Source organism: Chlorocebus sabaeus, chromosome 8 (assembly GCF_047675955.1).
Source record: "Chlorocebus sabaeus isolate Y175 chromosome 8, mChlSab1.0.hap1, whole genome shotgun sequence".
In the NCBI taxonomy this organism is placed as follows: Eukaryota; Metazoa; Chordata; class Mammalia; order Primates; family Cercopithecidae; genus Chlorocebus; species Chlorocebus sabaeus.
The window spans coordinates 94,091,797-94,235,975 of NC_132911.1; the positions used below are offsets into that span (position 1 = coordinate 94,091,797).

A 144,179-nucleotide genomic window follows, 5' to 3' on the forward strand; every position below is an offset into this window, starting at 1 on the left:
ATCTTCCCTCATTTAAGGAAATGTACAAATACTAAATCTCCTGAAAACTTTTTCAGAAAAGCAGTCACATACGCATCTGTAGCTTTAGTTTTTCCTGGACATAACCTAATGCTGGCTTAATCAACCTCAATTGATTGATATCTTTGCTTCAGTCACTCATTTTTATTTTCATTTACATATTGTATCCATTGTATACCACTATAAACTGAAGTGTACTCACTGTTGCTAATGTGAACAAAAGTGTATCTGAGACAAATCTCAGTTTAGAGGCTTATTTTGCCAAGCTTAAGGACATGCCTGTGACGCAGCCTCAGGAGGTCCTGATGACGTGTACCCAGGGTGGTTAGGCTACAGTATAGTTTTATACAATTTTAGAGAGACATAAGACATCAATCAATACATGTAACATATACATTTGTTCTGTCCAGAAAGGCAGATGGCACAACTCAAAGCCAGAGGGGGTAAGCGGGGTGGGTGGGACAGCTTCCAAGTCATAGGTGAATACAAAGATTTCCTGATTGGGAATTGGTTGGAATCAACAGAAGAAAGTATCTGGGTTAAGATAAGGGATTTTGGAGACCAAGGTTCTTGTTATATGGATAAAGCCTCTGAGTAGCAGGCTTCAGAGAGAATAAATTTTAGATGTTGCTTATCAGACTTAAAAAGTTGCCAGACTTTTAGGATCAGGGAAAAGACCTAGAAAGGGAAGGGGATTCTCTACAGAATGTAGATTTTCCCCACAAAAGAGAGCTTTGCAAGGCCGTTTCAAAATATCAAAGAAATATACTTTAGGGTAAAATACTTTGACTTCTTCCAGGGCCTGCTATCTATCATGTGATGCTATACTAGAGTCAAGCTGGAATTTGATGTCTCATTGCTACAAAAAGTCTGTTTCATCAGTCTTAAGAGTTCTGTATTTTTCCTTTTTTTTTTTTTTTTTTTTTTTTTGAGACATTGTCTCACTCTGTTGCCCAGGGTGGAGTGCAGTGTTGTGATCTTAGCTCACTGGAATCTCTGCTTCCTGGGTTCAAGTGATTCTTGTGCTTCAGCCTCCCAAATAGCTGGGATTACAGGTGTGTCCCACCACGCCCAGCTTTTTTTTTTTTTTTTTTTTTTTGTATTTCTAGTAGAGATGACATTATGACATGTTGGCCAGGCTGGTCTCGAACTCCTGGCCTCAAGTGATCTGCCTGTCTTGGCCTTCCAAAGTGCTGGGATTACAGGCATGAGCCACTGCACCTGGCCAGATCTCTGTTTTAAGGTAATGCTGATTAGTTGAGCTTGAATTCCAAAAGGAGGAGAATATTATGAAGCACATCCAACCCTCTTTCCTCCTCGTGGTCTGAACTAGTTTTTCAGATTAACTTTGGAATGCCCTTGGCTGAGAGGAAGGGTCCATTCAAACGGTTGGGGGCTTAGAATTTTATTTTTAATTTACACTAAACTAATCTTATCATGAGCCTTCCTTGTCTAAAAACCCTCCCTTTTTCTGCGGAAGACCAAGACAAGAGAGGTCCATGCCAAACCTCCTTAGTGTGACAACCAGATCTACAATTTAACCTTCACTTTATATAACCAATGTTTAAGCCACAGTGAATCACTTGTTATTCCCATTATAAATTATTTGCTTCACTCATATCTGCATGTCCAAATCACACTTATTCCTAGACCTGAGTCAAATGCTGCCCCTTCCATGTCTTTCTTGATTCCCTCAGCTTTAAGTGTTTTCTTCTTATAGAAATACTTCTCAGTCTTTAGTGTGCATTATAGTCACCTGGAAACCTTGTTACAACACACATTGCAGCCGTCAACCCCAGAGTTTCTGATTCAATAGAAATAGGATGGGACCTGGGAATTTGCATTTCTAAGAATTACCTCCTGGTGTTGATGCTGTGAGTACAAGAACTGCACTTTGAAACCACTGTCCTACAGCATGTTAGCTCAAGGCATTTACTACCACTTGCTTTGCATTTCAGTGGTGTATGTTCATGTCATTCATCTTACTAGAGAGCAAACCTCTTAAGAGCAAGATCTGAGGCTAATTAACTTTTGTCTCCCTATCTTATATTAGCAAACAGGAGCGGGGGCTTTTAATTATGTTGCTTGGCTAAGTGAATGCTAATGGTATGGAAAGACTTCTCTAGTGGTGGGGTCTAAAGATATTGAAACACTTTGAACCCATATATGTGGCCATTTGCGGCTAAAAGAGAATGCATATTTAACAAAGACTTGCAATTTGCAAGATCCTGATTGAATATACTAGAGTCTGGCTGGAATTTGGTGTCTTATTGCGACAAAAAGTCTGTTTTGTAACTGTGCCCACCCTGCAAAAAACTGATATTAAGCAAGGCAATATTGTACACATATTATCTTGCTTAATTCTCATCACAGCTTTTTGCTGGGTGCGCACTGCTATTATTCTTACTTTATAGATGAGCAGTGACAATTATATAAGTAATTCTCCCAAAGTCAGCTGGTGAGCAGTGGGGAGAACTGGGGTTGGAACCAGGCTCTCCTTCCAAATCCTAGCTCTTAAAGGCTATGCTATGCTCTACTATCTCACACTGAATGATGACATCTTGACAAAGTCATAGGTTTTCATTCTAATCATCAGCATTCTCATTATCAGCAGGTAGCAGTGGTCTCCTTTAATGTGGATAGTAGGAGGTCAATTATCCTGATATATTTACAGAATTGGCTTCCTGTTACTTTTGTCTATTATATCCTAAACTTAAAAATTTATAGGGCTTTATTTGGAATTATAGGCAGAAACTCAAACTGTCAGACTATGCATCTATGAACTGTTCAACTTAAACATCTTAGGCTTATTAATCAACACTAGGACTGTCACATACACTTCCATCCATTAAAAAATGATGATGGATTTAAATAACATGTAAGACACCACAAAATTGGACTTGTCTGGTACAAATACATTGATTGACAGAGAGAAAAAAAGACAAAGAAGAAAGCCTGAGCAACTAGCGTTAAGAAAACCAGTTTTATATTTAATATTCATAATTAAAACTATTTGCTTCAAAATTACTTTAAGACTCTTGATTGCTTTTTTTTAAAACTAAAATTTTAGTATTTAGGTTAAAAAAAAATACAGAAATGGCCAGGTTCAAAATGATACATAAGGAGTATCTGTAATAAAATACAAAAATTTTCAGGTAAAGCTATTTTTTAGTAATAGTGGTTGTAGTTTTCTAGTGGTTTTTTTTTTTTTTTTTTTTTTTTTTTTTAGTGGATTTGAAACACTGAGTTATCTGGCCACTTCAGTTTTTGGTCATATTATTAACAAAAAATATATATATTTCAAAGAAAGAAAGGGATGGCCCATTTCTGCTGTGAGTTTGCTGAATCTGGGGGCTATAGTCAGCATACTTCATAGAGATGCACCCATGAAGGCAGAAGTAGCAGAAGGAAAGGTGTAGAAAAGTTCTGCAATCTGCAATATGGTCTGAATATTCCTTAGTTAACTCCTTGAGCTGAAGATTAATTTACTTGATTATAATTTGCAAAATACCCTGCTGTTATGCTATTTCAAACAACTGTGAGTTTGCACTCTATTAAGAAGTAGATATACATAAAAATTAGTATATTACTTGGAGCTATATTTGATTATCTCTTAGAGTTTTTGCCCCCAAGATTCCAGAAAATTAAATGAAGTTCAGTGGCCATGCTATTAAACCCCAAATAAACCACTGGTAATCTTGGCACCTTGAATTTACTCAACAGTTTTATGAATACAATCAGAGAATTTACTGTGGTAAGTATGAGCTAATTAATATTTTTATGGCTTATAGTTTTTTTAAAAAAAGATAAGAAAAAGCTACAGGGAATAAGCCCAAATAAAACATGTGTTTATTGAAATATCAATCTATAAAGGGAAATAATAATCTTTGAGTTATAAGAAAAGAACAATAAGCAACATTAACATAGTATCTGATTTATGACAAAAAATTAGATTATATCAAGATGATAGGGACAGGAGGCAGAGAAATTCTGGACAGAAATTTCCTGATGAGGGCCCTACTCTCAAGTCCAAAAGCCTAATACCACAGCCCAAAGTGAGAACTTACATCCCTGTTTTCTCGCTAGAACATTGCCTTTTCCAAAATCACCCATGGCCTGCCCTGCCCCCCATCCTGTGCCCATAAAAACCCCAGGCCCTACTGTCAAAGAGAGGAGAAGCAGCTGGATGTCAGTCTACAGTTGGATGTTGGAGAGATGCCACTTGACTTGAGAGGGACAGCTTAACTGCGTAGCTTCAGTTAATCTTCCAGGGGAAGATTACCTTCCTGATCTGTCCCTTTTTCAGCTCCCCTTCCTGCCGAGAGCCATTCACTGGCAATAAAATCTCTCACATTTACCACCTTCAATTTGTTCATGTAATCTCATTCCTCCTGGACGCTGAACAAAAACTCAGGTGCCATCAGTGTGGGTGCAAAAGGCTGTCACACTGACCCTCCACTGAGCTGTTAACACTGAAGTTGTCCACAGATGGCAAAGCTAAAGGGGCACTGTAACACTTCCTCTGGGGCTTCGGGGTCATGAGCACCCTTCCCTGGATGCTGCTGTATGGAGTATGGAGTTTGCTCTTGCCAGCATCCGAAAGCACTCACCCTGGCTCCTGCACCCACTCACCTGAGCTCCCAGTCCCATAAGGGGTGGAGCAGCAAGGGAGTGGAGTTTGCCCCTGCTGGCGCCTGGGCACTCCAGTTCCCACACATGAAGGGGTCAGGGAAATATCCTGCTTCAAAGATGTACTGCAGGATGTCACTGTTTACTAGATAGAGACCATTATTGTCTTAAAGAGGACTGGGCTTCAGGGATATAGTCCCCATAAGCAGCACACTCTAGTCCTGTTTGCCTACATGGTATCTTGCAACACAAAATCGTCTCCAGTAGGAATTATGTGTTTTCTAATAGTCAATGTGATGCAAAAAAATATATTTTCAATTGATAGTTATAAGAATCTAAACTTTTGCCCCCAAAACTCATGGATAAGGTAATTGGACATATTTTCTATAAAAATATATGGATTCCCATAGATATTTTTCTTCAATAGACATGTGAATCTTTTCCTTGCAACCTTGGATGCGTGATAGCCAATTACACATTGTTAATTGATCAAAGGAAATAGCATTTGGTAAGGAAAACAAAAGCAAGATGAATGAGGATACCTTCAAGGAAGGTAGGGAAATGGCCTGAGCTTTGAGAATATTTTTTTTCAGCTCAAAGGCTGGACTTTCCACATTATGTGTTTTTGCTTGAAAACACTGAAGGTCAAGTTCCTTTTCCTCTATCTTCACAGTCTTACTCTGTGACCTCAATTTTCTATCAGCTTCAGGGCTCCTAGAGAGCATCAATGTGTTGCTTCCCAAGAAAGATAAATGTGAAGTAAATCCCAAATGCATTTGGGCATTTGAACCCCCAAACCTCCTGAACTTTTATTTGCCAGTGTAAAACTGTTTAAAGTTCAAGCTGGGACAGATGATACATTAAAACCTTTCTGTCTCTCAAGTATGCACAAATGCTTTGTCACTTATTCCCCCTTGGTCTCCTGAAGTTGTAAGGCCCTATTCCTTTCATTATGGGTGAAGAAAAGCCCCTCGACTTTATTACTTAATACTGAAAGATACCTACTTTGGTTTGGTACATTAAAAATTATTTAAAGGAACCTGTCTCTGTGGAGAAAAAAAGAAAAACATCTTTGTTTTTCTAAAACAATAACTTCTACCCACCAAAAGGAAGAGGGCATTAGCCAATTCAACCCACAGCAAGGCACTTGGGGAAGTTTTAAAATCACTGGCATTGGAAATCCAATCCAGTTCAATCTCTGTGTTTTGTTTTGTTTTTGAGGCTTTCCAAAGGGCCCAAGTACCCAAGTGAGTTAATTCTGAAAACAAATGATTCTTCCCGCTTTAGAATAAGCTGAGTCTCAGCATAGTATACCAAGGAGAGTCAGCTGAGTCTCACAAGAGGCTTCACAGGCTGAGCCCAAGTCTGTCTCAGTCTAAAGCCTTCCTTTTTTTTTCACCAGAGTGCAGCCTCCAGCATCACCCGCAGATGTTAGCGGGAAAAGGCTCACGGCTAGATGGGGTTTTCAGTGTCATGATGAGAAACAGATTTTTAAGCCAATGGTTTCACTTCCTATTTTAGCAAAGCAGCATCTCTCTGTGCAGTGGACTGATAAATGTACACACTCTACATACAAATGGGCAAAGAATGTGTAGCTTCTTTATTTCCCATAGCTCATTGAACCTCCTAATAAACTATGCTCCCCTGGGTAGCAGAGGATGACAGATGTGGAGGGACACACTAAATGAACCCAACTGCTAAACTAAGCTTCTCCACATAAACACTTTCTTTAGGTAATGCAGGCATTATTTTTATATTTTATAATTTCTAACTTTTATTTTAAGTTCAGGGGTACATGTGCAGGATGTGCAGGTTTCTTACATAGGTAAACATGTGCCATGGTAGTTTGCTGCACAGATCATCCCATCACTCAGGTATGAAGCCCAACATCCATTAGCTATTTTTCTTGATGCTCTCCCTCCTCTCACCCGCCACCCTCCAACAGGCCCCAGTGTGTGTTGTTCCCCACCATGCGTCCACATGTTATCATCATTCAACTCCCACATATAAGTAAGAACACCTGGTTTTTGGTTTTCTGTTCCTGAGTTAGTTTGCTAAGGGTAATGTCCTCCAGCTCCATCCATGTTCTTGTAAAGGGACATTTCTTTTATGACTGCATAGTATTCCATGTTGTATATGTACCACAGTTTTTAAATACAACCTATCATTAATGAGGATTTATGTTGATTCCATGTCTTTGCTGTTGTGAATAGTGCTGCAGTGAACACAGGTGTGCATGTATCTTTATAACAGAATGATTTATATTCCTTTGGGTGTATACCCAGTAATAAAATTGCTCAGTTGAATGTTATTTCTGCCTCTAGGTCTTTGAGGAATTGCCACACTCTCTTCCACAATGTTTGAAATAATTTACACTCTCATCAATAGTGTAAAAGTGTTTCTTTTTCTCCACAACCTTGACAGCATCTGGGTTTTTTTTTTTTTTTTGACTTTTTAATAATAGGCATTTTTTTAATGCTGAGTTTTCAGATTTGCTCCTATCCTGTGTGGCTTCTCAAGATGGCTTTTGGGCATAAAAAGCCATCTCATGTGAGATGATACCTTGTGTGACCTTAGGGTCATGGGAAAGATTGGGTGGGTGTCAGGGGGAGCTCAGAGACACATTTGTAGCCCTTGTACTTGGTTTTCTCCCAGGATCCTGAGACCACCTGCTCTTGGACACCCTCTGGTATCTGACGCTGGCCACATAGCAGGTGAGTACACAGTCAGTTCTTGCTTTGTCAGGACTCCACTGAGCACTCTGCTTACTTTGTCCCTTGCCTTCACAGCAGAATGGTGAAACTGGCCCAATTGTCCTATAGAAATGATATTTACCATTTTTAAAGTAAATATAGAAATTGATGCTATGTCTTGAAACTTGAATTTATATTTGTCTTAACGGAGTTCCTTCCTCAGAAAACTGACTCTCAGGCAAGGAACTGACACTCACTAGATCACCACGTCCAGAAAATGAGATGTCAGACCTCTAATTCTTTACTCTCCCCAATTCCTGTTTTCCCACCTTCTCTAGTATATAAATACCCCAATTTTTGATCAGTTGGAGAGAAAGATTTGTGACTTTATCTCTCATTCTCCTTGGCTGCAGCACCCAGTTAAAGTCTTCTTCCCTAGCCATACTCATGGATTCAGTGATTGGAATTCTGTGCTGAGAGCAGCAGGACAAAATCCTTGCATTTCAATAACAATGGCTCAAGGCTTTTATATAGTCCCTGGTGAAGCAGGATAATTTCCCTCATCCCTTCGCAGGTAGGACCTGGAGTGCACCAGCACTGGCCAGGGATGAACTCCACTCACTCACTCGAACCTGCTGTGCTCACCTCCTTGTGGGAGGGAGCATGCAAGTGAATGAGTGCAGGACCCAGGGCGAGTGCTTCTGGGAGCCAGCAGGAATGAACTCCATATCAGCCCTGCAGCAGCATCTAGAGGGTTGCCCGTGACCTCTGAAGACCCAGAAGGAGTGTTACAGTCAGTGCTCTTTTAATTTTGCCATCAGTGGACAGTTGACAGCTTAAGTGTTAACAGCTCAGTGGAGGGTCAGTGTGACAGCCTTTTGCACCTGCACCAGAGTTCTTGTCCAGCATCCAGGAGGAATGAGGTCACATGAATGAATTGCAGATGGTAAATGCAGGGGATTTTATTGCCAATGAAAATCGCCCTCCATGGGATGGGGAGCTGAAAAGGGGATGGAGTGGGAAGATATTCTCCCTCTGGAGCCTGACTGGGGACTACAGGTAATCTTCCCCTGAAGTCCATCTAAAGCTTCACTCTCAAGTCAACCCTCTGAAGTCAAGCTGCTTCTCTCTGATGTCCAACCATAGTCTTTGACATCCAGTTGCTTCTCCTTTTCTCCTCTCTCTGCCAGCAGGGCCTGAGGTTTTTATGGGCACAGGATTGGGGGCAGGGCAGACCATGGGTGGTTTTGGAAAAGGCAACATTTGAGCACAAAAATAGGGATGTATATTCTCACTTTAGGCCATGGTTCCAGGCTTGAGGGTAGGGCCCTCACCAGGGACCTGGCCTCTTCTGCCCAGAGTTTCCCTGCCTCTTGTCCCTGTCACTGTCTAGTGTAGGAACCTTTGGCTGGAGGATCACTTCCTATGCAGCCCTCCAATCCCCTCTGTCAAATATCCCAGTTAGACCCTACTGATTGATGTGAGCCACTGGGGCTGCTTGGAAAATCCAGTGATCCTTCTGACCTACAAGGGAAAATTGGGTGGGCTGGGAGAGCTGCCAAAACTCATGTGCTGCCGCTTGTCCACTCTGGAGCCCACCCCAGGTTACTGTAGAGAGACCTTGTGAAGCGTATCCTCCCAGGGACCCCAAAGCCTCCTCTGATTTGAATTCCTCCCTCCAACTCCACCCAGACATCTTTTCTCTCAAGGCTAGAACAGTGCAGCCATTGGTCTAAAATTTGCCTCCCTCCCTTTTTTCCTGGTGTAGGAATCAGTCAAGTGTCACTAGGAGGTAGAGATGGTAAAAGTGAGATTCCTACTCTTTCTCTTGCTTTTATGGAACTTGCAGTCATTATATCATCCTCTTTCATGAGATGGCATCCATCTTCCCCATTACATTTGGCTAGAATGGCAGAACAGCTCAGGTGAGTTTAATTTATAGTGGGAAAAAATTCACTGGTTTAATAGTTTTCAAACACCAGCCAATTTCTATGTGTGCACAGAGTTGTACATAAGAAACAGTGGCTATGTTGCTGAAATGTACTAAGCTATGTCATAGTAAAATTGATTCTGAAGTAATAAACAAAGATTCCCACTCCTAGAAGAATCTCTATAATATTATCAAGTTTACTTACTGCTTAAGAGAAAGAAACCCAATATCTTAAAACATTGTCAAGATTCTGGACAGACTGATTCTGAAATCTCTCATTAATTCTGCCTTTTGATCAGCAGGTTTTGAACAATATCATGCCCTCGCATATTGCTTTACTAATCCAATAACTCCTCTGCATATTTTGCTGTTCTTTATATATTAAATAATGATGTGAAACAATCATTTTTAGAATATATGTTTTCAAGTTTTGTTGTTTATATCTATGCCTGGTCTCCTTAAAGTCTTTAATTTGTTACTATGCCCCAGAAGCTTCCAACAAAGGACTACAGTGTCAAATACAATTTTAAAAACATATCTGACTACATAGTCATTTTCTTTTTTGACAAGAATTAGAGGGAGGAAAACTAGGTCCCATAAGGAAGGGTCAAAGTAATTAGTTTTTCACTTATTTATGTTGTTTTGCCTATTTTATTTTGCTTTTCAAAGGGAGGAAAAAGGTGAGAGGTTACTTTTAATTTATAAAGATTTTAATTAAAAGAATTAACACAGCTTTCCTTGTCAGCAGCAACTAAAATAAGGATGAACAGACTTTAAAGAGTAGATCATTTCGATAAGAAATAAACTAGGTTTCCTGATCACCAAGGGGAAAATTGTATCATAATGGACCCTTAGGAAGATTATGGAGTTTGAGTCCGTAAAGATCTTCCAGATTTTCAGTAGGTTTGGACATTTACTTTGCCAAATGTAGGGTGTTATATCAGGTTGGGACTGGAATGAGCTCATCTCTGTTCAGAACTTTGCAGTTGCTCCTTATCCTTCAGAGTTACTAGAGGAAACCCAGCACCCATCAGATTCAGTGAGGATAGCAGAAACATTATAATGATCTGACTGGGCTTTGGTGTGGGAATTCTCCTTTCTGTTCAAGACCTTGATTCGTCAAAGAGTTCATTGAAGTTGGGCTAGACCTGAACATCTAGGAATTTGCTCAGTGATCTGCAGGCTAACCATCCTACAGATGGTACCCTGGGTGGTTTACATTGGAGGGTGACTGTAGCTCTTGACCTGGAGGCTTTCAGGCTGACTGAGATTTTGTCCCGGTTGCATTATGGAGATCATCCAATACTGCACAATGTGCTTCAGTCACATGTTTTCCCAACAATGTGGGAAAACATTTTGGTTGTCCTTCTGCTACTTTGACATTGGGGAGTTCACCTTGCTGCACTGTCAACATATTTCACTTAGAGAAAGATTTTAGGCTACAAAAAAGTTTATCTAGGAGTCTGAAGGGAAATAATGTTGGCTTACTCGGGAAGAGGGATGTGGTGATAATGGTGTACAATCTCTGGATTGCTGGCTTGGGAGCGTGCTTCCAGAACATAGAATAACTTTTTCAAGGACACAAAATGACTCTCACAGCCTATTAAAGTCAAGTAGTTTCTGAGATGCCTGAAAGTTTAGTCTATTGCCATATTCCAGGTTTGCTTTTCAGTTTTCAACTTTTCCTAGTTAAATGGGCTGACGAAAATGGAACTTTCCTTTATCCTCTATCTTGCGATTATAGGAGATGGCAGCTCTAACCTAGCTCTTGCCTATGACCTCAGGATATGAATGAACTTTTCTGGAAAATGAAATGTATTTAAAAATCGAGAGATGGAATATTTTTAAATGTGAATTTAAATAAAAAACAAAAAATACATTAAAATTATGTTATATTTGCTCAAATGAATGTTCTGAAAATATATTCCATTTACAATAGAATTGTAACAAGCAGACACTTTTATCTAGTTTTATATCATTTCTTAAACAGATATGCAGTGTAGCTTAATTCTTGGATTTTGCCAGTTCGCTTTCGTATGCTTGAAAAATTTGTTCCAGTGGCAGGATAAATGATTTAAAATAGGACTAAACAATAGTAATATCTTATTTGCTTATAGTGCTTTTTAGCTTTTAAAACATTTTTGTATATTTATTTGATCACTCAACGCACACATTGAAAGATTATTCTTCAGCTTCTCTTAATGCACAAAATTAAATAAAAAGTATTATCTCATTGACCAAAGGCAATTGTTACCCCTAGAAAATAAAAGAGCTTCTTGGTGCTTTACACAAGATAAAGATTAACTGCTAAATGATTGCAATCATTTTAGTAACTATAACTCAATTTACAATAATAATTAACTTTATTCATTCCTTGAATTCATGTAGCATACTTCCTGAGAAAAGCCTTAGGTTTGTAAGTTTATATTAACAAGTTTATTCACACAATGTTCTCCACCACACAGGTCAGGCAGATTTTACCACTTCCGTTTTATGGGTGGAAAAACAGTTCATGATAAGGTCAGATAAGATGCCCAGAGTTGATTGGTTGGCCAGGGTCACCCTAGTTAACCTAGCAGAGTAGGAACATGATCCTCCGACAGGTATCCCGTCCAGGCTGATACATCTCCCCATGGGCTTAGAACCACCCTCAGGGCTCTTCACCCAGGTATGCCCTCCCAGATTTTGCCCTGCCTTAGAACCATTCCCTCTCAGTCTATTCCCTCACCCTGGAGTCTACCATTAAAAGAATGCTCATTTCAAGTGCTTTCCAGTCTCCTGTTTCTATCTGTGGAGCTAAGAGTTGTTAGTCGTTTTATGTCTGACACCACCATAAGGCTCACTTGCAGTTGCCCTCAGTAACCTCCAGGCCAGTGAGGAAAGGAGGCGTTGGAGGCACAAGGGGACTTTTAGAACTCCTGCCTCATGGCTGTCTTTGTGTTCAGATGTGACTGATTCCTATACCGGTCTTCCAGCTCTTGAATGATACCACTTCTGTGTTATCATATACTCATTTTATTGACAAGCTTTTTTTTTTTTTTTTAAGTCTTTAAAAATGTGTAGCTTTCACCATCAACCAGGGACTTGCTGGAAACCCCTTTTAAGCATTTTATGATTGAGGTTTCCAAATTGACTCAGAGAGGCCTTTACAATAGCAACATTTTTTTTTTTTTATCCCAGAGGGTTTTATTTTTAGCTCACATATCTGGCTCATGAAGAAATATAAGTAAATGGACACTTCAGATACACTTTAATGCCCAGTAGCCTCAAGAGAGTCTCACAATTAAAAAGTTCAATTTCCTTTATTCATTAAATGTCAATAAGTACCAGAGAGACAGGCATGTTTTAATATTCATGCAAAACATCTCCCATTAATGGATCCAGATGTTAAAAATAGGTCATTTTAATAACTCTGACTTCTGATACACAGGTAGCCCAGAGTTCCATTTTCCTGTATTGAAATTTGTTTCATACTATGAAGGTTTGAATATTAAATGTTGCAGAAATATATATATATATATATATATATATATATATAAACATTTAGAAAGCAACAAAAGCAACATCATAATCTAAAGAAAATACTCAACTTGTATTTTTGAGAGATCTAAGTGTAAACTTATCAGATTACTAAAGCTGGTCGGGTGCCGTGGCTCACGCCTATAATTCCAGCACTTTGAAAGGTCGAGGTGGGCAGATCATCTGAGGTCAGGAGTTCAAGACCAACGTGGCCAACATGGCAAAACCGTCTCTACTAAAAATAGATGATGGTGCATGCCTATAGTCACAGGTACTTGGGAGGCCAAGGCACGAGAATTGCTTGAACCCAGGAGGCGGAGGTTGCAGTGAGCTGAGATCGTGCCACTGCACTCCACTTTGGGCAACAGAGTGAGAGACTCGGTCTCAAAAACAAACAAACAAACAAACAAGATTACTAAAGCCTACCTTTCCAAAGCATCCCATGCTTCAAAGAAGCTGCCTGTTTGCTCAGAAGAGGAGCATTTAAAGAGTATTTCTTGCTAGATACATTTTGGTTCCCTGAAAGGAGGCCTGTTCATGTGTACTAGTCACAGATTAATTTATGTCTGCACTGTGGATTCCAGACCTTTTCTCACTCTGCTCTGAAAATCAGCACTTGTTATTTTCCTTGATTGTTCTTTCCATCTCCTTTAATCATCTTCTTCTGCAAAACTCCATATCCTGTGCCAAGACTCACCTCAAATGTTATCTCATTTGTACAAACCTTTCCACCTGATCTAGGAAACTAGTAGTGTTATTTTATGTTCCCCTGAATCTTGTCTGTATCTTGGTTATTATCATATTTTCCAGTGCTTATTAAGAACTCATGCCATGCCATGTAATTTACCTCTCTAGTATCTCTTTTCATATACCCAGACTTACATAGACAACTGCCTGCTAAATGTCTTCACTGGATGTTTAACAGGCATCTTAAACATAGTATCTCAATATGAAGCCTCCATCTCAGGTGATAACTTCATTCTTCCAACATTCAGGCCAAAATTAAATCAACAAAAAACTTGGAGTTATTTTTTTCTCATATCACACATCCAGTTGATCAGGAACTCCTATCACATTTACCTTCAAAATATATCCATAATCTAATTATTTCCCACTGACTCCACTGCTGACATTCTTGGCTGAGCCACTACTACAACTTAACTGTTTTTAATTGTTTACCTACAGTGTGAGTTCAATACAGCAACTAGAGTGATTCTATTGAATCCTAAATCAGATCATCTCAAACCTCTCTTAAAAACATAGCAATGGTCCCCATTTCAACCTCAGTAAAAACCAAAGCCCTTTCCATGGCCCATGTGGCCCTACATTATCCAGATCCACATCACCTTTAATACCCATTTCCATATTCCCCCCATTCACTTTGCTCCTTTCATGCCAGTTTCCTAACTATTCCCTGAACATACCAAACATCCTCCTGGCTTGAGTCCTTGGCACCTGCTCTTCCCTCTGCTTGGAATACTCTTTCTCAAGATATCCACATGGATGTCTGTACTTCAAGTTCCTGTTCAAACATGAACTGTTCTGTCTCCACCTTGCTTCCTTTAATCTATTCTTAACACAGTAGCCAGAGTAGACCCCTCAAAATGCAGATCAAATCAAGTCACATTTCTAATAAAACCTTTGTGGTGAATGGCAGTTACCATTTTAGCCTCCAGAGCCCCGCCTTTTTCCCTCCTTGACACCATCAGCTCTGCTCCACTCCTTACTCAGTCCATCCTCTCTGCTATTTTTTGAAAATGAAGCCAGTTTCCTGTTTCAGAGACTTTGCATTCTCTTTCCCAGGAATGTCTAATTAAGAATTAAACCTATAGGAATTGAGCCCCAGAGCAAGCACATGAATGAAAAGGTTTCAGGACAAGAAGAGAAAGAGTATTAATAAATATAAACTTCCTTATTTTGTGTCATTCTTTTTTGTCTTCTCCCTTCTCCTGTTTTGCCTCCTCCTTCTTCTTCTGGTGGGGATTTTCCAGTGTGTTTTAGAAAAGCGAAATTTTCTCAATTATCAGTTTCTTTTTGCCAATGTATCCTGAACCTTTCCCCTAAATTTTTCCAGTAATAGTAGAGTCCTCCATCCTTCCTGTATCAGAAGCTATCATGGGGGTGAACTCTGGTTATTAAATTGAGCTGCCATTGGTGGATAAGTCATAGTTTCTGTTAAGTTACTCACCCTCCTTCTTAACTCTATTTGCGTTTTTGTGAGAGACACTTCCCTTCTCTCTATACCCCTCTCCTTCCTTTCCTCCAAGTCAAAATATAACTGTTCCATAGAAAATTTTTTAAAAATTGAGAGATTAGAAGCCTAATAATACAAAATTAAGTTGGGAAGCTCTGTATACTGGATTAAAACATTTGTGTTGATTTGTTCTTTGTGATAAAAGAAAAATATACACATGCAGTGATTAAAATATACAATGCAGATCTTCTAAAAACTTTAATGAAGCTGAAATTGATGATAATGCCAGTTAAGACAATAGTAATTATTGAAGAAGACCCTCTCTAATTAGTCAATTATGACTGGTGTCTGAAGTTTCATAACTCAGATGAAGAAATTCTTACAGCAACAATGAGCAAACTCAACCTTCCTCTTTTCTCTTGTACCTGTATGCAGCAGCCTTTTATTTTGTCTTCAAGTAGGAATTCTAAAGAGATGATGGTGCATGGCTGGGAATGAAAACTAGGCCCACATGTGCCTAGTTTAGTTCAAGTAGGTTTAGTTTAGTGCCTAGTAGTCCAAGTATACTTGTGCTTTTTGGGCTGTCTGTTCTCAGTTAGACTTTCAGTTGTACAGCTGAGAAAGTGAAAAAAAGTACAAAGCACAAAGAATTGAGCCTTTCCCTTCAATATGTCAAAAAGAAGTCAATGAAGACCCATGGTGTTAAAAATTGATCTATTTCTATTGGAAAAAGAGGACTTTTTTTTCTATTCAGTTTATGCAATGAGAAGCTCAACTTTGGGCTAAGAGACTAATTTCATATTTGCTGTAATTAACCACTAACACAGATGTAAATTAAAGATTTTCCTGATTTCTTTAAATAACTGGCTGTAAGAAACATTGAAAAGAATCATAGTCTATCTACAGATCTCCTCAGTTGAGTTCATTCTCTAGAGCTGGCAGTGAAAAATAGTGCACACATGATCAGAAATGATTTAATCCATACAAAGCTATGTTTATTGATTTTTTTTAAAAAAAATGTATTGGTAAGAGGCTACTGGAAATACTGTGTTTCATCTAAATTAAACTCACAGTTAAATTAAATTCATAATTAAAAAAGGAAAGAACCACCAGTGTACCTGTCAATAAAGAGCTACTATATTAACAGTGTTGAAAGAAAAGAGTCTTTTCAGACAGTCTAGTGAAAGTAAGAATGCCAGAGGTTATCATAGCTGTCAGTTTTAAAGTCAATCTCGAGCTCCTGCTAGGAGGAAATTTCCCCTGGTGCAAGATTTGGGTTGTTTTTATTGGCTCCCATCTACTGAGTCTTAGGGATGTGTTAGGCACCAGGGAAGATGGGGAGAAATAATCTGTACAGTGTACTCATACTTGAAATCTACAACTGAGTCATCAAGGAAAAGTAACTGACAAAAGAGAGAAAGATAGTTGATGATGAGGGGTGAGAGATTTTGTAATTTGTAGTTGGTATCTGTCTTCATTCACTGGTTCCCTGAACAGGGTGGATGGTGGTTTAAGGCTATCTTTTTCTCTTTACACTTACTGGACTGTTGGAGGGCATCTTGGCATATCACATTGCTTTACGTACTTTCATATTCTCCTATAAAAAGTCATTTCTAAGAGAACATGATTTATTTTCTTCCTTCAAACTTCAGGACTTCATGGCTGAACTCCTTTTCTTCCCAGGAGGATATAAATCTGGATAGAAAAACTTGAAATTTGTGAATTACATAAAGTCAAGATTGAATTTAAGTTCTGCTTAGCGGTTAAGTTGGGGCAAGTTCTTAACTTCTGGAATTAAGTTCCTCATTTAAAAATTTAGTTGATATTATCTTTCTGATAGAATGTTATAATTAAATAAACTACACAAAAGATTGACATATTATAAATTTTTAAAACGTGTTGGTTCCTCCAAGAAACTAAAAGCATGTCACATATCTAAATCTGTCACAATGGGTTCACAGAAACTTTCTAGAGGTTTTTGGAGGAGGAGTTCTGTATTTAGGCAGAGGGAGTGGTTACTTATAGGATTATTTAATCACCTTTCAGAATGTTCCCATATTGAAAACATTTTCATGGTTCTAAAATTCTTACACTTAAGATCATTTGCTTGGATTAAAATATTGTAAATATAAAAGGTAAGGGTTAAGAATGCAAAATGTTAAGTGAAAAGGAAACCTAACTGTGGAGCTTATGAAACAGATAACTTCAAGTTGTCTCGGGGAAGGAAGCAGGTATGAAGTAGGGTCCAGGGCCGGTCAATTTGAGAGATGTTCTTTTCACTGCAGATGTAAAAAGTGTCTATGTGTGTGGGGAATCTATTAGAACCCTTCAGGCCACCACACTGTAGCAGAGAGAGAGAGAGAATCGGTACCCATCCCTTCATACACTATTTACTTCATGTAATATTTACTGAGCATCTGCTATGAGGCAGCTCTGGGAGAACCAAATCAACACCTTCCCTGCCCAAATGAAGCTTACAGTTATTTAAAATTAATCGAATGATCAAGCAAGCATAAAATTATACTACAAGTGGAGAAGTGATGGAGTTACAACTGGATGTTACCACCAACAGTCATTTCAGTTCTGAAACAGGTGATAAAAGGAGTCAAAAACACCTCCATCAGTTCTAGAGAAAATGTTTTGGGTCCTGCCCTAGGAAAGGTGGACATCCAGATCATCTTTGACATAAAAGAAAATAATTATTACCCACATACACCTGACACCGATGTGTTAACCCTTGAAAGTGTTTCAAAATGGAACTTTTAAAGTGTCAGAATAACTCATTGAACTCCAGATCTCTTGATGTCTAGATATTTCCACCTTATTTATATTTTAAAAGATCCCCAAAGCAGGCCGAGGCCAGAAGAAGGAATCTCTTTGAGTTGGCAGATTAGAGAAGAAATCTGTATGGTGTTATGTGTGTTAGACCTGTTTGTATTAGTCCATTCTCATGCTACTATGAAGAAATATCCAAGACTGGGTAATTTATAAAGAAATGAGGTTTAATTGACTCACAGTTCTGTATGTCTGGGGAGGCCTCAGAAAACTTACAATCATGGTGGAAGGCACCTCTTCACAGGGCAGCAGGAAAGAAAATGAGTACCAGCAGGGAAAATGCCAGACACTTATAAAACCAACAGATCTCGTGAGAACTCACTCACTATCACAAGAACAGCCTGAGGGTAACAGCCCCCATGATTCAATTACCTCCCACCGGGTCCCTCCCAGGACTCATAGGGATTTCAAGATGAGATCTGGGTGGGGACACAGCCAATGCAGATCACTGTTCTTCCTTGGATGTGCCACATATCAAGGAAGGAAGGCCAGCTACGAAATGAGTCCCCTTAATTACACATAAGGATTAAACTATATTTGCTGTTCTGTCAGTATGCAGAGTCTTCATAAGGCTGTACTTTTGCTAGGATGAATGTGTTTGTTAGATACCATTCTGAAGACAGTTTTTTTTTTTTAATTTATTATTATTATTAGACTTTAAGTTCTAGGGTACATGTGCATAACGTGCAGGTTTGTTACATATGTATACTTGTGCCATGTTGGTGTGCTGCACCCATCAACTCGTCAGCACCCATCAACTCGTCATTTACATCAGGTATAACGCCCAGTGCAATCCCTCCTCCCTCCCCCTCTCCCCATGATAGGCCCCGGTGTGTGATGTTCCCCTTCCCGAGTCCAAGTGATCTCATTGTTCAGATCCCACCTATGAGTGAGAACATGCGGTGTTTGGTTTTCGAAGACAGTTTTTGACAGCAAGCAGAAGAGAATTGTGAAAGGCCACGTAGTGAAGAGATCCCATATCTTCCAAAAGGAGAAATGCCTTGAATATCTCAATGTGCTTTGGTGTCACATGATTTACTCAAAGCACTGAGCAAGTTTCTCTGGTTCTCAGTAGTCATCTGCAGAAATGTTCATAAAACAACTTCTCCATTGGAGTTCCCCACTGCAGGCAGTGGCACAATGGCCCATCAAGTGGCCCAAGACAGCAACCTGGGCATCTTCCCTGGTTTTCTATTATTCCTTAGTTTGCCTCACAATAATCACTGCACCCAATCTATCACTCTGCTTTGTTGACTCTGCCTCCTATTTCCCAAGCATGTTCATTTATCTACCATTACCTTCACTATGACCTCTCAATTAGGCTAGTAGATTTCTAGTTTCTCCCAACTCCATTTTATTATGTACTTTGTACCCAAAGAGCTCCCTAAAGCTCTAATTTTATTACATTCTTATTTAAAACATTTTAGTATCTAACTCCCTGGCATGACATACAAGGCCCTTTAGGATCTAGCCCCTGGGGACCTCTTCAGTGCCATATCAAACCCCTGATCCCTTGCCCCATTCCTCCTGCCCCAGCCCCACTGAACTGGGTGCAGACCACAAAGGCTCCACCTTTCCTGTCACCTTTGGGTGTTTCCACAAACCATACCCTCTATCTAGAATGCGGTTCTCCTTTCTCCTGATTCGCTCCCACTAGTCCTTTGGGTCTAGTTTAGATGTTGGCCCCTATGCAGAGCCTCACCTGACCCTGGGGACTGGATCAGATGCCCTGCAATGTACAACACAAAAATGTGATGCCATTTCAGTTTTCACACTCTGTTTTAGTTGCTTACTTACTTGACAATCCCTCTCTGCTAGAGTTGTAAATTTATTGAGAGCAAAGATGACTCAGATATACTCTATTGTATCCAAAGCACCCAGGGACATTGTAGGACCTCAGTCAATGTGCGTTGCCTAGATGAATTTTCATTCCCATTAGATCCAAGCCTAGGGCGTTATTTCCCCCTGCAGCCTCCAGGAGAGGGAGAAGAAACAGGCTCAGAGGACTTTCCAGCCTTGGGATTGCAGGAGTTTATGAGGACACTGATGGCCTTAAGCAAAGGAAGAATATCCCTGAATTCAGAAAAAGGGAGAAAGCAGAATTGGCAAGATACAAAGAAGAAAATTCTGTTCACTTCTCATTTTGCCTCAGGCCAAAGTTTCATGTAATTTAATTTCAGTTTATTTTATGCTGTTGACACTTTATGCTGACTTAGTGGGGTACCAGTATCACTAATCCTTGTCTCAGATCTTTAATAAATTCTCTTTTAAAAATGCATCTTGGCTATCCTCACCTGTCCACAGTTTCAATCTGAAATCCTGTGACAGAAGGAGGAACCGGAAATAATTTTTGAATTCACCCAGGATAAGACCACGTTCATGTCTCCCAAGATAACTTTCATTCTTGAAGATTATATAATATTTTGGTCCATTCAGTTATCAAGATTTGCTTTGCTATTTAATGTGTAAGAGACAACCCCATAAATATAGATGAATATTAGATTTCTAGGTATTATTTGATAATGTTTTATTGTGTTAAGAATTATTTACATATACATCTGGAAGATGATTGCTTATTTATTTCCCATAACTGTGATGTCTTTCTAAATGACTATTCAGTTGAGGGATCTATATTTCTCTTGATTTTGATGGTGGTGGTGTTTAAGTGCATGATTTGTACACCTTAAAAGTAGAGACATAAAAGCTCAATACTTAGAAAGGAATTTGAAATTCATTTAAACACTGTGAGAACTCGAGTCTGTGTGTTTCTGGCTTCATTACGTAAATCTTTGGGAAAATTTGAACAAAAAGTAAGTCAATAAATAATGGTTGTAAGTTTCATCACCATTTTTAGCGCACACACACACACACAAAAGTCAAATGTGGTTTTTCTTAGAACTGCCCTTAATGAAAGAAGTCTGTAAGGTATGGTTTAGTTACTGACCAGAAGAAGCTTTTGTATGAAAGATTTCAAGAGCAAGATCCCTCTTGAAATCTCTTATATAAAACTGCATTTTTGTGGGGAAGCACCAGAAGATTAGAATACGTGTCAAAAATGAGAATGAAATGGATGATTTAGGACCTGTTTGTTCTTATTTGAACTCTTTTCATAGAAACAACTCCACATCAGCTGACATCAAGGACACGAAACTCTCAAAGACGGCACCTCTGATTTGTACACCTATGAATTCCAGGAAACTCTGGCTATATCCTGACAGATCAGAAGTGCAGGTTACAGTAAGAAAGGCTGGAGGTATTAGAGCCTGCTGTGAGCCTGCTTACTCTGGGTTTGAATCTTAACCCCACCATTTACAAGTTCTGGGACTCTGGACTCATCTTTTTGCTTTGGAGCCTTAGACTCTTGGTAAAATGAGTCCCCAAATACCAGCCTCAAAGGATTGTGGTGAGGGTTAAACAGGGCTGACTACATAATTTTGGGGGCCCAACATAAAATAAAAATATAGAATCTTTTGTTCAAAAATCAAGAAAAAAGTGCTATTGAAGGTACTAAAAGTAAAAAAGATTTTCCTTTCTCTTTGATCTCTCTCTATACTGGTTGCAGCATTTTTATTTGCTATGTTGTGCTTTCACAGGGAGATTCACTTCTCCTGCAGAACTCCCTTTCCATGGGCCTGCTGTTCCAACTGAAGATAGACTGGCAACTGCCAAGGGATTGCGACCTGGTTGCCAAGATGTGCTCAGTACCTGGAGCAAGCAAAGGCTCAGGAGTCATCCACTGAATGCGCCCACAGCACTTGCAGTCTGGTACTCCCAGCACCACAAGTGGGGGAGTATAAGGCAAGAACCTATCCCAGGGAGGGAGGAAGTTGAACAGAGGAGGGACCCATGTGACCTGAGGCTCCAAGGCTCTCATGCTCCATTGTTCCTTAGACTTCACTTACAACATATAAGTTCAGAAATAAAATTATTAAATATTTCAAGAAGGCTGCTGTAGAGGATTAAACCCTGAGCCCAGGGCTCTTTCAGTACAGGGGACTGTGAGACTGCACTGGTTGCACATCCATGAATCCCACCTTGGGGATAAATAACAATGTTCTAAACTCCCTGGTGCACAGGAGACCCCACAGTTATACATGATGGCTACAGGACAATTCAGGTTGAGATGACACGTGGTATTTTAAATTAAATATTTTGCAGAGGTAAATATACATTTTAAAACAAAAATGTTTTAAGAGTCATCTCTTAAAACAAAGAGTCTTATCAAAGACCCGTCAGTGATAGTGCAGCCTTCTGGGTGAAATCTTAGCTAACAGATATCATGCAATACAAGCACTCATTGGCCAGTGTGCATAGCAGGAAATGCATCCCCTGGTAAGGTTTTAAGACTCTAAGTGTGCAGGTGGCACCTGTAATGGTGCTGTAACTGTGCTCAAATAACAATTTTTTACATATGAGTCAGTGTAATGGCAGAGTAAAAAGTACTTGATTTTGGTGTTGGAATATGAATGAGCCATAATTGGAAGCTTAATTGAGTGGCAGGAGAGGCATGTGGGACTGGATTATAAAGTCCATCTAGGGTTTATGGAGACTGTAAAGAAGTGATTGGCATGAATGCTTAAGCATCCTATCAAAACTTCTCTAGATAGGGGAACCTCATCTAGTGAAATCGCTATCCATACAAATCTGCTTTAGCAGGGTGAAGGGTGCAGATTAACAGCTGCCTCTGGAATAATGCATATATATTCAGAACCATCAGAGGGACAGCGACCAATATCAAAGCTGATGAAGCTCTTGGGGACTATCTGGATTACTACAAAGCCTCCTACTGCAAGCAGGCTGACCTTTTTCCAACACAAATATCATGATGTCACTATACTGTTTGAAATATATTGGCTTCCAGTTGCCTGAGAATAGCCTAAACCCTTACATTGCTAACAAAGCCCTTCACAATTTGCGTTTGTCTACTTCCTCACTCTGCTCCACACTCTTATTCCTCCACTGAATTCCTCTCACCTCTTGACTCCTGCTTATTTTCTCAGGAACACTCTATCTTCCACCATCCTCTCCTTTTTCAGTAAAGTCTTGTAAGCCCATTAGTCCATAACTTAAACATCATGTCTTCAGGGATGAAGGTCTTCCCTTATACGAGGTAGAGTTGTACTTGGCTCCAACAGCACCCTGTAAGTCTATCAGAGCATTTTTGATATTGTTTCCTATTTGCTACAGGATAGCAGGTATCATATCCATCACGACCATCGTCCTATCTTGACCCATGTATGCATGACACATAGTAGGCACTCAACAACTATGAGTAAACTAAAGAGGTGATAAATGCTCTTTTCCTATAGCCTAAGGAGTATAAAGAAAGCTCAGTGTCTACAAAGCACTAAAGCAGATTATCTGCATGTTTACACTGTGTTGGGATGAAGTATTAGTGAAATATGTGATGTGGATGTGGAGACAGTCCTTTCCTAGAGCTGGGCTGTCACTCAGGCTATAGATGTTGGACTATTCTAGGTGTCAGATGTTGGGATTAGAGTCACAGGTATGTTTAAAAAGATTTGCATAAGTTGAACTCCAAATAAACAGTATGTCATACAAAGCATGAGTCAAAAGCCAGAGCAAGAGATAGCTCTGGATGTGCTCGATATGTTTCTTGAAGCAGTGTCTTTTTTCATGTCTCTTCAAGCTTGTGACAATTTCTGAGGAGTCTGCCCAGGTTTCCTGAGGCAGGTATTTTGGGAGCTGATTATTGACGTGGCTTTCACATTGACATGCCTAACTGGAATGTCATACCTGTGGAGGAATAGTGACAAAAGATTGAAGAGGTTAGGTTGTCTCTGATTAGGCTCAGAGTTTCAACTGATACAACTGGCTCTCAAAGGTCTTATAGGGCCTGGAACAGGGCAGTAATGAGATGAAAGTTTTCCTACCATGTCAGACAGTTTTAACTCTTAGCATCTGTATAAAGAATCAACAGTAGGGGTGACATGGAAAACTGCTATGATGAGATGAGACTATATATCAGCATCCAGGACTGTGCACATTCCACTTCAGAAACCCTGGTACAAGTTTGAAGAGATATGCACCCACATTATATCATTGCCTATTTGGAGAAGTTCTGGAGACGTCCATCACAGTTCCATTACAAAGAAGTGCTATTGAGTTTCTATGTAAAGACTGCTGATAGAGACGCTCATATAATAATCTGACGTTTTTTCCTTTATTCATTCAATAAATATTTGATGATCACTCACATGTGCCAGACTCAGTTCTTAATACTAGAGATTTAGCTGTGAATAGGAGATACATTTAGGTACTGTCTAGAGCAGCATTGGCCAGTGGAATTCTGCAATGATGGAAATGTCCTGTTATCTGCACTAATACGATAGCCAGTAGCCACATGTGGTTATTGCACATTTGAAATGTGTCTGGTATGATTGAGGTCCTAAATTCAAAATATCTACCTTATTCAAAACCCTGTACTCGATGTCCAACAGAGGCCACCTTTCTCACACCTCATCCATTGCATTGTCAGTGCAAAACCTAACAAAAATATTTGTAGTTTCCTGTAAAACTTGACTTTATTTCTCTTCTGTGTTTTTGTTTGTTAAGTTCCTTTGACCTAGAATAAGCAAATGCCTACCACTATCCCCACTACAAGACCCTACCTGACCACTTCTATTCCCAGTAGGAGACACAGCCTTCATGAAGCCTTGCCCACATGCCTCAGTCAGTTCTCACAAAACCCCATGCATCTCTTCATCATAACACTTACTACCACATATTACATATAGTCACATTTATACTTCAGAGGCAGTGAAGCATAGCGGGTATGAGTACAAACTCCAAGTCTAGATTCCCTAGGTTCAGGCACACAAGGATTTACTATGCAATATATTTTCTAATTTTATAAATACCAATTATCAAAGGCATGCATAATTGCCAATTACAACATTAACTGTAGACAAAAAATATAGAAATGTAATACATTTAATATCCATGATTGCCTCATGAAGCATGAGTGAGTTTTCAATGAGAACTTTTGAATTATTGGTTATAATTGATTAAGAACCCCATCACTGCTCTTGGGGAAACTGAGCTAATGTAAAGGGGGAAAAAAGTCATCATTTAAATTTGCATTTAATCTAAACATGTGTGCTAACAATTTCTAGCTCCAGATACATTCAGAGGAAACATTTAAAAAATAAGTAACACAAACAAAGGCATTCATGAGTAAATCAACAACCAGACAATTTACTCTAGCAAAGTACATGAGTAGCTCTTTCCTTGTTCATTGTAGACCAAATGGAACTCTTGATGTTGTCAGAAGTTTGTCAAGCTGCATACTCAGATAGCTCTTGAAAGGATGGAAAGTAAATGTTGTTCGCTATGATTTTAACTATAAAGGTATGGCATTTAAGTTACAAGGTCTGAAGATAAGAAGGACTGTGAGAGTTCATTAAAATCCAGCTCCCTTCTGCTGCAGTTACAATGCCATTTCCATTACTGCACACAGATAAGAAGAGCTCTTATTTCAAATGATTTCCAAGCACGGAAATACAATCCTCGGATACCCTCCCCACTGAAAAATGGTCCTTCTTATTCAATTTAAACCAATTCTTTTTTCTTTTTTTTTCTTTTTTTTGCTGGAAATTGTTAAACCCATTAACTTTCATTCTATCTTGTGGGGAGACAGGGAAACATTTCCATCTTCTGAAAAATAACTCTCCGCATTGCTAAGCATGTTATAAACTGCCTAATACAAAGAAGACAGGTTTGGGACATGAGCAGGAGTTTCTGATGCTTTTTCAATGTGCTTGTTGATACCTTGATTGACTGGGCATTAGTTTTCCAATCTGTAAAATGTGTACAGTAAGACTTTTCACTTGCTTTTCTCATTAGTGTTTTGTGAAAAAATCATTCTCTCTGGGACATCCTGCTGTATCAGTCAGCTATATTTGTCATCAAAGAATGCTAGGAAATTTGGCAAAATTTTTTTGGGCTTCAAAAATGCCTCTTAGGTTGAGGAACGCCATATTGCAAATCTTAAACGTATGAGTTATTTGAATCTCTATTGGTGGAGACCTAAGAAAACTTTCTCACATGTACTAAGAAACTGTAACTTGATAGAGAACAAAGAAAAAAATCTCCAGAATGGGAGCTACTCTGAAAGCTCTGAGATGAAAGGACATAGTTTCTCCTACTAAGCTGATAGTTTATTCTATTTTCAGAGTATGGGAGTTGAGCTGGTGGTCCTCATTTTGATCCAGAAGCTGAGAGGTGAGGTACAGATTTCCTGAGTTAGAAAATTGTAACACAGCTCTTCTGCTTCTGTCTCCTTTTATTTGTGACATTTGGTCTTTTACTTTGTGTTTTGGATTTAATTGTACCAGTGCTGTTATTAGAGTATTCTCACGATGTACTTTGTAAATAATAGGAGTATAGGTACCTAAATATGAAATACGTAACTCCTACTGAAACTTATTCCATTTCACCTTTGCTAAACTTCACTTATTTATTTTGAAGACACATGAAGCACACATATTTTATTGTTTGTATAATTACCAATTACAGGAAAGGTTCTTCACTCTTTAACCTGAGTTTTTCAGGCTATGTCTTCAAATCATACCTCCATATTGCCACTACTGTTTCAGCTTTGCTGTCATAATTTTATGGTTTAAACATTTAGATATTTTATTATTTTATCTTAACCTTTTGTGAAGAGTCAAAGAAATCATCATGAAAATGAAAAACAATCCTCAGAATAAGAGAAAATGTTTACAAATTGTATATCTAATAAGGATTTGTATCTAGAGTATACAAATAACACTTATAACTCAATAATAAAAAGACAACCTAATTAAAAATAGGCAAATGATGTAGATATTTCCCTAAAGAAGATATGCAAATGTCCGATAAGCATACAAAAAGATACACAACGTCATTAAACATCAGGGAAATGCAAATCAAAACCATGCGATGCTACTTCACATCCACTTGTATGGCAAAAAATAATAAAAAAGACAAATAATAACTGAGGTCTAGAATATGGAGAACTCTTCATAGATTGCTGATGGAAAATTAAATGGAGCGGTCAAATAGTCTGGCAGTTTCTCAAACAACTGAACACAGACTTACCATATGACCCAGATATTCCACTCGTAAGAGAAGTAAAAACATGTCCACACAAAAACGGCGCACATGAGATATTCATAGCAGCATTATTCATAGTAGCCAAAGGCTTGGATAATCCAAGTGTTCATCACCTGATAAACGGTTGAGTAAAATATGTTATATAATGCAAAGAAATATTATTCAGTAATAAAAAGGAATGAAATACATACCACAACCTGGATGAACTTAGAAAAGTTCATGCTAAGTAGAAAAATCCAGTAACAAAAGATCACATAGTGGATGATCCCATAGAGCTGAAATGTCCAGAATAGGCAAATACATAGAAAGTAGATTAGTGATTTCTTAGGGCTCGTGGAGGAAACTGGGGGAGAAATGGAGGGTAACTGCTAAAGGGTAGAAGATTTCTTTTTGGAGTGATGAAATATTCTTCAGTGGACTGTGGTGATTGTTGCATAGCTCTGTGAGTATATTAGAAACCATGATTTATACATGCTTAAGGGCTAAATTGTATGGCATGTGAATTATATCTTGATAGAACAGTACTAAGTAAAGTAACTATAGAGCCCAGACAATGGTGGGGAAAGAATATGGGATGATTGCAGGTAAAGAAGAGATAATAAAGACTGTAGAAATGGTGATGAAGGGTCAGATGAAAGACTTAAAAAGTAAAATAAGCAGGAAGCAATTGAAAATAAAAGATAAGGAAGCAGGAAAAGTTGAGGATGAGTTTAATTTTCTATTTTTAATTGTTGATACCATCTCTGGACTCCAGCCTGAGTTGTTGAAAAAAAAAAATCCTTATTTTCAATTAACAGTTTCCTTTCCCAAGTCTTTTCCATGTAATGTAAATTGCATTCCACTGAATTTAGCCTAAAAAATGAAGATTGGAAGTTTTCTTCTGGGATAAATATGCATTAGAGAGATTGGCATTAAAAAATTATGGTGACATATTCCATAGAAATATCTGGCCGGGCGCGGTGGCTCAAGCCTGTAATCCCAGCACTTTGGGAGGCCGAGACGGGCGGATCACGAGGTCAGGAGATCGAGACCATCCTGGCGAACACGGTGAAACCCCGTCTCTACTAAAAATACAAAAAACTAGCCGGGCGAGGTGGCGGGCGCCTGTAGTCCCAGCTACTCCGGAGGCTGAGGCAGGAGAATGGCGTAAACCCGGGAGGCGGAGCTTGCAGTGAGCTGAGATCCGGCCACTGCACTCCAGCCTGGGCGACAGAGCCAGACTCTGTCTCAAAAAAAAAAAAAAAAAAAAAAAAAAGAAATATCAAAACGGCAAAATTATTGAACAATCTCTCCCACAGCGTCACCCAAATACAACTATTGTATTTATGATGTGATTTTAAATTTCACTCACATATTTTTCCTTCACTTATTTGTATAGTAGATGTCTAGGGGAAAAGTTTCTGATCATAGATTTTCTTGAGAATCCAAAGAAATGAACAATTTTTAATTATTGGATGGCTGAAATGTAAATGATACCACTGAGCAACAGAAACCCGCTAGGTTTATGAAGCAACCTCTTGACATAAACTATCACTGATGGATTTATATTAGTGATTGCTTCTATGTAAGCTCAATGTCATTTAGTAGACCTTTCATCCTTATGCCATTCATTTGAAGCCCTGTTACCCTTCTCCTTCATATAAACAAGGAACAAGAAATCCCACTGAAATTTGCCCTCTGTAATCACTAGTCTAAAGTAATGAGAACTTTTATTAATTTTACCTTTTAATGTATATTCACTGATGGGAAACTTCTCATCAATGAATATATACTAAAATCTTGAATGACAAGATTTTTAAAAATCATACGGAGTAACAGTTACTCTGCCATGACATTGGCAGCCCCTCAATTGGCAGATGCCATCTTGCAGCCTAACCAGAGTGGTTAAATGAGTGAAAAATGAACATAGGGCATCCCCACTCTGTGATTGAATTCCAGAGGCACCCAAATGCTTCAAGACCTCAGATCTGAGGTTGTTTCCATTAGTTAGTAAAGTCCTTGTTAAATATATACTTGTTCATGTTTCCTAATTTTTCTCCTGAGTTTCTTTAAAAAAAAACACACACACATAAAGGTGCTTATAACAGAGAATTCAATAACTGACTGAGACAATCTTTTAAAAAAAACTGTAGTTAGTTGAGTTGTTGAATGATCAAATGCCCCTACAAGTGGGAGTTCAAATTTATTTTTGTGTTCTTGTAATAGTGATGTCCACATCTCTTTGCCTCAAGCTCTGTGTACCACATCTGACCCCAAGAGCATAGGTATTAAAATTTCCACTACATGACTGGTAAGGCAGCACTTTCCAATCAACCACCTTTTTACCACTTGTCTCTATTACACATTCAGTGAGGTCTATTATTTGTGAGGTTTAAGGGTGTTTATGAAATTATCCTTTATAAACTGATAAGGACTTGTGGGTAGGCATTCAATGCACGTGAATGCTAATGTGGGTCAGAATCTATCAGTCAGTGATAGTTTGCCCAGGAAAGGTAGTCATCCATTGGGATCCCACAGCCTCCACTTTTAAATCATAGAAAACAAAATATTGACTGTGGCCCATTTTCTGAACAATCAAAGTTGATTGTTTCCAGTGGGAACCAGTCATTTCACATGCTGAAGTTCTATGTATAGGTTGTCTTCAGGAGCCCATACCCTCCACACATTAAAAAAAAACTTGTTCCCTGCATAAAAGTGAAATATTTTCCATGTCATAGCAATGTCACTCTTATCAAGAATGAGATAAAAATCATGCTTAATGTCCAACAGGGTGTACTCTCACACCTGAGAAAATGTTTCCTCACAGAAACCGAATTATAGAGAATTGGCCTGGTTTCATGCTTGGCTAACAAAATCCATGAAATCTATAAGACACTTGAAAAGCCTAACCAATAGTCTTGGAGAATTTAACCAGCAGTCATTGAATTTAACCACTAAGCATATAATATTTCTATGGAAAAGTATGCTCAGAATTCCAATTTGTGATTCCAAAGATAATTTTCTCCTTGAAAATTGCATTGGCTCTTGATGTCCAGGGGATAAAAGCAATATAAGGGGCCATTTGGTTCCTAGTGTTACACATTGCTTAAATACTGGCCCTTAATTTCTGCAGTTAGCTCTCTTCACATATCACTCAGGGATCATGTGTGCTCATACTGCTCATGTATCAGTGTCTCTCAAAGTGACCCACCTGACGCAGTATCACCTTGACAGAGACGTACCTACTGGATTTGAATTTAATAGTGTTTGTGTGGGTCCAGGATTTTAACATTTTATCTTTTACTAAACTCTTGATGTGATTTTTAGGAATATTAAAATTTGTGAACCACTCTCTTAGAAGCAGAAAAAAGAGTGCATTCCTTGTTGTCTGTCAGCAACAGTAACTGCAAACATCAATGATGGGTACTGATTGCCCTCATCATACTGCATTGCAGTGATATGTTTATCTTTCTTCTTCACTTGCCTGTAAGCCCTTTGAAGGCAGAAACTGAGTTGTATTTATCTTCATACTGTATGTGTTTAATACAGTACTTGCTATTAAGAAATATTCAATAAATATCTGTTGAATAAATGAGTGAAAAAATGAAATTATTAAATATACCTAGAGATAAGGTAATCCTGGTATTTCCAATTAAAGCAGGAGTAGATTTCAGATGGAAATGTTACTTTAAAGATGTCCATTGTAAATTTTAAAAAATATTTTCATATACTGCTATGCTTTTCAAGTTTTGTCTATTTGTATTCTTAATGCTTAATGTAGGTCATAGACTTTTAATTTCTTCTCTCCTACGTATTAATGATTCTGTTGCAGATATTACTGGGATCTCATTAAACTAAAGAGCTTCTGCACAGCAAAAGAAACTACCATCAGAGTGAACAGGCAACCTACAGAATGGGAGAAAATGTTTGCAATCTACTCATCTGACAAAGGGCTAATATCCAGAACCTACAAAGAACTCAAACAAATTTACAAGAAAAAAACAAACAACCCCATCAAAAAGTGGGCAAAGGATATGAACAGACATTTCTCAAAAGAGGACATTCATACAGCCAACAGACACATGAAAAAATGCTCATCATCACTGGCCATCAGAGAAATGCAAATCAAAACCACAATGAGATACCATCTCACACCAGTTAGAATGGCGATCATTAAAAAGTCAGGAAACAACAGGTGCTGGAGAGGATGTGGAGAAATAGGAACACTTTTACACTGTTGGTGGGATTGTAAACTAGTTCAACCATTATGGAAAACAGTATGGCGATTCCTCAAGGATCTAGAACTAGATGTACCATATGACCCAGCCATCCCATTACTGGGTATATACCCAAAGGATTATAAATCATGCTGCTATAAAGACACATGCACACGTATGTTTATTGCAGCACTATTCACAATAGCAAAGACTTGGAATCAACCCAAATGTCCATCAGTGACAGACTGGATTAAGAAAATGTGACACATATACACCATGGAATACTATGCAGCCATAAAAAAGGATGAGTTTGTGTCCTTTGTAGGGACATGGATGCAGCTGGAAACCATCATTCTTAGCAAACTATCACAAGAACAGAAAACCAAACACCGCATGTTCTCACTCATAGGTGGGAACTGAACAATGAGATCACTTGGACTCGGGAAGGGGAACATCACACACCGGGGCCTATCATGGGGAGGGGGGAGGGGGGAGGGGGGAGGGATTGCACTGGGAGTTATACCTGATGTAAATGACGAGTTGATGGGTGCTGACGAGTTGATGGCTGCAGCACACCAACAGGGCACAAGTATACATATGTAACAAACCTGCACGTTATGCACATGTACCCTAGAACTCAAAGTATAATAATAATAATTTAAAAAAAAGTGAAAACTGGATTATATTTCCTACCTGCAGATAAGTAACAAGGTAAAAAAGGTGTGTTTGTATGGCCAAAATGAATGGAGAATGAAATAACCAGCATCTTGAATTTTGCGATTCTCAGTTCAGTCTGTACCTAAATATGTCTGACCTTTGTTCTGGCATGTCTATTCTCTATGTATATTCTCTATGTTTCATTTTAGTTTGCTTTTCTGTAACATGAAAATGACCACAGTGACTGAACTGATAACACACACACACACACAAACAGGTGGTCTGCAGTATCCTGAAATTTAGAATTGCAAGGTGCTAAGATGTTGTGCTACTGTATCTTTATTTTCAAAAGTCTTACTTTGTTTTAATGCTATTTTATCTCATTTAAAGAAATCTTGCCCTTTGAAGTATACGGCTTTGTCTGAGACTCTCTGAGCATAGCTGGCCTTTCTTCTGTTTCTTCTGTTCCTCCTTCTGTTCATTTAATTAGGGAAAACATATTTGCTGCCCACAAAGGCTTCCTTCCCACCCAAATCAGTAATCACAGAGGACTGACTGGTTTGCATTTGTTGTTGTTAGGACTTTTCTCTTTTTTTCCTCCTTCTTCTGTTTTGTTTTTTTTTCCTACAAAAATAGATTCATTTAAAGAGTTGTTTTAACCTTTATTTCTTTCTTCAAAAACTTAAAAACAGTGTCAGGATTCATCATAAAAATAAAATGAGTGTTTGGTGGAAAAAGAACCATAGTAATGTTTCTTGAGATCTTTGTTATTTTTCTGTTCTTGCAAGTTCAGTGTTTTACTTACTTATTTTTGCTACTTCCAGTGCATGTTTTGGCTTCTTTGTGTGTATGCCATGACAAGTCTTGCCAAAATATGTTGGCGAAACTGGGTGACAGCCAGTTTGCAACAAAAGAATTCCCCTGTTTTGACTTACAAATGGTCTTCTAACATCAATATAAACAAAGTGTGCCCTCCCCACATGAAAGAGATTGGATTAAATAACACACATAGGAAATTTATACCTTCTCAAGTATTTATTTTTCTAGGTATCTCACCAAAAGTATTCTTGAATTTGCTTTGATTCGGATAAGATCATGAGCAATTAATTTGTATTGTGAAAATATCGTTTAAAGCTTCTGAATTTCCAAATAGTTCATTTTGCTCTATCCACATGATCCCCTTCTTTTCTCCCCTCTTCTAACATGTCAACGGTAACATATAATTTCTTGTTCCATAATTCCTCAAATGATCACTGTGAAAATCCTGTCAAGTCTCTTCCTACCGCAAGTGAATATTTATAGATGATTTATAAACTGTTGAAAACTAGAATTTATAATGAAGAACCTGGCAGGGCCTGAGATGTTTCTGCATTGGGAGGTGTTAATAGAACAGAAGAGCATACATTACTAGAGAGAGCTTCAGCTTTCCAAAGCACAGCCACTAAAAGGAAGATAATATACAGCCTGCTCGGAATGGACTGCAATCACTGAAATAATTACGGACTTCTCAAGAACTACAGTGTGCTTGTCTGTAGAGCCCTTACACATAAATGGATTTGAAAAAGCATTATAACAGCTTCCTTTCAAGAGGATGACTTCTGCTTAAAGTCTCCAGAGTCTGGAGGTTTTATTGTGTTGTATGGATAGACACGGAGTGGTTTCTTTCAGACTCATACAACTAAGAGTTTCAGAATCTCTCAGGAACATGATGTTGTGAATGTCTAGGTTTTATGTCATTGAATGGAAAAAGGATAAGAATCTCAAATTTGAATTGTCTCTTATAGTTTAAGGATAAGAAAATACAGAAATATTAAATTCATAGATAATTGCAAAACTTTCTGATGGTCAACAGTTTTAAGCTTCAAACAAATTGATTCAGTAGAAACCCAAATAGACTGATTTGGGTTTCTCTTCCTATTTCCTTCCTTCTGCCCACTCTGGATTACAGGCTGATTATAGGGGTTCAGTCATGATAGTGGGAAAAATTGTAAAATAAACCTTATTGGAAGGCCAGAAGGTTTTTGCAAACGCCTCAGAATAGAGTTATGGCTGAAGGCAGCCTAATCCTCTTTGAGCTATAGCAAGGGTAATTAATATAGGAATGTAGAGGAGTCTATCTAAACAGATTGCTTACTCATGTGGTCCTAAGACTAACTTTTAACCATCTGTGGGTGCGTGATTGCTCTCTACTTGCGCGGGGGCGGAGGGGGGGGGTGCGGTCAGCAACGGTAATTACCTTCTAGTGGTGTTTACTTGAGACTTTTATCATTTAATGTGTGCTGAATAAATACTGGGAAGGCCAGCAAGTCAGGGCCAAAGTTGCAACTTTCTACAGCACTCTCCTGGGAGTCTGTAAGTGGCCCCAACTCTCAGCTGGACTGACAAGCATAGTATCTATGTCAGTGTACATTATTCATCCGTCATTGGGTCAGGGTCTACGGGAAGGACCCCCACAGCTGATAATAGTAAAGCATTGCCCCAAAGTCAGACAGTAGTAGCAAAAAGGAATAGGAACAGGGCCAAATAATTCACAAGTAGAAATTGCAAATCTCTGTATAATTTTGAATTGCAAAAAAAAAAAAAGACCAATATTTTTCTAATCCAAAGAGAAAATCCTCATGTCTTTTTTTCATAAATGGCTATTATTAAAAAACTGTGGGAAAGATAAATGTAAGATGAAGCTTCAAGAATACATATGACTGGATTTATGGGCGCACTGTCCAGCAATACTTATCGAGTGCCTACTATGTACTAGTCACTCTTACCAAGACTGTGAGAATTTTACTTGTAATTCTTATATCCTTATAAAACCCCTAAGTTGTTGACTATTATTAACACTATTTCATAGCTAAGAAAATGGAGGCGTAAGTAGACCATGATCATGCAACTAACTAGAAGAAAAATGTTTGACTTGAACCCGGGCAGTCTGGTGGGAAAGACCACCCACTTACCCACTTGCAATGCTGCTCATATGCTTGTGACCTATCTAAAATACATGTATGTGAATTGTCAGGTCTCAGTCTCTCACAACCTCCCATATCATTCATTAATCTATGTTTAATTATTGGCACTTGTTGAGTATCTATAGAGTATACTTTGTGTACTAGAAGAACTTGATTACTAATTGGGAGAGAAGAAATGAATGTGTGACACATATTTAGGTTTAATGATGCGATTATAAAGCAATCTGATATGGTTTGACTCTGTGTTCCCACCCAAATCTCATCTCTAATTGTAATTCCCACTCATTGAGGGAAGGACCTGGTAGGAGGTGATTGGATCATGGGGACAGTTTACTCCATGCTTTTCTTGTGATACTCAGTGAGTTCTCATGAGATCTGATGGTTTAAAAATGTGTGGCAGTTCCCCCTTCACTCTCTCTCTCTCCTGCCACCATGTAAGACGTGCTTTACTTCCCCTTCACCTTCTGCCATGATTATAAGTTTCCTGAGGCTTCCCAAGCCATGCAAAACTGTGAGTCAATTAAATCTCATTACTTTATAAATTACCAAATCTCAGGTAGTATCTTTATAGCAGTGTGAAAATCAACTAATATACAACCTGTGAACAAATAGATGATTATACGGATCAATCCATATACATAAATACTTATAAGAAAAAATCTCGGTGGAGAAGAGCAAAATTATTGGGGAAATCATTTCAGACGTGATTTAATAAGAACAATATGAAGTATGGTAAGCTGAATAATGAGCCCCCGAAAGATATTCAGCTTCTAATCCCAGGAGCTGTGAATACGTTACCTTACATGCCAAAAGGGACTTTGCAGATATTATCAAAGTTAAGGAATTTGAAATGGGGAGATTATCCTGGAGTTTCTTGCTGGGCCCAAACTAATTATATGAGGCTTTAAAAGCAGAACACTTTTCCTAGGTGTCAGAGAAAGAGATGTGATGACTGAAGGGGGGTCAGAGAAAAACTCAATGTTGCTGACTTTGAAGATAGAAGAAATGGCTGTGAGCTAAGGAATGCTAGCAGCCTCTAGAATGTGGAAAAGGCAAGAAACCAAATTCCTCCCTAAGTCTCCAGAAAGAAACACCATCCTTGCATTGTTTACAGCCCAGATTGACTTGTGTCAGACTTTTTACCTTCAGAACTGTAAGAAAATAAATCTGTATTGTTTAAGCTACTACATTTGCAGTAATTTGTTACCACAGCAATAGAACACTAATACAACTGGTATACATTTGTTTGACAGGTCATATAACTCTCACAGTCACTAACTCATTTGGTCCCAAAGCAATCTTAAGGGTTAGGTTGGGCAGAAGAAGACACAGAAGCTCAGGGAGGTTGAGTGGCTTATCTCAGGTTTCAGTCAGTGGATGCTGGGCCAGCCTCCAAATCTAGAACTGACTCTGCATCCGGTTTTAAAGTATTCATGGATAGTAACACTTAAACGGTAGAATGGTCTGACAGGTCAGAAAATCCTTTACTGATCCTTGTATTACTTAACTGATGCTTAATGAAGGTGAACCAGTGGTACACCACAGAGGTTGTGGAAAAAAAATTTAAGATAGTTTACAGGCCCTCAGTCCTTCTTGACTATACAGCTATAAATAAGAAACTATTCATCCTCATGGTGCCAGCTTAGAGCATCTGCATCTACTTAAAGAGCCCTGACTTTTATAAACTATAAAATAATTTATACTGTAAAATGAAAAATTATTTTCTTCAAGATTCATCCTATCAAAATTTACAGTGGTTATGATTCTATAATAAGCCCGTTTGATAAAATATCTCTGTGATTTGAGTATGCTCAATAATTAGGGTAACTTGTTTAATAATTGATCCTTACATTGTGAACCTTCTAGTAAATCCATCATACATTTAGAAATCCAGACATTATCAAGCCTGTAATCCCAGCACTTTGGGAGGCCGAGACGGGCGGATCACGAGGTCAGGAGATCGAGACCATCCTGGCTAACGTGGTGAAACCCCATCTCTACTAAAAAATACAAAAACCTAGCCAGGCGAGGTGGCGGGCGCCTGTAGTCCCAGCTACTCAGGAGGCTGAGGCAGGAGAATGGCGTGAACCCGGGAGGCGGAGCTTGCAGTGAGCTGAGATCCGGCCACTGCACTCCAGCCTGGGCGACAAAGCGAGACTCTGTCTCAAAAAAAAAAAAAAAAAAAAAAAAAAGAAATCCAGACATTAATGCAAAACGAGGGAATGCCTGTTCAATTTAATCTACATTACAGAGACCACAGTGCCCTTGTTACATAGATACTAAGTCAGGAATTTCAATAATTTATTATCTGTAATATACAAGTAATCACATGGAAGTTGAGGACTTGAATATTGAAAATTATTATTTGTCTGAAGAAATGGGAGCTTGGAAGAAAGGATGACTCATGTGTTCAATAAACATTTGCAATTATCAAGACATCTAATAAAAATGGATGAGAATGGAAAGTTAATATGAACTAAATTTCATTGAATCAGAATGTATCCTTTACAAAAATTAGCTTTAACAAAATCACATTTATTAATATATTCAGTGCTAACTAGATAAATTTACATGCTGTGTTTGTTTTAGATGTGATTACTTGAGTACTGCTAGGGTCTAACTAGTACAACAGTATAATTGCTATAAATTTCCCCATACTATACATCTAATGGGTTTTAACTATTTTATTTATTTTATTTTTGCTTCTGGCCACAGGGAATAAATAGTCCTCTTCTCTAATGCCATTAATAAGTAATGACTTTTACATTTACCAACCATTTTCATTTTCTCTTTCTTTTCTGTAATTGAATCCATGAAACATTTAAAGTCTCTAAAATTTATCTAAAGGAGAAATTGAATAAAATATCTTCTTAAAATATCTAAAATGTTGATGTTTTAATAGGTATAAGTCATTTTGGTAGTTTTGGTATAATACTGGAAACTAACGGTGGGAGGATAGAAGAAATTCATGCTTTTTAAGTGTTTATTACCTTGTTAGGGATGCAGAACATAAACATATGAAAAAATAAATAGTATTTTCTCAGAAAATATCATGGTATTATCAATATCTTTGGGTTATAGTGTATAAGTACTATGTAGATGCCACTTCTTGCTCAACCTGCTCTTCCCCCCATATTTGGAATTCTCTTACATTCCTGTTAGTACCTGATTTGTAGATTTTTTTTAACTCTCTGAAATAAGCCTAATGGTGTACTATATCTGGTCAAGGTTTCCTTCGAGGTAGTCCTCGGGTATACCAAAAAAACACGCCAGGAGAGAAGATCTTGGACAAAGAAGATCCTGAGAAAGGAAGCCAGATACATACACTCAGTCCAGTGGAAAGGAACTATAGCAACACAAAAGACCACTGTCTAGGCCACATGTAGTTCCTCCTTCATCTTCTATGATTTAAGAGGCAGGATGGATTTTCCAATTTTGTTAAATCTGAGATTGGTAAAAAAATAGCAGATCTACTTCCAGGTTACTCCCAGAGAATTGACGGCTTAAAAAGGTGTGGTAAAAGATAAAAGGAGATGGCAAATGAGCCACTAGAGGCTGTCAAACAGATATCCTATGATTAGAACTCTGATTTAAGAAGACTGTAGGGTCCATCTATTGAGGCAAACTGGGACGAATTGCTAAACTAGCCATAAGCATACATAAGTACCATCTTATGTCCTCTGTGTAAAGGATGTTGCTTAAATAACAGCAAAAGGTTTTTGGAAATGGACTATGTTATAGTAAGTTACTCTCCAAACATAATTGTTATTTTTGCCTTTCCAAACATAGAGTAGCTCAGCTGGTGGGTTATACAGCTATACATGGCTATACTTAGATTGTTTATTAATTATTTATAATCCTATTGCTGAGGTGTTGATTTACTTTACAATAGTTTTACATAAACAGGTGTGTGCGTATGTGTGTGAGTGTGTAAATGAACTCTAACCATTTTAGATGTGGTTATTAGCATTTGAAGTCCATTTAACCAGGAATCAACGTTTTCAAAATGGTTACTTAACATATGACATATATTTATTGAAATATATCCCACAGTGTTTGTTAATCATAATTGGTAAAATGGCAATTGTCAAGATAGATGCATGGTTAAAATATATTGTAGAAGCCTCACCACCTTGAATAAGTCAAATGCAAAAGTTCAACAAGCCCAGCAGTTTAATGTCATTGGTGGAATAACCAAAGTCTACAGTCCCATTGGTCCTGTTTCTCTACCTCCTAGAGAAATCAGATGAAGAATTCTACTCTAAGCCTGACTTGATATGCTGTCAGAACATCAGTGCATTCACTTTAGGGAGCCTCTCATACAAGGTGGTAAAATCAATGTATCTAGGCAGAAACTGGATTTCCTCCAAGCTATGTAACTGTTGCATAACCACTTAGGAGCCATTTTGGTAACAAATGATTATAAGTTTGATGGAACTTGGTCTGAAATTTGGTTTGATTGTAAGATAGCATCTGTTAATAAGTTTGTGAAATAAGGGATATATATAAAATTGCCACTTAACTATTTACAGAGTCTACTAATATTTACTAAAAGAATCTAACATTTGTCGAGTAACCTAATTGGTTTGAATCATTTTCTAATCTATCTAAATATACCTAAACAAATCCAAGTCCAAATAGAATTAATCTTCATATCCATATATCTAGATACATATCCATATTTATATTCACACTCATGTCCCTATCTATTTTTAAGAAGCAGCATTCAGAGAGACAGTAAGGGAGAGATGAGGTAGTGACCTGCTGGAAACCCAAGTGAAAGATTGATTTCAGGAGGAAAAGGGCTAAGTTGGAACTATAATTTCCAGAATCCCATTTCCTGTATGGCCAGTTTTGTCCTAAAAAGAAATGTGTGCAGGGTTTGGAAGGCAGCCCTATGCAGGCAGCCACTGGTCTCTTAAGGTCCTAGTGGGTAAATATGCTGAGAAAGCGTACAGAAGCCCCAGTAAGTTCCAGCTGTCCTTGCTGTCCTTGCTCTGCAACCAGCTCTTCTTTCTGACTGCCAGCTTTGTAGTGACTATACCACTAATCTTATATGCACTGCCAGGCACAGCAACAACAGCCTTTCATTGACTTATTGACCAGCTCTCCCTTTCTCAACTCTCAATCCAGCAGCTAGATGGTTATCCATCCTTCAGATTCTCAAATGATGCTGTCTTTTGTTCTTTCCGTGGTTTATGGGACCTGAGGTATCAAATAAGGAATAAAAGATGGTCTTGTGGAGAAAGCTCTGGATGAGGAATTAAAACTTGAGCATCACAAACTCTTCCTCAGTGTGTTTATATATAAACTGCCAATTTTATAAATGGTTCCAAATTTTATAGGCACAGGAAGAGACTTCTACAATATAGTGTGTGGGGAAAATACATATTTTAAGATGCTCATGTAAAAGATAATACCTCAATGCAAGAAATTCTTACTAACATGACTGCTCATATTTTGTCCAGTTTGTAAATTTCTAGCTTGTAAGTATACATTAAGATTTGTGTACCTGTAGGCCAATATGTTGATTTTTGCCCCATAAACAAAATGACTTCAGAAAAAGAAAAGCCTGAAATATTAACGGTTTAGATTTTCAGTGTTTTAGCTTATTTCATGATAATAGAGCTTCATAATGATGTTGCAAGGAATTCTATGTACGTCCTTTACTAATTAAAAATGTGATCATTCTCTATTTCACTTAAGGTTTAGGAATATGATACTTGATGTTATGGAGAATATCAATGAGCATAATATATAGTCTCCACCACTCAAAAACTGAAATAAGGCTTGGCAAGGAAGACACATATACATTTACAGTTGAAATACAAAAAGTGGCAAGACATGAATAAATGTTTTAGATATTGAAGTGTTAGTGTAAGTATACATAGGTCAGAGATTGGATCATTCATGGCTGATATAATCCACGAATGCTTCTAGACTTGGTAATATGTAGCTAAGCACAAAAAAAGAAGGGAGGAAATATCAGGTTGGGTGAACAGCTTGGGCAAATGCAAAGTGAAATTTAATAAATACTGAATACCAACTCAGCCAAGGCATTCACAGAAAGCAAAATCACAGATAAAAATATTCATCTTGGGTGTAGAAGAAGAAATTATCAAGCATTTCATAAACTGTCCGAAGGACATTTTAAACATATGATTCTGTCCATGCTCACAAAAAAACAAGTCCTGGTTTTTGTGAAGGAGTTTATAAAATATTTGATCCTCAACTCAGTTGTTTTTCCTTCCTGTTCGCTTGGTGGTAGATATCCAAGCATGATAAACCTCTTCACAAGTGGTATGTTGTTTCAACTGGCTTCCAAATGTTTGGGTTTTAAAATGGTTCAGTGTTTCCCTTCTGGAAGGCAGTTGTCAAGGCTGATTACAAAATGTTCTTTAAAATACGACTAGCAGCACATTGAAAGAGGCCCTTTCAGTGGACAAAATTCATGACTGCCTCGTACGTTTGGCATCTTCCTACCAATGGAACAGGAAGTAAGGAACATATTTGTTTAGTAAGGAAACTTGCACCCATTGTTTGTGCTGGCTACGCAGGAGGGTGAGTGGGTATTTATATTCCTGTTCTGATTGCAGGGCACTTTTGATTCCTCATTAATGGTGTTTGGAGAGTTGTGAAAAGAAATATAACAGCACACAATTATTTTCATAGACTTCCTTTAAAGTACTATAATTCCTACAAATATTGCCCGAGTGTCCTACTGAGACAATCAGAACCTAATTTCAGATAGAATAGAGTACAAATAAAACAAGATGAAAGACTTATGCCAGCTAATATTTCTATCAAATGATAGGATTTTAAAATATATGTCTATTAGAACTGTAACATTCAAGTGATAATTTCCATCTGGTTGTGAATTTAAGAATGCATGGAAAGAAGTGTTTTTTTATGTCATGCTTTTTAAAATTACTTTCTGGTCTATGTGTGTATAGAGATCCTTTTTGCTACCTCATTTTTGCTCATACTTGGAATATACATAAAAATGATGTAAACTCTCCAGTTTTCTTCCTGTGTGCAAAGGCTTCTAGAGGACCTTATCTTTCTTCTATAACTTCTTCACCCTTTTTCATTCATCTGCAGAGCCATGAATCCTTAAAACAAATCTGGTAGGACTAAGATATAAAATTCTACCTTGCAGTGGAAATTTTCAATATTAATTAAATAAATAATTATGTTAAAACTATGTGCATGTAGTTTGTGTTTTTTATAATTTTTTTGAAAGTTCTTTCTGATTAGCAGAACTGTATATATTTTTGCATACAATAGTTATCTGATATACACAAATTTACTTTGAGCTCTCTAACAATGAGGCTTGTTTATCTGCATTTTTGGTTCAAGATTCAAAAACTCTCTTACCCAGAGATGCCAAGAGGTAAGTGAATGTATGAGGAAGGCCATGGGGAAAACTAAGTGGCATTACAGCAATGGTGGTAAACTGAAGAGCATAGTTAGTCCCAAACTGATTGTCTCCCTATAAAAATGTGAGCTAGTATTGCCAAATACTCAATTTTGTGAGAAGCTAAAATGCTGACATTTGATATAGAATTTCCCGATGAAAGACACCCTTGTACGTTACAAAGCAAAGCGATGAGAGGATCTAGGCTTCAGGATCAACATTGATATCCCTTGTAAACTTTTGTATCTTATAAATGTGACAAATGTTTGGCCTCTTGAACAGTGAAAACCAATGAGCTATATCCAAGATCCATTTTGACAAGGACTATTTCATTTAACACTAAAAAATGTAAGTTACAAATTATTTATATAATTTTATATCATTTATTAGTACTTAAATATTTTATCATTATCTCAAATTATCTATCCACCTACCCACCCATTCATTCATCCACCTATCCACCCATTTATCCATCCATCCATCCACCCATCCATCCATCCATCCATCCATCCACATATGTCTCTGAGGTGTAAGGCATGGTTATTAAAGAATCTGAGCTCGAGTGTCAGACTGCTGATGTCCAAACCTTGACTCTGACAGCTATCAATGAAGCATCCTTGGGCATTTACTTAACCTTTCACTGCCTCAGTTTCCTTATCTGTAAAATGTGGCTAATGGCAGTTGGCATGGCATAGAATTGTTCTGAATACTGAGAATAATTTTGTCCTGCATCTCCAGTAATGTTCTTAACTTTCTGGGCATTTTCATGCCTGCTGCTAGGGAACAAAAAAGTGATCTCATTGATTCCTTTCCATTCACCAATGTGAGATACTCAAAAGCAGAAATGAGAACAAGAACAAGAGCCCTCTGGACATGCACTGTAGTGTAAAGATTTCTTTACAGGATTTGGGGAATACAATTTTGTCACAAAGCTGTTAGCCATTATAGTTTCTGTGACCCCAGTGCTAGGCTGCTTTAAAAATAAGTCATACACCTATATAATTTTTCAAATCATCTCCTATGACCGATTATACAGGCATGTCTTTAAATAAAGCTGTTCTCTCTGTCTCTTATCCATTTCACAAGATGAATTCTTCACATTACAAGAAGATTTAGAGTATGGTTTCTTTAAATAGCAAGCCTTCAATGCATTCAAAGTATGAATCAATTTATAAAAAAAAATTGATTTATATACAACTTTACAGGAACAAATCTATTGCACAAAAGCTGTTACAGGACTCAATCCAGCAAGCTTTAACAAATGTGGAATGAATTGCTTGTCTAAAAGCAAAATAACTACTCAGAACTCCCTGCCCCCACCTCAATTCTTTCAATACCCACACCTTTGTTTAGTTTTCTGAACTGGTGTCCAAATTGAGTAAACTTTGTGAGAAAATTTCATAATAATGAATATACACTGCAGATGCTGAATTAAACATTTTTGAAGAGAGGTGGTTCTTCTACATATTGACTGTCAGCAAAAAATTAATTGATGATTTTCCAAAGCAAAAAGCAAAAATAAAATTCCAAATTAGGGTAATTGCTTTACATGAGCTGCATAGCTCTTTTTTGTTGTTGTTTTTGCTAGTTATTTGTTGGTCCTAAAGAAGAACAAAACTCAAGCCTAGAAACATTCATCAGTGGGAAATTCTGACTGACTTTCCTGGCAGGCTGTCAAAGTGCCATTTAGCACACTAGCTATAAACGTGCAGATAATACTCTTGTTGCCAGGTAAATACAAAAACCAAAACCAAAAAAAATCACTGAGCTCCGCTCCCTGAGGTGGACCCTTATTTCCATCTGCATGGTCATGCAAGTCCCATTATACCATTAATTACCCCTTGTGCTTCTGGTCCAGTGTAAAAGTGTTTGGCTTACTTGCATTGACATGTAATTAATGCAGGTAACTGGATGATTAATGGTACCTTGCCTGTGCTCTTAGAGTTTAGCTGAGGACCCCAGAGTTGACTATAATAGGTGTTAAATGCCAATAAATTCCAAAGAGAGACATTAGACCCATCAGTGTCTAGCCTTAGTGAGACATGAACTGCTTCTGTGGTGCTTTCTTCATTCTATTTAAGAAATGGAAGTTTAACAAATAATTGGTAAGATAAATGAAAGAGAATTGGAGCTACCTTGAAATTCATGGGAGAACTAGCACTCTGTCCACCGGAGTATGTCCCAGAAATCGTGGTGTTTGACTTTCCCTGGACAGACCTGAAGATAAAGGGCTGGGTGGGAACAACTGTGAGGGAGAGGGAGCAGCAAGACCACAGGAAAGACTCTGCACATGCAAGGCTGAGAAGGGTACAGATGGGCTTTGCTTCCCAGGGACCAGAATGTACAAGTAGCTGGGCTCAGGTATTCTGGGAGAATACTGTCAGAGAGGACTGCCTGCCAGAGAAAAGTGGATTGTGCCTTGGGAGCAATTGCTGAGACCTTGCCAAAAAGACAAAGGGAGAGGCAATTGCTTGGTTTCCACACAGTCCCAGAACTCACAGAAAGGCCCCATTTACTACTCAGACAGATTCTCCACCCAGCAACACTCAGTAATTCCCCAAATAGTTTTTTCCTTTCTGCGAAAGCATTTCTGTTCCTGGAATACCCTTTTCCTGCCTTGTCTGATCTGCCTGGAAGCCCTTTACCTTCAGGCCTTTCCAGAGAGAGTCAAACACCACAGTTTCTGGGACACACCATTGCATATTCCAGTGGACACAGCGCTAGTTCTCCCAAGAATTTCAAGGTAGCACCAATTATCTTCCAGACAAAGATGCCAGAGAACAACAGTCCCAACCAAGTGAGATCTTTCATCTCATTCCCCTCCTTCATTCTGGACCAGCCAGAGGCAGTGGAGCCAGAGGGCAGAAGGTGGGAAGGGGCAGAAAGCAGTACGTTACCTCCCTCACCACTACTGCAGGGGGAAAATCTTGACACTGCAAGGGAGTTGGAGTGCTTATATAGATCTGACTTGTTATGTTAATACCTGGAAATGAGATTGTTATATTGCTTAAAATTGGGATCTGTCAGAGATATTATTAGAGGCAGGGAGGAGAGATTAGAAGGGAGATTAACTAGAGTGGGTTTGAAGGACTTTCAGGAGAAGAAAAATAAAGATTTTTCTGATTGGCATAGCTGTGTTCGCCCATTCAATAAACATTATTTATACAATGAAATGAACTAAAAATAGCCCTTATTAATTAGGAAATGGCAAGGCAGCAGGATTTGTACAGTTTTCTGAAATAAAATGCCAGGAGTATAATGATAAATAGAAATGCTGAGAATCGTTTTTAATATTTAATTGTAAAAGACGTCTGCCAAGGTTCAGGATAATGGGCTCGTCATTGTTACTAAAGATGTCATCCAAGCCTCACCTGAGAATCACCTAGACTTCTCTTCCTCATTTTCCATTTAATCAGTCACTAAATTCTGTCTCATGAAAGTAGCTGTCAAATCAGTTTCCCCTTTTCCAATTTATTCCTACAGCCCTAGTTCAAGTCCTCATCACCTGTTACGCGGGATATTGCAATAGCTTCTTCTGTAGTCTCCCTGCTTCTGATCATATCCCCTCTTGTCCATTCTTCATGTTATAACCAGAATAATCTCTCTAAATTGCAAATTATACCACTCTCTTTCTTGGAATACACCAGTAGCTTCCCATTGATGACAGCACAGCTTCTCAAGCTTTGATCTGGCGCCTGCCCACCTCCCTACTTAGTTTTCCACCATTCTTCTCCACCCAACAACACTGATTAATTTCCCAGACTTTTTCCTTCCTGTGAAAGTGTTTCTGTTCCTTGAATACCTTTTTCCTGCCTTGTCTGATTTGCCAACACCTTTGGTTCCCTTTTTGCTATGCTCATCAAAGGATCTTCTAAGGCTCTATTAAACACACACACTCACAGGGATAGACTAGGCCACAGTTGGCATCAACTTATCAGGAGGTGCCACATAGGAACCACAGCTTGCCAGCAGGGTATCACCAAGTGGAGTCTCAGGGAAAACACCCATATGACTATCATGTCCCCAGGGACAGCTCAAGGGCAATGAGATGAAATCCACATCTGGGCAGTATAGTTTCTGCCCTGGCATAGAAGAAGATACCTGCCTCACAGGGCCAATAGATCTTGTAGAAAGTCCATAGTCACTGCTTCCAGGGGTCACTATACTCAGAGAAGCTCGAAGCTATGGCTCCCCCATCTGATATTTGTAGTTCACTAACTCTAAATGCAATTTGTCAATCAGGAGCCATTCTACCACCAGTAAGGTTGTCTGGCAATATGGTTAATACATACCATCTTATCTGGCTTCCAGGCAACGTTGTTAGCGAGTGATCATAGGTTGGATTCTCATTTGTGCGGCAAGAAAAGAGCTTATTAATCCTTCCATCCATTCCTTCCTCCTCTATGGAACTTCCCTATCTCTACACCTTCACCTTATTTATTCTGTTTTCTTTACAGTCTCTGGATCTTGCATATTCTTATATCATTAGCTGCATCCTCGCAAATGGCAATTATTTGCTATATTAAAGTACTTGCCAGGACTAGCGTTATGGGTGTGGCTTTTTGGAGGATGGGGTGGGAAGATCATAAATATATGCTCTCCAACTCTGAGGATTTTTGACCATATTTACTTGTAACAAAATAACAAGAGTAGATAAAGTCCCTAGACATATTTTGTGGACTTTGATTGTCTTTTCTCATCCACTGGATATAAAGACCAACCTATTAGATTCGGTAATACAGGTTTTTTTTTTTTAGAAAAACTAGATCTTTCAAAAACTACTAGATAAAATGAAAACATGAGCTAAGTTAAATTAATGCTTTAACACTTTTAATTGAGAAAATGTGACTTTTAAAAATCAGACCAGCTCATGAATTAAAGATCCTCATTAAACTATACACCATGGAGGACTTGTAATAGCTCTACATCCAAGTTCAAGTGATGTCCTCCATCTAGAGCAAATGCTGACCTCTAGATTTAATGCATATGTTATTAGCAGTTTGATCCCTTAGATTCAGTCCATGAATTTTAATCCTCTTTACAAGATGTTCAAAATGATTGGAAAAGTGGAGCTGGAGGTAAACAGGAGCAGCTGTTCACCAGAAAACCTCTCTCTACCTGACCCCTGCTGAGTTAACACAATGGATTCTGAGAGAACATCGTGACTCATTCCCCTCCTGGTATTTATCACAGACTCATACATTTTGCTCTTTCTTATATACTGCTTTAATCCTGTCCTGATCACAGAACATCGTTATCCCCACTTGGAAACTGACTCAGAGGTCAGCGCGATGCAGCATGGCCCTCCTATTCAGCCTTGTTTGCTTCCTCCCACTCCCTATAACTCTGGGGAAGGTTGAATGTCCTGAGGAATTTGACAGAAGTGTGAAGCCTGGGATCTAGTGATATCAGAGTTTCATATTAAGAAGAAAGGAACTGGAATAAAATCTCATTGTTGGAGCTAGGAGAGATAAAGAAGAGATAAAAGATACATAAAAGAAAAGGAAGTGGCAGGTGCTGGCAGAGGGCTGAAACAGTGAGTTTCCACTGCAGAGAGAGTGTGAGGAAATATATAAATTGCCAATAGGAAACGGGATTCTCTCACCACTCCATGACACACTGGGCTGAAATGCTCAGGTGGGAAGAATGACAGCCAAGGCCGACCTGAGCTCCACTCCTGCCCTGCTGTGCCTAGATTTCACTCATTTCCAGCCCTGGGTGCTCTTGTCTCACATATGTGAACGTGGAGAAAACACAGGAACACTTTGATTTCTCTGAACTGTCTGGGGAAAAAAAAGTGCTGAACAGTAAATCAGAAAACCAAACCCTGTGTAAACTGTAAAGAAGGCTGTACTCAATCTAGAAATGGAAGGTGCCCCTGAGGTGCTGCACTGACCACTGTTTCCTTATGGATTTTGACTCTTAGGAGCTTATTGTATGTGAGTGAAAGTCCATGCAAAAATATTTATTCTACTCTGAGTAGGCTGTGGGCAGCAATAATTGATGTATGACGAGAACATATCATGGTAATGTAAACCCAAGTTTGCTTAATGGTAGCATGTCTTCAGAGATGAAGCCATTGCAGTTGTCTAGCTAGATACCTAGAAGAGTCTCCTTGCTTATAATTATTAGGAGGTATGGACTTAGGAATTTGTGCATTTGAATATCCTGACTCAATTTTTTGATTTAGTTGTTTTCCTACACTGGCTCAAGTGGCAGCAACATGATAGATGATGCTAAGTAAAACTCCTGGGCATATTTCTTTCTAGAAAAGACTTAAAATTGAAGGGAATAAACACATTTATTCACTTGCAAATTAATTCAGTGGATTCTCTCTGGTGTCGCATGGCAAGACCTGCTTTAAGTTGCAACCATCTTACAACATGGTACGTTTGCTCCATATTAATGACAACTAACACTTATTGAGTGTTAAGCCTTATACATACAGTTTCTCTTTTTTTTTTTTAATGACCAAACCCTATGTTACAGGTACTTTCATTTCATAAGTTACTTTCATAAATCATTTCATAATTTCATAAAATCATTTCATAAATTACTTTCATAATTTATGAAATTTCAAAATAATTTCATAAAATCATTTTGTAAATTACTTTCATTTCATAAATGAGAAAACTGAAGGAAGAGGTTCTGTAATTAGTCCAAGGTCATATACCTGGTAAGTAATAGAGATGAGTATTGAAATTCAATAGTCTGGCTCCAGAGCCTATGTGGTTTAACCACTACCCAAACTGTATCAGGAGCCTGAAAGAAAATAGGATTTGTGCATGTCTTGGAGTGGAAAATGAAGGACAATAAGGTACAGTCAAGCATGCGGTGACCTTGCCTCTTTTGATGAGTGTCAGTTGTGTTTTTTCTACTGCCCTTCCTGATTAGCCTTCATTTGGGCACCCTTCGCCTTCTCTTCTGTGTCCTCATGTTGCCCACTGCCTTTGTCTCATTCTAGGTAGCAATACCCACAGCTGTCTTTTTTTCTCACTCTTGTTTCCTCCTGGTTGGTATCAATTCCAGGATTAGTAATGAAAAACTAACATATTTCCAAATACATATCTCTACCTTGAGTACCAAACCCATTTCTAGCTGATTTCTGGCTGTCAGCACCCGATTATTCCACAGGCTCCTGAAACTCAACATGTCTAAAAATGGCTCCACATTTTTGAGTTACATGTTACTAGGGTACAAATGTTTATATCTTCCTAAAATTCATTTGTTGACATTGTCACCTCTCAGGTGGTGGTATTAGGAGGTGGGGCCTTTGGGAGGTGATTAGGTCATGGAGTTGAAGCCCTCATAAATGGGATTGGTACTCTTATAAAAGGGGTCCAAGAGAGGCTCCTTGCTCCTATGCCATGTGAGATTAGAATGAGAAGACCACTGTCTATGAGGGAGCAGGGCTTCATCAGACACCATATTTACCAGCACCTTGATCTTAGACTTCCCAGACTCTGGAACTGTAAGAAATACATTTCTGTTGTTTATGTCTATGGTATTTTGTTATAGCAGCTTAACTGGACCAAGACACACCTATAGGCTTTAAATGTTTATACTAGAAAATAAAAGAGTGGAAAATAAATAAATAAAAGACTCCACAGCCTAGTGGATAGGCTCTGTTCCCAGACTTGCTTCTCTTCCTGTATTCTCCGTGTTAGTTAATGACATCATTTCTGACTTGTAATCCACAATCAGCAATTGTTACTTTGCACTCACCCAAACCCTGCCCATTTGAGATTAGAGATCATTTTTCTAATCCAGCTGTTTCTTCTACCTCTGCAGCCTTTACTTTATCTTAGGTGTGTGTCACCTGCCTTGTTTGGCTGCCCTGTCATTCGTTTTTCTCTCTTTTATTTCCTCCTCTTTATTTACAAAATTACAATTCTCTAAACTTTGACCATCTTAATTCGGTATCTAGAAATATAGATCAGCTTTCCATCATTCACAAGATAAAATGCAAACTCGAGATGGCTGGCAAGCTCTTTCAAACAGAGCTCTTGTCTATCCATAGCAGTATAATATTTTAAAAAATGATAATAAAATGGTTGTGGCCAGCTTGCTTTACCTGCCTTCCATTTCTCACACTGAAGCAGTCTAAGAACCCAATTTGCAGAGTCAAGATGAGAACAGTAGCTTTGAAAGTACAAATTGAGGCTGAGAAGGAAAGAGACAGCTTTTGTTTGGGACATCTTGCTTCTTACCCTCTCCATGGTCCCTTGACTTATCTAATTCCTTACCTCTCTTCTACCAACCTAGTCCTCCATCTACTGTCCTCTTGTATTCAGCCTCAAGGGGGTAGTATAGCCACTGATGCTAGAGGAGAGGTTTACTGGAAAAAAGAATCATCAAGACCTAAATTTAGGGTAGATTATTAAAAACAAAACAAATATAACCAAACCAAGCCAAACAAAACTAAAGCAGCAGAGCACAAATGGTACATACTTGCCTATAATCCCAGCTACTCAGGAGGCTGAGGTGGGAGAATCACTTGAGTCCAAGAGTTTGAGACCAGGCTGGGCAACATAGTGAGACCCCATCTCTACAAAAAGTAAAGATTAAACCTTTCTCACTGCCAAGATACATAGCCTGCTAGTATCTCTGATATGTTTGTTATGAGTTGAAATACGTTTCTCAGAATGTGACTGTGTTTGGAGATAGTCTTGAAAGAGGTGATTACAATAAAATGAGGTAGTTAAGGTGGGCTCTAACTTAAAATCACTGGTGTCTTGTAAGAAGAGGAAATCAGGATATAGACATGTACAGAGGGAAGATCACATGACACAGGGAAGAGACAGCCATCTACAAGCCTCAGAAAAAAAGAAGCCTCAGAACAAGCCAACCATGCCAACACCTTGATCTTTGACTTCTAGAACAGTGAGAAAATAAGCTTCTGTTGTTTAAACCACCCAGCCTGTGGTACTTTGTTAAGGTAACCCTAGCAAACTAACACAATGCTACTATAAAAAATAATAATAGGCTCAGTACAGTTGCTTATGCCTGTAATCCCAATACTTGGGGAGGGTGAGGTGGGAGAATTGTTTGAACCCAGGGGTTTAAGACTAGCCTGGGTTATGTAGTGAGACCTCGCCTCTACAAAAAAAAAAAAAGAAAAAAGAAAAAAAAAGAAAATTAAAAATTAAAACTTAGCTGGTGGTGCACACCTATGGTCCTGACTACTCAGGAGGCTGAGGAGAAAGGACGACGTGAGCCCAGGAGTTTGAGGCTGCAGTGAGCCGTGATTGTGCCACTGCACTCCAGCCTGGGCAACAGAGCAAGATCCTGTCTCAAAAAAAAAAAAAAAAAAAAAAAAACAAAGAGAGAGAGAGAGATAAATAATAATAGCTAGTATGTTTTTTGAGTGTTTACTATGTGCCATGTTTTGTTTGATACGGTCTATGTTTGTAAACTTATTTAGTACTCACAACATCTGTAAGACAGTACTACTTTTATTTCTTGTATGTGGATGAGGAAGCTGCAGTACAGAGGTTTAATGTGTTAAATAGCTAGAAGGAACTGCAAAAGTAGAAACTAGGTAATCAGAGAAGATATGTGTACTTTTGCCCTGAAAATATTAAAAATCTACTGTTTCCACAAATCAATAAAGGAAACAAAGACAACTCAATACAAAAATAGGCAAAATACTTGAAGCGAGGTTTCACAAAAGGCGTATCTACATATCTACATGACCCATAAATACATGAACGGCTGCTAAGCCTCTGGTGGGTATGTAGTGCTACTGCATTGTATTTTTACTTTACTAAGAAATGCAAATTTAAAAGGAATAGGGATTGAATGTACTCTGTGTTGCCTGCCACACCCCTTCTTATGTTCTAGGCTTGAGATACCTCTGACTTCCTACATTCCTGCAGTGAGAGAACCATGATCCTGAAGATTTTTAAGACTTCGCTAATGACACTCTCCCGCCTCTGCCTGTTTTTTCTTTTTTTTTTTTTGAGACAGAGTTTTGCTCTTGTCACCCAGGCTGGAGTCCAGTGGCATAATCTTGGCTCACTGCAACCTCTGCCTCGGGGTTCAAGTGATTCTCTGGCCTCCACCTCCCAAGTAGCTAGGATTACAGGCACCTGCCACCACGTCTGCCTAATTTTTGTATTTTTAGTAGAGATGGGGTTTCACCAAGTTGGGCAGGCTGGTCTCGAACTCCTGACCTCAGGTGATCCACCTGCCTCAGCCTCCCAAAACACTGGGATTACAGGTGTAAGCCACTGTGCCCGGCCCTCCTCTGCTCTTGACCAAAATAAAATTGTACCTTCACTGTCACTCAGATGAAACCTCTCTGCTTTTCTCTGGGTGCCTATTGTACTATGTATGCCCCTTATCATAGCACCCACATTGATTGCAATTGATGCATCTGTCCCTCTCATTGGGCAATTAGCAATGTGGGGTCAGGGACTGACCAAATTAACATTATAGCTTCCTGAAGCATTGAGCATGTGACTGTAATATATTCGGTGGTTAACACATATTTGTTGAAAGAATCCTAACTCCTTATTATACTCTTTTGTCAGATTACTTTTCAGGTTTGTGCTGGGCTATGTCTATGATTTCAATGAATAGCTGAAAATTAAGAGTTTGATGTTTTGTAAATAAGTACCTTAATGGATTTATTTGACATTGTCTACCAACAATGCTTATTGATTCTGCTTTGAGGAGTTTTGTTCTCCACTTGTGAACTAACCTAAGATGGTTTGGCCTTTATAATTGTCCAGTTGTTTTTAGAAGATATCTACAAGGCCAGTCGCATGGCTCATGCCTTAATTCCAGCACTTTGGAAGGGCGAGATGGGTGGATCATTTGAGGTCAGGAGTTTGAGACCAGCTTGGCCAACATGGCAAAACCCAGTCTCTACTAAAAATGCAAAAATTAGCTGGGCCTAGTAGTGCATGCCTGTCATCCCAGCTACTTGGGAAGCTAAAGCAGGAAAATTGCTTGAACTTGGGAGGGGAAGGTTGCAGTGAGCCGAGACTATACACCACTGCACTCCAGCCTGGGCAACAGAGCAAGACTCTGTCTCAAAAAACAAAACAAAACAACAAAAAAAAGATATCTACAGTCTGAAAGGACTAGAGGTGGATGAGGACAAAAAGACTGGGCTCCCACAACCTTGCCGCAGATGAGTATTACATTACAATGAAAGTGCGTCTCAGATGAGAGTGTGCCACACATATGAACACTTCTCAGCAAGTGACACAGTGATGTAACCTGTTCTGCTGGCTCCTGAAGTCCCTTTTCTCTGTCATTTTGGGTATGCCACAAGCACCTTGAATGAAAAATACACACTGATGGCAGGAGAAGTTAACCTTCCAGCTGAATTAGATATTAAATTCTCCATAAGGAAGACAACTAGAAGCTGATTTTGATTCTAAGACATAACTTAAAGATGTTAAGTTGCTGGGTTCACCAGGTTATTTTATTCTATACCTAGAAAGGTGAAGATACCTGCAGAACATATTCAAGCAACCACATTTCCTGAACACCACTCATTTTACAAATGAAAAATCATTTCTGTTACTGTTTTTGCCAGTTAGAAACACTTTAGAAAGCACTTTCATTTTTGACGTGCTTGCAAGCCCTAAGAAGACTCTTGATTAGGATCTTTCAAATGTTAACTAGCTGCTATTACAGTGTGAGTTTCTAGTTAAAATCTTCCAAATGTTAATGAACTGCATCTAGGATATAGATTAACTACACATACACATAACTATTTATACTAAAGTACTTAAAAGAAAATTATAGTTGTACACAATATTGCCATGGAATTTTCCAGAGTTGTACCAATTTACACTCCCAGAAGAAAATGAGAGTTCTAGTTGCTCCACATCCTCACCATCATCATTGCATTCTTTAAAATTTTTAATTTAGCCAATTTGATGGGTACATACTACTTCTGCATTGTATTTTTAACTTGCGTTTCTCTGATAGTTAACAAAGCTTAGCAGCTTTTCATATATTTATGGGTCATGTAGATACGTAGATGTGCTTTCTGTGAAACTTTTCAAGCCTTTTGCCTATTTTCCTATTGAGTTATCTTTATTGATTTGTAGAAACAGCATATATTTAATATTTTCAGTGCAAGAATATAAATATTTTCTCTGATTACCTAGTTTCTACGTTCACAGTTCTCCTTCATGTTAACATGGTTGTTTACCAGTAAGAATTTTATCTCGAGCTGGACTATGCACCAGTCACATTATATGATCTTAATGGAAAGCTAGGGGAAATGAGAAAACACTTTATGTTTTAAAATGAATGTATGTTAAATTCATTTTGTTTTATCAAATGTTTGATAATTAGAAATTTTTATTAATACTAATCTAAAATATTAAACAATAGAAATCCCACAGAGGGGAAAATAAAAGGAAGATGCATGGAGGGACAAAAGTATCTGCAACTTACTAATCTTAGATAATATGACTTATTCATACAACCATGTTTTTTAGAACCATAATTAGAATGCTTCTTTCTGACACACTGGTGTTGTTAAATTGCTATCGGATCCTTCTTTTAAGATATTTGGCCATCAAGATTCACTGTGAATCCCCAGTTTTTCCTTCAAGTATATCTTCCAAATGAATCATTCTTCTAAGTGCTTTCTACTTGGAACTGCCTTTTAAGTTCCAAAGGTTTCAACATCACTAGAGTCCTTATTTTTCTTCTATGTATCAGAGAAAGGGTAACAAGCATTAAAGTGACATCATGATGCTGATGAAAATATAACTAGTTTTTGCAATCAGAAAAAGGGAAATTTCTAGAACAAGCTTCCTCCAACAGAGTTTTCAAGCAGCAACTGCTGTCTAGGCATTCCCTGAAATGTTTCTAGAAGGAGGCGAGTTGATGTTACTAGCAATGACTTGAGTTCACCAAAGTTTTATAGCTTCCTGAGGAATAAAAATTTTTATGAAGATAATTCTTCAGTGTTTCAATATAGTAAGAGACTTTTGCTTGTTAAAAGATCATTAGCCTACCTTAGGAAATATTTTATCATCAAATTTGAGCAACAGTAAGGTTTCATCCTGTTTAATGAAAAATGAGATCCAAGAGTGACCTTTATCTTAAATTTCATCCTGTAACCAAGAGTATTATTCAAGGTTTGTTCTTAAATTATTGACTTTTAAAAATTTTCAAATGTTGGGTTGTGAATAGATACAGAGGTCTGTTTATGCATCAGGTATCTGAAACAGTGGATATTGTCTAATTTTCCTGAAAAGTTAGGAAGATTCCCCAAGGAGATAGGCCTTGAGAAGAGTTTGAAAAACTAGATGACTTGACAAAGGCAAAATTAGAGTCTAGGTGAGAAATGGGATGTAGTAAAGGGCATACAAAGGTAAGTTCAGCAAGTCAACTTGCTAAGGGCAAGCTCAAAATGACAGCTTTGAAATCGTATTCAAACTACCCTGAAGGAACTGTAAATCAGATCTGTGGATGATAGGTTTTATAAGGCATATCATTGAAACTTGCTAAAATAACTGCATTTTAGGTATGCTATGAGAACTGAGCTGTGCTTTAATGAGCCCTCTACTTAAGCTATCACTTTTCCTTTTGTGTGCCATAGTCACATTTTCTTCATCTCAATAGACACTGTACGTTATTTTAATTATATCTTATTTCTTTTTTCTCAACTGTGATATTATTTCTAACTATAGCATCATATTTTATGAATATCAGTTTTTTTAAGTTTACATTTCTTTAATTACTCTACTGTAGACCATTTTTTTGGCCATAAAATTTGCACAAACATCTTTTTTTTCTTATTTTACCTTTCTCCACAAACTATTGTTAGGGTAGCTCAAGGAATTTTATCATCCCTATCTATAATATCTTCTAATATTATAATACCCATTGGAAAGTCCTCCTTTATATCCATCCAAAATCTTTCATGTTGCCTTGCCTTCTTTTATATATTAAGTAGACACTAAGAACAGGTTATTGTCTTTGAAATAGCCATTGTGTCATTGGTCCTCCATGTCTTCTGCTATGAGTCCATCCACATCTTTTATTTCAGAGACTATCTTTTGTTGTTCTTTAGTAACTGTGGTCTTTTTTCTGACTTCTGACTTGTTTGCCAGTACATCCCATTCCTCTTGGTCATAATATTGTGCCCAAGAAAAGAAAGATGTTATTACAATATCATGACCAGCAGCTTTACATAATTTCATGTGACCTGTAATAAGGAAAATGATGTCCAGAAAAGCTAAAATGGTTGCCCAGTTTCATGTGGAAATAACTGCTAGAGAGAGACATGAAATTTCACCTGGCAAAAGCCCAAGCCTGTACTTTTAACCATTACACAAACCAATGATATTTATTCAGTATGTTCTATGTATTTAGCATCAGGGTACTGAAAAGAAAAAAAAATAAGAAAACATGATCCCTGCTCTATGAATTCACAGCCTGCTTGATGAGCTGGAAATATTACATTGGAAGAATATTTAAAATATTCTTAATCATATTCTTGATATCTTACTCATGTTCTATAAATGAGAATAAGTATAAAACTTTGTGGGTCATACGTAAAACTTAAGGTTTAACTAGATTTACCAGTACTCACGGAACTGGAATAACTAGTATTCATGTAGTGCAGTAGGCATGCTGAACAGAAAAGCTGGCAGGCATAGTTGAAAAAAGCTTCTTGCAGGTGGCATGACTTCAATGGGGTTTCTGTTCTTCCCTATCATTGGATTTTTCTTTAAGGGCAATTTACTGAAGATTCACTTATTGAACCTCTTCAGCTTCTTCTGAATAACTGATTCATCCACCTAAGTCATTTGGAACACTGAATCTTTTGCCCAACGTGTGGCTACCTCCCTTCTCCCCAAATCAGAGCTACCCTTGACTGTTCTGTGATTGCTATTTATCCATTACATAACTAGCCACTGAAAATACTAAACACTAAGCTGTTATCATTTTGTTATATAATTGTTCAATAGTTGTGTATTCGAAATTATTTCTTCTAACATACTTTTATTAAAAGTGATCACATGATTCAAAGTCTAACTCTTTTGAAATAAGATAATTAATTACATATACTTTTGTGTAGCACTTAACAATTTCTAAAGCATTTCTAGATCCATGAACTCCTACAAGCCCTTAGAGGGTTCACTCTATAGAAATATAGAAATCTGTATTTCTAACAAAATTCTTCCCCTAAATATCACCAACAATATCAAATTTCACATGACTAGGGAGAAAGGTAACATGGGATAAGACAGCAAAGATGATGTGATTTTCTAGTGGTAAAGAATGGAAATTCAAACTATCATTGAACTAAGAGGAAGTTTCTCAGGCTGAGTAATTTTCTTTATTAAAAATGTAATCGAGCAGCCACACAGATCCTGGATTAGTACCTTAACATTTCAGATATAAATATATCAGCATCCTACAAAATCCATGACTCAAAAGCAGTATCATTGTTGTATTTTTTTTTTTTTTTGGTTGAGGCTAATTTCTTTTAAAATTCATTCAATTTTTTTCCTTTTGCTTGTTCCTATTGAGAAAAATACTTGTTTTCATTGTATGCGCAAGGACGCATTTAACATTTCTTCATTTTTTGTGAAAATATTTATTTATATATATAATAGATATCTGTGAAGGCATTGATTCAAATTTATTGCATTTTATGCCTTGCTTCATCAATTTTTACTGACATATTTGCTTTGTCTAGATTACAAGGTAAGGATTCATTTAAATTTATTTCATACTGTGATCTGCATTTTAGTTACTAGTATTAACTGATTTTTTGCATTTTTTTTTTTTTTTTTTTTTGAGAGGGAGTCTCGCGCCGTCGCCCAGGCTGGAGTGCAGTGGCCAGATCGCAGCTCACTGCAAGCTCCGCCTCCCGGGTTTGCGCCATTCTCCTGCCTCAGGATATTTAATGTAAAATTAGTTTTAGAGAATTCCTTTATTTTTTCTTCAATTAAAGTTTTCTTTATGAGGTTTATACCAGCAATTAATAATTTATTTTGTTTTTAATTAGGATGTTTTTAGCCACATGTGACAAAAGTGGAGACTCACTATTTCACACAACAGGTCTTTGTAGCTATATATGGTGGTCCAGGGAAGGTCATTCAGAGGTTCAAACGCCAAGTCCAAGGACCCAAGTTTCTTCCATCCTTCTTCTCTGCCATCAACTGCTTGTCATTCTTGTCTCTTAATGTCACAAGATGAATGCCATAGCTCCCAACATCATGTGCAGTCACTATAACATGCAATAAATGAAGAGGGAAAATTTTTCCATGCGTCTATTTCTTGTCAAGGATCATCCCCAAATACCTCCTAGCAGACTTCTTATGTTTCAGCTAGAAGCAGATCACCTGTCTCCAATATACAATTTAATGAAAAGAGAATCAAATAATCATTATTGACTTTGAAAAGCCACCATCTTCTGCCTGGGGGCTGGGGATAGGATCACCTTTGTTCCTGGGCCCACTTCTCCAACAAGGAAGGTGAATACCTGAAAAAAACTCTGTATCTGCCAGTAATGGAATGGGGAATATTTGGGAAGTTGAAAAAAATCACTTGTATTCTCTAGTATTATCCACTTTTCCCTTTAAAACACAATTCTGGTCCTATTTTATACTTTTCCTATTGCTGGATAACCTCCTCCAACATTTCACAAAATGTATTTATGTACTATATTAAAGAGTATTTTTTTTTAAAGTGTACTATTCAGGCTATTTATATACTATTAAATAATTTGAAGAATTTGTTTTTTAATTAAGTAGGAGACATTATTATTTATAATAGTCTACAAAATTCAAGTGTCCAAAGTTGGTATTTTATTTCCAACCATCTGTTCATTCTGTTTTCATGCCCTAAGCATTTCTTCTCTTGACTTTACCTTTATATAGGTGGTCAGGTGTAAATTAACTCCTAAATTCAGTGATTTCTTGGTTTAACCTAGAATCATTACTTAGGCTTAGCTGAGTTCCTCTCCTGCTCATGTTGGTGCTAAGGAATTCCCTGGAAATTAACACAGCCACAGCCTGTTGTGGGGGTCGGCTGTGAGGCGAGGGGTAGTATGCACTCCTTGGACTTCTTCCACTTCAGGCTCCCACTCTGGTCAGCACTCATTGTCTTTGTGGTCTGCACTCACAGTGCAGATGATACCTAGTGGTGGCTTCGCTGGGTGGCGTGTTTGGCTCCAGTGTAACCATACAGCGCAGGAGACAGAAAAAAATCCCACAGTGATGCAGCTTCTCTTCTTCCCCCATCCCTCGTAAGTGATTCAGCTGCTTCTGCCTGCCCTTGCAGCACACCCTGTCTGGAACTGGAAAGTTCCCTCCTTATTCTGGATGCACAGCAAGCTTATGAATGAATCCTCCCCATACTTCTCTTGGGTCCTCAGTCACTACAGAAAGGATGAATCCTATTATCTTAGAGCTGACTTAACAAATTAGCACACACTTGGTGGCTTAAAACAACAGAAATATACTCCCTCACAGTTTGGGAGGCTGGAAATCCCAGATCAGTCTACCCACAGGGCCTCTCCAGAGCTCTAGGGGAGAATTCTCCCTTGCTTCTCCCAGCTCCTAGTGTCTCCCAGTGTTCCTTGACTTGTGGCTGCATAACTTTACCTCATTCTTGACATGGCCTCTCTTCTCCCTGTATCCATGTCTTGTCTCTCTTATAAGGACACTTGTTCTTGTGATTTTAGGGCTCATCCAGATAATATAGGATGATCTTATCTTGGAATCCTTAACTTAGTTACATCTGTAAAGACCCCTTTTCCAAATAAGTTCCCTTTCACAGGTTGCAGAGCTTCAGACGTGAACCTTTGTTTTGAGGGCCACCATTCACCAAGTGACAGTCAGGGAGAGCCTGAGGTCGATGTTACAACTATTCATGCCATGCGGCCATCTCTCTGGCTTCCTCCAACTCAGTTGGGTGAGACCAATTTGTAGGTTTGTCACTCTAAAGGTGTAGACAGGAAATAATTCTAACCCCTCTTCTTTTAAATGTCCTCTAAACTTCATGAGGAACTTACTTGTGTTTTGTTCCCTCTGTACCAACCTCTCTCACCCCTACTCCCTTAAAATACTGCTCTAAGAGGTCAAGGGGAACAAAATTCATCAGTTTTCTCACTGTTTGTACTTACACTGTTTTGTGCTTGGAATGGTCACTACTCCCTTCCTTACCATCCCCCTCTATACCCCCCTTCCCCCCACAACAACCCAATCAAATTTTCTTTTCTATGAAAAAAACTATCTCTAATCTTTTGGTTTTACATTAAGAATAGAGCTTCTCTAGATGTAGCAATTTAGGGTTAGATCTCTGCTGTTGGGGTAAACCCTCTCCAATGCATTGGAAACCAGTAGGTTTAGCCTCCAGATGGGAGAAGAATCCACAGTAATGGGAAGGACTCCACTCCACTGACACTTCACAACTCATCCTGTCCCACTTACAAATTGAGAAGGCTCACTCATTTCCACTTAAAAAATGCTCTGCTTAGTATTCCATGGTATATATGTGCCACATAAAAAAATAAAATGCTCTGCTTTTGGTTGTTTTAAGTGCCTAGCAGTTGCTTGAAAACCTTAAATCATTTCAGTTCTTTTTCTTTTTCATTTGAGAAGCATCATCACCCACAAAAAAACATTTTAATACAGTTCTTTCAAATGGAAAATAAAGTGTTTTGGGGCTGATGACAACTCAGGAACCATTTCTAATCTTTTGAAATAAATGAACCCTTATCTGTCCTTTTTGAGCATTTTAATGGGTTTGTGCAAACTGCTACAAGATTGATTTGGCTGCAGTTTAGCAGAGTTGGTTAGAATGAATCTATCAGACATACAGTTGGTGCCTTAGCAAGGAAAGTGCAATTGGGATTTTGTTCCCACGGCCCCCAAATTTAGAATTTATAAACATTGTAAAAATGTATTTTAAAAGATCTCTCCTTTCTGCAGCTCAGCTCTCAGCAATAGAAATGGGTGGAGGAAGAACATCTAGGAGGCCGAAGATTTCCACCATCCGAAAAAAGAGATGGTTTGGGGGTGTGAAAGGAGTCATCCCAGGAAGCTGGGAGAAGCGGAAATTTGGAGGTGGAGGGACAGACAAGGAGGACTGAAAGGGCTGAGCACATGATAGAGAGTAGGGAGAGTGTGAAGACAACAGAGGGTTCTGGCATAATGTTGTGTCAGCCGAGGGAATGTGCCTACAGAGATCCCCCAAAGCCTGGCAGCACACCCATCCACTTGCCAAATTATCACAAACTTAGCACTTAGACAACACGAATTTATTATCTTACAGTTCTGCAGTTCAGAAGTCCAACGTGAGTTTTGCTTGGCCAAAACCAAGGCGTTAGCAGAACCACATTGCTTCTGGAGACTCTAGGGCTGAATCCATTTCCTTGCCTTTCCCAGCTTCTAGAAGCCGCCCATATTCCTTGGTTCACTGTCTCTTCCTCCATCTTCAAAGCCTGCAACGTTCCTTCTCTATGACCCTACTGTGTGCCAAGTCTCCCTCTGACCACAGCCAGGGAAGATTTTCTGCTTTAAGGACGCCTGTGATTAGATTGGGCCCACCTGGACAATCCAGGCTAACCTCTCCATCTCAGCGTCCTTAATTGTAGGACATTTGCAAAGCCCCCTTTGCCATATAAGCTAACATTTTCAGAGATTACGAGGATTAGGAAAAAGACACTTCAGGGAGCCATTATTCTGCCCACCACAGATGGCATGAGTTAACCAGCCTGGGGCAGCTACAAGGGAAACTTCACGGACAACCTTGCTCCCCACCATCTATCATGTGAGATATTTCTTGTGAACCTAAAGTGGATGTTTCCTACTTTACATTCCTGTGATATTTTCTGGGAACATAAAGTGGGTATTTCCCACTGCGTCTGGGTGTTTCTACTTGCCTGTCAAAAAAACAGTCATGGAACTTCTGTCCCCATCTCCTAGAGACACCTGTGGCGCATTCAGGGAGGTGAAGCGAATCCACTTGCTAAGAGGAAGTTTTCCTTCCCTGCCTGGCTTCCCATGCTGAGGCTGAGCTGGAGGATTTGAGGCTACCTTTCCTGGTGCCTGTTGCAGGCATAAAAACTGCTGATTATGGTCTGTGTGCAATAATCTTGTTTGCTTACTAACTGTGTCAATTTCTTAGAGCTGCCATAATAAAGTACCACAAACTGGGTGGCTTAAACAGCAGAACAGTACTCTCTCACAGTTCTGGAGGCTGGAAGTCTGAGATCATGGTGTCAGCTGGGCAGTGCTCTCTCTCTGAAGCCTCTAGGGGGTGGGTCCTTCCTTGTCTCTTGCAGCTTCTACTGCCCCAGGTGTTCCTAGTTTGTGACAGCATAACTCCAATCTTTGCCTCCATCTTCACATTGTGTTCTCCCTGTATTTTTGTGTCTTCACGTGGCTGTATTCTTATAAGGACACTGGTTATGTGGGATCAGAAGCCCATCTTACTCTGGCATGACCTCATCTTAACTAATTACATTTACAAAGACTGTATTTCCAAATAAGGTCATATTCCGAGGTACTGGAGGTTAGGATATCAACATTTCTTTTTGGGGGGAAACAATTCAACCCATAACACTGACCAAGTTTATGTGGTCATGTGCAATATTACATGCATATTGCATCTTATACTCCTGTAGTTATTTTTATATATTCTGGCTTTTACTTTTACTCCATTTCCATGGCTAGTCCAGATTGGTGCCTGATATTGTTTGGCTGTGTCCCCACCCAAATCTCAACTTGAATTGTACCTCCCAGAATTCCCATGTGTTATGGGAGGGACCCAGGGGAAGGTAATTGAATCACGGGGGCTGGTCTTTCCCGTGCTATTCTCGTGATAGTGAATAAATCTCACAAGATCTGATGGGTTTATCAGAGGTTTTCACTTTTGCTTCTTCCTCATTTTCTCTTGCTGCCGCCACGTAAGAAGTGCCCACCATGATTCTGAGGCCCCTCCCCCAGCCATGCGGAACAGTAAGTCCAGTTAAACTTCTTTTTCTTCCTAGTCTTGGGTATGTGCTTACAGAGAACTAATATAGAAAATTGGAACTAGTAGAGTGGGCATTGCTGAAAAGATACATGAAAATGTGGAAGCAGCTTTGGAACTGAGTAACAGGCAGAGATTGGATCAGTTTGAAGGGTTCAGAAGAAGAGAGGAAAATGTGGGAAAATTTGGAGACTTGTTGTCTCCAAACAAGACTTGTTGTCTCCCTAGAGACTTGTTGAATGGCATTGCCCCAAAGTGCTGATAGCAATATGGACAATAAAATCCAGGCTAGGGTGGTCTCAGTTGGAGATGAGGAACTTGTTGGGAACTGCAGCAAAGGTGAATCTTGTTATGTTTCAGCAAAGAGAATGGTGGCATTTTGCCCCTGACCTAGAGATTTGTGGAACTTTGAACTTGAGAGAGATGATTTAGCATATCTGGCAGAAGAAATTTCTAAGCAGAAAAGAATTCGAGAGGTGATCTGGGTACTGTTAAAGGTGTTCAGTTTTATAAGGGAAGCAGAACATAAAAGTTTGGAAAATTTGCAGCCTGACTATGCGATAGAAAAGAAAAAACCATTTTCTCCGGAGAAATTCAAGTCAGCTGCAGAAATTTGCATAAGTAGCAAGCAGCCTAAGGTTTAACCCCAACATCATGGGGAAAATGTCTTCAGGCCATGTCAGAGACCTTCATGGCAGCCCCTCCCATCAAAGGCACAGAAGCCCAGGAGGAAAAAATGGTTCTGTGGGCTGGGCCCAGGGTCCCCATTCTGTGTGCAGCCTAGGGATTTGGTACCCTGTGTCCCAGCTGCTCCAGCAGTGGCTGAAAGGGTCCAATGTACAGCTTGGGCTATGGCTTCAGAGGGTGGAAGCCCCAAGTCTTGGCAGCTTCCACATGGTGTTGAGCCTGTGGGTGCACAGAAGTCAAAAACTGAGGTTTGGCAGCCTCTGCCTAGATTTCAAATGTAAGGAAACACCTGGATGCCCTGAAAAAGTTTACCGCAGGGGTGGGGCCCTCACAGAGAACCTCTGCTAGGGCAGTGCAGAAGGGAAATGTGGTGTCGGAGCCCCCACAAAGAGTCCCTACTGGGGCACTGCTTAGTGGAGCTATGAGAAGATGGCCACCATCCTCCAGAGTCCAGAATGGTAGATCCACTGACAGCTTGCACCATGCACCTGGAAAAGCCACAGACACTCAATGCCAGCCCATGAAAGCAGCCAACTGTCACAGGGGCAGAGTTGCCCAAGACCATGGTAACCCACCTCTTGCATCAGCATGACCTGGATGTGAGACATGGAGCCAAAGAGAAAATGAGCTTTAAAATTTTGGAGCTTTAAAATTTGATTGCCCCACTGGATTTCAGAGTGGCATGGGCCCTGTAACCCCTTTGTTTTGGTCAATTTCTCCCATTTGGAACAGCTGTATTTACCCAATACCTGTACCCCATTGGATCTAGGAAGTAACTAGATTGTTTTTGATTTTACAGACTCATAGATAGAAGGGACTTGCCTTGTCTCAGATGAGACATTGGACTTGGACTTTTGAGTTAATGCCGAAATGAGTTAAGACTTTGAGGGACCGTTGGGAAGCCATGATTGGTTTTGAAATGTGAGGACATTAGATTTTGAGGAGCCAGAAGCAGAATGATATGGGGAGGGACCCAGGGGGAGGTAATTGATTCATGGGGGCTGGTCTTTCCCATGCTATTCTCATGATAGTGAATAAGTCTCATGAGATCTGATGGGTTCATCAGGGATTTCTACTTTTGTTTCTTCCTCATTTTCTCTTGCTGCCACCATGTAAGAAGTACCTTTCACCTCCCACCATGATTCTGAGGCTTCCTAGTCATGTAGAATGTAAGTCCAATTAAACCTCTTTTTCTTCTCAGTCTCGAGTATGTCTTTATCAACAGTGTGAAAATGGACTAATACAGTGGCTTCCACAATATGTTCCTGGTCCAAATTCACAACCACATCTTCAATAAAAATGTAGTAGATGGCTGCTGCTGCCATCTTTACTTCAAATACTGTGTTACTTTTCAAATAATCTTTTCTAGTTTCTCTGATTTTAGTTCTGTTTCCTGATCCTCACTCACAGCAAAGTGGGTCTATTCTGATGATTGGCAGTGGATACTAAAGTTTTGTGTTGAAAAGCACTGGGAGGCCTTCAGGGCTCAGTGGAGAAGGACATCATGCTCATTTAGTGATGTCTGCCACAGGCCTAGTGGTATCGTAGGGGCATGTGAGCAACATGCCAACGATTTCCTGATTCTGAGACTCTACGGCCTTCCTGGCCTTGAATTTGGTTTTCATCAAAATCTATACACTTCAGATTACTCCTTTCAACAACATGCACTGAAGCCCTTTGGAAGCAATAATAACAAATAGCTATTACTTAATGAAAATTTACTTTGTGCTGGAAACTGTGATGAACCTAATATATGTTACATAATTTAATTCCTAATTAACTATGCAGTTCTATTGGTAGGCAATATTATTTCACCTTTGCAGACAAGAAAAACTAAGAATTATAATTATTTCCCAGCTGGGCATGGCAGCTCACACCTGTAATCCCAGCACTTTGGGAGCTGAGGCAGGTGGATCACCTGAGGTCAGGAGTTTGAGGCCAGACTGGCCTACACAGCAAAACCCCATCTCTACTAAAATTACAAAAATTAGCTGGTGGTGGCATGTGCCTGTGGTCCCAGCTACTCAGGAGGCTTAGGCATGATAATCACTTGAACCCAGGAGGTGGAGGTTGCAGTGAGCCAAGATCGCACCACCACACTCCACACCAGCCTGGGCCGACACAGCAAGACTCTGTCTCAAAAAAAAATTATTTCCTAGAGTCATAGAGATAACTGTTGTAAAACTGGGATTCACAGCAAGTTCTGTCTGACACCAAAGGTTTTTCAAATGTGAGGTTCTGGACCATATCCCTTAGCCCTGTCTAGCCCTCTGGAGTCTCTTACTTCCCAGCTGGCATATTCACACTGAACTGTGCTTTGGTTGCACCTTTTACAAAATGTAAACTTAGCATGTGTTATTATGTGCAGAGTGGGACAAAGGATAGAGTTTCTTCCAGCCTATATGTTTCCATGCATAATGCATCTTCTTAAAAGGGATACTTATGAATAGCATTGCTGACTGAATAGTAACAACATTCCATTTTTGTTTATAATCTATTCTTGTAAGAAGATCTTCTATTAATAACATTAATTGAAGCCGAATTTTTCGTAAGGATTATGCTTAAGTCTTGTTGGCAAGACTATGAGCTGTTTCACAGGCTGCAGAGAATGATGTTATAATCTGGGATGTTTTTCAGACTTCCATGAACTATGACCATACTAAGAAGTTCTTTCATCAGAAGTGTGTTATAAGTCACATGTTTACAAGTTAACACTCACCTCTTCTTTCACTAGGAATAATGCCTAGCAAAGCTCAAGCAATCTGCACAGGAGACATAACATTTTAGGGATTTCGAACACAAAATGTGATTTCATTTTGGGTTGACCTGTAACAGTTTCTTCCTGTCCTAGGATTTGATAATCAAATAAATCAGCCATTAGCTTATCATAGGAACTGAATTTGCATAAAATATATGATGACAAGGCCAGTGGAAAACTATGCAAGGGTATTCAACTAGTTAGTAAGGAGAATACAAATCTGCCCCAAACTATGGCCATTTGGAGTAAGGGAACTAAGGCAGAACCAGATAAAGGAAGCTGGGTTTCAATCTTAGCAAGTGAAATTTTATGCTTGGTGGATTACATGCTTCACTACAGGGATGTCTGAAGAAAGTGGCAGGGGGAGCTCTTGGTATATCCTTTTAGGTTACAGTGTGCAATCCTCAGAAGGGAGATTTAGGTCCTGTGCAAAAGCACCAACACATATTGAAAACATTCATAAAGCTAAGTTTCTTCCAAGTGGACTATTAACTGCTAGCAACAACGTGCTCATTTACAATATAAAAATAAATGGGTCATTTAAACTAGGTTACCATCAGATCAAAATGAGAATAGGGAGGCTTATATGAAAGAAGAAAAGGACATAGGGAACAATGAACCTGTAAACTCTGGTGTCTACAAATGTCTGCAGGGCAGGGAGAGTGACAACACGTTAGACTAGGTACTTCTGAGCAGGCCTTATACTTGTGGGTTTGCATCTCTCTGGAGGCATTCTATGTGTCTGTGGGAGCATATGACTTGGTCAATATGACAAATGGCCACTAAGGAAATAAATGAAATAAAATTCACATTGAGGGAAAGAGCTAGCCAGGGAAAATCTGGGGCATAATCGTTTGAATAAACAGCAGTAAGGAAGACAGAATGATATTTTAAGTACACGAGAAGTGGCACAGAGGACAGCTTTCACACTTTCAAGAGAGCTGTAAGAAAACTTGTGATCTATGATGTTATTTGTGACTATAAGAAGGAAGACCTCAGGACTTTATGAAATACTTCTAAGAAATCAGATACATATATATGTGAAAGGAAGCATTTCATTATATTGAGTGTCATTTGTACTATTTTATTATTAATAAAGGTCTAAATCTATTAGGTGCCTTAAAAATACCATGCTGAAAGATTAAAATAGAAATAATAATCTGTGCATAGAAATTTTGATCTATAGCAATTCATAGGCATGCTTCTGTATCCTTAAGTTGCTTATAGCTCATCCTACTTAACTAAAAGGAAAAGATCATCTAAGGAGCATAAAGTTTTCTACTGTTTTTTGTGAAAGGAAGAGATATGTTTCTTAACTAGGAAAATAGCCTTATTAATACGTTAATGATAGTGAATGTACAAAACAAAACAAAAACAAAACTGTTGTGGAAGCCAGAGACAGACAGGCTTTAGAAGAATATACATGGAAAATAATACTTTGGGATAAATATATCACTAATCAAAGCCCCAGCCTTAGTAATTGGAAGTTTGCTGAATAAGATGTAGCTGAAGAACAGTATTCATGCCACTGAGATGGAGAGCGTGTGGATTCCTGAAACACCATGTTCTTGCATGGAACAAGCATTTTATAAAACCCAAAAAGTCATTTTTTCATCTTGTTCTGCCCCTTTCACCCTTACCAAAATGGATCCAAATACAGAACACCTATTAACTCTGCTATTCTAAAATAAGCATTGAGTCATCCTTTTTCTTCTGGTTCAATCAACTCAGCTTCTTAGACTTCTCTTGAGCCAGGAAGCTTTACAGGCATTCATCATTTCTGATTCATTCATTCTTTTGTTCTGCATCTTAAAAGCTCTGCAGGTTTGGAATTGAGTTGCAATCATTTTCAAAAACAGTCAACAAATTTTTCTTGAACACCAGAGTGGTGCACACAGCATGTCAAGAGTATACTGACCACAGGTGGGCTTACGTGGCTACTAAGTACAAAGCCATTATAGGAAATGGAAATAAAATGGAAAACATAGCTCTGCCACTGAGGCTCTTAGAATTTGATTCTAATAGAAATGACTGTGTAGGACTGCACAGACCAGCTCTAGGAAGTAAAGGCGAGCACAAATGCTCGCCTCCTTGACTGGTCACTACTCATTTGCATGTTCTGAAGCTGTGAACTATTCTCCTCTGCCAAGTTCACTGGATTTCAAAACTCCAAACTCAAAACATCTTTGGTCAATCCCAATGTTAATGGAATGGGTCCTGATAGGCTCCCTTTCGTTTAATTGAAAAGGCAATGCACATGTTTTGTTTTAAAAATTTAAATAGTACAAAGGGGATTTTAGTGAAAAGTACATTCCTGTCCTCCCCACCCCAGATTTCCAGTCTCCCCCTCCAGGGATAATCATTACTTTCACATTTTTGTATCTAGAAAAAGTCTACTGCAATATAAAAATAGATATATAGCCCCACCCCCTTTTAAAAATAATAAATTTTGTTTTTTAGTACATTTCAAGATTTACAGAATAATTACACAGACAGTACATAGAGTTCCATATTCTCAACCCCACCCCCTGCTCTTGTACCCAGTTTTCTCTATTATTAATGTCTTGTATTAGTGTAGTATGTTTATTAAAATTAATAAATATTGATACATTAATTTTAACTATAGTCCGTAGTTTACATTAAGTTCCACTCTGTGTTTTACGGTTCTCGGGGTTTTGACAAATGTGTTACATAATGACATGTACCTACTATTATAGTTCTTACACAGAATATTTTTACTGCCCTGTCCTTTACCCATTCATTCCTCCCCTCGTTATACTCTGCTTCTTATCCAAACCCCTGGCAACCACTGACATTTTTACTGTTTCTATAGTTTTGCCTTTTCTAAAATGTCATACAGCTGGAATCATACAGTACCTGGTCTTTTCAGACTGACTTCTTTCTTTAGCAATATGCATGTAACGTTCCTCCGCATCAAAACTGACTTTTTTCTTTAGCAATATGCATTTAATGTTCCCCTATGTGGTTTTGTGGCTTGATAGTTAATTCATTTCCTTTTATTTTAATTAATTAATTAATTAATTGTTTTTGAGACAGAGTCTTGCTCTGTCGCCCAGGCTGGAGTGCAGTGGCACAATCTCAGCTCACTGCAAGCTCTGCCTCCTGGGTTCATGCCATTCTCCTGCCTCAGCCTCCCAAGTAGCTGCCACTACAGGTGCCCACCACCACGCCTGGCTAATTTTTTGTATTTTCAGTAGAAACAGGGTTTTACCGTGTTAGCCAGGATGGTCTCGATCTCCTGACCTCTTTATCTGCCTGCCTTGGCCTCCCAAAGTGCTGGGATTACAGGTGTGAGCCACCGTGCCCCGGCCTTCCTTTTATTATCGAATAAAATTTCATTGTATGCATGTATCACAGTGAATCCATTTATCTATTGAAGAATATCTTGGTTGCTCCCTATTTCTGGAGATTGTAAGTAAAGCTACTATAAACATTTGTGTGCAGGTCTTTATGTGGGCCTAAGTTTTCAAATCATTTGGGTAAATATCTAGGATTACGATTGTTGGACAGTGTGGTAAGACTATGTTTATCTTTGTAAGAAATTGCCAAACAGCCGAGGTGGCTGCACCATTTTACGTTTCTGACCAGCAATGAATGGGTATGCCTGTTGTTCCACATCCTTACCATCACTTGATGTTATCTGCTTTTCTGATTTTGTATATTCTAATAGGTATTTAGGGTATCTTGTTGTTTTAATTTGCAATTCCCTAATGACATATGATTAGCATATTTTCATATGCTTATTTGCATCTTTGTACCTTCTTTGGTGAGGGATCTGCTCAGATTATTTGTGCAATTTTTAATTGGGTTGCTTATTTTCTTACTGTTGAGTTCTAAGTGTTCTTTGTAATTTTAAACAAAAGTCCTTTATCAGATATATGTTCACAAACTTTTTTATCCCAAAATGTTTCTTCATTCTCTAACAAAGCAGAAGCTTTAAATTTTAATAGAGTCCAACCTATCCATTTTTTTCTTTATGGATTGCCCTTTTCATATTATATCTAAAAACTCATCACCAAACCCAAGATTACCTTGATGTTTTTCCGTTCTATTCTACAGATTTTATAGTTTTGCCTTAAATTTAAGCCTAAAATCCATTTTGAATTTTTTATGTGTGAAAGGCATAAAGATTGTGTCTACTGGATTCACTTTTTTTGCATACGGACATCCAATTTTCACAGCACCATTTGTTGAAAAGATTATCCTTTTTTCTATCGAATTACCTTTACTCCTTTGTCAAAGATCAGTTTGTGTGTCTGTTTTTGGGCTACAAATCTGTTCCATTGATCAATTTGTCTATTCTTTCACCAACACCATGCTGTCAGCATTACTGTAGCCTTACAGTAAGTCTTAAAGCCAAATAGTGCCAGTCCTTCTACTGTGTTCTTCTTGGGTATTGTGCTAGCTATTCTAGATCCTTTGCCTTCTCACACACATTTTAGATTCAGTTACTTGACAGCTACAAACTAACTTACTGCAATTTTGATCAGGATTGCATTGAATCTATAGATCACCAGCTGTCTTCTGATTAGTACTAATACTGCCAATTTTTTTTGTTTCTTTTATTTTAGCGTATTTGTGTCTTTATATCTTAAGTATATTTCTTATAGGTAGTTTATTGTTGGATCTTGCTTTTTCATCTAATTTGACAAGCTCTGCTTTTTAAATGGAAGTATCTAAACCACTTATATTTATTTATATCATTAGTTCTAAATTTACCATATTTCTGTTTGTTTTCTGTTTGTCTAATCCATTCTTTCTTCCCTTTTTCCTCTTTTCTGTATTTTTTATTTATTGTAAATGTATTATGATTCAATCTTATGTCCTTTTTAATATAACATTTAAACAATTTTGCTGGTTGCTTTAAGGGTCATAATGTAGTTAAATGGTGAGCCAAATATGACCAGCACACTGTACTGTATCACCCATTAGCTGAGAATGATTCTTACAGTTCTTAAAAGGTTGTAAAAAGAAACAAAGGAATTATGCAACAGACTCTATATGACACACAAAGCATCATATATTTGCTATGTGGACTTTTATTAAAAACATTGCCAACTCCTATTGTAGAAATAAGTGTACCCAATTTTAAAAATCTTTTCATTTTTATGATGATACCTGAAATTCTTTCCTAATATTCTATATTTGTGGTTACTTTTTTGTTTTAATTAAATAGGCTTGCAAAAATCTGAGTAACTTTATTGGTTTTTCTGAAGAACTGGCTCTTATTTTTATTATTGCATTTTATCTTCTTTGTTGGCTTATTAGTTATAACTCTTTGTCTTCTTATCTTATGGTTAATTTAGGGTTTTATGATGTACATATTTAACTTGTCAAATTCCACCTTCAAATGATAGTATACCACTTCACATATAGTATATGAACCTTATAACAACATACTTTGATTTCTGCTGATCTATTTATTTTTTAAAAATTCATTTCTCTTTCTGTATTTCATTTTGGATAGTTTCTATTGCTATCTCTTCAAGTTCACTATTTTTTTTCTTCTGCATTGTCTAAATTGAGTCTAATCTCTTCTAGTGGTTTCTTCATTTTAAATCTCATACATTGTGGTTTTCATCTACAGAAGTTTGATTTGGAATTTTTAAATATTTTCTATGTCCATGCTCTACTTTTATCTTTTGAACACGTGGAATATAGTTATAAACACCCTTTTTATATTTTTGTTTACTAATTCTAATATCTGTGTTAGGTCTGGGTTAATTTCAAGTGATTAGTTTAGCTACTCATTAGGGGTCATATTTTCTAGTTTGTTTGCATACCTGGTAATTATTGATTATTAGAGTCCAGACATTGTAAATTTTACCTTGTTGGGTGCTATATGTATTTTTTGTTCCCATAAATACTTTTTTTTTTTTGAAATTTTATTTTATTTTATTTTTTTTTAAATTTATTTATTATTATTAAACTTCAAGTTGTAGGGTACATGTGCACAACGTGCAGGTTTGCTACATATGTATACTTGTGCCATGTTGGTGTGCTGCACCCATCAACTCGTCATTTACATCAGGTATAACTCCCAATGCAATCCCTCCCCCCTCCCCCCTCCCCATGATAGGCCCCGGTGTGTGATGTTCCCCTTCCCGAGTCCAAGTGATCTCATTGTTCAGTTCCCACCTACGAGTGAGAACATGCGGTGTTTGGTTTTCTGTTCTTGTGATAGTTTGCTAAGAATGATGGTTTCCAGCTGCATCCATGTCCCTACAAAGGACACAAACTCATCCTTTTTTATGGCTGCATAGTATTCCATGGTGTATATGTGCCACATTTTCTTAATCCAATCTGTCACTGATGGACATTTGGGTTGATTCCAAGTCTTTGCTATTGTGAATAGTGCTGCAATAAACATACGTGTGCATGTGTCCTTATAGCAGCATAATTTATAATCCTTTGGGTATATACCCAGTAATGGGATGGCTGGGTCATATGGTACATCTAGTTCTAGATCCTTGAGGAATCGCCATACTGTTTTCCATAATGGTTGAACTAGTTTACACTCCCACCAACAGTGTAAAAGTGTTCCTATTTCTCCACATCCTCTCCAGCACCTGTTGTTTCCTGACTTTTTAATGATCGCCATTCTAACTGGTGTGAGATGGTATCTCATTGTGGTTTTGATTTGCATTTCTCTGATGGCCAGTGATGATGAGCATTTTTTCATGTGTCTGTTGGCTGTATGAATGTCTTCTTTTGAGAAATGTCTGTTCATATCCTTTGCCCACTTTTGGATGGGGTTGTTTGTTTTTTTCTTGTAAATTTGTTTGAGTTCTTTGTAGGTTCTGGATATTAGCCCTTTGTCAGATGAGTAGATTGCAAAAATTTTCTCCCATTCTGTAGGTTGCCTGCTCACTCTGATGGTAGTTTCTTTTGCTGTGCAGAAGCTCTTTAGTTTGATGAGATCCCATTTGTCAATTTTGGCTTTTGCTGCCGTTGCTTTTGGTGTTTTAGACATGAAGTCTTTGCCCATGCCTATGTCCTGAATGGTACTACCTAGGTTTTCCTCTAGGATTTTTATGGTATTAGGTCTAACATTTAAGTCTCTAATCCATCTTGAATTAATTTTCGTATAAGGAGTAAGGAAAGGATCCAGTTTCAGCTTTCTACTTATGGCTAGCCAGTTTTCCCAGCACCATTTATTAAATAGGGAATCCTTTCCCCATTTCTTGTTTCTCTCAGGTTTGTCAAAGATCAGATGGCTGTAGATGTGTGGTATTATTTCTGAGGACTCTGTTCTGTTCCATTGGTCTATATCTCTGTTTTGGTACCAGTACCATGCTGTTTTGGTTACTGTAGCCTTGTAGTATAGTTTGAAGTCAGGTAGCGTGATGCCTCCAGCTTTGTTCTTTTGACTTAGGATTGTCTTGGAGATGCGGGCTCTTTTTTGGTTCCATATGAACTTTAAAGCAGTTTTTTCCAATTCTGTGAAGAAGCTCATTGGTAGCTTGATGGGGATGGCATTGAATCTATAAATTACCTTGGGCAGTATGGCCATTTTCACGATATTGATTCTTCCTATCCATGAGCATGGTATGTTCTTCCATTTGTTTGTGTCCTCTTTGATTTCACTGAGCAGTGGTTTGTAGTTCTCCTTGAAGAGGTCCTTTACATCCCTTGTAAGTTGGATTCCTAGGTATTTTATTCTCTTTGAAGCAATTGTGAATGGAAGTTCATTCCTGATTTGGCTCTCTGTTTGACTGTCACTGGTGTATGAGAATGCTTGTGATTTTTGCACATTAATTTTGTATCCTGAGACTTTGCTGAAGTTGCTTGTCAGCTTAAGGAGATTTTGGGCTGAGACAATGGGGTTTTCTAAATATACAATCATGTCGTCTGCAAACAGGGACAATTTGACTTCTTCTTTTCCTAACTGAATCCCCTTGATTTCTTTCTCTTGCCTGATTGCCCTAGCCAGAACTTCCAACACTATGTTGAATAGGAGTGGTGAGAGAGGGCATCCCTGTCTTGTGCCAGATTTCAAAGGGAATTTTTCCAGTTTTTGCCCATTCAGTATGATATTGGCTGTGGGTTTGTCATAAATAGCTCTTATGATTTTGAGGTACGTTCCATCAATACCGAATTTATTGAGCGTTTTTAGCATGAAGGGCTGTTGAATTTTGTCAAAAGCCTTTTCTGCATCTATTGAGATAATGATGTGGTTCTTGTCTTTGGTTCTGTTTATATGCTGGATTATGTTTATTGATTTGCGAATGTTGAACCAGCCTTGCATCCCAGGGATGAAGCCCACTTGATCATGGTGGATAAGCTTTTTGATGTGCTGCTGAATCCGGTTTGCCAGTATTTTATTGAGGATTTTTGCATCGATGTTCATCAGGGATATTGGTCTAAAATTCTCTTTTTTTGTTGTGTCTCTGCCAGGCTTTGGTATCAGGATGATGTTGGCCTCATAAAATGAGTTAGGGAGGATTCCCTCTTTTTCTATTGATTGGAATAGTTTCAGAAGGAATGGTACCAGCTCCTCCTTGTACCTCTGGTAGAATTCAGCTGTGAATCCATCTGGTCCTGGACTTTTTTTGGTTGGTAGGCTATTAATTATTGCCTCAATTTCAGAGCCTACTATAGGTCTATTCAGGGATTCAACTTCTTCCTGGTTTAGTCTTGGAAGAGTGTAAGTGTCCAGGAAATTATCCATTTCTTCTAGATTTTCCAGTTTATTTGCGTAGAGGTGTTTATAGTATTCTCTGATGGTAGTTTGTATTTCTGTGGGGTCGGTGGTGATATCCCCTTTATCATTTTTAATTGCGTCGATTTGATTCTTCTCTCTTTTCTTCTTTATTAGTCTTGCTAGTGGTCTGTCAATTTTGTTGATCTTTTCAAAAAACCAACTCCTGGATTCATTGATTTTTTGGAGGGTTTTTTGTGTCTCTATCTCCTTCAGTTCTGCTCTGATCTTAGTTATTTCTTGCCTTCTGCTAGCTTTCGAATGTGTTTGCTCTTGCTTCTCTAGTTCTTTTAATTGCGATGTTAGAGTGTCAATTTTAGATCTTTCCTGCTTTCTCTTGTGGGCATTTAGTGCTATAAATTTCCCTCTACACACTGCTTTAAATGTGTCCCAGAGATTCTGGTATGTTGTATCTTTGTTCTCATTGGTTTCAAAGAACATCTTTATTTCTGCCTTCATTTCGTTATGTACCCAGTAGTCATTCAGGAGCAGGTTGTTCAGTTTCCATGTAGTTGAGCAGTTTTGATTGAGTTTCTTAGTCCTGAGTTCTAATTTGATTGCACTGTGGTCTGAGAGACAGTTTGTTATAATTTCTGTTCTTGTACATTTGCTGAGGAGTGCTTTACTTCCAATTACGCGGTCAATTTTGGAGTAAGTATGATGTGGTGCTGAGAAGAATGTATATTCTGTTGATTTGGGGTGGAGAGTTCTGTAGATGTCTATTAGGTCTGCTTGCTGCAGAGATGAGTTCAATTCCTGGATATCCTTGTTAACTTTCTGTCTCGTTGATCTGTCTAATGTTGACAGTGGAGTGTTGAAGTCTCCCATTATTATTGTATGGGAGTCGAAGTCTCTTTGTAAGTCTCTAAGGACTTGCTTTATGAATCTGGGTGCTCCTGTATTGGGTGCATATATATTTAGGATAGTTAGGTCTTCCTGTTGAATTGATCCCTTTACCATTATGTAGTGTCCTTCTTTGTCTCTTTTGATCTTTGATGGTTTAAAGTCTGTTTTATCAGAGACTAGTATTGCAACCCCCGCTTTTTTGTGTTCTCCATTTGCTTGGTAAATCTTCCTCCATCCCTTTATTTTGAGCCTATGTATGTCTCTGCGTGTGAGATGGGTCTCCTGAATACAGCAGACTGATGGGTCTTGACTCTTTATCCAGTTTGCCAGTCTGTGTCTTTTAATTGGAGCATTTAGTCCATTTACATTTAAGGTTAAGATTGTTATGTGTGAACTTGATCCTGCCATTATGATATTAACTGGTTATTTTGCTCGTTAGTTGATGCAGTTTCTTCCTAGCCTTGATGGTCTTTACATTTTGGCATGTTTTTGCAATGGCTGGTACCGGTTGTTCCTTTCCATGTTTAGTGCTTCCTTCAGGGTCTCTTGTAAGGCAGGCCTAGTGGTGACAAAATCTCTAAGCATTTGCTTATCTGTAAAGGATTTTATTTCTCCTTCACTTATGAAACTTAGTTTGGCTGGATATAAAATTCTGGGTTTAAAATTCTTTTCTTTAAGAATGTTGAATATTGGCCCCCACTCTCTTCTGGCTTGAAGAGTTTCTGCTGAGAGATCTGCTGTTAGTCTGATGGGCTTCCCTTTGTGGGTAACCCGACCTTTCTCTCTGGCTGCCCTTAAGATTTTTTCCTTCATTTCAACTTTGGTGAATCTGGCAATTATGTGTCTTGGAGTTGCTCTTCTCGAGGAGTATCTTTGTGGCGTTCTCTGTATTTCCTGGATTTGAATGTTGGCCTGCCCTACTAGGTTGGGGAAGTTCTCCTGGATGATATCCTGAAGAGTGTTTTCCAACTTGGTTCCATTTTCCCCGTCACTTTCAGGCACCCCAATCAGACGTAGATTTGGTCTTTTTACATAATCCCATACTTCTTGCAGGCTTTGTTCATTTCTTTTTCTTCTTTTTTCTTTTGGTTTCTCTTCTCGCTTCATTTCATTCATTTGATCCTCCATCGCTGACATTCTTTCTTCCAGTTGATCGAGACGGTTACTGAAGCTTGTGCATTTGTCACGTATTTCTCGTGCCATGGTTTTCGTCTCTTTCATTTCGTTTGTGAGCTTCTCTGCATTAATTACTCTAGCCATCAATTCTTCCCCTTTTTTTTCAAGATTTTTAGTTTCTTTGCGCTGGGTACGTAATTCCTCCTTTAGCTCTGAGAAATTTGATGGACTGAAGCCTTCTTCTCTCATCTCGTCGAAGTCATTCTCCGTCCAGCTTTGATCCGTTGCTGGCGATGAGCTGCGCTCCTTTGCCGGGGGAGATGCGCTCTTATTTTTTGAATTTCCAGCTTTTCTGCCCTGCTTTTTCCCCATCTTTGTGGTTTTATCTGCCTCTGGTCTTTGATGATGGTGATGTACTGATGGGGTTTTGGTGTAGGTGTCCTTCCTGTTTGATAGCTTTCCTTCTAACAGTCAGGATCCTCAGCTGTAGGTTGTAGCTGTAGGAGATTGCTTGAGGTCCACTCCAGACCCTGTTTGCCTGGGTATCAGCAGCAGAGGCTGCAGAAGATAGAATATTTCTGAACAGCGAGTGTACCTGTCTGATTCTTGCTTTGGAATCTTCCTCTCAGGGGTGTACTCCACCCTGTGAGGTGTGGGGTGTCAGACTGCCCCTAGTGGGGGATGTCTCCCAGTTAGGCTACTCAGGGGTCAGGGACCCACTTGAGCAGGGAGTCTGTCCCTTCTCAGATCTCAACCTCCGTGTTGGGAGATCCACTGCTCTCTTCAAAGCTGTCAGACAGAGTCATTTGCGTCTGCAGAGCTGCTGCGTTTGTTATTATTTACTGTGCCCTGTCCCCAGAGGTGGAGTCTACAGAGACAGGCAGGTTTCCTTGAGCTGCTGTGAGCTCCACCCAGTTCGAGCTTCCCAGCAGCTTTGTTTACCTACTTAAGCCTCAGCAATGGCGGGCGCCCCTCCCCCAGCCTCGCTGCTGCCTTGCCGGTAGATCACAGACTGCTGTGCTAGCAATGAGGGAGGCTCCGTGGGTGTGGGACACTCCCGGCCAGGTGTGGGATATGATCTCCTGGTGTGCCTGTCTGCTTAAAGCGCAGTATTGGGGTGGGAGTTACCCGATTTTCCAGGTGGTGTGTGTCTCAGTTCCCCTGGCTAGGAAAAGGGATTCCCTTCCCCCTTGCGCTTTCCAGGTGAGGCAATGCCTCGCCCTGCTTCAGCTCTCGCTGGTCGGGCTGCAGCAGCTGACCAGCACCGATCGTCTGGCACTCCCCAGTGAGATGAACCCAGTACCTCAGTTGAAAATGCAGAAATCGCCGGTCTTCTGTGTCGCTCGCGCTGGGAGTTGGAGACTGGAGCTGTTCCTATTCGGCCATCTTGCTCCCGGATATGAACCTATAAATACATTTGAACTTTTCTGTTATGTAGTTAAGTTAGTTGAAAACAATTTATCATTTCAATTGTTGCTTTTAAGATTTAAGTGTGATCAGAACATTGCTAAGTCCAAGGCAAATGGTTCTGCATTTTGCTCCTGTGTTCTCTACCCAATGTCCTGTGAATCTTGAGACCTTACAGTTTGACTGGTGGGAAGAGGCACTATTTTCATCTCTATATGAGCAGAAGGCACTGCTGCCTTTAATCCTTTGATATGGCTCTTTCTTTGGCCTCAGGTACATGCACTAACCAGGACTCATCTTAATACTTGAAGAACTTTTGAAGACTTTCAGACTTCTCTCTCTGTGAAGCTCTCACTACTCTAGTGCTTTGTCCTGTGAGTTTTCACTGCCTTGGTTTTCTCAAACTCTTATCTCCATCTTCTTAAGGAGTCCACCAGGTTTTGGTTGAGTTCCCTGGCCACTCGCGTGGACTGTGGCCTGGAAATACTCTCAAGGCAAGAAGCTGAAACAATAGTTGGGCTCACCTCATCTGTTCTCTTCTCCCAGGGGTTGCTATTCTTCACTGCCTGGTTTGAATGTCTGTTCTTTGGTTGTTTCAGGTAGGAGAATAAATCTAGTCACTTTTAATGTATCTTGACCAGAAGTGTAAGTTTACACTATTCTTTTTGACTTTTGCAAAGTATTTCATTTTATGAATGTGCTGAATTTTTTTTAACCAATTTTGATTTAATTGATGTTTGGGCTAATTTTTTTGTATGTTATTATTGCAGAAAAATGCTATAGTAAAAAATCATTGCCTCATTGTGAATGCAGCTATATCATATTTTAGAAGCTAAATTCCTCCAACAAAATGTGTATCAATTTTAAATTTTGATTAACATTAAAAAATTGCCCATCAAAGTTTATACCAATTTTCATCCCAATAAAAATGTCTGAGACGATATATTTCTCTAGAGATCATTTCTCAGATTTCCATTCTTTTCTGTCCCATCTAAATGCTTGGGAAATAGGAAGGAATGTATGAAGAAAAGTTTTAAAATTTCAAAGAATCATAGTATTTGAGGTTTTTTCTCTTATACCTATTATAAATGATTCTAAATTTGCCCCTCACTTGCCCATACATATATATACATTCTGTTAACAACATGTAATTTATATATTATTTAATTCTCATAGCATTATGAGATAAAGATTATTACTATTTCAAATTTACAAATGAGAAAATTAAGGCACATAGACATCTAGTAACATCTATGTTTATGTAGTTTTATCCAGACATTCTTGGACTTCCTGTCTGATTGCCACCCCTCCAAAATCTGGAGCTAGTCTTGTTCTCAGTTTTGGCTGCCCTTTATCCTTCGGTAACTCATGGGAGCCTATGACTCTGCCTTAGCCTGGAAAGAGGAAGATCTAATTAGAACTCCAACTCCACTCCTGGTGTCCTACCCTTGCCTTGTCTACACCCTTGTCAGGGTGCCTGGAGGGGTCCCAGGATTTTCCATGCGTCAGAACTTGCTGCTTGTACTCTGTCCACCAGTTCTGCCCTCTTGAGATACACTGTTTCCTGAAACCTTGTGAATAAAAGGGAGTTTTTCTCTTGCCTGTGCATGTGCTACTGGCTTCCTGCCATCCCGCCCCGACCTTGCAGAGAGACCTCCATCACGTCATGCTCACTCTTCCACTGTTCCTGGCACCAGGAGAGTCTACTCTTGCTTCTCTGTGGGTTTTTCACCACCACAAATCTTGCATTTTTTCTCCTGAGCAAATTCTGACTTCTGTCTTCTGATGGAACTTCCTAATCATGTGGTTATTGCCAGAATACTAAGTCAGTATCTATCTTTACATGAGGCCAGTTTCTCTGATGCATCAGTCCTACCTGGATCATTGATTCTATGCCCTTCTAGTGCATTTTGGGTAAAGCACATCATTTTATTCATCTTCCTCACACTATCAGCATTTTTATTCCCTCACACAGCATCAGCTCCTATTATCGTCAGAAAGAGGATCACCATCCTTCCAGTTTAAAATCCAATTCTGTTTATCTTTTCTCTTTCTTGGCAGCTGAGCTGGGCTCTGCCTGGATATAACTTATGACCTATTCTGTACGGAGAGTTGGTTTTCTCACAGTTCCACTCCCTTCCCAGATATCAGCAAATGGCCCTCCTAGACCAGAAGTCTCCAGAGAGGTATTTATAATAGTCAAATTAGTGCAAATTTATAATTCTTTATCTTTAAACATTTGGAAGCTGAAATAAAAATAATTTCCCAGAGCCTTTTGCTGCAATGAAATTGGTAATCTTATTCCAAAAGTTATTATGCAGAGTTAACATGACCCGGCAATTTTACATGCAGTAGAAATAGACAAAGAATTGAGATTATTAGCCAATAACAGAAAGTGTTTAATTTAGACTTAAGAAAGTCTTTATGTATGGAAAATTTTTAAAGACTGGGATTAAACCTATTTTAGTTTCCTGCCTTGGGCATCATGAGCAATTGCACTGTGGAGTAGGAAGAGTTGAGATAGCCGGCCATCCCAGCTTCCCTGAAAGTCATGCTCCTTAGGACAGGGACGTGTGCCTGCAGGAGAGTTTGTTCTCACTGTTCCTGCCCATAGTAGATAGGTCATAGGAAGACAACTGGCTAAAACAAGACCAACAAATTTAATTCTTAGAAATGTGCCATTGGAATTTAGAAAGCACAGCCTGTTAACGGACACGGGGTTTGGAAGCAGTACAAACCCCGGGGTGATGGCATTGCCCATCATGTGCCCTGAGGAAGAGCCAAAGCTAATCCTGGAGTATGAAAAAATCAGCCTATACACACAAATACAAGAGCAAATGATGATGGTGCTGAGGAGAGCAGAGACTGACCAGTTTCTGTGAAACCTGGCTGTCCTTCCTGATTACAGGTTTCAGGCAAATCCCTGATGTCCTCCTGATACATTGCACTTACTGTATTGTTATGCTGAATGTGTTTCTGTAGCTTGCAATTAAACAACATTTAATGCAGAGAGAGGTAAATTATGACATCTGGGGTCATTTAGGAGAAACCAACCTGAAAGCAGAAAGAATTAATAACATTGGAAGTTTTCTTCTCTTGATATAATTGAGTGAAAAGTACTGTGCTTAGCTAAAGGTTAACTTGTATAGGTACAGCTATCTTAGGCAGGACTCCTATCTTGAAAATTGGTACAGATAACATTTTAAGTAAAAGTATATGATAATAGTGTTACATTCTGCTACTAAAAATCCCAATAATAATTTTAATTCTGTATTTATTGAATACTTAGTATGTATCAGGTATGTAAACACTTTGCATGCATTTGCTCTACTACTGTCATGGGTCACTTAACGACGAGGATGCCTTATGGGAACTACGTCATTAGGCGATTTCGACATTATACGAACATTGTAGAGTGAACTTACACAAACTTAGATGGTATAGCCTACTACACACCTAGGCTATTTGGTATAGCCTATTGCTCCTAGGAGTATGTTACTATATTGAATACTGCAGGCAATTGTAACACAGTGGTAAGTGTGTAGCTAAACACATATAAACATAGACAAATTAGAGTAAAATATGGTATAAGATAAAAAATGGTGCCACTGTATAGGGCACTTACCATAAATGGAGTTTGCAGGACTGGAGTTTCCTCTGCATGAGTCAATGAGTGAGTGGCATGTGAATGTAAAGACCTAAGACATTACCGTACACTGCTATAAACTATAAGTACTGTACAGTTAGGCTACATTAAATTTATAAGAAAAGTTTCTTCAATAATAAATTAACCTTAGTTTACTGTAATTTTTTCAATTTATAAGCTTTTAAGGTTTTAAAAACTTTTTGATTGTTTTATAATAACATTTAGCTTAAAATACACATTGTACAGCTGTGCAAAAATATTTTCTTTTTTGATAGCCTTCTCCTATAAGGTTTTATTCTATTTTTAAAATTTTTTATGTTTACTTCACTTTTTAAACTTTTTTGTTAAAAACTAAGACACGAACACATACATTAAAGTAGGCCTACGCAGGGCCCGCATCATCAATATCACACTGTTTTTTGCCTCCACATCTTGTCCCACCGGAAGGTCTTCGGGGGCAATAACACATATGGGAGCTGTCATCTCCCATGATATCAATGCCTTCTTCTAGAACACCTCCTGAAGGATCTGCCTAAGGCTGTTTTACAGTTAACATTTTTTATATTAATAAGTAGAAAGAGTGTGCTCACAAATAATAAATAGTATAATAAATTCATAAACCAGTAACATAATCATTTATTATCATTATCAAGTATTGGGTACTGTATATAATTGTGTGTGCTATGCTTTTATATGACAGGCATCACAGTTTGTTTGTTTATACCAGCATCACCACAAAAACATGAATAATGCATTGTCCTACAATGTTATGAGGCTACAATGTCACTAGGTGATATGAATTCTTCAGCTCATCTTATGAGACCACCATGGTATATATAGTCCTTCTTTGACTGGAATGTCATTATGTGCTGCATAGCTGTATTGCAACTTCATAACATGAGGACTGTTTTTGACTTGATATTTTTATATGATTAGAAATATGAGGTAACCTCAGAATAAATGATCTTATTCCTATTTCAGAAGAAAGACCAATAGAAGGATGAAATATGATATGGTCTCTATGCCATGTGTTATCTCCTGGTTATGATATAGTTTGTGGATTTCTTAAAATGGCCAAGTCATGGAAAATAGCCTGACCAATGTAGTGGTATCATTAGCTTCTATGTTCTAGACAATACATTTCAATTAATTAATTGATGCACTCATAAGTCAACAAAGATTTAGTTGAAATCTGATGGAATTAGATTGAATGAAATCTATATGGAAGATATTCTACTGAGTGTTAGGGGAGTAAAAATAAATTAGAAATGGTGGTGGAAGGATACATACAAACAGGCAGGTGTTACTGCAGAAGTTAGAGCGAAGAACTGTGGCTGCACACTTTCTAGGAGGAAATCAGAGGTAGATGCCTAGGAGGTGTCAGGAAGGCTGAATATGGGTGTATCAAGAGTGGCAAAGGAGGAGAAGCACTTCGGGCAGAGGGAATACACAAGCACAAAAGCACAAAGCCTTGTGGTATCTTCAGAACAGCAGTTCTTTGTTGCTGGAGTAAAGATGTGTATATACTAGAAGAGAAGCCCTACAAGGACATGAGACTGGAATGTGTCTTTTATACTAAATAATGAGTCCACCCTTAGTCCTAAATGCCACCATGAGAACAGAGTTTGTAAAGTTAGGACTGATAAATGCCCATTTGTTTATCAGAAGGTAACTAACGGCTGTAGGGAGAATGGACTGAAGTCAGGAAAATGAGAAAGCTGTTATAGAAGTCTAGAGACTGGAAACAGTGGGGCTTGAAAAAGGCAAGGACAATGGAGTAGAGAAATAAAAATGGGTATTCAGGTGATGTTTTCAGATAGAATCAGCATGATTTAGTGATGCATTAAACATGGGACAGGAAGGAGACATGTGATAACTCCAAGGCTCCTAGCTGAGAACCCTGTGTGCAGTACACCAATAACCAAAGAAAGAACAGAGGAGTTCAAACAGTTTTGGAGGGAGATTGGGAAGGTAACAGGATTAGGCTTTGGCAAGCTGCATTTGAGAAGCGTGTAGAATAGGCAGCTGGAGGTGTCTAGCAGCCACTGAAAGTGCAACCTCAGATTACATTTGCTTTGTAAGCAATCATGACCCATCGTCAATTGACATTCACATCTTTTAGGACGTGTACTGTCATGAAGCACTTTTCCCACCCTTCCCATTATCCTGAAAAAGAAAACTTATTATTATCCTAACTGGGAAACTTATCTAATTTTCTTATTAAATTTTATTTTGTGAGTTTCTATCTGTCAAGATAATTTTGTATCTTGATAGACAGAAGACTTGTTGGTTAATCACAGATTTCAGCTTTTTGTTATTCACAGTCTAATAATCTGGCACTATTTCTTTACCCAAGTGGTTAAAGATGTTGAGTGGGACCAAAAGCAAACAGTAGGGTTCACCAGCACTGAGGAGTTGTGATTATTCCACATTTCGTGCCATGCCTTCACCCCTAATCTGCTTGCCCTTTTCTACCTTGCTTTTACTCCAGAAATTTGACTCTTACTGACTATGTAAATGGAGCACCTTTTCCCTCTGGCTTCTGGTTGGATCTGCCAGTGGAAGACACAGGAAGGGGATCTGAGAGTGGAAGCAGGGAGAGATCAAGATACTGTTGGGGGCTCTGTCCGTGATTGTTTTGGCCATGCTCTCCTCCTTTCTTGGCTCCAACTGTCACTGGGCTCTAGTGACATCATGATCTCTCTTTAGCCCCTCATATCCACCGGCAGTAATGGGTTCTGAGTCCCTGGGTATCACAACATACCTGTTGGTACCCTTGGATCCACTCACATCTATGCAGAAAGACCATTACATTCTATCCAAAATCCTGGTGAAGCATCTTGTTCTACTGCCCTGGCCTGATGAATACACTATCACTGAATATGACATTTTGTGTGATTTTTCAACATGATATGTGATTTTTCAACATGATACAATGAAGTTATTACTATTGAGAACTTATAATATTTCACTTAAATAATTCTTCTATCATCCCAACACTATTTGTTACTACAAAATGATATAGTATAATAGCTTCAAACAATTGGAGGGGAAAAAAATCCCAGCTGTGATCAGAGAGTGCACAGTGCACCCACACTCCAAACCCTCACTTCCATTAGTTCATTATACAGTTGTTATTTCCCCACTGTGAAAATCATAAGTTGAGAGTAACTGTTTGAAGTAGAAATGATATACCAACTTATAAATGTCTCATGAAGAGTAATCATTTGTAATTTAGTCATATGAGGTCACTGCACAGTCCCAGGGTACCCTGGGTACTGTTTACTACATAATTAGCAACTAGGTTACTCTGATCATAGCTACTACCCATCAAATGTGATCCAGCTAAAAGAGATTTGGATGTTTACAGTCTCAATCTTATTGATTGCACTACTGTAAGTAGAAAGAAGACTGTATTTGGTATCAAAAGCTTAGGAGTAAGGGTCTCTTTCTTGCCCTACGAAGGGTGGGCAAGGGCTCAGTTGCCGAGACCATAGAAGCAATGTTCAAATAGTCAGGGTTCTTGGAAGACTCTCTATTTGCTATTTAAAACACATCAGTCCCTTGACTGATGTGTCAAATATAGTGAAATGAGGGATGATGGGTAGGGAGTGGGGGCTAGAGGTGGGGAAGGACATAATTACTCTCAAGTCTTCTGGTGTAGAAATTTTCATCATGGTCCATTCTTTTCTTCCACCATAGGATATTCCTATTCCAGTTTTCTGAGAACATAAATGGCTGTTTGGTCACATCAAAAAATCCCAATCCCAAAGCCAAAGGCATTATTAAGCCCCAGTATGATGCTGGAAAGCTGAAAAACAGAAAACAAAACAAAACAAAACAAAACAAACAAACAAACAAAAAAACTGAAGCAACTTCTGCCAGGACCAAATAGTAACTTGTCAGTAGTGGAGCAACATTTAGAAATGTGGCTACGTCTGTTACTCAGATGGTGACACAATAGGGAAATTCCAAGTGGTAATAATCTTCATTTATTCTTAGAGCTGTGAAAACAATACATAGCTTTAAGTGATTTAACAATGCTTTCTTAAAAGGTTATGGTATGCAGATGATGTTCAATGAAAGTAGAAAGGTTTTCCCTGTATAATTAGATGTCACATTCCTCAAAATGGAAATTTAGGGCTTTCTCTGTTGGACATTTTTTAAAAAGGCTTCAGGAAGTCTTATGTGTCCATCTTTTAAGTATCAGTTGAAATACTTTTGTTACTCATGTTGAGATTGCTTAGTGCCCGTTATGAAACTTGGGTATTACATTATTAATAAATTAACTTTCTTTTTCTTAAAGCTTTGAAAGCACTAATATTATGTTTCTATTAAAACATCGCATTTTTCCTGTTACTTTCTGTATTTTTCTACGATCTCTTAGAGTAAAATTACCTTGATCTTCTCCTTTAATGTTGTCTTCTTCGTTTTTCCTTTCTTCTATTGAATTTTGCTTTCATTGTCTAAAATAGAGAATAGAGATTTTAAAAAGACTGCAATGTGCATCCATTGAGCACTTGCTATAAGGCATGCACTATGCCCACCTCTTTGCATACATAGTCTACCACAATTTGGTTATCCCAAGATTCCACGGGAGAGTGTCTTACTTTATATTAAACATTTTTTAGAACTTAGAGAGTTAACTAACTCATGTAAAATAACACAGTCAGTAAGTGTTTGACTTGAGATTTGACCTCAAACTTGTCTAAGAGCAATGTTTTCCAGTCTTATAAAAAATTTGTTACTACTTGTAATTATTTCATGACACTTTGTGTTTCTTGCTAAAAGTAAAAGCAAAACAAAAAGGAAAAAAACACCACACAAAAGTAAATCTTGTGGAGCATTTCATATTTTGCTTCTTACAGCAAAAATTAATTTACATTTTATTTTTGTGACTACTGGTAGACCATTTTTTTCCCTCTAAAGCTCAAAGGTTTAAAAATCTCTTTAAAATAGCTTAAATCCTTCAAAGATGAAGAAATACTGCCATTTCTAAATCATTTTTTCTGATTTTTCACTTAAAACATACTATATTCTACATATGCCTACTAATTTTTTAATTGAGGAAAATCTCCTTTTTCCCCTAATTGCAAGATCATCTTAAAATATGACATATTTTTGTTCATTGATTATCAGTAGAACAGTCTATTATATGAATTATACAATTTGTATACGTTTATCTTTGAAATTGAGATTATTTTGCTTTTGTTGGGTACACACTGTAAACCAAAATTTGATGGATTTAATAAATTAGATTTCAGCAAGCAACCTGCTTGTGAGGAATAAAGACCCAATTGGTCAGCTCACTGAAGCAGGAGTGGATGTGATGGTGCCCCCATGGCCATTCAGCAAATCAATTTCCTGATAAATCTTTGCTTACAGAAAATATTTTAAGTATCAGGACAATATACCATATATTGGCCTATATTCTCTATGGCTAACTCTGAAGAGGAAGTTTGACCTGAAGCTTTGAGTTTGCTTGAAACTTGGAGATATTTCTTGGTCAAGGATAGTATAGTATAGCCCTTGTATAGAAGTCATCTTATTCCTGATTATTACAGGGCTAGATTACAGTATAGATTACAGGCTATAACTTAGGTATACCATTAATGAAGGACACAGTTTAGTGTAGAGGTTAAAAATGATGGCTCTATATTAAAGCTGGGTTCGAATCCTGGGTTTACTACTTATTCTCATTGTCACCTTGGACAAATTACCTAATCCTTTTAAGTATTCATCTTCTCACTCTAAACAGACTAAGACTACCAATCTTATTGAGTTGTAGAGCATAGAAAATGGTCTATGTCTGGTACTTAGCACAGAGTCTGTTCTGCTTTGCAAAGGTTAGCTTTGACTTGGATATTAAACACAACATCTGTAACCATTAATGCAGCAGATTAGCCCATGGTGCTAATAAGTGTATGGTTATGTGGTCAATGCTCTATGGAGGCCAATCAGCCTTACTCTGATTCATGGCCTCAGCTTTACTCAGCAAGGCCATAAGTATGCCAGAATAAATCTATACCCATTACTGGAGAAAAAAATCAAAATGTCTGCCCCTAGGCTGGTCAGTCAGTAAGGTCACCTTCATACACAAAGAACAATATTAATGTTAAGTCCGTCTGCTCAAAAATAAAATGTTCACCTGCAGTTAACTTTGAGGACTGGGAGAAGTCAATGAATTAGCAGAATCTTATGAAAGAGCGAAGTTAGATTGGAAAGGAAGTTCACAGTGAGTAGATTTCAAGCAGGAGCTTGGTGAGGCTACTGCCACAGAACTAGTTATAAGAAGGACTAAATATGACTGGAATAATTTGGATCTATGATGTCAATTAAACCATATTGTCACATGAAATTCCTTACATAATTGGAGATGTGAAAATTGGTTCCCTTTCCAATAAAGAAGCACTCTTGAGCAGAAATTAAAAACAAAGTCAAAAGATAAACACTCTTTACTGGTGCTTATTCCACTCTCGCCAAATGTTGTATAAATAATAAAAGGATATTAGTTTCAGATTATCAGCTTGCCAGAGGCACAGAACAGCAAAAGTAAACATCAGGGGTAATGTGGTTTCCTTGATGATGTATGAATATAATAGCGAGGTGGTAATATGAAGAGAACCTATGAATAAAATAATTTGATTTTTTCTGGTTTCTGCCATTGGTGAATCCTTTGGCACAGGCAGTGTGAGATGTACCTTGATAAGTAGTGGGGATGATGCTTTACTGAATTAGTCTGGTGAAAAACAGACCATAATATCATAATTTACTTATCATTTGGGGCTTACCTCAATTTTAGACTTCTTGACAGCTACAAAAACTCATCAGGTTAACTAAAAAATCAAATTATCACCTTGCTTCCCTGGAGAAGGAGAACAAGCACATTCATCATCATTTAGAATTTTTTTTAACAACATAGATTAGCAGTAAAGTAGTATCTCACATCTTTAAAGTATTTTACACTCTCTTGGGTGCTTTCACTTGCAGTAGCTCTCTGACACGCAGAAGTCAGGAGAACCAAGAAGATTACCTTCCTAACTATGCAGTTTTATGAAGACCAGGATGAGTTAACAGGAGACATGGTGAAGGTTGCATTCATAAAAAGCTCATATCACAGTTTCTGGGCCGGGCGCGGTGGCTCACGCCTGTAATCCCAGCACTTTGGGAGGCCGAGGCGGGCGGATCACAAGGTCAGGAGATCGAGACCATGGTGAAACCCCGTCTCTACTAAAAAATAGAAAAAAATTAGCCGGGTGCAGTGGCGGGCGCCTGTAGTCCCAGCTACTCGGGAGGCTGAGGCAGGAGAATGGCGTGAACCCGGGAGGCGGAGCTTGCAGTGAGCCGAGATTGCGCCACTGCACTCCAGCCTGGGCGACAGAGCGAGACTCCGTCTCAGAAAAAAAAAAAAAAAAAAAAAAAAAAAACAGTTTCTGGTGTACTCGGGAAGGACTCACAGAATTAAAACACATTTTCTGCCTGACAAAAAAAAGTGCCAAAACTATTTGGCCCACCTATGCAATTGAAACTACAGTTTCTTCTCATTCACGAAGGCTGTATTTCCCTTTATTTTCCTTGCTCTCTGCCCTGCTCCTTTAAAAAAAAAAAAAACTCAAATGAGAGCGATATCAGGAGCCTCTTGCAGCCACAGAAACACTCAAAGTGCCTGCACCAGTACAGACTTTGACAAACATCAAAGATGAGAGGAATAAAAAAAAATGAGAATTTTTTTTTTTCTTCATTTGGTCTTTGCTGAATCTTCAGTCATTTTAGGCGCATGACATTACTTATTTGTGTCAATTCTTACCTCTTTTCCCCCAACATTTTCCTTCCATAAGGCCTTCAAGTCTTTGCTCAAATCTTACCTTCTCAGGGACGTTGTCTTTTGAAACTTGCACACATCCCTTAACATTGTGTGTGTGTGTGTGTGTGTGTTGGGGTGGGGGAGGGGGGACGTGATCCCTTGTCTCACCCTAAATTTTTTCATCACCTTCTAAGGTAGTATATAATTTTCATATTTATGTTTGTTGTTCATGATCCATCTCTCCTCACTAGAATGCAAGCTCCAAGAGGGCAGGGATCTTTGTTTAGCTCACTGATGAACACGCAAAGAAATATATGCTGCGTGGAAGAACAAACCAATGGTTTTCTTTTGTTTTTCTTATAGGTAACTCAATACTAACAAGCATACCAACCAACCCTCATTTTAAACTTTTAGAAGATGGCCAGGGAAAAATGTTAACATGCATGTGCTGAACATCTTAATTTGCAGAGAGGAATAGAAGCATGTTTCAATAGAGATGTGAAAAAGCTGCTGAAGGTCTAGCACAGAACTTACTAATAGTGTGTAACAAATTATTGGGCTTTAGAAATTCAATTTAGTTCTCAACATGTGCCGCTTCACCACCTGCATACACATGAGTCACACCCATACCCGCTCTCTCTGCCAGCTCCACCTTTTATCCTCCCCCTCATTAGCCAACACCTAATTACATACTAATTGGCTCAGAGAACACAAGCTTGTTATTGCACTAAAAACACTCAGAGCTCCCCCACAGACAGATTCTCATGAAAACCAAATATAAAAGGAGTTGGCCCAGTGCCTGGTTTTCATTAGGACTAAGCTAGATTCTTCTAGGTCCTGGCCATACAGATTAGTGTTTGTTTTCAGGCTTCTCCTAAGTCATAGTTTTCAGGGGCACATTTCAATACTCGGGACCAGCCAGTGGGACCAACCAGATTTGAGTCTCTCATGTGGGCAGCAATTTCGGCCAGAAAGGACCTTTATAGATGACCTGGATCGTTATATGAATGGTTCATTAGACAGAGACACCTGCAGCTCACCGGGAAGATTTCTTCCTTAAGCTTACTATTGTTCTCCTTATGTGATCCCTGAACATCAAAGTGTTCAAACTGCAACTCTCTAAGATTAGATAAACTGACTCTATAAATATATTAGGAACATGAACATGTAGCTCTTTTCACTGAAATTCATTTTTCTTCCCATGGAAAACACACCAAACCATTCCTGCCACCAAAACACAAATAAATGAGCTGTGACTAATGACAGAATATTAGGAGTCTGAGTGGAGATGCAGTTTTGTGAAACTGTGGGTTTCTTTTTTTTTTCCAACTAGCATCTGGTACTGTAATTACCAGTAAGGATAGGTTCAGACACCTGGAGGAGGAGACAAAAATATAGAACAGAGTGTCCACATTGGCTGCATACTGCTCTCCCACACTCCCCTAGTGTGGGCGATGTGGGGGCGGCACCGGGGGAAGATGCTTGCCATGTTCGGAAATGGAATGCCATATCAGGGCAGGAAGAATTAAGAACAAGGAGGGAAGAAACCCTTCAAGCTACATCTGTCTCCCAAAAGGAGTCACAGTCCAGCTCCAATTGCGTATATAAAAGAGATGAACAATTTTGGAGAGTCCACCGCAAATTGTTGTTGCTTTGCTTTGATGGTGTGAGGCAGGGGCTGAAATATGGATTCCCTACTTGGATAAGCTGAGATTCTGAGTATTATTTAATCAAACTTCACTGCAACGCAGAGATCTCTTAAACAATATCTGTGTCAGATTATTATTCTATCTCTGAACAACTCTAGTGGTGGGAAACCTACTTGATAATCCAGTCCTTTTGAAGAAAGGCTGCGTTTATATATACTCCTTTAAGTATCACAGATACCACAACAAACAATTATAGGAGTGTAACTGTACTTTACATTTAAAGTGTTTATGTTCTTTTTCATTTAAACCTCATGCTATAATTTCCACATTCTGAGTATTGTTAATATTGTTATTATTATTAAATGAATAAATAACATACAAAGGGTGGTATACAGTATCCAACACATGGTAAGGCCTCAAGAACTATTAGTTGAGTGAATAAATCTTTTTAAAGCACAGTGCCAGTTTCATATGTGCTGGAAACTTATTTGGTGAATGTCTTGGCCCGGGTTCTTAGTTACAGACAATAAAACCCACTTTAGCATGTTTAAATGGAGATGAATTTATTAAGAGGCATAAACAGCGTTGAATCATTGAGTAGCCTGAAGAAACAGACTCTTCATTTCCAGGAAAGCCCCAAACTGCACCACACAATTGGGTTCTTATGTGTGCTGCTGCTGATCCGATGGTTCAGAGTGAGAGAGTCCTTGCTGCCTGCTCTGGAACCATGCCAAGTCTGCCAGGGTGTGCATGGCTGACTGAATGCCTTTCAGCTGTTTCTCTCCACTCTTAACTACATTTCAAATTAAAGCTCTGCATGAGTGTGTCTGATTGGTAGACTCTAATTCAAATCAGGAACCTCCTCCACTGGAACCTTAGAAATAGACTTTTTAATGTTTCATCTGTCTAAACACATCAAGTGAGTTGAACACTCACATCATCTGCCACAGTGGGGTGGGAGCTGTGAGCAGGGACCTGAGCAATAGCTCATGAGGACAAAGGACTTGGGCAAACTGACTTCTTCCCAGGCCATCAGCAGTATCTGAGCAATCTGAGATGAATTCCACAAATTCATAAGATTTGCAAACAGTATGAACTACTCCACCAACCTCTTCACCCTCTTGTTCTCCCAACATGATGAATGTGTGATTCATCATGATCTGATTCTGGCCTTCACTTCTGCCTATCCTTACCTAAAAATTAATATCAGCACCTGCTTGGAGTCCACTAAGCAAATAAATTGCCATTTCTTGCCTCTGCATCTTTATTTTTATTATCTCTTTGCTTTATTTCACTTTTTCTTTCTGTGGGTTTTCCTGACTCAGGGTCAAGTTTGGGCATTACCTCTACTAGAAAGCCTTCCTTAATTCTCCAATAGTGGGTCAGTTGTCTTTGCTGTAGTATCAAGTACATTATCTTTGTAAGCTTATAATATTTAATTATCATCATCACTTTGTGGGTGCATGTCTCTCTCATTGTATTGTGAGTTTCTTGAAGGACAGGTCCACAAATTATTCATCCTCATGTTGAAATACAGTGTCTAATAGTATTCATCAGGGATGGATAACTCCTTTAACAGACAATACAAACACTTCAATGGCTTGACTCAGTAAATATTTATTGCATAAACATGTATTGCTTACTCACATTATAGTTCAATTTGGGTCAGTGGAGGCTATGCTCCACCCAGTCATTCAGGAACCCAGGCTATTTTTATTATTCACCTCTGCCATATTTTAGGCTCCTATTTTCTTCTCCTTTATAAAGAAAATAGAAAAAGAAAAAAACAAAGAATTGTGGCAGAGGTATACTACTTTTTAGGTGGTAGACCTGGAAGAGGTATATATGACTTCCGTGTATGTTCCTTTGACTAGAACTTAGTCTCTTGTCCCCACCTAACTGCCAGGGAGTTGGAAAATGAAGTCTAACTGTGAGGTCAGGAAGAAGAAGAAATGCCATTTAGTTAATACACAGGATTACTTATACCACAATACACATTTCTGGCCACCAAATGTCTTTCTTTCTCTTATGGGAGAGACAACTCAGAGTCCCATTCAATCACAGGGTATAGCTCAAAGATCAGAATCACTTGGTGATGCTCAGTTCTCTCCACCATGATCCTAGAAGTTAAGAATTAGAAGGACAAATTTTCTGCAAGTGCCACCCCACTCTAATCTTATGCACCCAATATATAGTGGTACAACAAGAACAAAATAACTTCAATAATATCTCCCATTCAGAAAAGTGAAAAATAAAAGATGCAGCAGTTACTTATTCATAGCATATTAAAATACTTTAGGCCGGGGGTGAGCAAATATTTTCCCCTCCCTCCCTCCCTCCCTTCTTTCCTTCCTTCCTTCCTTCCTTCCTTCCTTCCTTCCTTCCTTCCTTCCTTCCTTCCTTCCTCTCTTTTTCTTCTCTTTCTCTCTCTTTCTCCTTTTGAGATGGGATCTTGCCAGGTTGCCCAGGCTGGTCTTGAACTTCTGGGCTCAAGCAATCCTCTCACCTCAGCCTCCCAAACAGATGCTTTCCTGAAGGACGTTCAATTCCTATTTCCTAAAATGGCCAATATTTTAGGTTTGCAGGCTATATACTGCCCACTGTGCCTCAACTATTACTCAATTATGCCATTGTAGTTCAAAAGAAGCTATAGAGAATACATAAAGCCCAACTGTATTTCAATGAAGCTTTATTTATAAAAACAGTACACATGCACCTGGCCTGTAGTCTGCAGATCTATGCTTGAGACAAACATTCCGAAGTCTGTCTAACTTAGAGGTGGGGAGAGTTGCTTGATTAGGGCCTGATCTCCCTTTTTGGGAAGAATTCCAGTGTCCGTTTTTACTCCAGGGCACCTGGCTCAACACTAAGAGATTTTTTTGGTTTATTATTCTACTGGACTATATCTGAAATGGGAATTGAGGAATATGCATAGCTTTCTCAACTGCTTCTAGCTACAGCAAGTGGAAAACATAAAGTTTGTTTTATAGTACAGACCATCAAAGACTCACGTTGTCTTTGGCAATATGATTATCTCAACAAATCAGTAGGTTTCTGATTTATTTGGTCCCAGTCAGTTCCACATGTAAATGACTACATAGATCTTTTCTAACCATAGCTGTAAAACATGCCTTATTTTTTAGTTTATTTTCCTCATGTCTTTCTCAGTTTAATAAATTACCTTAATATCATCTAAACCAATGATTAGGAAGACCACACTAGTGCTGTACAGTAGGGTTTACTGTAGTGTTGATCAACTGACAATGTTTCCTGCTGCCTTGTTGGTCAAGATCTTTTAATTTTTTTATCTTACTAACTGGGATCTGAAGCAATCAGCTGCTCTAACTCTAGGATGCTTCATATTTCTGGATTCTGTATTCCCTTTCATTGCTGCTTAAAAATCAGACACTGAAAACCAATGATAATAAAAATATAGCGATACTCTAATGCTAATCACTTCCCCTAGAGCAACAGATTCTATAGGCATATGGATTATTAATAATTTTCTAGGGCTGCCATAACAAAGTATCACAAATTGGGTGACTTACAACAATGGAAATTTATTGTCTCACAGTTATGAGGCTAGAAGTCTGAAATCAAGTTGTTGGCAGGGTTGGTTTCTAGTGCAAGGGTCTGAGGGAAAGTCTGTCCCATGCTTCTCTCCTAGCTACTGGTGGTGATTGGTAATCCTTGATGTCTCTTTGGCTGTTGATGCATCACTCCAACCTTTACTTCTGTCTTTGCATCATCTTCCCTCTGTGTGTATGTATATCTGTCTGTGTCCAGATTTCCCTCTGCTTATAAGGAGGGTAATGTTGGAATAAGGCCTACTCAAATAATCTCTTCTTAACTTGAGTACAGCTGCAAAGATCCTATTTCAAAATAAGGTCACATGTACCAGGGATTAAAACTTCAAGATACTGGCCTGGTGTGGTGGCTCACGCCTGTAATCCCAGCACTTTGGGAGGCTGAGGTGGGCAGATCACGAGGTCAGGAAATCAAGACCATCTGGCCAACATGGTGAAACCCCATCTCTACTAAAAATACAAAAAACTCAGCCAGGCGTGGTGGCAGGCGCCTGTACTCCCAGCTACTTGGGAGGCTGAGGCAGGAGAATCACTTGAACCCAGGAGGCAGAGGTTGCAATGAGCCGAGATCACACCACTGTGCTCCATTTGGCGACAAAGCAAGACTCTGTCTTGGAAAAAAGAAAAAGGCTTCAACATATTTATTTTGGGAGACATAATTCAACCCATAACAGCATATCATCGGCTTTCCAAGTTATTGCAGGTGACAATTTTTTTTGTTGGTTTTTTGTGAGACAGAGTCTCCTTCTTTTGCCCAGGCAGTAGTGCAGTGGCATGATCTCAGCTCACTGAAACCTCTGCCTCCCAGGTTCAAGCGATTCTCTCGTGCCTTAGCCTCACGAGTAGCTAGGACTACAGGTGTGCACCACCACACCAAGATAATTTTTGTATTTTTTTTGTAGCGGTGGAGTTTCACCATGTTGGCCAGGCTGGTCTTGAACTCCTGGCCTCAAGTGATCTGCTTGCCTTGGCCTCCCAAAGTGCCAGGATTACAGGTATGAGCCACTGTGTCCAGCTGCAGGTGACAGTTTTACCAAATGTTTTCGACACTGCATGAATTGTCAATATTCCAACCTCCAGTATCGTTTTCCTTACCATGCACTATCTGACTGCTAAGTCAATTTCACATATTTTAGGTTTTGTTTTGGCAGCATCCTTTTCAAGCAATGAATACCTGTCTTATCAAGCAAGATGGGCTGACTGTGCAACAATGCCAAAATTTCTGCAGTTAACCCAATAAAAGTTTATTTCTCACTCACACTACATCCATTGTGGACCAGTGGGATGCTCTGCTCCATACAGTCATTAGGGAATCCAGGATCCACATATCATGTAGCTTTGCATCCTCTGTTCATGCTCCTCTGCTTTCAGAGGGTGGAGAGAGAAAAGTATGGAGGAACGAAGGTTGGAAAGTAAAGCATGTCACTCCCACTGGTGTTTGACCAGCCAAAATGAGTTACACATCCCAAACTAGCTGCAGGCAAGACTCAGAAATGTGAATAAATTGTGTGCCCAGGAGGGAAAGAAAGAGAGCTTGGTAAACACACAGCCTTGAATTTGCCCCAAGTACTTTGAAAATATCTAAAATATGCTTTTGAACAAATTATTTTAAACAAATGAGTTTCAACAGGCTCAAGTCAGTTCCTAACATTTGTTAATATTTATAGCATCTCATCTGAAGGGACAAGGTGGTGTATGCTATCAAGACTTCTGACTGGCCCTGGCACCTTGTTTGTATCTTGAGTCCAGCTGTGAATCTGGGAGAGGCCTGACAGTCTTTTCTGACGCCATAGTTAAGCAATAGCTGGGAATGAGAATTCCTCATATCTTAGCTGAAGTTTGAGGTAAAATTCTAAACAAATGAAGAAATGTAAAAGACATGAATAAACCAAAGCCAGAAGGAAATTAGGAAAAGATATTAGGTATTAGATAGAAAGCTTCAGTTCAATTCTAGAATTCTACCTATCTACATCGATTCGCCCATCCGTCATAGAATGACTTTCAGATCCCTCTAATAATAGTCCATTTCCCACCTAAATTTTCATTGGTTTTAAGTCTGGGTAGTGACAAAAATGCAAGTTAATAACTATTTTCCAGCTGAGCTGGAATGGTCAACTATTTTCATCATTATGGTTGCTAGATATTTTCCTCTAAAGTCTCACCTTTTGTTAGTCTACACTTCATGGGGCCAAATTTCAGATAGGTATCTTGTTATCTTGTCTCATTAAGCCTTATTTCCAAGCCTCCTATGACAAGATGTCTGTCAGAATTCCTCATATGACATGGCATCTGTACCCTTTTTCCTGTCATTCTCCTAGGAATATGCTTTAATTTTTAAACTTCCTCCTAAAATTTTGAATCTGGAAATAAATTCAGGTCCCTGTATGTGGCTGGACTATGGCAGAATATTATAGGAGTGTTGTTTTTCTTTGTATACAACACCACTTTTCATTGTTTTGACCCCACCCTCAGTATACAATTTCTCAAAAAAATTTGTTGTTTGGGACTCCTAATCACATTGGTCATCAAAAACTTGGAGATTTAAAGCTTTGCCTCAGTGATGGTATCATAATGGACATTAGGAAAACATCATTCCTACACTTTGCCTGTCCAAAGCGAAGGCTGCAAAATTTGTAGTATATACCACAAAGAATGTCTGGTTCTCCTTTTATCTTAACTCAATATCTCTCCGTTTGCTACTTTCTCAGCTTTTTGTCCTACAAATGCATTAGTTAACATGCAATATTTTCTACTATTAGAGCTGATTCTTTTGAAAAGGAAAATTTCTATTGTTCTATTTCAAGAATGAGATATCCCTTCAAATCTCTCATTAATAACTATTTGTTTATATTTTCTCAGGGTGTTAAAAGTTTCAGTGTTTAATTATCTATATATGATCTATATATACCTTGTACATTGCTTTCTCTGGTTTTCTAGAAATTAGTTTTGATTTATTACTATTTCCTTAGAATGACTGGGCTTATTTTTCTAGTATGTCTTTAGTCTTCCATGCTGCTGTTTTGTGTTTTTTCATAGACACTGTTTAACTGCTATAGAAATATGTGAAGTTTGAAATCCTCTTGATTAAAACCGGTGATTAAAATAATAAACCTGATATTTGTAAGTTATTCTATATCCTTCCCTTGACTGGAAAAATTAATGAAAACCTTTTCTGTACTTGAGTGGCAATTTCTTTAGTTGAGGGTTTCAAGATTACAGAAATGACACTTTGTCTTTATGTATGTATCATCCAGTCAGTGATCACTAAGACCTGGCAGTAGGTTTGATGGATTTCAACAGACTATCCAGGGAGTCAGAAACACTTCTTGTTACACTTCACATCACCACCACTGTATCCAGATAGCCACCTGTTGCTAGAACTGGTAAAAGCATTCTTCTAGCTTCACTGTAAATGTACTTTAGCTTTGTGAAATATGAAATACATTTTTTTTTTCACAAAGTCCAAAGCCACTTTCTATGAAAAGAACCTTGGCTTCTTTTTAAAAATATATATATTTCTGGAGATACAATTTACATACCATTAAAATATCCATGTAAGCATATAATTCAGTGGTTTTTAGTATATTCACAGAGTTATACAACCATCAGCACACTCTGATTTTAGAAAATTTTCATAAGAAAAGTCACCAAGGAAGAAAGGAATTATAGTCTGGGAAACATTGTTATGGATACATTACTCTCTGCTCCTCCCTGATAAATATAACAATAAATCTGGAAAACAGAACAAGGAGCAACCAAGGGAAAACTTTGAAAGGTGGTAAGAGAATGACAAACTAGTTAGAAACCCTAGGACTGGAAGAACAACACAGCAGTATAGTAAACTATTCCTTCTACCTTCTCTCAACTGCAGAAAGTGACCAAGACGAGGCAATTTCCACAAAAGGCAGCCCAGGGAGGCTTATTCCTCTCCCTAGATAGAATGCTTATACCTCCAACAATACCATGTGAGCCCAGCACCACTGGTAAGTAGAATCAACTGCCCTGCAAATAATAAGAGGTCAAGGGAAGTGCCCTCCTTTCACACCTGACCTGAGACTACTCCCCTGCTGAGAGAAACTGAGATGTCCTTGTGGCAACAGCAAATGAGACCCTGCCACAACAAGCAACCTGACTTTGCACCTGTGAACCTGAGATTCCTCTTCCCTACCCAGAGACACCTGGGATAACCAGGCCCTATCACGCTACTACAACAAGCCTCTGTTCTGGGAGGCATCTTCATCATCACAATCCCAGGAATCCTCCTTCAACACCCACATTGCCTCCCAATTCTGCAACGAAGCACATCTAGCAGCCTGACCTAGGGAGACACTTTCCATCCCCTCAGAGAGCATTAGCAGGTACAAATAGGAACCATGGCAACAGATAAACAAAGCAGACCGAAATAACATTGCAATGGCTCTGAGAAGCAAACTGTTATTGGAACTACAGTCCATGAAGTAGGCCAGGATCTGCATGCTAAACCTAAATGTGCTGATTTCTTGCTAAAATAGAGCATTTCAGTAGAACTTAGAGTTTACTAACATAAGAGACAAAATATCCAGAATGCAATAGACAACCAAACATCATAATGAAGAATCAAGGAAATCACAACTTGAGAGCAGAGAGATAATGAATGCCAGCATTTAAGTAACTCACACGTTGAAATTATCTGGCAAGGATTCTAAAAAATCATAATAAAAATGTTTCAACAATCAAATATAAATTCTCTTGAAACAAATGAAAAAATGGAAAATTGTAGCAAAGAAAGTGAAGGTATAAAAGAGAAACATGGTAAATACAGAACTAAAACATACAACAGAAAATTTTAAACTTACTAGATGGACTTAATAGTAGAATAGCGATAACAAAACATAGAATAAGTGAACTTGAAGATAGAATGATAAAGTTTACCCAGTCTGAACAACAGAGAAAAAATATACTACACCAAAAAAATAAAACAGAAAATAAGAACCTCAGGAGCCTATTAACACAATAACTAAAGATCTAACATTTGTATCATTGGAACCTTAGAAGGAAAGGCAAGGGAGGGAGCTGGACTGAAAGAAGCTTTGAATAAATAATGCCTAAAAGTTTTCCAGATTGGTGAAAGACATGAATCCACAGATTCAAGAAGTTGAGTTAACCACAAATAATATAAATCCAAATAAATTAATACTAAGATATGCCATAATTAAACTTCTGAAAACTTAAGACAAAGATAAATCTTGAAAGCAGGCACAGAGAAATGGCACATTACATACATGGGGATACCAATTTGAATGACAGTGAGTTTATTTTTGAAATCATGGTGGTCAGAGGAAGTGGCACAACATTTTTCATGTGTTGAAAGAAAGGAACTGTCAACTGCAAAGTCTAAACTCAGTGAAATTATTCTTCAGGAATAAAAAGGAATTGAAAACATTCCCAGAGAAAGTAAAGTTAAAAGAATTTGTTACTAGCAAACATTCTCTTAAAAAACTGAGTGTGGTGGCTCATGTCTGTAATTCCAGCATTTTGGGAGGCTGAGGCAGGCAGATCAGTGAGGTAAGGAGTTCGAGACCAGTCTGGGCAACATGACGAAACCCTGTCTCTACAAAAAATTTAAAATTAGCTGGGTATGGTGTTGCACACCTGTAGTCCCAGTTAATCAGGAGGATAAAGTGGATCACTTGATCCTGGGAAACTGAGGCTACAGTGAACTGTGACCATGCCACTGCACTCCAGGCTGGGCAACAAGTAAGACCCTGTCTCAAAAAAAAAAAAAAAAAAAAGATTGGCAAATGAAAGTTACTCAAGCAAAAATGAAATCATAAAAGAAATAAGCTTGGAGCATCAGAGAGGAAGAAATACAACAGACAGCAGACATACGGGTATATTTTCCTCATGAACATTCTAAACAATGTTTGAGGGTAGAAGCAAAAATTATAGCAACTTCTAATACTCAAAACAATGGTATTTAAAGTAGAAATTGTAAATGAACCTAAATGCACATAAAATTTCCACATTTCACTTGAAGTAATAAAATGTTGATACCATTAGACTGTAAATAAGTCACTGTTACAGGCTGAATTGTGCTTCCCCAAAATTTATGTGTTGAAGTCCTAACCCCCAGCACTTCAAAATGTGGCTGTGTTGGGAGATAGGGCTGTTAAAGAGGGAATTAGAGTAAAATGAGGTCATATGTATGGGCTGTAATCCAATATGACCAGTGTTTTTATAAGAAGAGGAGATTAAGACACAGATATATGTGCACATGGAGAAAAGACCAGGTGAGACAGAGCAAGAAGGCAGCCAGCTGCAAGTCAAAGAGGCCTCAGAATAAAACCAAACCTGCTGACACCTTGATCATAGACTTCCAGCCTCCAGAACTGTGAGAAAATAAATTTTGGTTGTTTAAGTTACCCAGTCTGTAATATGTTGTTATGGTAGCCCTAGGTGGGTAATCCAGTCATATATGCATTTAAAAAATATATTCAGAGTAACCACTAAGAAAACTATAGCAGATATACTCAAAACCACTATAAAGAAATGAAATTCTTTTTTCAAAAAGTTCAATTAATATCCAGGTAGACAAGAAAAAAGAAATACAGGAATAAGACTTAGAGGAAATAAACAGAAAATAAGTAATAAAATGGCAAATGTAGGCACTAAGTATCAGTAATTGCTGTAAGGTAAATTGTGTGATTTACCATCAAAAGGCAGATATATGTAGAGTGGACATAGTGAAAAAGGCAACAATATGATGTTTATAAGAAACTAACTTCAAATTCAACAACATAGGTAGACTGAAAGTAAAAGGATGGAAAAAGACATTTAATGCAACCATTATTTTGAAAAGGGACATGCAGCCATATTGACAGCAGATAAATTAAATTTCACAGCAAAGGAAATTATTAAATGAAAGTGGGACAACATATAATGATAAAAGAAACAGTCTACCAAGAAGACATAATGGTTTAAGTGTTTATGTACCAAGAAACAGTATGTCAGGATGTATGAAGCAAAAGCTGATAGAGCTGAAAGGAGAAATGGACAAATCAACAGTCTTCAAGGAGGATTTTGACATTTCCTTTTCAGCAACAGATAGAATTATTAGACAGAAAATCCACACGAATATAGAAAATCTAACCCCTGCAGTCAACCAACAGGGTCTATTTGATTTACATAGCACACTTTACCCACCAATAGCAGAATCACACATTTTAATACGCCCATGGAATATTTACTAACATAGATTATATCCAGGACCATAAAACAAACCTCAGTGAATTTAAAAGAATTGAAATTATAGAGTACACTCTTTGATCATAATATAATTAAGCTAGAAAGACAACAGGAAAATCTCTAAACACATGGAACTTAACAACATATTCTGAACAACTGATGGATCAAAGAAAAAAGTCTCAAAGAAAATTAAAAACCCATAGAAGTGAATGAAAATGAAATGCAATATATCAAAACATATGGCATATAGCTAAAGCTGTGCTGAGGTTGGGTGGGATTTAAGGCACTAAAACTTGCATTGGAAATGAGGAAATTTCTCAAATCGATAATCTAGGCTCTTACCAATGAAAATAGAAAAGCTAGAATAAAATGAACCCAAAGCAATTTGGAAGTAAATAATAAGGATTAAAAAAAAAACCAGAAATCAATGATTAGCACCCTCTGAAGCCATGGCCCGAGCTGTACCTTGGCCCCTTTTAGCCATTGGTAGAGCAGCTGGGATGCAGGCCACCAAGTCCCTAGTCTGCACACAGCAGGGGGTGCCCTGGGTCCAGACCACGAAACCACTTTGTTCTCCTAGGCCCTGGGCCCGTGATGAGAGGGACTGCCACAAAGGTCTCTGATATGCCCTGGAGACATTTTCCCTATTGTTTTGGCAATTAATATTTGGCTCCTTATTACCTATGCAAACTTCTGCAACCAGTATGAGTTTCTCCTCAGAAAATGCGTTTTTCTTTTCTATTGTATTGTAAGGCTGCACATTTTTCAAACTTTTATGCCGTTTCCCTTTTAAAACTGAATGCTTTTAACAGCACCCAAGTCACATCTTGAACACTTTGCTGCTTAGAAATTTCTTCTGCCAGATACCCTAAATCATCTCCCTCAAGTTCAAAGTTCCACAAATCTCTAGGGTGCAGTAAAATGCCACTAGTCTCTGATAAAACATGGCAAGAGGCACCTTTACTCCAGATCCCACCAAGTTCCTCATCTCCACCTGAGACCATATCAGCCTAGATTTCATTGTCCATACCATTATCAGCATTATTGATTAAAGCCAATCAACAAATCTCTAGGAAGATCCACACTTTCCCACATTCTTCTGTCTTGTTCTGAGCCCTTCAAACTGTTTCAACCTCTGCCTGTTACCCAGTTCCAAAGTTACTTCCACATTTTTGGTTATCTTTACAGCAGCACCCCACTCTACTGGTACCAATTTACTGTATTAGTCTATTTTTACACTGATGATAAAGACATACCTGAGACTGGGTAATTTATAAAGAAAAAGAGGTTTAATGGACTCACCATTCCATGTTGCTGGGGAGGCCTCACAATCATGGTGGAAGGTGAAAAGCATAGTCTTACATGGTGGCAGGCAAGAGAGAATGAGCCAAGCAAAAGGGAAATGCCTTATAAAATCAATCCAATAAAGGACATCTATAAAAATCTCATAATATCATAATTGTGAGTAATATTTTTCTTATAAGATCAGGACGACAAGATGTCTGCTTCCATCACTAGTATTCAACATTTTAATGAAGTTTCTAGCCAGGGCAATTACAAAAAGAAAAAGAAAAAAAGAAACAAAGGACATCAAGTTCAGAAGTGATGTAGTAAAAATTATGTCTATTTGAAGATGGTATGATTTTTTGTATAGAAAATTCTAAGGAATTCACTAAAAGCTATTAGAGCTAATAAATGAGTTCAGAAATGTTACAGGACATACCATCAACCTACAAAAATCAATCATATTTCTATACCTTAGCAGTTAATAATCCAAAAATGAAACTGAGAAAATAATTATGTTTGCAATAGCATCTAAAACAATAAAATACTTTGCATGAATTTAGTGACATAAGTACAACATTTGTACACTGAATACCACAAAAATTCATGGAAAGAAATCACTTATGACTGTAAAGATGACAATACTCTTCAAATTGATCTGCTGATTTGACAAAATCCTTATCAAAATGTCAGCTGGTATTTTTGCAAAAATTGACAAGCTGATCCTAAAGTTCATATGGAAATATAAACCATCTTGAAAGAGATGCCAAACCATCTTGAAAATGAAAATCAAAGTGGGAGAACTCAAAAAATTATTATTATTAATAGTTGCACCTAGATTCTGTTATTTGAATGCACAATGTATTTCAAAACAAATTGTGAATTATTGAATATTTAGGATGTCTTCACTTTTTTGCATAATGCAATAATATATTTATAAATTTTTAATGCAGATCTTTGATAGCTTAGAATAAGATTTGTGGAGTTGAATTACCAGAGGAAAACATGAATTACTTGCAGGTTTTTAGACATAAGCCCAAAAGGCTTTTAGTAAAGTTCTGAAAATATAATAGCCTTACCAGCATGCTTGACAATTTCCTCAATTTAAGAACACGTTCTTGGGGGCAGAGCAAGATGGCCAAATAGGAACAGCTCCAGTCTCCAGCTCCCAGCGCGAGCGACACAGAAGATGGGTGATTTCTGCATTTTCTTCTGAGGTACCAGGTTCATCTTACTAGGGAGTGCCGGACAATCCGTGCTGGTCAGCTGCTGCAGCCCAACCAGCGAGAGCTGAAGCAGGGCAAGACATCACCTCACCTGGGAAGCTCAAGGGGGAAGGGAATCCTTTTCCTAGCCAGGGGAACTGAGACACACAACACCTGGAAAATCGGGTAACTCCTACCCCAATACTGCGCTTTACCAAGGGTCTTAGCAAAGGGCACACCAGGAGATTATATCCCGCACCTGGCCAGGAGGGTCCCACACCCACGGAGCCTTCCTCATTGCTAGCACAGCAGTCTGCGATCTAAGGGCAAGGCAGCAGCGAAGCTGGGGGAGGGGCGCCTGACATTGCTGAGACTTAAGTAGGTAAACAAAGCCGCTGGGAAGCTCGAACTGGGTGGAGCCCACAGCAGCTCAAGGAGGCCTGCCTGTCTCTGTAGACTCCACCTATGGGGACAGGGCATAGCTAAACAATAAAAAAAAGCAGCAGAAACATCTGCAGACACAAACGACCCTGTCTGACAGCTTTGAAGAGAGCAGTGGATCTCCCAGCACGGAGGTTGAGATCTGAGAATGGACAGACTGCCTGCTAAAGTGGGTCCCTCACCCCTGAGTAGCCTAACTGGGAGACATCCCCCACTAGGGGCAGACTGACACCCCACACCTCACACGGCAGGGTATACCCCTGAGACGAAGCTTCCAAAGCAAGAATCAGACAGGTACACTTGCTGTTCAGCAATATTCTATCTTCTGCAGCCTCTGATGCTGATACCCAGGCAAACAGGGTCTGGAGTGGACCTCAAGCAATCTCCAATAGACCTACAGCTGAGGGTCTTGACTGTTAGAAGGAAAACTAACAAACAGGAAGGACACCCACACCAAAACCCCATCAGTACGTCACCATCATCAAAGGCCACAGGCAGATAAAACCACAAAGATGGGGAGAAAGTAGGGCAGAAAAGCTGGAAATTCAAAAAATAAGAGCGCATCTCCCCTTCCAAAGGAACGCAGCTCATCGCCAGCAACGGATCAAAGCTGGACGGAGAATGATTTTGACGAGTTGAGAGAAGAAGGCTTCAATCCATCAAACTTCTCAGAGCTAAAGGAGGAATTACGTACCCAGTGCTAAGAAACTAAAAATCTTGAAAAAAGAATGGAAGAATGGATAACTAGAATAATCAATGCAGAGAAGGCCATAAACGAACTGACAGAGATAAAAACCATGACACGAGAAATACGTGACAAATGCACAAGCTTCAGTGACCGACTCAATAAACTGGAAGAAAGAGTATCAGCGATTGAGAATCAAATGAATGAAATGAAGCGAGAAGAGAAATCTAAGGAAAAAAGAGGAAAAAGAAATGAAAAAAGCCTTCAAGAAGTATGGGATTATGTGAAAAGACCAAATCTACATCTGATTGGAGTGCCTGAAAGTGAGGGGGAAAATGGAACCAAGTTGGAAAACACTCTTCAAGATATCATCCAGGAGAACTTCCCCAACCTAGTAAGGCAGGCCAACATTCAAATTCAGGCAATACAGAGAACACCACAAAGATACTCCTCGAGAAGAGCAATTCCAAGACACGTAATTGTCAGATTCATCAAAGTTGAAATGAAGGAAAAACTGTTAAGGGCAGCCAGAGAGAAAGGTTGGGTTACCCACAAAGAGAAGCCCATCAGACTAACAGCAAATCTCTTGGCAGAAACTCTACAAGCCAGAAGAGAGTGGGGGCCAATATTCAACATTCTTAAAGAAAAGAATTTTAAACCCAGAATTTCACATCCAGCCAAACTAAGTTTCATAAGTGAAGGAGAAATAAAATCCTTTACAGATAAGCAAATGCTTAGAGATTTTGTCACCACCAGGCCTGCCTTACAAGAGACCCTGAAGGAAGCACTAAACATGGAAAGGAACTACCGGTACCAGCCATTGTAAAAACATGCCAAAATGTAAAGACCATCGAGGCTAGGAAGAAACTGCATCAACTAACGAGCAAAATAACCAGTTAATATCGTAATGACAGGATCAAGTTCACACATAACAATATTAACCTTAAATGTAAATGGACTAAATGATCCCATTAAAAGACACAGACTGGCAAACTGGATAAAGAGTCAAGACCCATCAGTTTGCTGTACTCAGGAGACCCATCTCACACGCAGAGACACACATAGGCTCAAAATAAAGGGATGGAGGAAGATCTACCAAGCAAATGGAGAACAAAAAAAGCAGGGGTTGCAATCCTAGTCTCTGATAAAACAGACTTTAAACCATCAAAGATCAAAAGAGACAAAGAAGGCCACTACATAATGGTAAAAGGATCAATTCAACACGAAGAGCTAACTCTCCTAAATACATATGCATCCAGTACAGAAGCAGCCAGATTCATAAAGCAAGTCCTTAGAGACTTACAAACAGACTTAGACTCCCATACAATAATAATGGGAGACTTCAACACCCCACTCTCAACATTAGACAGATCAACAAGACAGAAAGTTAACAAGGATATCCAGGAACTGAACTCATCTCTGCACCAAGCAGACCTAATAGACATCTACAGAACTCTCCACCCCAAATCAACAGAATATACATTCTTCTCAGCACCACATCGCACTTATTCCAAAATTGACCACATAACTGGAAGTATAGCACTCCTCAGCAAATGTACAAGAACAGAAATTATAACAAACTGTCTCTCAGACCACAACGCAATCAAACTAGAGCTCAGGACTAAGAAACTCAACCAAAACCGCTCAACTACATGGAAACTGAACAACCTGCTCCTGAATGACTACTGGGTACATAACGAAATGAAGGCAGAAGTAAAGATGTTCTTTGAAACCAATGAGAACAAAGATACAACATACCAGAATCTCTGGGACACATTTAAAGCAGTGTGTAGAGGGAAGTTTATAGCACTAAATGCCCACAAGAGAAAGCAGGAAAGATCTAAAATTGACACCCTAACATCACAATTAAAAGAACTAGAGAAGCAAGAGCAAACACATTCAAAAGCTAGCAGAAGGCAAGAAATAACTAAGATCAGAGCAGAACTGAAGGAGAGAGAGACACAAAAACCCTCCAAAAAATCAACAAATCTAGGAGTTGGTATTTTGAAAAGATCAACAAAATTGATAGACTGCTAGCAAGACTAATAAAGAAGAAAAGAGAGAAGAATCAAATAGACACAATAAAAAATGATAAAGGGGATATCACCACCGACCCCACAGAAATACAAACTACCATCAGAGAATACTATAAACACCTCTACGCAAATAAACTAGAAAATCTAGAAGAAATGGATAATTTCCTGGACACTTACACTCTCCCAAGACTAAACCAGGAAGAAGTTGAATCCCTGAATAGATCAATAACATGCTCCTTAATGAAGGCAATAATGAATAGCCTACCAACCAAAAAAAGTCCAGGACCAGATGGATTCACAGCTGAATTCTACCAGAGGTACAAGGAGGAGCTGGTACCATTCCTTCTGAAACTATTCCAATCAACAGAAAAAGAGGGAATCCTCCCTAACTCATTTATGAGGCCAACATCATCCTGATACGAAAGCCTAGCAGAGACACAACAAAAAAAGAGAATTTTAGACCAATATCCCTGATGAACATCGATGCAAAAATCCTCAATAAAATACTGGCAAACCAAATCCAGCAGCACATCACAAAGCTTATCCACTATGATCAAGTGGGCTTCATCCCTGGGATGCAAGGCTGGTTCAACATATGCAAATCAATAAAAGTAATCCAGCATATAAACAGAACCAAAGACAAAAACCACATGATTATCTCAATAGATGCAGAAAAGGCTTTTGACAAAACTCAACAGCCCTTCATGCTAAAAACTCTCAATAAATTCGGTATTGAAGGAATGTATCTCAAAATAATAAGAGCTATTTATGACAAACTCAGAGCCAATATCATACTGAATGGGCAAAAATTGGAAGGATTCCCTTTGAAAACTGGCACAAGACAGGGATGCCCTCTCTCACCACTCCTATTCAACATAGTGTTGGAAGTTCTGGCTAGGGCAATCAGGCAAGAGAAAGAAATCAAGGGTATTCAGTTAGGAAAAGAAAAAGTCAAATTGTCCCTGTCTGCAGATGACATGATTGTATATTTAGAAAACCCCATCATCGCTGCCCAAAATCTCCTTAAGCCGATAAGCAACTTCAGCAAAGTCTCAGGATACAAAATCAATGTGCAAAAATCACAAGCATTCTTATACACCAGTAACAGACAAACAGAGAGCCAAATCATGAATGACCTTCCATTCACAATTGCTTCAAAGAGAATAAAATACCTATGAATCCAACTTACAAGGGATGTAAAGGACCTCTTCAAGGAGAACTACAAACCACTGCTCAGTGAAATCAAAGAGGACACAAACAAATGGAAGAACATACCATGCTCATGGATAGGAAGAATCAATGTTGTGAAAATGGCCATACTGCCCAAGGTAATTTATAGATTCAATGCCATCCCCATCAAGCTACCAATGAGTTTCTTCACAGAATTGGAAAAAACTGCTTTAAAGTTCATATGGAACCAGAAAAGAGCCTGCATTGCCAAGACAATCCTAAGTCAAAGGAACAAAGGTGGAGGCATCACTCTACCTGACTTCAAACATACTACAAGGCTACAGTAACCAAAACAGCATGGTACTGGTACCAAAACAGAGATATAGACCAATGGAGCAGAACAGAGTACTCAGAAATAATACCATACATCTACAGCCATCTGATCTTTGACAAACCTGACAAAAACAAGAAATGGGGAAAGGATTCCCTATTTAATAAATGGTGCTGGGAAAATTGGCTAGCCATAAATAGAAAGCTGAAACTGGATCCTTTCCTTACTCCTTATTTGAAAATTAATTCAAGATGGATTAGAGACTTAAATGTTAGACCTAATACCATAAAAACCCTAGAAGAAAACCTAGGTAATACCATTCAGGACATAGGCATGGGCAAGGACTTCACATCTAAAACACCAAAAGCAACGGCAACAAAAGTCAAAATTGACAAATGGGATCTAATTAAACCAAAGAGGTTCTGCACAGCAAAAGAAACTAGCATCAAAGTGAACAGGCAACCTACAGAATGCGAGAAAATTTTTACAATCTACTCATCTGACAAAGGGCTAATATCCAGAACCTACAAAGAACTCAAACAAATTTACAAGAAAAAAACAAACAACCCCATCAAAAAGTGGGCAAAGGATATGAACAGACATTTCTCAAAAGAAGACATTCATACAGCCAACAGACACATGAAAAAATGCTCATCATCACTGGCAATCAGAAAAATGCAAATCAAAACCACAATGAGATACTATCTCACACCAGTTAGAATGGCAATCATTAAAAAGTCAGGAAACAACAGGTGCTGGAGAGGATGTGGAGAAATAGAAACACTTTTCCACTGTTGGTGGGATTGTAAACTAGTTCAACCATTATGGAAAACAGTATGGCGATTCCTCAAGGATCTAGCACTAGAAGTACTTTATGACCCAGCCATCCCATTACTGGGTATATACCCAAAGGATTATAAATCATGCTGCTATAAAGACACATGCTCACATATGTTCACTGCGGCACTATTCACAATAACAAAGACTTGGAATCAACCCAAATGTCCATCAGTGACAGACTGGATTAAGAAAATGTGGCACATATACACCATGGAATACTATGCAGCCATAAAAAAGGATGAGTTTGTGTCCTTTGTAGGGACATGGATGCAGCCGGAAACCATCATTCTCAGCAAACTATAGCAAGAACAGAATACCAAACACTGCATGTTCTCACTCATAGGTGGGAACTGAACAATGAGATCACTTGGACATGGGAAGGGGACCATCACACACCGGGGCCTATTATAGGGAGAGGGGGAGGGAGGAGGGATTGCACTGGGCGTTATACCTGATGTAAATGACGAGTTGATGGGTGCTGACGAGTTGATGGGTGCAGCACACCAACTTGGCAGAAGTATACATAAGTAACAAACCTGCACGTTATGCACATGTGCCCTAGAACTTAAAGTATAATAATAAAAAAGTTAAAAAAAGAGCACGTTAGATATTATAATATTGCAATGTTTCATAAAATGTAGTTGTTACCTATTGTTTTTAACTTGCTGTTTTTGTTAATGAGTTGAAAGTACCATTTTCCATTATTTGTTTACCTTTTGCATTTCTTATTTAAAAAGTTTGGTCCTATTATTTACCCATTCTGTTTGAGAACTTAGCATTGTTAACAAAATATTATTGTCATTAAATTATTATAAGTTATACCATAAAATTTCTCTTCTGTGAATTTTTAAATACAACCAGTTTAGGGAGTAATCGATTTTATTTCATAGAGTTGAAATGATAAAGTAGATAAAACATTTAGAGTGTTTAGTTCGGTGCCTGGCACATAGAAAGTCCTTAATTAATGTTAATTATTCTTATTCTTATTATTGATAGTAATATTAACAACCATCCTCAAATGAGAAGAAATTTCTCCAAATTCTGCCATTGTCTTTAAGTGAGGGGTGTGCGTTACTAGTGACCTCACTCTCTGACTATCTGGATGCTTGGAACCCTTAGATACTTGATTGGAAGTCTCATTGTGATAGCTCCCACTAAACACTCTAGAGACTGGGAGTCCTGTATCTCATACAGCTTTGCATAACTAAGTTGGGACTTTCTCCTATGGAAATGATGGAATATATTGAAAAACAAAACAAAACAAACAAAAACTCTCCACAGCATACAGCAAGCCTTGAGAAGCACAGGGCTCTTTTTTCATGCTTCAGTCATTTTAATAGAATCCACAGCCCTGGGAGTGCAGAGTTCCTCTTCCACTACTCTTCCTCCTCCATCCTTACACCTCCATCCCTCATTCCTATAACATTCTACCCTTTCTTCCCTCTCTCTGTTTAGCTATACAAATATCAGGGTGGTGGGGACACTTCTCTGGCAAACCTAAAATGTAGCACCTAACCAATAGAGAAATGTCAACCTAGGTTTTCAGGGTGAGTAGTTTCTAGGTCTCTAAACTGAACAAGACGACAAAGAATGTTTATGTTGCTTCCTACCTTCTTTAACATAATTGTTCCTTTTTTCACTGTGTTTTCATGTTTTTTTTTTGAATGGGAAGGCAGTTGTGAGAGGCTGCATCAGAACTTGCTAACAAGATAAGTATTTTTAGAGACTCATGCCAATGGTTGATTTTTGTAATTCTCAAAATACTGAGATACTACTAGAGTGCTTTGCATAAAGTAGGGCTCAATAAATATTCATTGAATGAGTCCATGAATGAATCTCCTTCTTTCCTTTAGTCTCTGTCTTGTCCTTCATCTAAAATAGTTGTCACACATTTAGATTCTTTCATTTCTAGAGAAAATTCTCCCTCTGGAATTTTTATTAAAATTATGTCTTGGGATGTCTAATCTCTAATGTTCAGGGGTACAGGAAAGCATTGCTGAAGTCTTTTCACATTCCACTCTGGAGAGGGTACCAGACTGCTTTTGTAACATGCAAAATTGATGACTCTCTAGGACATGAAGATAAATTCAGTTCATCTACCTCAGGTCACTGCTACTCATCGCTGTTTCCATACCTCGTAAGTTAGATTTGATTCCTTGCCCCCTTGGTGACCCAGCCATCTCAGGATGAATTGATTCTCTCTCTTTGTGCCAACACTCTGCTTTTATGAACCACAAGCATGGCTCTTGTCTTCTACTGAGACTTTTATATCCCTGATCCCTCAGCTAAAGGTGACTCAGGACAGAGATTTTGTCCTACTCATTTTTCCATGGAATCTACTATGAAGTTGGTGCACAATAAATGTTTTTAAACAAGTATTAATAGCTAATGAATAAACCACTGGAACAAACTGAAAACTGTTTTTCATGGCTCTTTGTTGCTGAGCTTTTGTTGGCTATACCCCCTGGGTAATGCTGTGTTTCTCCAGCCTGACTTCTCCACAGTTGTGATTACATTCTAACATAGGTATCAAGGTTAGCCTATAGCAGAGGGTTGGCATCAAGACTCATATGGTTGGGAAGAAAATTAGACCTTGGAGAATTTGCTGAAGTCACTCAGAGGATGAGGCAAGAATCTTCCTACCAAGTTCAAAAGGTCAAAAAATCTGAGAAAAACAAGCAAAGTACTAGATTTTTAAAAACTAGAGGCTTTGAGAAAGTGTTGCAGAGTAAGGACTAGTGTCCACGTTGATACACAAGGAAAAGATGACACAAATAGGCAGGAATCAAGTCAATCTCCAGCTTAAAACCCAACAAGTTCTCCAATACTATGGTGCAGGGTCCAAACAAGTAGTAAGCCTACTTTACAAGATGGCACCTGTCCACCTTTTCTGCAACATCTTCCAAACTCTGCCTTTCAAGCAGATGTACCAGCAGTGTCCAAGAAGTTTAGAACACTTCGCATTCCATGTCGATTTTTAAAAACCTGTTGGGGAAAAATAACTGTAGACTCACGGTAAGTTGCAAAAATAATAGAGAGATGTCCCGTGTACCCATCACCCAGTTTCCCCCAGTAGTGACATCCCATATAACTATAATGCATCATTGAAATCAGAATGTTGACTCTGCTGTTTGTTACCTCAGTAGCCTCGCTCAAGCTGTTCCTTCTGTTTGTCATAATGCTCATTACCTAGCTTCAGTCAGACACCACCTCCTTTAGTAATTCTTTATTAGCCTTAAATTCTATTCATTCAGCACCCTGTATATATTTGTATCACACATATCCTATAATAATAATCTGTTTTCTCCTGCGTGGACTGTGAGCTCCTTAATGGCAAAATCTATGTTTGCTTCATCTATATATCCTTGCTCAGTGATAATTTATAATGTTAGCACATTATAGATAATGCATACTTGTTGAAGAAATGAACTAATGAAATGTTTCAAGGTAACTAATGGAGTTATAATATCGATGGGAAGAAAGGGATTATTTAAGAAGTAGTCTGCAATACTTGGTGATTGATTATATGAGACAAGGGTTGAATGATGAGAGATAGAGAGAGGACACTGGGATCCTGTACTTTAGTAGGTTTAGTGGATAGGGTTGCTTGCCGCCCCAGAATCTACTCCAACTTTTTTTTTCCTGGCACTAGAGTTGACTTTTAATTTGTCCTAAAGCTACTGAAGCAAAATCCATGATAAAACATCCCGCTTTCTTTTCTTTTACAACCCCTCGAATGCAAAAAATAAAACAATAACAACAACGAAAACCCAAACTATTTGTAGGAAAAAATGGCTTTGCCCATGGGATGAAACAGTATAATTCAAAATTTACAGATAAGAGTTAGCTCTATCACTCAACTCTTTAAAAAGCTTATATGAATATCCAGTCAAAACCAACAAGGTATTGCCCTTGAAATGTTATCTATACAGATTTCCAAGGAGACCCCAGGACTGTATACTGTCTTGGAATGACCTCAGAGGGCTCTGTCAGGCCTACACTCTTGATTCCAGTGGTGGAGCATTTGACAAAGGTCTAGACAATCAAAATGCTTTCCAAGGAATGTTGATCATTTTAGAGTTGGTCACCTGACCTAAGCTACTTCATATTCCTTTTAGGGGGCCTACCCCCACCAAAAGGCTTTTGATCTTTTCTTCTGCACTTGAAATGGGGAGGTTATGAATCAGAGGCTGTTGTAGCTCTTCTAATGCCCCCAGGGATGAATCTGGCTGTGTTGGAAGTCATCAAGTGAGAGAATTGAGAGAAAGCAAGTCTGGATGATACTTTATGTAACCCAAATTGAGCCATGCCTGAAGAAAACTCTTTACCCTGGATCACTAAAGATGACACTTTGAGTGACTGAATTACCTCTTTCATTAGAGCTATTCTGAATTGGTAATTTTTTAAAGAAAGGGTCCTAACTGACTTCTAAAAATTCTGTTTGAGGGTATCAGAACTTTCTGGATTTTTCTTTCCTGATTCAGAGTGCTTTCTAGTAGATTTATAGTTGAAAGGTCTGACCAGGGTAAGAGCTTCTCTTCTTAAAAACTAAAACTCAGCAAAGATACTCAGTTCAAATAGTGCCTCAGGTCATTCAACTTTTTAGGAGGTCTCATTTTACAGTAGTTACAAGCATCCATGCATTTGAAACTGCAGGCAAACTTTTTTTTTCTTTTCTCTCTCTCTCTCTCTCTTTTTTTTTTTTTTTTTTTTTTTTTTTTTTTTTTTTTTTTAAGAGAGATGGGAGACGGGGTCTCCCTCTGTTACCAAGTCTGGAGTTCAGCGACGTGATCATAGCTGTCTGCAGCCTCAAAGTCTTGGGCTCAAGCAATCCTCCCAGCTTCCCAAGTAGTTAGGACAACAGGCATGCCTTGCCTGTTTTTTTTTTTTTTTTTTCCCCCTGTGGAGACAGGGTCTCAGTATGTTGCCCAGACTGGTCTCAAACTCCTGGCCACAAGTGATCTTCCCGCTTTGGCCTCCCAAAATGCTGAGATTACAGGCGTGAGCCACCATGTCCGGCCCAAACCTGGTTTCTAATCCTGACTTTTGCAAGTACGATCTGCATGACTTGTACATGTTTTTCACTTCTTGAAGCCTCAATTCTAGCATCTGATGAATGGGAATAAAAACATCTACCTAACTGCTGTGAAAATTAAATGAGATAATGTTTGTAAAACATTGTATCCAGCATTTAGCAAGTGCTAATTATTTGATGGAGAAGAAAAAGAGCAAGAACAATAAGCAGAAGAAAAAGAAGAGGAATAGGGAGGAGGAGAAAAAGGAAACTAAAGAAAGGAAAAGAAATAAGCTTTATACACTCTATCAAGTAGATCAAAATCTTGATCATGAATGAAGAATCTACAACACTAAGCATGAACCTCATTGCCCTGCCAATAGTCTGTCTTCCACTTCTACAGCATCCCAGGATATTGTTGGTCTCACGGGTAGTGACAGGTAAATTATTCTCCTGCTTTCACAATAGGAATCTCAATGCTGAATAAGTTTACTGAGAAGTTTTAAGTCTTTTTCTGTTTTATTGAACCTTCTCCTTTTTTTTTTTTTTTTTTTTTTTTTTGAGATAAGGTTTTATTTTGTCACCCAGGCTGGAGTGCAGTGGCATGAACACTGCTCACTGCAGCTTCAATCTCCTGAGGTCAAGCAATCTTCTCACTTCAGCCTCACAAGTAGCTAGGACTATAGGCAGGTGCCACCACGCCCCACTAATTTTTTAATTTTTCTTTTGTGGAGACACAGTCTTGTTATCTTGAACAGGCTGGTCTTGAACTCTTGGATTCAAGCAATCCTTCTGCCTCAGACTCTCAAAGTGCTGGGATTATAGGCATGAGCCACCACACTCAGCCAGGAAAAGTTTTTGTACATTTAAAAATTTATAGGAGATTTGTTTATACAATTTTGCTGGTTTGACTTCCTAGAATAGCTCCCAGTAGCACAAAGTGTTTAATTGATTAGTATACAATGATTATGCCATACTCACATGTTGGTTTTTTAAATGCACTTAATTTTTCTGATTAAGAACTCAAAACTATGCTGACCAGGGACACTGTAGATCTGTGGCTCAGTTTTGCATAGAGGTTATGTGTTTATTGTCTGATTTGGTCACGCCTATAGGTCAGTAGTGTTTTATTTTGAAATGTTTCAAACTTACGACAAGGCACAAAAATAATATGATAGACAGCAGAGTCTCAGCATCCAGAATTAAGAGATGTTAAGATTTTACTACATTTGCTTCAGACTTTTCTAACACATGCACAAAACACCAGAGATGCAACCAAAACCCCATCTATCAATCCCTTCTTCTGCTCTCCAGAGGTAGCTATTACATTGAAGTTGGTATGTAATATTTCCATGTCTGGCTTTGTACAGGTTCTACTTATGTATGTATTCATTAACTTTGCACTACTTTTTAATGTTCTTACATAGTTTCATTAGTAATATCCCAGAGGGATATCATTTGTGAGTTTCATTTTCTCACTCTTCATTTCTTTGTTGGGGATAATTTATTCTTGATGATACATTTAGATCTGCTCACTCCACTATAATTGCTTTATGGTACTTAATATATGAATAAACTATGGTATATTTATTTCCTACTGATGGACAGTTAGGCTGTTTCTCCTTTTTGTTATAACACTGCTGTAATGAATATCCTTATACAATTCTAAAAATTTTCTTTGCTTTCTAATTGTCTAGAAATCTAGGCATAGACTTTTTGAATCATTAACACTAACATCTTTAGCTTTTTAGGGTATTGCTAAATTGCAGTTCAAAGTAGTTTTACCAGCATATATTCACATAAACATTATGCTGGTTTCTACTTTTTCATATTCTTGCCATATTCTTGTTTGTAACTCTTAAAATATTCCCATCCTGCAAATTCACAATAACAATATTTACCTTAAATGTAAACAGGCTAAATGCCCCAATTAAAAGGCACAGACTGGCAAATTGGATAAAGAATCACACCCATCAGTGTGCTGTATTCAGGAGACCCATCTAAAGTGCAAAGACACACATAGGCTCAAAATAAATGGATGGAGGAATATTTAGCAAGCAAACAAACAAACAAAAAAACCAGGGGTTGCAATTCTAGTCTCTGATAAAACAGATCTTAAACCAACAAAGATCAAAAAAGACAAAGAAGGGCATTACATAATGGTAAAGGAATCAATGCAACAAGAAGAGCAAATTATTCTAAATATATATGAACCCAATACAGGGACACCCAGATTCATAAAGCACGTTCTTACAGACCTACAAAGAGACTTAGACTCTCACACAATAATAGTGGGAGACTTTAACACTCCACTGTCAATATTAGATCAACAAGACAGAAAATCAACAAGGATATTCAGACTTGAACTCAGCTCTGGACCAGGCAGACCTAATAAACATCTACATAACTCTCCACCCTAAATCAACAGAATATACATTCTTCTCAGCACAACATCTCACTTATTTTAAAATTGACCACATAATTGGAAGTAAAACACTCCTCAGCAAATGCAAAACAATGTAAATCATAACAGTCTCTCAGACCACAGTGCAATCAAATTAGAATTCAGGATTAAGAAACTCACTCAAAACTGCACAACTACATGGAAACTGAACAACCTATTCCTGAATGACTACTGGGTAAATAACGAAATTAAGGCAGAAATAAATAAGTTATTTGAAACTAATGAGAACAAAGACACATATTACCAGAATCTCTGGGACACAGCTAAAGCAGTATTTAGAGGAAAATTTATAGCACTAAATGCCCACAGGAGAAAGCAGGAAAGATCTAAAATCAACACCCTAACATCACAATTTAAAGAACTAGGGAAGCAAGAGCAAACACATTCAAAAACTAGCAGAAAACAAAAATAAACTAAGATCAGAGTAGAACTGAAGGAGACAGAGACACAAAAAAAACCTTCAAAAAATCAGAGAATCCCGGAGCTGTTTTTTTTGAAAAGATCAACAAAATAGACTGCTAGCAAGACTAATAAGGAAGAAAAGAGAGAAGAATCAAATAGACACAATAAAAAAATGATAAAGGGAATATCACCACTGCTCCCACAGAAATACAAACTACCATCAGAGAATATTATAAACACCTCTATGCAAATAAACTAGAAAATCTAGAAGGAAGAGATAAATTCCTGGACACATACACCTCCCAAGACTAAACCAGGAAGAAGTTGAATCTCTGAATAGACCAATAACAAGTTCTGAAATTGAGGCAGTAATTAATAGCCTACCAACCAAAAAAAGACTGGGACCACATGGATTCATAGCCAAATTCTACCAGGGGTACATATAAAAGCTGGTACCATTCGTTCTGAAGCTATTCCAAACAATAGAATAAGGGGGAATCCTCCTGAACTCATTTTATGAGGCCAGCATCATCCTGATATCAAAACCTGGCAGAGACACAACAAAAAAAGAAAATTTTAGGCTAATATCCCTAATGAGCACTGATGCAAAAATCCTTAATAAAATACTGGCAAACCAAATCCAGCAGCACATCAAAAGGCTTATCCACCACGATCAAGTTGGTTTCATACCTGGGATGCAAGGCTGGTTCAACATACACAAATTAATAAATGTAATCCATCACATAAACAGAAACAATGACAAAAAACCACATGATTATCTCAATAGATGCAGAAAAGGTCTTCGATAAAATTCAACACCCCTTCATGCTAAAACTGCTCAATAAACTAGCTATTGATGTAACGTATCTCAAAATAATGAGTTATTTATGAAAAACCCACAGCCAATATCATACTGAATGGGCAAAAGCTGGAAGCATTCTCTTTGAAAACCAACACAAGACAAGGATGCCCTCTCTCGTCACTCCTATTCAACATAGTATTGGAAGTTCTGGCCAGGGCAATCAGGCAACAGAAAGAAATAAAGTGTATTCAAATAGGAAGAGAGAAAGTCAAATTGTCTTTGTTTGCAGATGACATAATTGTATTTTTAGAAAATTCCATCGTCTCAGCCCAAAATTTCCTCAAGCTGATAAGCAACTTCAGCAAAGTCTCAGGATACAAAATCAATGTGCAAAAATCACAAGCATTTCTATACACCAATGATAAACAGAGAACCAAATCATGAGTGAACTCTCATTCACAATTGCTGCAAAGAGAATAAAATACCTAGGAATCCAATTTACAAGGGATGTGAAGTACCTCTTCAAAGAGAACTACAAACCACTGCTTAGGGAAATAAGAGAGGACACAAACAAATCGAAAACATTCCATGCTCATGGATTGGAAGAATCAATAACCTGAAAATGGCTATACTGGCCAAAGTCATAGATTCAGTGCTATACCCATTAAGCTACCATTGACTTTCTTCACAGAATTAGGAAAAACTACTTTAAATTTCATATGGAACCAAAAGGGAGCCCATATAGCCAGGACAATCTGCAGCAAAAGAACAAAGCTGGAGGCATCATGCTACCTGTTTTCAAACTATATTACAAAGCTACAGTAACCAATACAGTATGGTACTGGTACCAAAACAGATATATAGACCAATAGAACAGAACAGAGGCCTCAGAAATAACACCACACATCTACAACCATCTGATCTTTGACAAACCTGACAAAAATAAGCAATGGGGAAAGGAATCCCTATTTAATAAATGGTGTTGGGAAAACTGGCTAGCCATATGCAGAAAACTGAAACTGGACCCCTTCCTTACACCTTATACAAAAATTAATTCAAGATGGATTAAAGACTTAAACGTAAGACCTAAAACCATAAAAACCCTAGAAGAAAACCTAGGCAATACCATTCAGGACATAGGCATGGGTAAAGACTTCATGGCTAAAACACCAAAAGCAATGGTAACCAAAGCCAAAATTGACAAATGGGATCTAATTAAACTAAAAAGCTTCTTCACTGCAAAAGAAACTCTCATCAGAGTGAAAAGGTAACCTACAGAATGGGAGAAAATTTTTGCAATCTATCCATCTGACAAGGGCTAATATCCCGAATCTACAAGGAAATTAAACAAACTTAAAGAAAAAAAACAACCCCATCAAAAAGTGGGTGAAAGATATGAACATATGCTTCTCAAAAGAAGACATTTATGTGGCCAACAAACCTATGAAAAAAAGCTCATCATAACCAGTCATTAGAGAAATGCAAATCAAAACCACAATGAGATACCATCTCACGCCAGTTAGAATGGCGATCATTGAAAAATCAGGAAACAACAGATGCTGGAGATGTTGTGGAGAAATAGGAACACTTTTGCACTGTTGGTGGGAGTGTAAATTAGTTCAACCACTGTGGAAGACAGTATGGCAATTCCTCAAGGATCTAGGACTTGGAATACCATTTGACCCAGCAATCCCATTACTGGGTATATCCCCAAAGGATTATAAATCATTCTACTACAAAGACCCATGCACATGTATGTTTTTTGCAGCACCGTTCACAATAGCAAAGACTTGGAACCAACCCAAATTCCCATTAATAATAGACTGGATAAAGAAAATGTGGCACATATACACTGTAGATACTAGGCAGCTGTAAAAAAGGATGAGTTCATGTCCTTTGCAGTGACATGGATGAAGCTGGAAACCATCATTCTCAGCAAACTAACACAAGAACAGAAAACCAAACACTACATGTTCTCACTCATAAGTGGGAGTTGAACAATGAGAACACATGGACACAGGCAGGGGAACATCATGGGGCCTGTCGGGAGCTGGGATCAAGGGGAGGGATAGCATTAGAATAAATACCTAATGTAGATGATGGGTTGATTGGTGCAGCAAACCACCATGGCACGTATATACCTATGAAACAAACCTCAACGTTCTGCACATGTATCCAGAACTTAAAATACAATAATAATAATAAAAATGTTCCCATCCTGATAGGCAGGAGATAATGCCTTATTGATATTTTAACTTCTGTTCCCCTTCTTTTTGGAGAAAACAAATAGTCACATGGTCATAAACGACTGGGAAATGAAGTCCGGCCTTGGACAGCCACCCCACAGTGCCAACTCCACGTTGTGGAAGGAGCACACGTTTCTGGTGGACAACTAACTGACTAATTAATGAGACTAGTGACTAGTCTAGCCACTGAATAATTTTTTAAAATGCTTCCATTGACTTAGCTCTCATTATCAATTACTGAAAGGTACAGGTTAAAATTCTCCATTATGATTGCATATTTGCCAAATTTTCTTTGTAACTAATTTTTTGCTTATATAAATTTTTTATGTTGGGTTGTTAGGAGTCTACAGGTTCAATGTTATTTTGTTTTCCTAGTGAGTTGTTTATTTTCATTTTATGTAATGGCTCTCTTTATTGTGTGGTTTGTTATATCATTTTCCACTCACTTACCTTCAAGCTTTCAAAATAGATTTAGGGGTACAAGTGCAGTTTTCTTACATGGATATATGGCATAGCAGTAAAGTCTGGGCTAAAATGTAACCATTACTCAAATAATGTACATTGTACCTATTAGGTAATTTCTCATCCATCACTCTTCTCCTACTCTTCCATCTTTGCAAGCCTCTACTGTCTATAATTCCATATTCTCTGTCCATGTGTACACATTATTTAGCTCTCACTTATAAGTTAGAACATGGGGTAGTTGACTTTCTGTTTCAGAGTTATTTCACTTAACATGATGTCCTCCAATTATATCCATGTTGATACAAAATACATGATTTTATTCTGTTTTATGGTACAGTAGTATTCCATGGTGTGTATATATGGACAGACTGATAGATAGATGTCACGATAGAGATATTTACAGATAATATATAGCCATATATATTTTATATATCTATATGGCATCTATACCACATTTTATCTATTCATTCATTCATTGACGGGCACTTAGGTTGATTCCATATATTTGCTATTGTGAATAGTGCCATGATAAGCATACAAGTGGAGGTATCTTTTTGATATAATAATTTCTTTCTCTTTAGGAAGATACACAGGAAGTGGAATTGTGGATCCAATGGTAGTTCCACTTTTAGTTTTTTTGAGAGCTTTCCATATTGTTTTTGTTCATTTGTTTGTTTCGTTTTGTTTGAGACAGGGTCTTGCTCTGTCGCCCAGGCTAGAGTGCAGTAGCGCAGCTCACTGCAAGCTCCGCCTCCCGGGTTCACACTATTTCTCCTGCCTCAGCCTCCTGAGTAGCTGGGACTACAGGCACCCGCCACCACACCTGGCTAATTTTTTTGCATTTTTAGTAGAGATGGGGTTTCACCATGTTAGCCAGGGTGATCTCGATCTCCTGACCTCGTGATCCGCCTGCCTTGGCCTCCCTAAGTGCTGAGATTACAGGTGTGAGTCACTGTGCGTGGCCTCCATATTGTTTCACACAGAGGTTATACTGATTTACATTCCCACCAACAATGTATAAACATTTCTTTTTCTCCACACTTTTGACAACATCTGTTATTTTTTGACATTTTAGTAATAGCTATTTTGACTGATGTGAGACTGTATCATTGTGGTTTTAATTTGTATTTCTCTGATGATTGGTGATGTTGAGCATTTTATTCATATGCTCATTGTCTATTTGTATATCTTCCTTTGCAAAATGTCTCTACACACCCTTTGCCCACTTTCTAGCAAGGTTATTTGGGTTTTGTTGTTGTTGAGTGGTTTGAGCACCTTGTAGATTCTGGATATTAGTCCTTTTCCAGATGCATAGTGTGCAAATATTTTCTCCCATTCTGTATGTAGGTTGTCAACGCTGTTGTTTTGTTTGTTTGTTTATTTCTTGCTGTGCAGAGAAATAAACTTTTAAATTAAACCAAAAAGTTTAATGAAATCCCATTTGTCTATTTTCACTTTTGTTGCATTTGCTTTTGGTGTCATGAATTCTTTGCCTAGGCCAATGTCCAGAAGAGTTTTTCCTGGGTTTTCTTCTAGAATCTTTACAGTTTCAGGTCTTACATTTAAGTCTTTAATCCATCTTGAGTTAATATTTGTATATGGTTAGAGATAGGATTCAGTGTCATTCTTCTGCATGTGGCTATCCAATTTTCCCAGCACAATTTATTGAGCAAAGTATCCTTTCCCTAGTGTAGGTTTTTGTCAACTTTGTCAAAGATTAGTTGGCTGTATGTATGTGGCTTTATTTCTGAGTTCTCTATCTGTTCCATTGATCTATATGTCTATTTTTTATACAAGTACCATGCTGTTTCTGGGTACTATAGGCTTGTAGTAAATTTGAAGTCAGTTAATGCAGTATCTCCAGGTTTGTTCTTTTCACTTCGGATTGCTGTCATTCTCTGGGCTCTTTTTTCAGTTCCATATAGATTTTAGGATTGTGTTTTCTAATTCTGTAAAAAAATGACATTGGTATTTTGATAGAAATTGTATTGAATCTGTAAATTACCTCGCGCAGTATGATCATGTTAAAGATATTGATTCTTCCAATCCATGAACATGGGCTGTCTTTCCAATTGTTTGTGTCATCTACAATTTCTTTCATTCTTGTTTTGTAGTGTTTCTTGTGGAGACCTTTCACCTCCTTAATTAAATATAAACCTAGGTTTGGGTTGATTTGATTCTCAGCCTTATTTTTATTGGTTTATAGAAAGAGTACTGATTATTGTATTTTGGGCTTATATCCTGTAACTTCAGTGAATTAATTTTCAAATCTAGGAATCTTTTGGCAGAGTCTTTAGGATTTTCTAGATCTAAAATCGCATCATCAGCCAACAGAGATAATTTGACTTCCTCTTTTCCAATTTGGATGCCTTTTGTTTTTTTTTTTTCTTGTCTGATTGCTCTGGCTAGATCTTTTAGTCCCATGTTGAATGAACATCCTTGAAATAGGATGAGCTTTTATTGTTTCCTTTTTGCCCTCTATTAGTTTAAAAGTTATACAATCTATTTCTATTTTCTTTTTACTCTTTATTCTTAAATACTTAACATGAATATTTGACTTAACAATGTCTGAAATTTATAAAAATACTCCATCTTTCTCCCAGATAATACCAGGATTTTGAATTCTTTAACTCAGATCATCAACCTCCTTCATAGTCCAAATTATTTTCCTTTTGATTTGATCTTATTTATAACTACTCTATCATATTAGTAATTCTTTTTTCCTTCATTTAGTCAATTATGTAGATTGATTCATTCATGCATTATGTTGTTGTTGTTATTTTTTAACAGTCTCTTGCATCCCCTTTTCTCCTTTTGAGTTCAACTTCCTTCTTTCTGAGGTACAGCCTTCAGTAGTTATTAACAGTAAATTCTCTCAATGTGTTTGCTTGAAAAATATCTGTATTTCTCTCCCACTTTTGAATAACAGTTTATCTGGGTTTATATACTAAGTTAAAATTTATTCTCCCTTACTACTAGGAGGATGTTATTACATTGTTTTCATTACTTCTTTTATCACTGTTGAAAAGTCTGCCCTAATTGTAATTGTTTCTGTGTGAAAAATTTGTCTGTTACCTGTGGTTGCTTTTAAATTTTCCTTTGCCTTTGGTGTTCCAAAGTTTCCCTAAGGAATCACTTAATTTGGATTTTTAAAAAATGATTCTTGCGGCCGGGCGCGGTGGCTCACGCCTGTAATCCCAGCACTTTGGGAGGCCGAGGCGGGCGGATCACAAGGTCAGGAGATCGAGACCATGGTGAAACCTCGTCTCTTCTAAAAACAGAAAAAATTAGCCGGGCGCAGTGGCGGGCGCCTGTAGTCCCAGCTACTCGGGAGGCTGAGGCAGGAGAATGGCGTGAACCCGGGAGGCGGAGCTTGCAGTGAGCCGAGATTGCGCCACTGCACTCCAGCCTGGGCGACAGAGCGAGACTCTGTCTCAAAAAAAAAAAAAAAAAAAAAAAAGATTCTTGCTTTTGACATTTTATAATTTTTCAAGTTAAAGATTTATGAGTTTAATTAAATCTTGAAAATTTATGGCTATTTATTTTAAATATTAGTATTCTCTGCTCACAGAACAAATGTTATATAAATATTGACCTGGTTTCTTTTCTATCCTCAGAGCCATCTTTTAGTTTACTGATTTCTCTGTAGCTATTGCCACTATGTTATTTAAATAATCATCAAGTCTTACATTTCAACTAATTTTTTATTTTAAATTCCTACTTGGTTTTATTCCGTAAGATGTTTATTTTTTAAAATTCATTAATCATTTTAAAGTTACTTATTTTAAAATTTTCTTTATGACTACCTTTCTATTGTTTCAAGTCTTTAGGTGCTTAATGTCATATTCATTTCATCTGATCTTTCATTCATGACTGATTGTTGCTCATATATTTTGTAAATTGTTACTGTGATCTCATCTTCATTGGGGCTGTTTTTCATCTGTGGAAATCTTTGTGTTTTGAAATTTGCAAGTATTCCTCCTCAGTGATTTTGTTTTCTTCTGCCAGTCACCTCATAATCTTTTGTTAGTTTTTTGTCTTGGGAACCATAAAATTACATGAATAATGTAAAATGAGACTCCAAACCCATAAGACTCACAGGCCAGAGCATCAATTTTTTATGCCAGACTTTTTCCCAGAAAGGCCTGATGGGAACAAGATTCCTACTCCCTTCAGAGTTAGTGAGTTACTGGAGCTCCTGCTTTATGCAAGGCCTGAGCTCTAATTTTCAGCTTCATATGGGCCCACATGTCTGGGTGTTATTCTCCGCCTTCCAGAGTTGAAGAAATATCAGATTGCTCATTTACTTAAACTTCTTTTATCTTTATCTCTGACAACTGTGCATTTCCATTAACTATCCAGCAAACTCAGCTATAGATTAAGATTTATTAAATTTTTATTTTAAATCTATCATTTATAGTTTAAATATTAGAAGTATTACTAATTTTATTTGAGGATTATGTTATCAGAATTCCAAGTCCTCAGTTGTTATTTAGCCCAATTCTCAAGATAAGAAGATTGAGAGACCCACTGTGATCTAGATAGACCAAAATATCTTTCACCACTCACTGAAGCCTATTGGCTTGGCTTTAATAGTATGCAGCAGTTAGAATCCTGCCTGTAAAGTTTGCATCTACAGTGTAGACCAGTGCTTCTTGAACTATGGGCCCTACATCATTCTGTCTCAGAATTACCAGAGTGTGTGTTTAAAATGCATATTTCTAGTCTGAGACCTAGATCTACTAAATCAAAAGTTTTGCAGACGGAGTGTGGACACTTTATACATTTTCCGTGCAATTTCTGTAAAACCAAAGTTTGATAAATATTGGCTTATAAGTATCATTGAGCAGGATCAAGATTCCTCTAAGTGGTAGGGAACACATCTTTTTATTTTCCTGTGTTCTCCACAGCATTTAATATAATGCCTTACACATATTATGTGACTGACAATTTTTTTGATGATCAGATAGATAAATCAGGGTTGGAATCATCTTAGAGTTAAATGGGCTTGAAGTCTGCTGCATATAATCAGTGGTTACAACAAGACAACCCACCCCAACAGTGGGCTGAGCCCTAATCAAGATTTAAATTAGAAAAGTTAGTTATTCATTTATTTATCCAACTAGATGCATATCTGCAAAGAATGTATGTTATATTGTGTGATAGCGTATATACAATTTGCTATATATATTATATTCATTAAATCAATATCATCAACTCATGATGAGCTACTAAGTGACAGCAAAATTCTACCTGCTATAAGACCCAGTTTCCTCCCTAAAGGAACTCAGTTTGTTAGCATGTTGAATAAACCACATATAAAAGTACTTGATTCTTAAGTTAGAGCAGAAGTGAATACAATGGCTGTAGGACAGAATTGTGGGCATGGCAAGCTACGAAGCTCTCCCTTGTGTTTTACCAAAGGTCAAGAACAATAATGAGAAATTAGAAACATAATAATCTCAAAGACAGCTAGGATTGCTCCTTTTCATTACCTAAAAAATGAAATCAAGACCTTAAACTTAACATATAATGTCATTGACAGCCAGGATGAAGAGAGGAAAAACTGATTGGATATGGTAACTGTCATTGGCAGACATGCTGCTACTTTGGGGATTATCTTTATTTCTCTGATTGTTTTTCTCTAGCTGAGTCAGTGGAGACCACTGGGATTAACGTAACAAGTTCATATGTATTCATGTTGAAGGCAGGCATCTAGGTAATCATCTAGTCAGATAATAATAACCAAAACTCTCATAATGGAAGCTAAAAAATGACAGAGGTCTATGAGATTGTACATTAGGAAAGGCACATTCTAGCAAATGCCAAATGAAGTTCTTACTATGTGTCAGGCACTCTTCTAAGCACTTTAAGTATATCAAGTTATTTAAATCTTATAACAACCCCAAGTTAGGAGCTACTATTATCTTAGAATATTGAGGCATACAGAGGTTAAATAATGTGTTCAAGCTACACTTCAGTGAGTGAACTATTGGGATTCAAATTCTGGTTATTTGGCTCCAGAGTCTAGGCTTTTTGTGGAGGCAATGCTCTCTTAAACAGGACACAAAAAGCACCAACTATATGAGAAAATATTTATATATTGGGCTAGATTAAAATTAGAAACTTTAATCATTAAAAGACAGGACTAAAGAGAGAAAAAGCTCATATTCAAAAAATATAAAGAACTTTTACAAATCAGTAAGAAAAGACAGATAATCTAAGAAAACAATGAAAAAAACACCTGATAGGAACTACACAAAAGAGGATATCTAAATAGCCAATAAACATATAAAAAATGCTGAATGTCTTTAAGCTTCTGGAAAATTCAAACACAGATTATAATGGTAGCTGAAACCATCACACTACCTGACTTCAAACTATACTGCAAGCCTATAGTAATCAAAACAGCATGGTACTAATACAAAAGTAGACACACAGATCAATAAAACAGAATAGGGAACCCAGACTAAAGCCACACACCTACAACTAACTGGTCTTCAACAAAGAGAACAAAAAGAAACCAGGGGGAAAGGACACCCTATTCAATAAATGTTGCTGGAAAAACTGGTAAGCCATATGCAGAAAAATGAAGCTGGAAACCTATGTCAAACCATATACAAAAATTAACTCAAGATAGATTAAAGGCTTCAGTGTGAGACCTCAAACTATAAAAATTCTAGAAGAAAACTTAGGAAAAACTTCTGGACATTGGCTTAGGCAATGAATTCATAACTAAGACCTCAAAAGCAAATGCAACAAAAGCAAAAATAGACAAATGAGACTAAATGAAGCTAAAAAGCTTCTGCACTGCAGAAAAAAAATCAACAGAAGAAACAGACAACATACAGAGTGGGAGAAATATTTGTAAGTGATGCATCTGGCAAATGGTTAATATTCAGAATCTACAAGGAACATAATCAATTCAACATGCAAAAATCAACCCCAATAAAAAGTGGGTGAAGGACATGAACAGACACTTCTCAAAGGAAAACATACAATTGGCCAATAAGCATGCAAAAAATGCTCAACATTACTAATTGTGAGAGAGATGCAAATTAAAACCACAATGAGATACCATGTCACACCAGTCAGAATGGCTACTATTAAAAAGCCAAAAAACTAACAGATGTTGATGAGGATGTGGAAAAAAAAATGTAATGCTTATAAACTGTTGATAGGAATGTAAATCAGCACAGCCTCTATGGAAAACAGTGTGGAAACTTCTCAAAAAAATAAAAATGGAAGTACCATTTGATCCAGCAATCCTATTTATTGGAAAAGGAAAAGAAATCATTTTATCAAAAAAACACCTATTGATTGCAACACTATTCACAATACCACAGTCAAGGAATCAACCTAAGTGTCCATCAGTGGTTGACAGGATAAAGAAAACATGGTATATATACACCATGGAATACTACATAGCCATAGTGAATAATGAAATCACATTCTTCACAGAAATATGAATGGAGCTGGAGGCCATTATTCTACATGAAATAACTCAGAAACAGAAAATCAAATACTGCATGGTCTCACTTATAAGTGGGAGCTAAACAATGGCTACACATAGGAGTAAAGATGGAAATAATATATACTAAGAACTCCAAAAGGGAGGAGGGTAGGTGGGAGGGGTGAGGGTAAAAGAACTACCTATTGGATATTATGTTCACTGTTTGGTTGATAGATTCACTAGAAGCCCAAACCTCAGCATTACATAATTTACCCATGTAACAAACCTGCACATGTACCCCCTGAAACTAAAATTTTTTAAAAAACTGTTTATGCATAGTGCAGCTCATGAAATAATATAGATTCAAGAAGAAAGGTGCAATCACTACAATATATAATTATTAATAATTATAATATTATATATACTATTAATATTGTGTATGTACTAGTGAATGCCTACAATGGGTCAGGTACTCCTATAAACACTTTACTTTCATTATCTCCCAATAATTCTCTCTGAGGTCAGTTTTAGTGTCTTTATTTTAGAGGCTAATTTATGAAATATATATATATAGTTATGAAATACATATATATGTCAGTTTTAGTATCTTTAATTTAGAGGCTAATTTATGAAATATATATAGTTATGAAATACATATATAGGTCAGTTTTAGTATCTTTAATTTAGAGGCTAATTTATGAAATACATATATATAGTTCAATAAGAAATTATTTAAAACATGCATAGAAGGCTTTCAAAAATATAATGTTGAAAGAAAAATGAAAATTACAGAAGTATATATAGCATGTAGCTTTATAGAAAGTTTTAAAACTTACAAAGTTAAACAATGTATTATTTAGAGATACCTATATACGAAGTGTAATTAAAATGAAAATCAAAGGAATAATAATTTTTCAAAACTTCAGATGAATGATGGGAATGCAAAGAGTTGTATTTGGGAAAGACCATACTGCCAGCTTCAAAAGTAATGGCAAAATTTTATTAAGCAGATAATAGATACAGGGTGTTGATTTTATTTTTCTACACACACACACACACACACACACATACCCACACCCACCCACCCACCCACAGCGTCAACCCTCAGTATCTATGGGTTCCACATCTGTGGATTCAAACAAACTATGAATCAAATATGTAGTTAGGCCTATGATGGTTTTATCTGTACTAAACATGTACAGATATTTTGTTATCAATATCCTCTAAAAAACTATTGATAACGAGTGTTATCCTCTAAACAAACCATACAGTATCCTCTAAACAATATCCTCTAAACAAACAATACAGTTTAATAACTAATTGCATAAAATTTACATTGTATTATAAGTAATGCAGAGCTTATTTAAAGTGAGATATGTTATATGGAAGTAATACTCCATTTTATATAAAGGACTTGAGCATCTAGGATTTTTTGTATCTGTGGGAGGGTTTTGAAACCAATCCTGTATAGGTACTGAAGGACAGCTGTATGTGTGTCTATTTGTATGTATAAAATTGTTCATAATATTTTGTTTTTACTTTTAAATAAAAAATGTTTATTGAGATGCAATTTACATACAATTTGCTTTTTCATGTTTATAACAATCATGTGTATGTGCAAGCAACACTATAGTCAACTTTAGAACATTTCTATCACCTCTAAAGGAAACTCCATAACCTTTAGCTATTACCCTCCTATTCCTCCCAGCCTCCTCCACTAGCCTGAAGCAATCACTAATCTACTTTTTTTTTTTTTTTTTTAAGATTTTCTTGTATTGGACAATTAATATAATTCATATATGGTACGGGGGAAATTTTTGGCTCCCAAGTGAATGTGAATGAGGAAGAGGAAGAGAGTGGAAGAATATTTATTGTACTGTGGGAAGCTGGGGAAAAGCCAATGAAATAGAGACAGCAAGAGAGAGAAAAGAAGGGAGGAAGGAGGGAGAATTGCTTGAAGTGGATAACAGAACTGTGAGCAAAGAAAGGCAGAATAGAAAGTGTGAGTACAGCCTGGAGACAGAATGAGGAGAACACAAACATCTTCCATTTGTTTGCATCTTTAAATTCTTTCAGAAATGTTTTGTGGTTTGCAGGGTCTGAGTCTTTTGCCTTCTTGGTTAATTTCTTAGTGGTTATATATATATATTTTTGTATATATATGTGTGCATATATATATAGTTGTTAATGTTATTGCTTTCTTAATCTCTTTTCTAGAGTATTCATTGTTGGTGTGTTGAAGTACAATTAATTTTTTCTTGTTGATTTTGTATCCTGCAACTTTGTTAAATTCATGTATTAGTTCAAACAGTTAATGTATGTGTAATCTTTGGAATTTTCTACACTTGAGATCCTGTTGTCTGTGAAGAGAGATAGTTTTGAGATAGTTTTGTCTCTTTCTTGTCCATGTAGATGCCCTTTGTTTATTTTTCTTGCCTGGTTGCTCTGGCTGCACCTTTCAATGCTATGTCAAGCTACTTTAAGCTTTTAAAATTTCACCATTGAGTATGATGGTCCTGTGGATTATTCATACATGGCATTTTTTTCTTTCTTTCTTTTTTTTTTTTTTGAGATGGAGTCTCACTCTGTTGCCCAGGCTGGAGTGCAGTGGCGTGATCTCGGCTCACTGAAAACTCTGCCTCCTGGGTTCATGCCATTCTCCTGCCTCAGCCTCCCGAGTAGCTGGGATTACAGCCGCCTGCCACCATGCCCGGCTAATTTTTTTTTTGTATTTTTTTGGTAGAGACGGGGTTTAACCATGGTAGCCAGGATGGTCTCGATCTCCTGACCTTGTGATCCACCCGCCTCTGCCTCCCAAAGTGCTGGGATTACAGGCGTGAGCCTGTAATAGGCCGTCTGCAAGCTGAGGAGCCAGGAAGCCAGTCTGAGTCCCAAAACCTCAAAAGTAGAGAAGCCAACAGCAGAGCCTTCAGTCAGTGCCTGAAGGCCTGAGAGCCCCTGGCAAATCACTGGTGTAAGTCCAAGAGTCCCAAAGCAAAAGAACTTGGAGTCTGATGTTCGAGGGAAGGAAGCATCTAGCACAGGAGAAAGATGGAGGCCAGAAGACTTAGCCAGTCTAGTCCTTCCACATCCCTCTGCCTGCTTTTGTCCTAGCCTCACTGACAGCTGATAGATGGTGCCCACCCAGACTGAGGGTGGGTTGGCCTCTCCCACTCCACTGACTCAAATGTTAATTTCCTTTGGCAACACTCTCACAGACACACCCAGGAACAATATATCCTTCAATCCAATTAAGGTGACGCTCAATATTAACCATCACAGGGAACTACAAAGGGTGATTAATATATTTTAAAATTTGTTTCAACTGTGGTGGATTGAAACAAAAAAGGTTCTCCTGAGCACCTAAAAACTATTCCAAGACACCCTCCTGGCTATATCCAGTCAACTGACCAGCTTCAATAACACACCAACTCATTGCTAGTATTTACTGTTAAGTGTGCTTGAATCTGTGTTCAACTTTCTAGATATATTTTTTCCTCCTAGGCCAAGGAGTCAGCCTTTCTGAGATCTATTCCTAGAATAAGATATATTTACATTCATTATTCTAGATACTTAACCTTAAATATACTCTATCTGACAGAAGGGAAACTGTTCTTGTCATAAGGATCTTTAATCTTAGAAAATGACAGAAAATTAACTCCATGTAATCATTTCTATTGGTTTTCTTCTTGTTTTTGGTGACATGGTATAGTTTAATGGTTCTTAACTTTGGAACCCATTAGAGTCTCCTGAGGCACTCCGTAAAGGTGCACATGGTGAGGCCTTTCTGGGAGTTTAGATTTAGGAGGTGTGGAGTGAGACCAAAGCATCTCTATTTTGCAAGTGCCCCCAGGAAGTCCTGATGTTCATCCCTGGTTTGTGGAAGATCGCAGAGCTCTGTTTACAGATTTCAGACTTCAAAAGTTTAAAATTAAAAAACATTAATAATGTAAATTAAATTTAAAAATTCAGAGTCCAGTCCTCTCATCGTGAACCTCTAACTGAGTAACTTAGCTAAGATGCCTACTTAAGTCTCAGAGCCTGTGGCTCTGTATTTCTGTTTCTCATCTGCTTTATTTGTTTTATAGGGTTATTAAAAAAAAAAGTTGGATAAAAGACAGAAAAGCATTTTCTTATACTTATGAAGTTCCCTAATAATGTGCTTTGGTACACATTCTTTCTCTAATTCTCTTTACTGCCTGACTCAAAGCTTTTCATCAGTCTCCCACAAAGTGGAGAATCATACTCAGCCTCAAATTTCTTGGAAAGTGTTCATCAAATGAAGAATGCAGTCGATTAGAAATTATAAGAAAGAAGAAGAGGTTCTCCAAGTTGAGTTTTGGGGCTCTGTCTCTGTGTATACTCTATACATATACTTTCCTCCATCATTGCACTCAAATACCTTGTCCTCATACAACAGGGCTTTTCAATGCCAGGATTGTGCCTGAGGGTCATTCCTAGTTTAAGACCTACCTGGCTGGAGCAATACATGACTCAGCACAGAATTAAAAGACTCAAATAACCGTGTCACTGGGAGGGATGAAGTTCCCTCACCAAGTATCAATTTTAAGTATCCTCACATACTGTTGCAAAGATAACACATATTCACTTTTGATGCTCTGGTATAAAAAATAGGGTTAGGCCTGGAGGGGACAGAGATGGAGCCTGAATCTCTGAGGCTGTGACAGGCCAAGCCTGTGGATTCTGTAGATGCCAGGAGGCGGACAGGATGAACCTCAGTGACTTCATTAACAAAGTTAGTGTGAATTACACAAAACCAAGCACACGCAAAGGACTGGAATAGTATGAGGGAAAAAAGATAAATGTCTTAGATATCTGTGCCCTCATCCAAGTGAGAAATAAATTATTGGGCAGAGTGCAGGACCACACACTATGTGACATACTGCAGCTTCCAATATCTATTTGCCTTTGATTCATGCTTAATCATTTCTGCATCACCTTCTGTGTCAACCTGGTATAGATCTTCAGCCTGTTTTCATATCCTGAACTGTTTTCTCCTATTATGAATACAATTTCCCTAGCCTTGCCTTTTAACCCAATCCATCCTTTGCTTTTATCGTTGTGGTTTTCCATGACCTCCTCATAGTGCAAATTCTTGATTGAATGCTCTGGAAGAAGCCAACATTGCAGACAAATTCTTGGTAGGCTCAGGCAGTACGAATGAGCTGTCAGAACCACTCAGGGTGGTGCCTCTGAATGGCCAACATGGAAACAGGAACAGGGCTACTAAATAAACAAACAAACAAACATAAAACCTCTTTTAACTTTTAAAGTTATATTAAATTGTGGTTTATTCTTAAACCATTTAGCCTCCTGTGAGGTACTGACTGGGACATTTCCAAATCCAAGCAGAGCGTCCAGGGGTTTGAGGAGAAAATATTCGCCCACTCTGGAAAATACATGCTGACTCTAGGACAGATAATATCATTGAGGCCTAAAACATCATTCAACGTCTCTTAAATCCAATGGAATGGGTGGGTGTTTTTCCTGGTTCACCTGTTTCTTGCTTGCTTTGCAGTCTTTTCTGGTGTTCTTTTCTAAATCTGATCTCAATTTTTCCACACATTCTCAACTTCCCAGAAGCCATTTGAAAGTAGAATTATTATACAGGAACAACAAGTATAAACCAATGATCAGGAATTGGTTTAATCAGGATGATGTTCATTACAGCATGTCTGAATATCTAAGGCCTCATAAATCCAGCAGATCCACCCCAAACTGAAGCAGGATATTTCCCTGACCCCTTTGCTGGCAGGAACTGGAGTGCACAGGCACTGGCAGGGGTGAACTCCACTCACTTACTGCTCTACCTTTTATGGGAGGGGGAGTTTAGGTGAGCAGGTGCAAGAGCTAGGATGAGCACTTTTGGGTGCCAGCAAGAACAAACTCTGTACTGGTCCCTCAGCAGCATCTAGGGGAGGGTGCCTGTGACCCCTGAAGCCCCAGAGGAAGTGTAACAGTGCCTGTTTAGTTTTGCCGTCTGTGGATGGCTTAAGTGTTTATAGCTCAGTGGAGGGTCAGTGTGATAGCTTTTTGCACCCACACAAGTGACACCTGAGTTCTTGTCCAGCATCCAGGAGGAATGAAGGTGGTAAATGTGGGGGATTTTATTGCCAACGAAAGTGGCTCTCAGTGAAAAGGTGGCGGCTGAAAAAGGGATAGAGTGGGAAGGCAATCTTCTCCTGGAGTCTGGCTGGGGACTGTCCCTCTGATGTCAAGCCACTTCTCTCTGACATCCAACCATAGTCTCCAATGTCCATCTGCTTCTCCTCTCTCTGTCAGCTGAGCCTGGGATTTTTATGGGGCACAGGATGGGGGGAAGGGCAGGCGATGGATGGTTTTGGAAAATGCAACATTCAAGTGAGAAAACAGGGATGCAAGTCCTCACTTTGGGCCACAGTATCAGGCTTTTCAGTTTGAGGGTGGGGACCTTGTTGGGGACCCACACTCTTTTGCCCAGAATTTCCCTGCCTTGTGTCCCTATCAAAACCACAGAGCTGGTATCACAAAAACATGGTCCCTGATACCCTCAAAATGTTCTCAGGTTCTGTCTTGACCAGGGCTTATCTCATGTCTGTTTTCAAATTTATTTCTGACACCAGTTCCAGGTTCTCAGATGGTTTTCCTATGTATAGACTTACCTGGGTCTTTGTCCTTATGCTTGAGGTGACTTCCATGTATGTTAGCCCCGGCTGCCATCTTTGACGTTGGTCAGCATTGCTTTGTAAATTGCCTGTTGCTTCAGGATAAATTTTCTAGTCCAGCTGGCTTAGTTCTACCCCATTCTTCCTTACATTTCTGAAAACAAACATTCCATGATGTCCACGTGTTTTCTTCCTCACCCATCCATAACCATAACATATAAAAATCATAAAGAGAATAACCTACCTCTGGTTGAGAAGGATTGTCATAGACATATTTCATTTGATACCCATAGCAAACTTGTGAAAAACATGCATGAAATTCATTTTACAGATGAGAAGGAGAAACTCTAGAAAAAATAATGCTGATAACTTTGTCCTCTAATGTGATCCAGATGTTCTCAATAGAGTGTCACAAATTTATGTAAATATTTCCAGCTGCAACCAGGCATGGTGGTTCATGCTTGTAACCTCAGCACTTTGGGAGACTGAAGTATCCACTGGAGTGATCACTCAAGTGATCCACTTGAGGTCAGAGTTCGAGACCAGTCTGGCCAGCATGGTGAAACCCTGTCTCTACTAAAAAATAAAAAATAAAAATTAGCCAGATGTGGTGGTGGACACCTGTAGTCCCAGATGCTTGGGAGGATGAGGCAGGAGAATTGCTTGAACCAGGAATGCAGAGGTTGCAGTGAATGGAGATCACACCACTGGATTGCAGCCTGGCAGATAGAGCAAGACTCTGTCTCAAAAAAAAAAAAAAAAAAAAAAAAAATCCAATTGGGATTATATATAAAGCTGACCAAGTTAAACGCTCAATCAGTTGAAATGATTTGCATTCCTGTGCTTGTCTTTACAGGTCTTACTTTTCAGTAGTTATTAGAAAAGGGCTGCTTCTTGTAGACTAAACCTTCCTATGTGGATCCCTTACATTTCAAATTGGGTTTTACCCAAAACTCCACTCTGGGACCAGGGGGTATGAAGCATCCCATCTCACCTACCTGCTGCCATGCCAACTTGAGACTTCCCACCTGTGGATCATAGAGCTTATTACCTTTGTTACCCTGAGTTCTACTCAATATGACACTTCCATCCTTGGGATCCTTAAGACAACACCACTTATATCTGATTCTACATCTGTCTGACACTATATGTTTTGATCCCAGCAATTACTATCAAGAACCAGGCCACTCTGGCCTTGGAGACACTCTGGTTTTGACATCAGCTTGGTCTTTTAGCTAATGATACTAGCATCTTGCTGCCCCCTTTCCCCATAAGCTGACTTTGTTCTTTTGAGTCTTTATTCCAACTCACATTTCTCCACAATCATCCCTCAAAGAGAGGCACTGTCCTTTGGGGTGGAACTCAGATACACAACTACTTTTAATCAGAGTTCCTAGTTTGCTTAAATCCCCTGGTTCTGCTTTCCTCATTCTAACTCATTTCACTTGAGGTCTGGTTCTGATGTTGTATCTTTGTCAATAACCCTAAGCATTCCCTTGGTAAGCAAAATATGTCATACTCAGCTGGATTCAGCCAGAAAGACTATGGGATCCCAGGAGTTTGTTCTAGCATGAAAGGGGAAGAAGCCAGAAACATGTAGAATTAGGGTTGGGGAAACTGACCTTGCTGTTGAGCAGATGCTCTGGCGAAGGTTGCCTGAGAGCCAGAGAACGTATCAGTGATCTTGCTCCTGATCTGAGCCTGTGGCTGTGTCAATATCCAAAGGTTTCCACTGCAAACTAAGGAGTTTTCAGGCCCCAGTGATACATTAGATCAAGTAACACTAGAGCTTCAATAGTCAGTATCTTCAGTTCAGAACCCCAGTTAGAATCTGGATACTCAGAGGGACAGGTCATGTGAAATGGCCAACATGATTGGGGTGGTCAAAGGAAGACTGTGAGCAGAGAAGATACCAGGCCTTTGGCAACAGAATTAATACGAATTCTATATCAGGTGGTGAATGGAAACTCCTGCTACACCTGCTCCCCAGTCAGAGCTGGAGTGTAACCAGCCAGGATAGATGAAGTGTCTCAGGGATTGCTGAGGAGAAATGAAATTTAAAATGCTACTTTTTTTTTTTGCTTTTTACATAAAGAATTTTTATTTTATTTTGTTTAAAACACCCATTTATTGTCTCTCAATTTTTATGGATTAGAAGTATGGGCACAGCATAGATCTCTGCTTAGGGTCTCATAAGGTCCATATCAAGGGTATGATGGGGTTTTTTTTTTTTTTTTTTACCTCATGGGAGCTGTCGAGGAAAATCTGTTTCCAAGTTCACTTAAGATATTGGTAGAATTCAGCTCTATGCAATTGAAGGGCTGAAGTCCCTGTTTCCTTGCTGGCTATTGGCTGGGGATCATTCCCAGCTACTAGAGTCTGCCTGCATAGAAATGGTAAAGTTTGTCTAACACTTCTCTCTGCTCTCCTTTCCCACCTTATCTCTCCTGCTTTACCTTCTCCTCCACATACTTCTGAAGGGCTCTTCTGCCTTCCTCTTCTGCTTTTTTCTAATTTTACTTTTTATTGATACATAATCATTGTATCTATTTAGGGGTATATGTGATATTTTGATGCATTCATACAATGTGTAATGATGAAATCAGGGTAATTAGGATATCATCATCTCAAACATTTATCATTTCTTTGTATTGGAAACATTCTAAATCATTTATTCTAGCTATTTTGAAATATACAATAAATTATTGTTGATTATAGTTACCCTACTGTGTTATCAAAGGTAGAATTTATTTCTTCTATGTGACTATCTTTTTGTTTCCATTAACCAACCTCTATTCATCCCTCCCTTCTCCCTACCCTTCCCAGCCTCTAGTAAACATTATTCTACTTTCTACCTCTTTGAGATCAACTTTTTTAGCTCCCATATTTGTGTGAGAACATGTGATACTTGTCTTTCTGTGTCTGAATTATTTCACTTAACATAATGACTCTAGCTCTATTCATGTTGCTGCAAATTACAGATTTTATTCTTTTTTTGTGGAGGAAAGATATTCCATAGTGTATGTATATAGCACATTTTCTTTATTCAGTCATCCATTGACAGATATTTGGATTGACTCCATATCTTGACCATTGTGAATAGTGCTGTTATAAATATGGGAATGCAAATCTCTTTGATGTACTGACTTACTTTCTTATGGATACATACCCAGCAGTGGAACTGCTGGATCATACGGTAGGTGTGTTTTTAGATTTTTGGGAAACCTCCATACTGTTTTCCATAGTGGCTGTACTAATTTATATTCCTACCAGTGATGTATGAGTGGTCTGCTTTCTCCACATCCTTGCTAGCATTTGTTACTTTTTGTCTTTTTGAAAGTAGCCATTTAACAGGTGAGAAAATATCTCACTGAGGTTTTGATTTTCATTTCCCTGATGATTAATGATGTTGAACATTGTTTCATACACCTGTTGGCCATTTGTATGTCTTCTCTTGTGAAATGTCTATTCAGACCATTTTCCCATTTTTAAATCAAATTATTTGTGTGTGTGTGTTTGTTTTGTTTTGTTTTGTTGCTATTGAGTTGTTAGATGTCTTTATGTAATCTGGTTATTAATCCCTTGTCAAATGGATAGTTTGTATATTTTCTCCCCATTCTGTAGGTTGTCTCTTCACTCTGCTGATTGTTTTCTTTGCTGTGAAAAAGCTTTTTAGCTCAATGTAATCCCGTTTGTCTATTTTTGATTTTGTTGCCTGTGCTTTTAAGGTCTTATATTTAAAAAAAAATATTTACCTAGACCACTATTCCTGAATGTTTTTCCTTCTAGTAGTTTCTTAGTTTTAGGTCTTACCTTTAAGTATTAATCCATTTTGATTTTATATATTTTGTTTTCTTCAGAGGTAGATTCTCACTCTGTCACATAGAATGGTGTACAGGGATGCTATCACAGCTTACTGCAAGTTTGAGCTCCTGGGCTCATAGAATCCTCCCACCTCAGCCTCCTGAGTAGCTGGGACTGCAGGAATGTGCCATTTCTCCTGCCTAATGATTTTTAAAAATATATTTCAATTTTTCTTGAGACAGGTCTCGCTATGTTGCCCAGGCTGGTTTTTCAAACTCTTGGGCTCAAACAATCCTCTCCTATCTTGGCTTCCCAAAGTGTTGGGATTATAGGCATGAGCCACCGTGCCTGGCCTGATTTTTGCATATGGTAAGAAACGGAAGTCTAGTTGTTATTCTTTTGCATGTGGATATCCAGTTTTCCCAGCACTATTTACTGAAAAGGGTGTCCTTTCCCTAATAAATGTTTTTGGTACCTTTGTCAAAAGTGAGTTGGCTGAAAATGCATGGATTTATTTCTGAGTTTTAAAAATTGTGTTCCATTGGTCTGTGTGTCTATTTCTATGCCAGTACAATGATGTTTTGGTTACTGTAACTTTGTAGTATATTTTGAAGTCAGGTAGTGTGATGGCTCTAGCTTTGTTTTTTCTGCTCAGGATTGCTTTAATTATTCAAGGACTTTTGTAGTTCCATGTAAAACTGCTTCTCATCATGCAATGCTGAATCCTACTGGTTATATTTTTAGTCATTTATTGATGCATGAATTACAGAATGTATTCATTAATTACTAATTGAGCACTTATTATATGTTCCAGGTTATATATAGTAGGTTCTGGGACATAGCAGTGAACAAAACAGGCATAAGTCCCCACCCTCCTGTAGCTATATTCTAGAGAATTAGAATATTCTCTAGACATTAGATAATATAAATAAACCATACATAGTCTCAGAAGGTGACAGGTGATATGGAGAAAAATAGACCAGAGAAGGATTATAGGCAGCACCAGGGGAGAGAAAATAATTATCATTACAATTTTAAATAGGGGTAGTTTGATGTCATTAAAAAGACCACCAGGATGGCTAAATAGTAAAAAACAGGGCTTCATTTGTGATATCAGTTTGCTACCAGGAAAAGAAGTTCTCCAAAATGTACTCAAGGTGCTTTCTCTTTGAAGAGGGGAAAGACAGATTGGGTGTTATGCCTCAGAAGCTCTGTATTAGACAACAGAGTCATACATATTCAGTATGTTTGGGCTAAAAGCTATATAAACTTACGAAGGTAGCTGAGCACATGTGCAATGGATAAAGATGTATGTACATACATCCCAGGTTCATTTTGGGATTTAGCATTAAAGTGAGGTGGACTTTGGTTCTTTACATCAAAAGGTGAAATATAGGACACAAAGACAGTTTGTGTGTAGCCTTTATAAACTGGCCAAAACTGGCTAGAGGTCAGTTGCTTATTAGAAAAACATGTAAGGCTAGTTCTCTGTCCAGTAAGAGTTGGAGAGATCTGGGCTGTAAATCAGTTCTGACAATTTGTTAGATACCTGATAGCTCCGATTGTTAGGGAGTTTAACAAGAGTGTGGTTTTTCTTGTAGGGATTTAGAAATTTGCCATGTCAGCAAGGCCCTAAACCCTTGACCCATAGGCAACATTTTGCTTCTTTAACCTGAAAGTCCATCTTAGTTTGTAAAGGGGCATCTATTTTGGTCTCTCAGATCAGGTGGGGAAGGCCTTACTGAGAAGGTGCTGCTGCAAGACCTGAAGGAGGTGAAGGAGGAAGCTGAGTGCAGAAGTATGACTGGTGGAATGTGCTGTGAACAGCGAGCTAGTCTATTTAGCTGAAGAAGAACTAGCAAGGTTGGGAGAAGTAGGAGATGAAGGGTAGCTGATGGTTATAGAACTACTGGACCAGTGTAATGACTTTGGCTTTTATTCTGGAGTGAGAGTCCATCTTTGAAATAGAGAAGTGTGTAGATCTGATTAATAGTTTAAAAGGACGGCTCTGGCTGATGTGTTGAAAGTAGATTCTAAAACACCAAAATCTTTGTGTGTTTGTTAGGATTAGTCTAGGTTGCAGTCATAAGAGGTCCTAAACAGCAATGGCTTAGAAAAGACAGATTATTATTTCCCAAAGCAGTTTAGGTTGTGATCAGGACGGGTAAAATGATAACACAGCATCAGGACTCTGTTATTTGCATGGTACTTCCTACCTTTTCAGAGTCGAAAATGGCTCAGTCCCATGGCTGCAGGAAGGCAGAAAGGGAAAGAGAGGGCATGCTGCCTTGCCTTTGATCGTGACCTAGATGTTGAAAGAACATCTCTTTCACTCACAACGCGTTGCCTGGGACTCAGGTACATGGCATACCCAGTTGCAAGAGACACTGGGAAAGGAAGTATTTGATGGTTGTATACCCAAATAAAACTGCTATTACTTAAGAACAGTAGCTGTCAGTGTGTGGATCCTGAGCCAGCAGCATCAGGACTACCTAGCAACTTCTTACAAATGCAAATTCTTAGGCCCCACCCTAAATCCACTGATCAAAAACTCTGGGGATGGAATCCAGTGATCTTCATTTTAAGAAGCTCTCTAGGTGATTCTGGTTTATGCTACAAGGAGGATAGATGAAGGGAGACTTGTCAGGAAGACAAGGAAGCATAGCTTTAAACTATTAATTCTTTCTTCTCTAATATATTATCTAAAGGTGTGTGGATTTTCAATGTAAATTATTAATTAAAAGAAGTTGAGTCTGAATATTAAGGATAAGATGCAACATTATTAGTCTCATTTTAGACTTTGCAATAAGTATTTTTTAAAATTTCTTTAGTATTGTGAAGGCTTCACCTGCAAAAGACTATGAAAGAAAAGTGACTGAAAACACATTGCTTCTATTTTCTTCTTAGGCTATCTTTATTTTCCTGCTTTGTTTTGTTTGGTTTCCATTCCATCTTGTCAGAAACCTACTGTGTGTTGCCAGAGTTAATTGATATTTCTAAGTGTCTTAAATATCAACACACCATAATGAACAAATTAAAATTGCCAAATCTGCCTGGAGAGAAAAAAAAAAGTGTCCTGGGAAAGTCATTCAACTTTCCCCTATTTATAAACAGAGGACTGTCTTATGCAGAGAACTCAGGAATTAAAGTTAAAAGAATGGAGTTGAAAGTCCAACAACAGGTCCAGCTCTGAGACTTTGGATGAGTTACTGGAGACTTGGACCAGAATTTGGTTACCGGATAATCTTTAGTGCATGAGGCACTTTATGAACCAAAGAAGGATATCATGTATTGACAAAAGGGTATGATTTATCAAGAATATTATTAAAATTATGATGATAGTTTCAAAATATGTAACACAAAAACTGATAGTATTGAAATAAAAAATCCACATATTGACAAATCATCTAATGTGTCTTTAACATATGTTCTTCAGAAATCAACAGATCAAGTTGATATACAACAAATTAAGTAGCACAAATGATTGCTCTGTGTTGAGATACCACATATCAGAGGATACACACTATTTTCACTCAATCCACATTCACAAACCTAAACATATACTAAACACAAAATTTGGTATAACCCCCATTCAGAGAATACACATTATTTTTGCTCAGTCAACATTTAAAATTGACTCTATATTACCTACAAAAAATTTTTCGATGAGTCCCAAGCAGTTATATTCTTTGGGCACAGTGTAATAAAAGTAAAAATTGAAATAAAATAATACTAATAAATTACCCCATTAGTAACTTGTGTTAAAGAAGAAGTTAACAGCAGAAATTAAAAACTTTTAGAAATACAGCCATACCTCATTTTGGGGGGGGGGGGGCTTGTTTTATTGTGCTTTGCAGATATTGCATTTTTTAGCATATTAAAGTTTTGTGGCAACCCTGCATCGAGCAAGTCTATCAGTGCCATTCTTCCAACATCATGTGCCCATTTCATGTCTCTGTGTCACATTTTGGTAATTTTCACAATATTTCAAACTTTTTTGTTATTATTATATTTCTAGTGGTGATCTATGATCAGTAATCTTTAATGTGACTCTTGTAATTGTTTGGGGGCACCACAAACTGGTCCCATACACATGGCAAACTTTATATATGTTGGGTGTGTTCTGACTACTCTACTCACTGGTTATTTCCCATCTCTCTCTCTCTCTTTTTAGGCATCTCTATTTTCCACAAAGCAATATTGAAGTTAGGCCAATTAATAACCCTACAATGGCTTCTAAGTGTTTGAGGGAAAGGAGGAGTTTCATGTTTCTCACTTTGAATCA

The 144,179-nt window shown here is 38.2% G+C and overlaps 1 long non-coding RNA gene across 1 annotated transcript; it reads right to left on the reverse strand.

Moving 5' to 3' along the window:
- Window positions 1-85,654: 85,654 nt before the first annotated feature.
- LOC140712322 (uncharacterized) lies at window positions 85,655-89,631 on the reverse strand. The gene is made up of 3 exons (XR_012093853.1): window positions 89,115-89,631; window positions 86,722-86,789; window positions 85,655-86,134 (listed from the first exon to the last, which is right to left on the reverse strand). It is a non-coding gene; the product is annotated as an uncharacterized lncRNA (long non-coding RNA).
- Between the last annotated feature and the right edge of the window lie 54,548 nt (window positions 89,632-144,179).